Raw genomic sequence first — 144,179 nt, 5'->3', positions numbered from 1 at the left:
TACACAATATCATACAAACATGGGCTCCAAATCTTGTCCTTATTTTAGTATGCAATAGCGGAAGCTCTTAGTATTCACCTGAGAATAAACATGCTTTAAACGTCAACAAAAATGTTGGTGAGTTATAGGTTTAACCTATATATATCAAATCGTAACAATAGACCACAAGATTTCATATTTCAGTACACATCCCATACATAGAGATAAAAATCATTCATATGTTGAACACCTGGTAACTGACATTAACAAGATGCATATATAAGAATATCCCCATCATTCCGGGACACCCTTCGGATATGATATAAATTTCAAAGTACTAAAGCATCCGGTACTTTGGATGGGGTTTGTTAGGCCCAATAGATCTATCTTTAGGATTCGCGTCAATTAGGGTGTCTGTTACCTAATTCTTAGATTACCAGACTTAATAATAAGGGGCATATTCGATTTCGATAATTCAACCATAGAATGTAGTTTCACGTACTTGTGTCTATTTTGTAAATCATTTATAAAACCTGCATGTATTCTCATCCCAAAAATATTAGATTTTAAAAGTGGGACTATAACTCACTTTCACAGATTTTTACTTCGTCGGGAAGTAAGACTTGACCACTGGTTGATTCACGAACCTATAACAATATATACATATATATCAAAGTATGTTCAAAATATATTTACAACACTTTTAATATATTTTGATGTTTTAAGTTTATTAAGTCAGCTGTCCTCGTTAGTAACCTACAACTAGTTGTCCACAGTTAGATGTACAGAAATAAATCGATAAATATTATCTTGAATCAATCCACGACCCAGTGTATACGTATCTCAGTATTGATCATAACTCAAACTATATATATTTTGGAATCAACCTCAACCCTGTATAGCTAACTCCAACATTCACATATAGAGTGTCTATGGTTGTTCCGAAATATATATAGATGTGTCGACATGATAGGTCAAAACATTGTATACGTGTCTATGGTATCTCAAGATTACATAATGTAAATACAAGTTGATTAAGTTATGATTGCAATAGATTTGTTACCAATTTTCACGTAGCTAAAATGAGAAAAATTATCCAATCTTGTTTTACCCATAACTTCTTCATTTTAAATCCGTTTTGAGTGAATAAAATTGCTATGGTTTCATATTGAACTCTATTTTATGAATCTAAACATAAAAGGTATAGGTTTATTGTCGGAAAAATAAGTTACAAGTCGTTTTTGTAAAGGTAGTCATTTCAGTCGAAAGAACGACGTCTAGATGACCATTTTAGAAAACATACTTCCACTTTGAGTTAAACCATAATTTTTGGATATAGTTTCTTGTTCATAATAAAAATTATTTTCCCAGAATAACAACTTTTAAATCGAATTTTATCATAGTTTTTAATTAACTAACCCAAAACAGCCCGCGGTGTTACTACGACGGCGTAAATCCGATTTTACGGTGTTTTTCGTGTTTCCAGGTTTTAAATCATTAAGTTAGCATATCATATAGATATATAACATGTGTTTAGTTGATTTTAAAATTCAAGTTAGAAGGATTAACTTTTATTTGCGAACAAGTTTAGAATTAACTAAACTATGTTCTAGTGATTACAAGTTTAAACCTTTTAATAAGATAGCTTTATATGTATGAATCGAATGATGTTATGAACATCATTACTACCTCAAGTTCCTTGGATAAACCTACTCGAAATGAGAAAAATAGATCTAGCTTCAAAGGATCCTTGGATGGCTTGAAAGTTCTTGAAGCAGAATCATGACACGAAAACAATTTCAAGTAAGATTTCCACTCGAAATAGGATTGTTATAGTTATAGAAATTGAATTAAAGTTTGAATATGATTATTACCTTGTATTAGAAAGATAACCTACTGTAAGTAACAAAGGTTTCTTGATCTTGGATGATTACTTGGAATGGATTTAGAAAACTTGGAAGTAAACTTGCAATCTTGGAAGTATTCTTGATTTTATGAAACTAGAACTTTTGGAATTTATGAAGAACACTTAGAACTTGAAGATAGAACTTGAGAGAGATCAATTAGATAAATAAAATTGAAGAATGAAAGTGTTTGTAGGTGTTTTTGGTCGTTGGTGTATGGATTAGATATAAAGGATATGTAATTTTGTTTTCATGTAAATAAGTCATGAATGATTACTCATATTTTTGTAATTTTATGAGATATTTCATGCTAGTTGCCAAATGATGGTTCCCACATGTGTTAGGTAACTCACATGGGCTGCTAAGAGCTGATCATTGGAGTGTATATACCAATAGTACATACATCTAAAAGCTGTGTATTGTACGAGTACGAATACGGGTGCATACGAGTAGAATTGTTGATGAAACTGAACGAGGATGTAATTGTAAGCATTTTTGTTAAGTAGAAGTATTTTGATAAGTGTCTTGAAGTCTTTAAAAAGTGTATGAATACATATTAAAACACTACATGTATATACATTTTAACTGAGTCGTTAAGTCATCGTTAGTCGTTACATGTAAATGTTGTTTTGAAACCTTTAGGTTAACGATCTTGTTGAATGTTGTTAACCCATTGTTTATTATTACAAATGAGATGTTAAATTGTTATATTATAATGATATTATGATATATAATATATCTTAGTATGATATATATACAGTTAAATGTCGTTACAACGATAATCGTTACATATATGTCTCGTTTCGAAATCATTAAGTTAGTAGTCTTATTTTTACATATGTATTTCATTGTTAATACACTTAATGATATATTTAATTATCATTTAACATAATTAAACAAGTGTATCAATAACTTAATATGATTCATATGTACTTAGTAAGACGTTGATATAACGATAATCGTTATATATATCGTTTTCGAGTTTCTTAAATTAATAGTCTCATTTTTATGTATATAACTCATTCTTAAAATACCTAATGAGATACATACTTATAATAAAATCATGTTAACTATATATATAACCATATATATGTCATCGTATAGTTTTTACAAGTTTTAACGTTCGTGAATCACCGGTCAACTTGGGTGGTCAATTGTCTATATGAAACCTATTTCAATTAATCAAGTCTTAACAAGTTTGATTGCTTAACATGTTGGAAACACTTAATCATGTAAATAATAATTTCATTTAATATATATATAAACATGGAAAAGTTCGGGTCACTACAGTACCTACCCGTTAAATAAATTTCGTCCCGAAATTTTAAGCAGTTGGAGGTGTTGACGTATCTTCTGGAAATAAATGCGGGTATTTCTTCTTCATCTGATCTTCACGCTCCCAGGTGAACTCGGGTCCTCTACAAGCATTCCATCGAACCTTAACAATCGGTATCTTGTTTTGTTTAAGTCTCTTAACCTCACGATCCATTATTTCGACGAGTTCTTCAATGAATTGAAGTTTTTCATTGATTTGGATTTCGTCCAACGAAATAGTGAGATCTTCTTTAGCAAAACATTTCTTCAAATTTGAGACGTGAAAAGTGTTATGTACAGCCGCGAGTTGTTGAGGTAGCTCCAGTTGGTAAGCTACTGGTCCGTCACGATCTATAATCTTGAATGGTCCAATGTACCTTGGATTTAGTTTCCCCTGTTTACCAAATCGAACAACGCCTTTCCAAGGTGAAACCTTAAGCATGACCATTTCTCCAATTTCAAACTCTATATCTTTTCTTTTACTGTCCGCGTAGCTCTTTTGTCGACTCTGGGCGGTTTTCAATCTTTGTTGAATTTGGATGATTTTCTCGGTAGTTACTTATATTATCTCCGGACCCGTAATCTGTCTATCCCCCACTTCACTCCAACAAATAGGAGACCTGCACTTTCTACCATAAAGTGCTTCAAACGGCGCCATCTCAATGCTTGAATGGTAGCTGTTGTTGTAGGAAAATTCTGCTAACGGTAGATGTCGATCCCAACTGTTTCCGAAATCAATAACACAAGCTCGTAGCATGTCTTCAAGCGTTTGTATCGTCCTTTCGCTCTGCCCATCAGTTTATGGATGATAGGCAGTACTCATGTCTAGACGAGTTCCCAATGCTTGCTGTAATGTCTGCCAGAATCTTGAAATAAATCTGCCATCCCTATCAGAGATAATAGAGATTGGTATTCCATGTCTGGAGACGACTTCCTTCAAATACAGTCGTGCTAACTTCTCCATCTTGTCATCTTCTCTTATTGGCAGGAAGTGTGCTGACTTGGTGAGACGATCAACTATTACCCAAATAGTATCATAACCACTTGCAGTCCTTGGCAATTTAGTAATGAAATCCATGATAATGTTTTCCCATTTCCATTCCGGGATTTCAGGTTGTTGTAGTAGACCTGATGGTTTTTGATGTTCAGCTTTGACCTTAGAACATGTCAAACATTCTCCTACATATTTAGCAATATCGACTTTCATACCTGGCCACCAAAAATGTTTCTTAAGATCCTTGTACATCTTCACCGTTCCAGGATGTATTGAGTATCTGGTTTTATGAGCTTCTCTAAGTACCATTTCTCTCATATCTCCAAATTTTGGTACCCAAATTCTTTCAGCCCTATACCGAGTTCCGTCTTCCCGAATATTAAGATACTTCTCCGATCCTTTGGGTATTTCATCCTTTAAATTTCCCTCTTTTAAAACTCCTTGTTGCGCCTCCTTTATTTGAGTAGTAAGGTTAGTGTGAATCATTATATTCATAGATTTTACTCGAATGGGTTCTATGTCCTTTCTGCTCAAGGCGTCGGCTACCACATTTGCCTTCCCCGGGTGGTAACAAATCTCAAAGTCGTAATCATTCAACAATTCAATCCACCTACGCTGCCTCATATTCAGTTGTTTCTGATTAAATACGTGTTGAAGACTTTTGTGGTCGGTATATATAATACTTTTGACCCCATATAAGTAGTGCCTCCAAGTCTTTAATGCAAAAACAACCGCGCCTAATTCCAAATCATGCGTCGTATAATTTTGCTCGTGAATCTTCAATTGTCTAGACGCATAAGCAATCACCTTCATCGTTGCATTAATACACAACCGAGACCTTGCTTTGATGCGTCACAATAAATCACAAAATCATCATTCCCTTCAGGCAATGACAATATAGGTGCCGTAGTTAGCTTTTTCTTCAATAATTGAAACGCCTTCTCTTGTTCATCCTTCCATTTAAATTTCTTCCCTTTATGCGTTAATGCAGTCAAGGGTTTTGCTATTTTGGAGAAATCTTGGATGAATCTTCTGTAGTAACCAGCCAATCCTAAAAATTGACGTATATGCTTCAGAGTTTTTGGGGTTTCCCACTTTTCAACGGTTTCGATCTTTGCCGGGTCCACCTGGATACCTTCTTTGTTCACTATGTGACCGAGGAATTGAACTTCTTCCAACCAAAATGCACACTTTGAAAACTTAGCGTACAGTTTTTCTTTCCTCAATACTTCTAGCACTTTTCTCAAATGTTCTTCGTGCTCTTGATCATTCTTTGAGTAAATAAGTATGTCATCGATGAAAACAATGAAAAACTTGTCAAGATATGGCCCACACACTCGGTTCATAAGGTCCATGAACACAACTGGTGCGTTAGTCAATCCAAACGGCATAACCATAAACTTGTAATGACCATAACGCGTCTTAAAAGCAGTTTTTGGAATATCATCCTCCTTTACTCGCATTTGATGATATCCAGAACGTAAATCGATCTTCGAATAAACCGACGAGCCTTGTAGTTGATCAAATAAGTCGTCAATTCTCGGCAGTAGATAACGGTTTTTTATGGTAAGTTTGTTCAACTCTCTGTAGTCAATACACAACCTAAATGTACCATCCTTCTTCTTGATAAACAAAACAGGAGCTCCCCATGGTGATGTGCTTGATCAAATGAAACCACGTTCTAATAGTTCTTGCAGTTGGCTTTGCAGTTCTTTCATCTCGCTGGGTGCGAGTCTATAAGGAGCACGAGCTATTGGTGCAGCTCCTGGTACAAGATCTATTTGAAATTCAACAGATCGATGTGGAGGTAGTCCCGGTAATTCTTTCGAAAATACATCGAGAAATTCTTTTGCGACGGGAACATCATTGATGCTCTTTTCTTCAGTTTGTACTTTCTCGACGTGTGCTAGAACAGCATAGCAACCTTTTCTTATTAGTTTTTGTGCCTTCAAATTACTAATAAGATGTAGCTTCATGTTGCCCTTTTCTCCGTACACCATTAAGTGTTCTCCTTCTTCTCGTACAATGCGAATTGCATTTTTATAACATACGATCTCTGCTTTCACCTTCTTCAGCCAGTCCATGCCAACTATTACATCAAAACTCCCTAACTCTACTGGTATCAAATCAATCTTAAATATTTCGCTACCCAGTTTAATTTCTCGATTCCGGCATATATTATCTGCTGAAATTAATTTACCGCTTGCTAATTCGAGTAAAAATTTACTATCCAACGGCGTCAATGGACAACTTTATTTAGCACAAAAATCTCTACTCATATAGCTTCTATCTGCACCCGAATCAAATAAAACGTAAGCAGATTTATTGTCAATAAGAAACGTACCCGTAACAAGCTCCGGGTCTTCCTGTACCTCTGCCGCATTAATATTGAAAACTCTTCTGCGGCCTTGTCCATTCGTGTTCTCTTGGTTCGGGAAATTTCTAATAATGTGGCCCGGTTTTCCACATTTATAACAAACTACATTGGCATAACTTGCTCTGACACTACTTGCTCCGCCATTACTCGTTCCGACACCATTTGTTCCTTTCGTTCTATTAACCCCTGGTCCGTAGACCTCACACTTCGCCGCGCTATGACCATTTCTTTTACACTTGTTGCAAAATTTGGTGCAGAACCCCGAGTGATACTTTTCACACCTTTGGCATAGCTGCTTCTGAATGTTGTTGTTGTTGCGGTTGTTATTGTTATTGGGATGATTGTTGTAGTTGCTGTTGTTGTTATTGTTGTTGTTGTTGTTGTTGTTGTTGTTGTTGTTGTTGGGCCGTTTGTTGTAGTTGCAATTGATGTTGCGATTGTTGGGATAATTATTGCGATTATTATTATAATTGCTGTTGTTGTTGTATTGGTGATTCTTATCACCGTTTTCCTCCCACTTTCTTTTGACTTGCTTCACATTGGCCTCTTCAGCCGCCTATTCTTTAATTCTTTCCTCAATCTGGTTCACTAGTTTGTGAGCCATTCTACATGCCTGTTGTATGGAGGTGGGCTCGTGTGAACTTATATCTTCTTGGATTCTTTCCGGTAATCCTTTCACAAACGCGTCGATCTTCTCTTCCTCATCTTCGAACGCTCCCGGACACAATAGGCACAATTCTGTGAATCGTCTTTCGTACGTGGTAATATCAAATCCTTGGGTTCGTAACCCTCTAAGTTCAGTCTTGAGCTTATTGACCTCGGTTCTGGGACGGTACTTCTCGTTCATCAAGTGCTTGAATGCTGACCACGGTAGTGCGTACGCATCATCTTGTCCCACTTGCTCTAGATAGGTATTCCACCATGTTAACGCAGAACCTGTGAAGGTATGCGTAGCATACTTTACTTTGTCCTATTCAGTATACTTACTTATGGAAAACACCGATTCGACCTTCTCGGTCCACCGTTTCAATCCGATCGGTCCTTCGGTTCCATCAAATTTCAAAGGTTTGCAGGCAGTGAATTCTTTGTAGGTGCATCCTACACGATTTCCTGTACTGCTAGATCCAAGGTTATTGTTGGTATGTAGCGCAGCCTGTACTGCGGCTATGTTTGAAGCTAGAAAAGTACGGAATTCCTCTTCATTCATATTCACGGTGTGTCGAGTAGTCGGTGCCATTTCCTTCAAAATAGTCAAATGAAACAAGTTAATCATATAGAATATTAAGAGTAGTTAATAGTATTTCGTAGCATAATATGAACTCATTTATAAAAGTTTTTTCTTCATATTAGCGTTTTATAAGTTTAAATTCAGGTAGTACCTACCCGTTAAGTTCATACTTAGTAGCTAATATACTATTCAACTACTACAGTTCTATATGAAAAACTGATTATAACAATATTTCGCGTTCAAACTTTTATACAATACTTTACAAACTTACAATACCGCTTATTTTACATAAAGCATGAAATATAGCACACTATAACTTTGATACAAGATAGTTGTGAAGATAATTCTAGCTAGTACACAAGTCGTTCAGCAAAGGCAATAAAGACACGTAATTCATACGTCCAGAAACAAGTCATTTATTCTGGTTTTAGTAGGACTACTTCCCATCCTTGGTCTTGTGGAACATAACCGTTATGGCCGTTGATAAGACAGCGTGTTGTAACGTCGTCAAAGGGACGAGGGTTACGTAATGACCAACAGTCTCGTAATAACCTAAAAACCTCATTTCTTACCCCAATTACCGACTCTGTCACTTGTGGGAACGTTTTGTTTAATAGTTGTAGCCCGATGTTCTTTTTCTCACTTTGGTGAGAAGCGAACATTACTAACCCGTAAGCATAGCATGCTTCTTTATGTTGCATGTTAGCCGCTTTTTCTAAATCATGAAGTCCTATATTCGGATACATTGAGTCAAAATAATTTCTTTACCCGTTGCGTAAAATAGCATTTGGGTTCCCCGTAATATATGCGTCAAAGTAAACACATCGTAACTTATGGGTTTCCCAATGTGATATCCCCCATCTTTCAAACGAAAGTCTCTTATAAACCAATACATTCTTGGAACGTTCTTCGAATGCCTTACAAACTGATTTTGCCGTAAATAGTTGTGCCGAAGAATTCTGACCAACTCTAGACAAGATTTCATCAATCATGTCTCCGGGTAGGTCTCTTAAAATATTGGGTTGTCTATCCATTTTGTGTTTTTATACTATAAAATAGACAAGAGTTAGATTCATAAAAAAAATACTTATTAATACAAGTAATTTTTACATATATCATAAAGCATAAGCACACTATATTACATATATTACACCACACGAATACAACTATCTTATTCCGACTCACTCATTTCTTCTTCTTCGGTTTTGGTTCGTTTTGCCAAGTTTCTAGGGATATATGATGTTCCCCTAATACGAGCTGTCGTTTTCCACAACAGTTTAGAAAAACCTGGAAGTTTAGAGGTTCCCGGGTCATTGTTACAACTTAAGGGCTTCGGGGGTTGACGATTCATATAAAGTTCATCGGGGTTGGAATTAGATTTCTCTATTTTTATGCCCTTTCCCTTATTATTTTCTTTTGCCTTTTTAAATTCAGTTGGGGTAATTTCTATAACATCATCGGAATTCTCGTCAGAATCCGATTCATCGGAGAATTGGTAATCCTCCCAATATTTTGCTTCCTTGGCGGAAATACCATTGACCATAATTAACCTTGGTCGGTTGGTTGAGGATTTTCTTTTACTTAACCATTTTATTATTTCCCCACCGGTTCTATTTCCTCCTCCGGTTCCTCCTCTTCCGGTTCTGATTCTTCTTCCGGTTCTTCTTCGGGAACTTGTGAATCAGTCCAATATATATTCGACTCTTCGTTATTATTAGTTGAGTCAATGGGATTTGTGCTAGAGGTAGACTTCTATCACACAATATCAAACATGTTAAGAGATTAATATATCACATAATATATACATGTTAATAATATATAGTTTCCAACAAAAATGTTAAGCAATCATTTTTAAAGAAAACACGATCGAAGTCCAGACTCACTAATGCATCTTAACAAACTCGATAAGACACACTAATGCAAATTTTCTGGTTCTCTAAGACCAACGCTCTGATACCAACTGAAATGTCCCGTTCTTATTGATTAAAAACGTTCCATATTAATTGATTTCGTTGCGAGGTTTTGATCTCTATATGAGACGTTTTTCAAAGACTGCATTCATTTTTAAAACAAACCATAACCTTTATTTCATAAATAAAGGTTTAAAAAGCTTTACGTAGATTATCAAATAATGATAATCTAAAATATCCTGTTTACACACGACCATTACATAATGGTTTACAATACAAATATGTTACATTGAAATCAGTTTCTTGAATGCAGTTTTTACACAAAAGTATACAAACATGGACTCCAAATCTTGTCCTTATTTTAGTATGCAACAGCGGAAGCTCTTAGTATTCACCTGAGAATAAACATGCTTTAAACGTCAACAAAAATGTTGGTGAGTTAAAGGTTTAACCTATATATATCAAATCGTAACAATAGACCACAAGATTTCATATTTCAATACACATCCCATACATAGAGATAAAAATCATTCATATGGTGAACACCGGGTAACCGACATTAACAAGATGCATATATAAGAATATCCCCATCATTCCGGGACACCCTTCGGATATGATATAAATTTCGAAGTACTAAAGCATCCAGTACTTTGGATGGGGTTTGTTAGGCCCAATAGATCTATCTTTAGGATTCGCGTCAATTAGGGTGGCTGTTCCCTAATTCTTAGATTACCAGACTTAATAATAAGGGGCATATTCGATTTCGATAATTCAACCATAGAATGTAGTTTCACGTACTTGTGTCTATTTTGTAAATCATTTATAAAACCTGCATGTATTCTCATCCCAAAAATATTAGATTTTAAAAGTGGGACTATAACTCACTTTCAGAGATTTTTACTTCGTCGGGAAGTAAGACTTGGCCACTGGTTGATTCACGAACCTATAACAATATATACATATATATCAAAGTATGTTCAAAATATATTTACAACACTTTTAATATATTTTGATGTTTTAAGTTTATTAAGTCAGCTGTCCTCGTTAGTAACCTACAACTAGTTGTCCACAGTTAGATGTACAGAAATAAATCGATAAATATTATCTTGAATCAATCCACGACCCATTGTATACGTATCTCAGTATTGATCACAACTCAAACTATATATATTTTGGAATCAACCTCAACCCTGTATAGCTAACTCCAACATTCACATATAGAGTGTCTATGGTTGTTCCGAAATATATATAGATGTGTCGACATGATAGGTCGAAACATTGTATACGTGTCTATGGTATCTCAAGATTACATAATGTACAATACAAGTTGATTAAGTTATGGTTGCAATAGATTTGTTACCAATTTTCACGTAGCTAAAATGAGAAAAATTATCCAATCTTGTTTTACCCATAACTTCTTCATTTTAAATCCGTTTTGAGTGAATCAAATTGCTATGGTTTCATATTGAACTCTATTTTATGAATCTAAACAGAAAAATTATAGTTTTATAGTCGGAAAAATAAGTTACAAGTCGTTTTTGTAAAGGTAGTCATTTCAGTCGAAAGAACGACGTCTAGATGACCATTTTAGAAAACATACTTCCACTTTGAGTTTAACCATAATTTTTGGATATAGTTTCTTGTTCATAATAAAAATTATTTTCCCAGAATAACAACTTTTAAATCAAAGTTTATCATAGCTTTTAATTAACTAACCCAAAACAGCCCGCGGTGTTACTACGACGGCGTAAATCCGATTTTACGGTGTTTTTCGTGTTTCCAGGTTTTAAATCATTAAGTTAGCATATCATATAGATATAGAACATGTGTTTAGTTGATTTTAAAAGTCAAGTTAGAAGGATTAACTTTTATTTGCGAACAAGTTTAGAATTAACTAAACTATGTTCTAGTGATTACAAGTTTAAACCTTCTAATAAGATAGATTTATATGTATGAATCGAATGATGTTATGAACATCATTACTACCTTAAGTTCCTTGGATAAACCTACTGGAAATGAGAAAAATAGATCTAGCTTCAAAGGATCCTTGGATGGCTTGAAAGTTCTTGAAGCAGAATCATGACACGAAAACAATTTCAAGTAAGATTTCCACTCGAAATAGGATTGTTATAGTTATAGAAATTGAATTAAAGTTTGAATATGATTATTACCTTGTATTAGAAAGATAACCTACTATAAGTAACAAAGGTTTCTTGATCTTGGATGATTACTTTGGAATGGATTTAGAAAACTTGGAAGTAAACTTGCAATTTTGGAAGTATTCTTGATTTTATGAAACTAGAACTTTTGGAATTTATGAAGAACACTTAGAACTTGAAGATAGAACTTGAGAGAGATCAATTAGATGAATAAAATTGAAGAATGAAAGTGTTTGTAGGTGTTTTTGGTCGTTGGTGTATGGATTAAATATAAAGGATATGTAATTTTATTTTCATGTAAATAAGTCATGAATGATTACTCATATTTTTGTAATTTTATGAGATATTTCATGCTAGTTGCCAAATGATGGTTCCCACATGTGTTTGGTGACTCACATGGGCTGCTAAGAGCTGATCATTGGTGTGTATATACCAATAGTACATACATCTAAAAGCTGTGTATTGTACGAGTACGAATACGGGTGCATACGAGTAGAATTGTTGATGAAACTGAACGAGGATGTAATTGTAAGTATTTTTGTTAAGTAGAAGTATTTTGATAAGTGTCTTGAAGTCTTTAAAAAGTGTATGAATACATATTAAGACACTACATGTATATACATTTTAACTGAGTCGTTAAGTCATCGTTAGTCGTTACATGTAAATGTTGTTTTGAAACCTTTAGGTTAACGATCTTGTTGAATGTTGTTAACCCATTATTTATTATAACAAATGAGATGTTAAATTTCTATATTATCATGATATTATGATATATAATATATCTTAGTATGATATATATACAGTTAAATGTCGTTACAACGATAATCGTTACATATATGTCTCGTTTCGAAATCATTAAGTTAGTAGTCTTATTTTTACATATGTATTTCATTGTTAATACACTTAATAATATATTTACTTATCATTTAACATAATTAACCAAGTGTATCAATATCTTAATATGATTCATATGTACCTAGTAAGACGTTGTTATAACGATAATCGTTATATATATCATTTTCGAGTTTCTTAAATTAATAGTCTCATTTTTATGTATATAACTCATTGTTAAAATACCTAATGAGATACATACTTATAATAAAATCATGTTAACTATATATATAACCATATATATGTCATCGTATAGTTTTTACAAGTTTTAACATTCGTGAATCACCGGTCAACTTGGGTGGTCAATTGTCTATATGAAACCTATTTCAATTAATCAAGTCTTAACAAGTTTGATTGCTTAACATGTTGGAAACACTTAATCATGTAAATAACAATTTCATTTAATATATATATAAACATGGAAAAGTTCGGGTCACTACATACCTCCACATCGATCTGTTGAATTTCAAATAGATCTTGTACCAGGAGCTGCGCCAATAGCTCGTGCTCCTTATAGACTCGCACCCAGCGAGATGAAAGAACTGCAAAGCCAACTGCAAGAACTATTAGAATGTGGTTTCATTCGACCAAGCACATCACCATGGGGAGCTCCTGTTTTGTTTGTCAAGAAGAAAGATGGTACATTTAGGTTGTGTATTGACTACAGAGAGTTGAACAAACTTACCATCAAAAACCGTTATCCACTGCCGAGAATTGATGACTTATTTGATCAACTACAAGGCTCGTCGGTTTATTCGAAGATCGATTTACGTTCTGGATATCATCAAATGCGAGTAAAGGACGATGATATTCCAAAAACTGCTTTTAGGACGTGTTATGGTCATTACGAGTTTATGGTTATGCCGTTTGGATTGACTAACACACCAGCTGTGTTCATGGACCTTATGAACCGAGTGTGTGGGCCATATCTTGACAATTTTGTCATTGTTTTCATCGATGACATACTTATTTACTCAAAGAAAGATCAAGAGCACGAAGAACATTTGAGAAAAGTGCTAGAAGTATTGAGGAAAGAAAAATTGTGCGCTAAGTTTTCAAAGTGTGCATTTTGGTTGGAAGAAGTTCAATTCCTCGGTAACATAGTAAACAAAGAAGGTATCCAGGTGGACCCGGCAAAGATCGAAACCGTTGAAAAGTGGGAAACCCCAAAAACTCCGAAGCATATACGTCAATTTTTAGGATTGGATGGTTACTACAGAAGATTCATCCAAGATTTCTCCAAAATAGCAAAACCCTTGACTACATTAATGCATAAAGGGAAGAAATTTGAATGGAAGGATGAACAAGAGAAGGCATTTTAGTTATTGAAGAAAAAGCTAACTACGGCACCTATATTGTCATTGCCTGAAGGGAATGATGATTTTGTGATATATTGTGACGCCTCAAAGCAAGGTCTCGGTTGTGTATTAATGCAACGATGAAGGTGATTGCTTATGCGTCTAGACAATTGAAGATTCACGAGCAAAATTATACGACGCATGATTTAGAATTAGGCGCGGTTGTTTTTGCATTAAAGACTTGGAGGCACTACTTATATGGGGACAAAAGTATTATATATACCAACCACAAAAGTCTTCAACACATATTTAATCATAAACAACTGAACATGAGGCAGCGTAGGTGGATTGAATTGTTGAATGATTACGACTTTGAGATTCGTTACCACCCGAGGAAGGCAAATGTGGTAGTCGACGCCTTGAGTAGAAAGGACAGAGAACCCATTCGAGTAAAATCTATGAATATAATGATTCACAATAACCTTACTACTCAAATAAAGGAGGCGCAACAAGGAGTTTTAAAAGAGGGAAATCTAAAGGATGAAATACCCAAAGGATCGAAGAAGCATCTTAATATTCGGGAAGACGGAACCCGGTATAGGGCTGAAAGGATTTGGGTACCAAAATTTGGAGATATGAGAGAAATGGTACTTAGAGAAGCTCATAAAACCAGATACTCAATACATCCTGGAACGGGGAAGATGTACAAGGATCTCAAGAAACATTTTTGGTGGCCGGGTATGAAAGCCGATGTTCCTAAATACATAGGAGAATGTTTGACGTGTTCTAAGGTCAAAGCTGAGCATCAGAAACCATCAGGTCTACTTCAACAACCCGAAATCCTGAAATGGAAATGGGAAAACATTACCATGGATTTCATCACTAAATTGCCAAGGACTGCAAGTGGTTTTGATACTATTTGGGTAATAGTTGATCGTCTCACCAAATCAGCACACTTCCTGCCAATAAGAGAAGATGACAAGATGGAGAAGTTAGCACGACTGTATTTGAAGGAAGTCGTCTCCAGACATGGAATACCAATCTCTATTATCTCTGATAGGGATGGCAGATTTATTTCAAGATTCTGGCAGACATTACAGCAAGCATTAGGAACTCGTCTAGACATGAGTACTGCCTATCATCCACAAACTGATGGGCAGAGTGAAAGGACGATACAAACGCTTGAAGACATGCTACGAGCATGTGTTATTAATTTCGGAAACAGTTGGGATCGACATCTACCATTAGCAGAATTTTTCTACAACAATAGCTACCATTCAAGCATTGAGATGGCTCCGTTTGAAGCAATTTATGGTAGAAAGTGCAGGTCTCTGATTTGTTGGAGTGAAGTGGGGGATAGACAGATTACGGGTCCGGAGATAATACAAGAATCTACTGAGAAGGTCATCCAAATTCAACAACGGTTGAAAACCGCCCAAAGTCGACAAAAGAGCTACGCCGACATTAAAAGAAAATATATAGAATTTAAAATTGGAGATATGGTCATGCTTAAGGTTGCACCTTGGAAAGGTGTTGTTCGATTTGGTAAACGAGGGAAATTAAATCCAAGGTATATTGGACCATTCAAGATTATTGATCGTGTCAGACCAGTAGCTTACCGACTTGAGTTACCTCAACAACTCGCGGCTGTACATAACACTTTCCACGTCTCGAATTTGAAGAAATGTTTTACTAAAGAAGATCTCACTATTTCGTTGGACGAAATCCAAATCAATGAAAAACTTCAATTCATTGAAGAACCCGTTGAAATAATGGATCGTGAGGTTAAGAGACTTAAACAAAACAAGATACTGATTGTTAAGGTTCGATGGAATGCTCGTAGAGGACCCGAGTTCACCTGGGAATGAGAAGATCAGATGAAGAAGAAGTACCCGCACTTATTTCCAGAAGATGAGCCAACACCTCCAATCACTTAAAATTTCGGGACGAAATTTATTTAACGGGTAGGTACTGTAGTGACCCGAACTTTTCCGAACCTTTCTATGATTATATGTTTAATGAAAACTATATTTACATGATTAAATGTTTCCAACATGTTAAGCAATCAAACTTGTTAAGATTTGGTTAATTGAAACGGAAATTTTGTAAACGTCTGATTACCCAGTTTGACCAATGATTCACGAACGCTATAAGTTGTATATGACATGATGATACATAAATGAATAAATATATATGTTTAACATGATATAATGATCATCAAGTATCTCATTAAAAATAGTAACAATAAGTTATATACTTAAAAAGAGACTATTAACGTATGAAACTCGAAACGATACATATAACAATTATCGTTATAACCACGTCTTACTAAATATATATGAAGCATATTAATACATTGTTATATTATATATAACATGATAATATGATAATTAAATATATCATTAAGTGTATTAACAATGAACTACATAAGTAAAAACAAGACTACTAACTTAAGGATTTCGAAACGAGACATATATGTAACGATTATATTTGTAACGACATTTAAATGTATATATCATATTAAGATATATTAATATATCATAATATCATGATAATATAATAATTTAAAATCTCATTTGATATTATAAACTTTGGGTTAACAACATTTAACAAGATCGTTAACCTAAAGGTCTCAAAACAACACTTACATGTAACGACTAACGATGACTTAACGACTCAGTTAAAATGTATATACATGTAGTGTTTTAATATGTATTCATACACTTTTGAAAGACTTCAAGACACTTATCAAAATACTTCTACTTAACAAAAATTCTTACAATTACATCCTCGTTCAGTTTCATCAACAATTCTACTCGTATGCACCCGTATTCGTACTCGTACAATACACAGCTTTTAGATGTATGTACTATTGGTATATACACTCCAATGATTAGATCTTAGTAGCCTATGTGAGTCACCTAACACATGTGGGAACCATTATTTGGAAACTAGCATGAAATATCTCATAAAATTACAAAAATATGAGTAATCATTCATGACTTATTTACATGAAAACAAAATTACATATCCTTTATATCTAATCCATACACCAACGACCAAAAACACCTAAAAACACTTTAATTCTTCAATTTTATTCATCTAATTGATCTCTCTCAAGTTCTAACTTCAAGTTCTAAGTGTTCTTCATAAATTCTACAAGTTCTAGTTACATAAAATCAAGAATACTTTCAAGTTTGCTAGCTCACTTCCAATCTTGTAAGGTGATCATCCAACCTCAAAAAATCTTTTTTTCTTACAGTAGGTTATCATTCTAATACAAGGTAATAATCATATTCAAACTTTGGTTCAATTTCTATAACTATAACAATCTTATTTCAAGTGATGATCTTACTTGAACTTGTTTTCGTGTCATGATTCTGCTTCAAGAACTTCGAGCCATCCAAGGATCCGTTGAAGCTAGATCCATTTTTTTCTTTTCCAGTAGGTTTATCCAAGGAACTTAAGGTAGTAATGATTTTCATAACATCATTCGATTCATACATAAAAAGCTATCATATTCGAAGTGGTAAACTAGTAATCACTAGAACATAGTTTAGTTAATTCTAAACTTGTTTACAAATAAAGTTAATCCTTCTAACTACACTTTTAAAATCAACTATACACATGATTTATATCTATATGATATGCTAACTTAATGATTTAAAACTCGAAAACACGATAAACACCATAAAACCGGATTTACGCCGTCGTAGTTACAACCGGGGGCTGTTTTGGTTTGGATAATTAAAAACTATGAAAAACTTTGATTTAAAAGCTATACTTCTGGGAAAATGATTTTTCTTATGAACATAAAACCATATCCAAAAATCATGGTTAAACTCAAAGTGAAAGTATGTTTTTCAAAACAGTCATCAAGATGTCGTTCTTTCGACGGAAATGACTACCTCTTTCAAAAATGACTTGTAACTTGTATTTCTGAATATAAACCTATACCTTTTCTGTTTAGTTTCATAAATTCAAGTTCAATACAAAATCGTGGCCGCTTAAATCACTCAAAACGGATTAGAAACGAAGAAATGGCGAGCAAAACAAAATTGGTAAAAACTACTCATTTTAGCTACGTGAAAATTGGTAACAAATCTATTCCAACCATAACTTAATCAACTTGTATTGTATATTATATAATCTTGAGATACCATAGACACGTATACAATGTTTCGACCTATCATGTCGACACATCTGTATATATTTCGGAACAGCCATAGACACTCTATATGTGAATGTTGGAGTTAGCTATACATAGTTGAGGTTAATTCCAAAATATATATAGTTTGAGTTGTGATCAATACTGAGATATGTATACACTGGGTCGTGGATTGATTCAAGATAATATATATCGATTTATTTCTGTACATCTAACTGTGGACAACTAGTTGTAGGTTACTAACGGGGACAACTGACTTAATAAACTTAAAACATCAAAATGTATTAAAAGTGTTGTAAATATATTTTGAACATACTTTGATATATATGTACATATTTGTTATAGGTTCGTGAATCGACCAGTGGCCAAGTCTTACTTCCCGACGAAGTAAAAAATCTATGAAAGTGAGTTATAGTCCCACTTTTAAAATCTAATATTTTTGGGATAAGAATACATGCAGGTTTTATAAATGATTTACAAAATAGACACAAGTACGTGAAACTACATTCTATGGTTGAATTATCGAAATCAAATATGCCCCTTTTTATTAAGTCTGGTAATCTAAGAATTAGGGAACAGACACCCTAATTGACGCGAATCCTAAAGATAGATCTATTGGGCCTAACGAACCCCATCCAAAGTACCGGATGCTTTAGTACTTCGAAATTTATATCATATCCGAAGGGTGTCCCGGAATGATGGGGATATTCTTATATATGCATCTTGTTAATGTCGGTTACCAGGTGTTCACCATATGAATGATTTTTATCTCTATGTATGGGATGTATATTGAAATATGAAATCTTGTGGTCTATTGTTACGATTTGATATATATAGGTTAAACCTATAACTCACCAACATTTTTGTTGACGTTTAAAGCATGTTTATTATCAGGTGAATATTAAGAGCTTCCATTGGTGCATACTAAAATAAGGACAAGATTTGGAGTCCATGTTTGTATGATATTATGTAAAAACTGCATTCAAGAAACATATGTCGATGTAATATATTTCTATTGTAAACCATTATGTAATGGTCGTGTGTAAACAGTATATTTTAGATTATCATTATTTGATAATCTATGTAATGCTTTTGAAACCTTTATTGATAAAATAAAGCTTATGGTTGTCTTAAAAATGAATGCAGTCTTTGAAAAACGTCTCATATAGAGGTCAAAACCTCGCAACGAAATCAATTAATATGGAACGTTTATAATCAATATGAATGAGACATTTCAAGATTGGTCACTCTTCTCCATGAGAGTGAGAATAGGTCTATTAGCAATTAATAGTTAATTAAGTGGAAGGTCGAGTATGCTTGACCGACAGGTAGGACTGATGAATCCCGATGGCATATCCCTAGGCTTAGAGGCGTACGGAGGAATTTGTGAGAATCTACCTTGTGAGTGATGGATGTGACTCACATTATTAAAGGTGTGATGTCATTGTAAGTATGACGTCTAGAGTAACTGTGTATAACGGCTTCAGGAGTTTGAAGTTGATTATCGAGAATTTGGATGTTTATATGACCAGCGATGATAATGGTCATGTCCATTGGTGAACAATAATATCGCAAGGTGTTACCATCTTGGCAACTTGAGTGTGGAATAAAATCTTATGTGGGGGATTTTTTTACTTTTTCTCGAGAAAAATCTGGTAGTGTTTATAGTAAGAGATGTTGGAGAGCACCGTTCTAGACCTCAATAAGGATGCGAATTCCTAACGAGGTAGAGTCACGAGCTATTCACATGGGACTTGAGGTCGGGCGTTATGATCATCGAGTTAGGATTTGAAGATGCTATGTGTGGGGTCTATTGTGATGGGGTTGAGTGGTACATAGGTCCTTGTGAGAAGGGGGAATCGGGAATTGTGAAGACCCGTCCTAATCCATCCGGACGAAGTCCATATCGATTATAAACGATTCACAACAGTTGATTACATTGCGAGGTACTTGACCTCTCTATGATACATTTTACAAACATTGCATTTGTTTTTGAAAAGACAATCTTTCATTACATCGAAAGTTGACGGCATGCATACCATTTCATAATATATCTATCTATAATTGACTTAATAATTATCTTGATGAACTCAACGACTTGAATGCAACGTCTTTTGAAATATGTCATGAATGACTCCAAGTAATATCTCTAAAATTAGCAAATGCACAGTGGAAAATTTCTTTCGTACCTGAGAATAAACATGCTTTCAAGTGTCAACCAAAAGGTTGGTGAGTTCATTAGTTTATCATAAATAATCATTTCATAGCTTTTAATAGACCACAAGATTTCATATTTCCATTTCTCATAAACATACGTCCCATACATAGAGACAAAATAATCATTCATATGGATTGAACACCTGGTAATCGACATTCACAATATGTATATAAGAATATCCCCATCATTCCGGGATCCTCCTTCGGACATGATATAAATTTCGAAGTACTAAAGCATCCGGTACTTTGGATGGGGCTTGTTGGGCCCGATAGATCTATCTTTAGGATTCGCGTCAATTAGGGTGTCTGTTCCCTAATTCTTAGATTACCAGACTAAAAAGGGGCATATTCGGTTTAATAATCCAGCCATAGAATGTAGTTTTGATCACTTGTGTCTATTTCGTAAAGCATTTATAAAAGCAGCGCATGTATTCTCAGTCCCAAAAATATATATTGCAAAAGTATTTAAAAAGGAAATAATGAAACTCACCATATTGTATTTTGTAGTAAAAATACATATTACGACATTGAACAATTGTAGGGTTGACCTTGGATTCACGAACCTATATCATTTATATATATATTAACACATATAATTATCATGTAATAATAAGCAAACTAGTTTATATATATTAATTATATAATATATTATTTATTTAAAATAGTAATGTATTTATTATTTCAACTATTATGTATATATCTTTATATGTTATTTTATATTAAAATAGTACATTAGATATACTTATGATATATATAATAACTTTATTTTTATATAAATATCTTTTGTTTGTTAAGATAATTATGATAATACTAAGATAATAATAGTAATAGTAATTATAATAATAATAATAATAATAATGATAATACCTATGAGAATAATGAAAATGATAATTTTAATAAAAGTACTTTTGTTAATAATAATAATTTCAAAAATGATAATTTTAAGGATAATGCTAATAATAATAATTATAATGATAAGACTAATAATTATAATGATAATACTAGTATTACTAATGATTCCTTTGATAATAATAATAATAGTAATAATAAATATAACTACTTTGATAATAAAACTACCTTCTAAGCTTTTCTAAAAAAAAATTGCCATCAACCGGGTTCGAACCCGTGACCTCTCGAATGCACAAACACCCCTATACCACTCTTCCATTCCTTGCATTTCTGATTTAATACTCCTTCCACTACTATTTAACCCGTTTCCCAGTTTATTCACCATCTTCTCCACATTTAATCAAATCAAATCCGATCCAAAATTAAATCACACATAACCTCGTTCATAATATGTTTGATCAGCCAGATATAGCAGTAACAAAACAGCTGCACAAATTAGTGGTTTGCGAGGGTTTTGAAAGGTGGTGGTGGTTGTTTTTACTTCGAACATCATGGAGACGGATAACATTTGCAGCAGCCCCATTACCAAAAGCCCAAACGTATGTTGCATCCCAAATTAAGTTAGTTGGCCCAACTTACTATAACTTAGTTCACAGCCCCACCGTTTTCAGTTGATATCGACTAAAAAAAATACAAAATAGATATTGGATTCTCTATTTGTATTATCATCATCGACCTAATTTAGCAAGTGGGGAACAAGGATTGTCTGCCATAAGACTCTTTCATTGTCCCACCAATATAATTAAGATGCCTTATATAATTCACTATCCCTTCGCTACATATCAAATATAATCGCTTACATAATCATCTTTATTATTACTTTTCGTTAGTTTAATATCATCATCAATGTCAAAACGTCAAGTGGGGTTTGTGTACTTATAAAGTGTCGGCCAAAAAATAAAACAAAAGCAGACTGAGTCCACGAAAATTATTCTAATCATCTTCCTTTTTCTTTAAAAAAAAAACAAGTGGGATTATTGTTTGATAATTGTTGGTAAAAGAAGGGAAGTAGCAGCACTTTTATAATATACTATCACTTTCACTTTGCCACCTTAAATACTCGATCCATTGTCATACCGAATGGCAACAAAGATTATATGTGGTTCATAGTTGAAGGCTAAACCGAATTGGTTGCAGCCGTAATAAGAGTTTAATGGTGATCGTGGTTTCTTTGGTAGCAGCAACAGGTTTAACGAGGTATATATATTTGGCATTCCTAATGGTTATTGATTTTGGTTTGAGGTGTTGATTTGCATCTGCAAATCGTATCTTGTTTGATCGAGCAAGGTGCATCACAAAAGGTGGTTAAATGGATGTGGTGGTGGTTTATAATTGTGCATAGTAGCAGCAGGTTTCGTGGGTTTCTTGTAGAACAAACGGTAGTACAGAAATAGTTATAGCAGCATCGACAAGAACAAGTGAGGTTTGGTTTAATAGTTGTTGTTGTTGCTCGTGATGATTCGTGTAACTAAAACAGAAAAAGAAATAGTGATGGTGATTATTAGGTGACTCACGATGGTTACATGTGGGGTGACAGGTTTTTGGTTAATGATCATAAGTATTTATGTGGTGGTTCTCCATGGTGGACAATGGTGGTGGATCATGGTTGTACGGTGGCTCAAAAAGTAGTGACGTGCAGGAGAAAGAGAGAAGGAAGATATAGAAATGAAATGGGTGTTTGCATAACCCTTCCAATTTATGGATGTATATTATAGATAATAGAAAAAGTTAATAGAAAGAGTTAAGAAAAATTTCCACTTGCAACTTTTAAAAGCATCCAATTAATCACCCGTGAATTTTAATTGTATGTTTGCTACCGACACCATTTCTCGAAATAATATAGCGTACCCCGTTATTAATTAGTGGCGGATAAAAAGTCTTCGGAAAAATACTAAATTTTTACAGTAATTATCTTTAATTATTTCAGTCATTATGGTATAAAATTGGATCATTAATTATTAAATAAAAATTACATTAATTATTCACTCTCATCCCCCAAGTAAAATATAAAAAGTTTTAAAATTTGACAAACAACTTCTAAATATATTATTACTAAGCTTAAAATTTATAAAACTCATTTTCGGATCACCGTTTATTTTAAAATCATATAAATTCAAATTAAACTTCTCTAATGTCAATCGGAATATCAAACGAGTATTACAATCCTTTAATATTTATTTTTAATATACATTATTTATATAAAGATATGTTTTAAATAATAATTCTTATAATATCCTATTTCTAATTTATTAATTTTTATAACAATAACATATAATATTTCAAATTATATTTCGAATTATTATTTATATATATACACACAAATCTATTTACAATTTAATTGTTCGTGAATCGTCGGGAATAGTCGAAGGGTAATTGATTGCATGAACACATTTCAAAGTTTTTTTTTTTTTTTGAAACATCAACATTACAGACTTTGCTTATCGTATCGAAATTAAATAAGATTCAAGTTTAAATTTGGTCGGAAATTCCCGGGTCATCACAGGAATCACCAAAGTGTGGTATGAGGCCCAATGAAAGGTCATTAGTGTTATCAAAAAACTGTTTTGTTATTGTTATTAGTAGTAGTAGTATACAGTGACATTTTAAGTTACTTACTTAAGGTTGATGATCTCGATTGTCCTTCTTGTTGTTTGATTACCTGTTTGTGTTTCTAGTTGTGATAGCATCTCCAACTTTTAATATGCAGCCAATATAGTCTGTTGATAGGCATGTTAACAGCAGATGATCAGATTATGGATGTTAATGCATAGAGTGTCATTAGTTGGTCATGGTAGCTATCACATAAAATATGATGGACGAGTTACCCGTGAGAAATTGTTCTGACTTGACTCTCTGACGCAGCTACTCTTATGAGATCAATTAGTAGTATATGGAAATCCTTTTGATGTTATATCTCCGAGTTTGGTAAACTTCTTAAAGTACAAAGAGGTGGGATTCGTTAGCTTGTATCGTGTACCCTATGTTCAACAACTAGATTTAGTTGACTACATCATAGAGGTTAAAAGATGTAAATGTTACTTAGTTAGTTTGTGTATGGTCTGTTTACATGATGATCAATAAGGATACAACAGTATGGTTTTTGTACTAGGATCTATGGGGTTCGTGCAATCCACTTGTGTTAAAACTTTGGCTTATAGTGTTTTGTGTCTATCATTGGGCCTCAAGTCAGCAATGGCTCCTGGTTGTTGCATCCTGAAGAGATAGATAATATAAGTAGTGTTACTATATAATGGATGTTAATTCTAAATTATTATAGTTATTGTAATGGATAAATAATTTGACAAAAATAGAATATAGGGAGAGGCTAACACTGATAATAAAAAAATTAGTAAAAAAACCTTAACATTTCACTCAATCAAAGAACTTCTAAAGTCAAGTATCATAACATCAACAAAAATATTTAATTTTAATCAATCAAAGAATTATAATATAGATGAAGGTTAATACTGATAACAAACAAACTAGTCAAGTAAGATTAACATTTCACTCAATCGGAGAACTCCTAAACTCAAGTATTATAACATCAAAAAGAGATAGAGAATTCATAGTGATGTGACAAACGTTAACACCTATAAGTTAATATATTAGCGAATAATATTTAACATTTCTACCAATCGAATAATTTTCTCAACTCAAGTATCAAAAACATCGTCATTGATAGTAATGAACATGTATGAAGTGTAAATAAAAAAGAGAAGACTTGTCTATTGGTATCTCATCATTGATTAAAGAGAGATATATTAGGTTAGTAGCTACCTACCTTGATTCCATTGGTGATGATGTCTAAAACACGGTTGTATTGTGTGATGCAGTGAACATGACATACCACGATAAAGCATATAAAGAAGCAACATGGTGGTTAAAACATACATCAACAAAGAAAGCATGCACTTATATACAACGTCCATCAAATAGATTTGTGGAAGGGCAACTGTTTACCTTTAGGTTAATGACTAACATAGCCTGTGGTGCAAGATGACATGTGTATTAACTACTGAAATAGAACAGAAAAGTTTGCACCTATGAGTGCAAATATTGACAGCATGTTAGGTACTGTGGTTCAGTAAATGAGCGTCATTTGATCTAACTGTGATAAAGTTAATGTCTTTGTTAGTTAATAAATATGATTCTCTTAGTATCATGGTGTAGTGACCCGAACTTTTCCATGTTTATATTTATTAATTGAGATTGATATTTACATGATTAAATATTTCCAACATGTTAAGCAATCAAACTTGTTAAGACTTGATTAATTGAAATATGTTTCATATAGACAATTGACCACCCAAGTTGACCGGTGATTCACGAACGTTAAAACTTGTAAAAACTATATAATGACATATATATGGATATATATATATAGTTAACATGATACTATGATAAGTAAACATATCATTAAGTATATTAACAATGAACTACATATGTAAAAACAAGACTACTAACTTAATGATTTTTAAACGAGACATATATGTAACGATTATCGTTGTAAAGACATTTAATGTATATATATCATATTAAGAGATATTCATACATGATAATATCATGATAATATAATAATTTAAAATCTAATTGATATTATAAACATTGGGTTAACAACATTTAACAAGATCGTTAACCTAAAGGTTTCAAAACAACACTTACATGTAACGACTAACGATGACTTAACGACTCAGTTAAAATGTATATACATGTAGTGTTTTAATATGTATTTATACACTTTTGAAAGACTTCAATACACTTATCAAAATACTTCTACTTAACAAAAATTCTTACAATTACATCCTCGTTCAGTTTCATCAACAATTCTACTCGTATGCACCCGTATTCGTACTCGTACAATACATAGCTTTTATATGTATGTACTATTGGTATATACACTCCAATGATCAGCTCTTAGTATTCCATGTAAGTGAGTCACCTAACACATGTGGGAACCATCATTTGGCAACTAGCATGAAATATCTCATAAAATTACAAAAATATGAGTAATCATTCATGACTTATTTACATGAAAACAAAATTACATATCCTTTATATCTAATCCATACACCAACGACCAAAAACACCTACAAACACTTTCATTCTTCAATTTTCTTCATCTAATTGATCTCTCTCAAGTTCTATCTTCAAGTTCTAAGTATTCTTCATAAATTCTACAAGTTCTAGTTACATAAAATCAAGAATACTTTCAAGTTTGCTAGCTCACTTCCAATCTTGTAAGGTGATCATCCAACCTCAAGAAATCTTTGTTTATTATAGTAGGTTATCATTCTAATACAAGGTAATAATCATATTCAAACTTTGGTTCAATTTCTATAACTATAACAATCTTATTTCAAGTGATGATCTTACTTGAACTTGTTTTCGTGTCATGATACTGCTTCAAGAACTTCGAGCCATCCAAGGATCCGTTGAAGCTAGATCCATTTTTCTATTTTCCAGTAGGTATATCCAGGGAACTTAAGGTAGTAATGATGTTCATAACATCATTCGATTCATACATATAAACCTATCTTATTCGAAGGTTTAAACTTGTAATCACTAGAACATAGTTTAGTTAATTCTAAACTTGTTCGCAAACAAAAGTTAATCCTTCTAACTTGACTTTTAAAATCAACTAAACACATGTTCTATATCTATATGATATGCTAACTTAATGATTTAAAACCTGGAAACACGAAAAACACCATAAAACCGGATTTACGCCGTCGTAGTAACACCGCGGGCTGTTTTGGGTTAGTTAATTAAAAACTATGATAAACTTTGATTTAAAAGTTGTTATTCTGAGAAAATGATTTTTATTATGAACATGAAACTATATCCAAAAATTATGGTTAAACTCAAAGTGGAAGTATGTTTTCTAAAATGGTCATCTAGACGTCGTTCTTTCGACTGAAATGACTACCTTTACAAAAACGACTTGTAACTTATTTTTCTGACTATAAACCTATACTTTTTCTGTTTAGATTCATAAAATAGAGTTCAATATGAAACCATAGCAATTTGATTCACTCAAAACGGATTTAAAATGAAGAAGTTATGGGTAAAACAAGATTGGATAATTTTTCTCATTTTAGCTACGTGAAAATTGGTAACAAATCTATTCCAACCATAAATTAATCAACTTGTATTGTATATTATGTAATCTTGAGATACCATAGACACGTATACAATGTTTCGACCTATCATGTCGACACATCTATATATATTTCGGAACAACCATAGACACTCTATATGTGAATGTTGGAGTTAGCTATACAGGGTTGAGGTTGATTCCAAAATATATATAGTTTGAGTTGTGATCAATACTGAGATACGTATACACTGGGTCGTGGATTGATTCAAGATAATATTTATCGATTTATTTCTGTACATCTAACTGTGGACAACTAGTTGTAGGTTACTAACGAGGACAACTGACTTAATAAACTTAAAACATCAAAATATATTAAAATTGTTGTAAATATATTTTGAACATACTTTGATATATATGTATATATTGTTATAGGTTCGTGAATCAACCAGTGGCCAAGTCTTACTTCTCGACGAAGTAAAAATCTGTGAAAGTGAGTTATAGTGCCACTTTTAAAATCTAATATTTTTGGGATGAGAATACATGCAGGTTTTATAAATGATTTACAAAATAGACACAAGTACGTGCAACTACATTCTATGGTTGAATTATCGAAATCGAATATGCCCCTTTTTATTAAGTCTGGTAATCTAAGAATTAGGGAACAGACACCCTAATTAACGCGAATCCTAAAGATAGATCTATTGGGCCTAACAAACCCCATCCATATAGAGGCCAAAACCTCGCAACGAAATCAATTAATATGGTCGTGTGTAAACAGGATATTTTAGATTACCATTATTTGATAATCTACGTAAAGCTTTTTAAACCTTTATTGATGAAATAAAGGTTATGGTTTGTTTTAAAATGAATGCAGTCTTTGAAAAACGTCTCATATAGAGGTCAAAACCTCGCAACGAAATCAATTAATATGGAACGTTTTAATTAATAAGAACGGGACATTTCAGTTGGTATCCGAGCGTTGGTATTAGAGAACCAAAATTTTGCATTAGTGTGTCTTATCGAGTTTGTTAGGATGCATTAGTGAGTCTGGACTTCGACCGTGTTTACTTGAAAAATAATTGCTTAACAAATTTTGTTGGAAACTATATATTTTTAACATGTGAACATTATGTGATATATTAATCTCTTAACGCGTTTGATATTATGTGATAGATGTCTACCTCTAGAACAAGTCCCATTGACTCACCTAATAATAATGAAGAGTCAAATGTAAATTGGAATGATTCGTGGACTGATTCACAAGTTCCCGAAGAGGAACCGGAAGAAGAGTCGGAACCGGAAGAAGAATCGAACCGGAAGAAGAATCGGAACCGGATGAAGAAATAGAACCGGTGGGAGAAATAATAAAACGGTTAAGTAAAAGAAAATCCTCAACCAACCGACCAAGGTTAATTATGGTCAATGGTGTTTCTGCCAAGGAAACAAAATATTGGGAGGATTACCAATTCTCCGATGAATCGGATTCCGACGAGAATTCCGATGATGTTATAGAAATTACCCCAACTGAATTTAAAAAGGCAAAAGAAAATAATAAGGGAAAGGGCATAAAAATAGAGAAATCTAATTCCAACCCCGATGAACTTTATATGTATCGTCAACCCCCGAAGTCCTTAAGTTGTAACAATGACCCGGGAACCTCTAAACCACCAGGTTTTTCTAAACCAATGTGAAAAACGACGGCTCATATTAGGGGAACATCATATATCCCTAGAAACTTGGCAAAACGAACCAAAACCGAAGAAGAAGAAGAAACAAGCGAGTCGGAATAAGATAGTTGTATTCGTGCGGTGTAATATATGTAATATAGTGTGCTTATGCTTTATGATATATGTAAAAATTGCTTGTATTAAAAAGTATTTTTTTTTTTGAATCTAACTTTTGTCTATTTTACATTATAAAAACACAAAATGGATAGACAACCCAATATTTTAAGAGACCTACCCGGAGACATGATTGACGAAATCTTGTCTAGAGTCGGTCAGAATTCTTCGGCACAACTATTTAAGGAGAGATCAGTTTGTAAGACATTCGAAGAACGTTCCAAGAATGCCTTGGTTTATAAAAGGCTTTCGTTCGAAAGATGGGGGATATCACATTGGGAAATCCATAAGTTACAATGTGTTTACTTTGACGCATATATTGCGGGGAACCCAAATGCTATTTTACGCAATGGGTTAAGAAATTATTTTGACTCAATATATCCGAATATTGGACTTCGTGATTTAGAAAAAGCGGCTAACATGCAACATAAAGAAGCATGTTATGCTTACGGATTAGTAATGTTCGCTTCTCACCAAAGTGAGAACAAGAACATCGGGCTACAACTATTAAACAAAACGTTCCCACAAGTGACGGAGTCGGTAATTGGGGTAAGAAATGAGGTTTTTAGATTGTTACGAGACTGTTGGACATTACGTAACCCTCGTCCCTTTGATGACGTTACAACACGCTGTCTTATCAACGGCCATAACGGTTATGTTCCACAAGACCAAGGATGGGAAGTAATCCTAGTAAAACCAGAATGCATGACATGTTTCTGGACGTATGAATTACGTGTCTTTATTGCCTTTGCTGAACGACTTGTGTACTAGCTAGAATTATCTTCACCAAGGTTGTAAAAGTGGCGAGTCGGGGACGCATCGGTCGAGACCTAAAAAGGACGCGTCGGTCGAGTCGGGGACGCATCGTGGACGCATCGGTCGTTGACCAACGTTGACTTTATTGATTAAGTCTTAAATATATATTTATATATGTATAAAATAGTTGATTCTGTACCATAAATCTCTTAAATAAGAACTTGAATTTAAATACAATCAAACTTCAAACTTAATTAATATTACCGAGTACATAATCAGTAACGACACAGAGAAAAGAGCGGCTCAAAAAATGAAAACAAACCCTAATTGTAAAACATATCACTTCTTGACGAAAATTTGAATGATTTTGACCGTTTTTGACCAACTTTGACCGTCTTTGACCGAACTCTTAGCTTTGACCGTCTTTTAAGTCATTTTAAAAAAAAACGGGACGAAGAACCCAAAAAAATGACGCATCGGCCGACGCGTCGGCCAAGTCGGCCGACTTTTACAACACTGATCTTCACAACCATCTTGTATCAAATTTATTGTGTGCTATATTTCATGCTATATGTAAAATAAGCGGTATTGTAAATTTGTATAATATTGTGTAAAAGTTTGAACGCGAAATATTATTATAATCAATTTTTCATATAGAATTGTAGTAGTTGAATTGTATATTAGCTACTAAGTATGAACTTAACGGGTAAGTACTACCCGAATTTAAACTTATAAAACGCTAATATGAAGAAAAAGCTTTTATAAATGAGTTCATATTATGCTACGAAATACTATTAACTACTCTTAATATTCTGTATGATTAACTTGTTCCATTTGACTATTTTGAAGGAAATGGCACCGACTACTCGACACACCGTGAATATGAATGAAGAGGAATTCCGTACTTTTCTAGCTTCAAACATAGCCGCAGTACAGGCTGCGCTACATACCAACAATAACCTTGGATCTAGCAGTACATGAAATCTTGTAGGATGCACCTATAAAGAATTCACTGCCTGCAAACCTTTAGAATTTGATGGAACCGAAGGACCGATCGAATTGAAACGGTGGACCGAGAAGGTCGAATCGGTGTTTCCCATAAGTAAGTGTACTGAAGAGGACAAAGTGAAGTACGCTACGCATACCTTCACAGGTTCTGCGTTAACATGGTGGAATACCTATCTAGAGCAAGTGGGACAAGACGATGCGTACGCACTACCGTGGTCAGCATTCAAGCACTTGATGAACGAGAAGTACCGTCCCAGAACCGAGGTCAATAAGCTCAAGACAGAACTTAGAGGGTTACGAACCCAAGGATTTGATATTACCACGTACGAAAGATGATTCACAGAATTGTGCCTATTGTGTCCGGGAGCATTCGAAGATGAGGAAGAGAAGATCGACGCGTTTGTGAAAGGATTACCGGAAAGAATCCAAGAAGATATAAGTTCACACGAGCCCGCCTCCATACAACAGGCATGTAGAATGGCTCACAAACTAGTGAACCAGATTGAAGAAATAATTAAAGAACAGACTGTTGAAGAGGCCAATGTGAAGCAAGTCAAAAGAAAGTGGGAGGAAAACGGTGATAAGAATCACCAATACAACAACAACAGCAATTACAACAATAATCGCAACAATTATCCCAACAATCGCAACATCAATCGCAACTACAACAAACGGCCCAACAACAACAACAACAACAACAACAACAACAACTACTACAACAATCATCCCAACAACAATAATAACCACAACAACAACAACAATCAGAAGCAGCTATGCCAAAGGTGTGAAAAGTATCACTCGGGGTTCTGCACCAAATTTTGCAACAAGTGTAAAAGAAATGGTCATAGCGCGGCGAAGTGTGAGGTCTACGGACCAGGGGTTAATAGAACGAAAGGAACAAATGGTGTCGGAACGAGTAATGGCGGAGCAAGTAGTGTCGGAGCAAGTTATGCCAATGTAGTTTGTTATAAATGTGGAAAACCGGGCCACATTATTAGAAATTGCCCGAACCAGGAGAACACGAATGGACAAGGCCGCGGAAGAGTTTTCAATATTAATGCGGCAGAGGTACAGGAAGACCCGGAACTTGTTACGGGTACGTTTCTTATTGACAATAAATCTGCTTACATTTTATTTGATTCGGGTGCGGATAGAAGCTATATGAGTAGAGATTTTTGTGCTAAATTAAGTTGTCCATTGACGCCTTTGGATAGTAAATTTTTACTCGAATTAGCAAATGGTAAATTAATTTCAGCAGATAATATATGTCGGAATCGAGAAATTAAACTGGTTAGCGAAACATTTAAGATTGATTTGATACCAGTAGAGTTAGGGAGTTTTGATGTGATAATCGGTATGGACTGGTTGAAAGAAGTGAAAGCAGAGATAGTTTGTTACAAAAATGCAATTCGCATTATACGAGAAAAAGGAAAACCCTTAATGGTGTACGGAGAAAAAGGCAACACGAAGCTACATCTTATTAGTAATTTGAAGGCACAAAAACTAATAAGAAAAGGTTGCTATGCTGTTCTAGCACACGTCGAGAAAGTACAAACTGAAGAAAAGAGCATCAATGATGTTCCCATTGCAAAAGAATTTCCTGATGTATTTCCGAAAGAATTACCGGGATTACCCCCACATCGATCCGTTGAATTTCAAATAGATCTTGTACCAGGAGCTGCACCAATAGCTCGTGCTCCTTACAGACTCGCACCCAGTGAGATGAAAGCACTACAAAGCCAATTACAAGAACTTTTAGAGCGTGGTTTCATTCGACCAAGCACATCACCGTGGGGAGCTCCTGTTTTGTTTGTCAAGAAGAAAGATGGTACATTCAGGTTGTGTATCGACTACCGAGAGTTGAACAAACTTACCATCAAGAACCGCTACCCACTACTGAGAATCGAAGACTTATTTGATCAACTACAAGGCTCGTCTGTTTATTCAAAGATTGACTTACGTTCCGGGTATGATCAAATGCGGGTGAAAGAAGATGATATTCCAAAGACTGCTTTCAGAACACGTTACGGTCATTACGAGTTTATGGTCATGCCGTTTGGTTTAACTAATGCACCAGCTGTGTTCATGGACCTTATGAACCGAGTGTGTGGACCATACCTTGACAAGTTTGTCATTGTTTTCATTGATGACATACTTATTTACTCAAAGAATGACCAAGAACATGGTAAACATTTGAGAAAGGTGTTAGAAGTATTGAGGAAGGAAGAATTGTACGCTAAGTTTTCAAAGTGTGCATTTTGGTTGGAAGAAGTTCAATTCCTCGGTCACATAGTGAACAAAGAAGGTATTAAGGTGGATCCGGCAAAGATAAAAACTGTTGAAAAGTGGGAAACCCCGAAAACTCCAAAAAACATACGCCAGTTTTTAGGACTAGCTGGTTACTACAGAAGGTTCATCCAAGACTTTTCCAGAATAGCAAAACCCTTGACTGCATTAACGCATAAAGGGAAGAAATTTGAATGGAATGATGAACAAGAGAAAGCGTTTCAGTTATTGAAGAAAAAGCTAACTACGGCACCTATATTGTCATTGCCTGAAGGGAATGATGATTTTGTGATTTATTATGACGCATAAAAGCAAGGTCTCGGTTGTGTATTAATGCAACGAACGAAGGTGATTGCTTATGCGTCTAGACAATTGAAGATTCACGAACAAAATTATACGACGCGTGATTTGGTATTAGGCGCGGTTGTTTTTGCATTAAAGACTTGGAGGCACTACTTATATGGGGTCAAAAGTATTATATATACCGACCACAAAAGTCTTCAACACATATTTAATCAGAAACAATTGAATATGAGGCAGCGTAGGTGGATTGAATTATTGAGTGATTACGACTTTGAGATTCGTTACCACCCGGGGAAGGCAAATGTGGTAGCTGATGCCTTGAGCAGGAAGGACAGAGAACCAATTCGAGTAAAATCTATGAATATAATTATTCATAATAACCTTACTACTCAAATAAAGGAGGCGCAACATGGAGTTTTAAAAAAGGGAAATTTAAAGGATGAAATACCCAAAGGATCGGAGAAGCATCTTAATATTCGGGAAGACGGAACCCGGTATAGGGCTGAAAGGATTTGGGTACCAAAATTTGGAGATATGAAAGAAATGGTACTTAGAGAAGCTCATAAAACCCGATACTCAATACATCCTGGAACGGGGAAGATGTACAAGGATCTCAAGAAACATTTTTGGTGGCCGGGTATGAAAGCCGATGTTGCTAAATACGTAGGAGGATGTTTGATGTGTTCTAAGGTCAAAGCTGAGCATCAGAAACCATCAGGTCTACTTCAACAACCCGAAATCCCGAAATGGAAATGGGAAAACATTACCATGGATTTCATCACTAAATTGAAAAGGACTGCAAGTGGTTTTGATACTATTTGGGTAATAGTTGATCGTCTCACCAAATCAGCACACTTCCTGCCAATAAGAGAAGATGACAAGATGGAGAAGTTAGCACGACTGTATTTGAAGGAAGTCGTCTCCAGAGATGGAATACCAATCTCTATTATTTCTGATAGGGATGGTAGATTTATTTCAAGATTCTGGCAGACATTACAGCAAGCATTAGGAACTCGTCTAAACATGAGTACTGCCTATCATCCACAAACTGATGGGCAGAGCAAAAGGACGATACAAACGCTTGAAGACATGCTACGAGCATGTGTTATTGATTTCGGAAACAGTTGGGATCGACATCTACCGTTAGCAGAATTTTCCTACAACAACAGCTACCATTCAAGCATTGAGATGGCGCCGTTTGAAGCACTTTATGGTAGAAAGTGCAGGTCTCCGATTTATTGGAGTGAAGTGGGGGATAGACAGATTACGGGTCCGGAGATTATACAAGAAACTACCGAGAAGATCATCCAAATTCAACAACGGTTGAAAATCGCCCAAAGTCGACAAAAGAGCTACGCTGACTTTAAAAGAAAAGATATAGAATTTGAAATTGGAGAGATGGTCATGCTTAAAATTGCACCTTGGAAAGGCGTTGTTCGATTTGGTAAACGAGGGAAATTAAATCCAAGGTATATTGGACCATTCAAGATTATTGATCGTGTCGGACCAGTAGCTTACCGACTTGAGTTACCTAAACAACTCGCGGCTGTACATAACACTTTCCACGTCTCAAATTTGAAGAAATGTTTTGCTAAAGAAGATCTCACTATTCCGTTAGATGAAATCCAAATCAACGAAAAACTCCAATTCATCGAAGAACCCGTCGAAATAATAGATCGTGAGGTTAAAAGACTTAAGCAAAACAAGATACCAATTGTTAAGGTTTGATGGAATGCTCGTAGAGGACCTGAGTTCACCTGGGAGCATGAAGATCAGATGAATAAGAAATACCCGCATCTATTTCCAGAAGATTCGTCAACACCTTCAACAGCTTAAAATTTCGGGACGAAATTTATTTAACGGGTAGGTACTGTAGTGACCCGATACTATGATACTATGATAAGTAAACATATCATTAACATGATACTATGATAAGTAAACATATCATTAAGTATATTAACAATGAACTACATATGTAAAAACAAGACTACTAACTTAATGATTTTTAAACGAGACATATATGTAACGATTATCGTTGTAAAGACATTTAATGTATATATATCATATTAAGAAATATTCATACATGATAATATTATGATAATATAATAATTTAAAATCTCATTTGATATTATAAACATTGGGTTAACAACATTTAACAAGATCGTTAACCTAAAGGTTTCAAAACAACACTTACATGTAACGACTAACGATGACTTAACGACTCAGTTAAAATGTATATACATGTAGTGTTTTAATATGTATTTATACACTTTTGAAATACTTCAATACACTTATCAAAATACTTCTACTTAACAAAAATGCTTACAATTACATCCTCGTTCAGTTTCATCAACAATTCTACTAGTATGCACCCGTATTCGTACTTGTACAATACACAGCTTTTATATGTATGTACTATTGGTATATACACTCCAATGATCAGCTCTTAGCATCCCATGTGAGTCACCTAACACATGTGGGAACCATCATTTGGCAACTAGCATGAAATATCTCATAAAATTACAAAAATATGAGTAATCATTCATGACTTATTTACATGAAAACAAAATTACATATCCTTTATATCTAATCCATACACCAACGACCAAAAACACCTACAAACACTTTCATTCTTCAATTTTCTTCATCTAATTGATCTCTCTCAAGTTCTATCTTCAAGTTCTAAGTATTCTTCATAAATTCTACAAGTTCTAGTTACATAAAATCAAGAATACTTTCAAGTTTGCTAGCTCACTTCCAATCTTGTAAGGTGATCATCCAACCTCAAGAAATCTTTGTTTCTTGCAGTAGGTTATCATTCTAATACAAGGTAATAATCATATTCAAACTTTGGTTCAATTTCTATAACTATAACAATCTTATTTCAAGTGATGATCTTACTTGAACTTGTATTCGTGTCATGATTCTGCTTCAAGAACTTCGAGCCATCCAAGAATCCGTTGAAGCTAGATCCATTTTTCTCTTTTCCAGTAGGTTTATCCAAGGAACTTAAGGTAGTAATGATGTTCATAACATCATTCAATTCATACATATAAACCTATCTTATTCGAAGGTTTAAACATGTAATCACTAGAACATAGTTTAGTTAATTCAAAACTTGTTCGCAAACAAAACTTAATCCTTATAACTTGACTTTTAAAATCGACTAAACATATGTTCTATATCTATATGATATGCTAACTTAATGATTTAAAACCTGGAAACACGAAAAACACCGTAAAACTGGATTTACGCCGTCGTAGTAACACCGCGGGCTGTTTTGGGTTAGTTAATTAAAAACTATGATAAACTTTGATTTAAAAGTTTTTATTCTGAGAAAATGATTTTTATTATGAACATGAAACTATATCCAAAAATTATGGTTAAACTCAAAGTGGAAGTATGTTTTCTAAAATGGTCATCTAGACGTCGTTCTTTCGACTGAAATGACTACCTTTACAAAAATGACTTGTAACTTATTTTTCCGACTATAAACCTATACTTTTTCAATTTAGATTCATAAAATAGAGTTCAATATGAAACCATAGCAATTTGATTCACTCAAAACGGATTTAAAATGAAGAAGTTATGGGTAAAACAAGATTGGATAATTTTTCTCATTTTAGCTACGTGAAAATTGGTAACAAATCTATTCCAACCATAACTTAATCAACTTGTATTGTATATTATGTAATCTTAAGATACCATAGACACGTATACAATGTTTCGACCTATCATGTCGACACATCTATATATATTTCGGAACAACCATAGACACTCTATATGTGAATGTTGGAGTTAGCTATACAGGGTTGAGGTTGATTCCAAAATATATATAGTTTGAGTTGTTATCAATACTGAGATACGTATACACTGGGTCGTGGATTGATTCAAGATAATATTTATCGATTTATTTCTGTACATCTAACTGTGGACAACTAGTTGTAGGTTACTAACAAGGACAGCTGACTTAATAAACTTAAAACATGAAAATATATTAAAAGTGTTGTAAATATATTTTGAACATACTTTGATATATATGTATATATTGTTATAGGTTCGTGAATCAACCAGTGGCCAAGTCTTACTTCCCGACGAAGTAAAAATATGTGAAAGTGAGTTATAGTCACACTTTTAAAATCTAATATTTTTGGGATGAGAATACATGCAGGTTTTATAAATGATTTACAAAATAGACACAAGTACGTGCAACTACATTCTATGGTTGAATTATCGAAATCGAATATGCCCCTTTTTATTAAGTCTGGTAATCTAAGAATTAGGGAACAGACACCCTAATTGACGCGAATCCTAAAGATAGATCTATTGGGCCTAACAAACCCCATCCAAAGTACCGGATGCTTTAGTACTTCGAAATTTATATCATATCCGAAGGGTGTCCCGAAATGATGGGGATATTCTTATATATGCATCTTGTTAATGTCGGTTACCAGGTGTTCACCATATGAATGATTTTTATCTCTATGTATGGGATGGGTATTGAAATATGAAATCTTGTGGTCTATTATTATGATTTGATATATATAGGTTAAACCTATAACTCACCAACATTTTTGTTGACGTTTTAAGCATGTTTATTCTCAGGTGATTATTAAGAGCTTCCGCTGTCGCATACTTAAATAAGGACGAGATTTGGAGTCCATGCTTGTATGATATTGTGTAAAAACTGCATTCAAGAAACTTATTTTGTTGTAACATATTTGTATTGTAAACCATTATGTAATGGTCGTGTGTAAACAAGATATTTTAGATTATCATATCATTATTTGATAATCTACGTAAAGCTTTTTAAACCTTTATTGATGAAATAAAGGTTATGGTTTGTTTTAAAATGAATGCAGTCTTTGAAAAACGTCTCATATAGAGGTCAAAACCTCGCGACGAAATCAATTAATATGGAACGTTTTTAATCAATAAGAACGGGACATTTCACATGGTAGGTGTTTTCTTTACATAACTAATTAACTGATGATCTTAACTTATTTATATAGTTGCTGATTGTTTATCTATCAAAATTGATAGGGATGTATTGAATTCATTGCTTTCCTACTTTCATTAGCTACTTTCTTGAATATTGTTGCTGGACTACGTATGCTCTTTTTAAATTTGATCTCTCTATCTTTATAAAATATTTTCACTCTTCATTTATTATTTAATAGCATGTAATTGAGTTATCAAACAATGGTAACTTATTTTTCATCGCAGATTGCTGATGTTACAGGATTTTTTAATTCTTTTATAAAGACAGTAGCATAATGAACTAAAACATCTTTCATCTACCTATAAGTTATCACTATACGAAAATACAGTAAGAAACATCATTATAAGATCACAATATCATCATCATCATCATTGTCATTTTTTCTTCTTTGTAATAACAACCACCACCAAAACAAAGAAAAAAAAATATTTCACGAGCTTAAAACAGCTCATCAACTGAATCTTGAGTTTTCAAGATTACAGATCAACTTCTTTATTTTTCAGGGTAATTAGTCGTGTTGACAATATCTTTAAGTTCTTGATGATCCACCATTTGTTCCAAGATCTTATCAACCATGTTCGTTGCATGCACCTTGTTCCTTGGTTCTCAGCCTCGATAGATGACGAAGATAACACCTCAGGTAACCGTCCATCTTACCCCATTTCTCTATCGTATTTTTCCTCTTAGGTGATTTCGTTTCATTTTCACAAAATGGTAAGTGTACAATGCATATAAGTCAAGTATTGCATAATACCTAAACTTATCTTCACTTAAAAAAAATTAGAAATACACTTTTGGTGATATGATGGTAATAAGTACATTGTAACGGTGGAATCTTTTGATACTCGAATGGATCATTATGGGTGTTTATTATTATACAACAAAATCCATCAAGTAAATCATCTGACTCTCAACCAAGGGAGAGCGGGGTAACATGTATATAAGTCCAAATTTGTAGAGAGATCCTCCAACTGCTTTAATACACAGGGCATGTTGTAGTGCATAACTCCTTGAATAACAAACCTTGTATTTGTGTGCTTCATTATCAGTCATATAGCAATGATAAAGGTACACTTTCCGCAATCCCAATCATGATGCTCAACACTTTAAGTCATATAGTATAACATAAGCATACCAGGTTGTTTGGAGTCGGCTTCACATACCCGTGTTTATAAACAAACCATGTCATTTAATTTTTATTTAACGGAATGGTTAGTTTATAAACACAGGTTTTTAAAGTCAATTCCGACCAACTTAGGGTCTTTCTGTTATAATATATGACTTAGAGTGTTGAGCATCATGGTTGGGATTACGGGAAGACATTATCATTGCTAAGTGACTGCGAATGGAACACAACAATTCAAGGTTTTCATATTTAAAGTAGTTATCTACTTCAATGGGCCTCGTATTAAAGCGGTTAAAGTGGGTTTTCTGAAAAATTAGACATAGCTAGTTGTCACCCAACTCTCACTTGGTTATAATTCAAATGGTTACCTGATGTTTGTTGTTGTCACATAAAGACACCCATAAAACCCAGTCGGGTATCAAAAGATTCTATTGTTACGACGTACTTATTACCATCGTAACCACAACCAATCTATTTTTAAGTTTTTAAGTTTGAGTTTAGGTATGCAGTACTTGATTCTATACACTGTATACTTATAAGCATTTGATGAAAGTGGAACCCCACCAAAGTGTGCAAATATGATAGAGAAATCGGGTAAGATGGGTGGTTACCTGAGTTGTTATTTTCCTTATATATCGAGGCTGGGAACCAAGAAGAACGCAGTCAATTTGGATAATAAGATCTTGAAAAAAATGGTGGATCAACGAGATCTTAAAGATGCGTTCATCAAGATCACTTACCCTTAAAACAAAAGTTGTTGATTGAAGTCGATGTGTCAATCATGAACCATATACGTGTTTATCATCAAGTCGAAGCTGCCCATTTGAGTTGTTTAGTTTGTTATCTTAGTGGTGTTAAAATTATAATGTTTAATTATTAATTTATTATGTTGCGTGGTTTAATTTGTCACGCAAAAAACGTAATATAACATTTCGAGTGAATTACTTAATTTTTGTTCTATTTTTGTTTATTTAATTTCTCTTTTTATATAACACATATGTTTCATTTACCTTTTGTTTATAAAATAATAGTTATAAACAAATGGCTACACACAACTAACGTGATACTAAGGATCCCAACAAAATAATATACAACATACAGTCTAATAGTTATAAACAAACGTCTACAATCTAATAATGTTATAGTCGAACCATTATTCTTCTTCTTCCTTCACAGTAACATACTCATGAGTTCATCGATGGTTAAAACAGGGACCTATGGTGGTAGAATGATTTTTTCGCTTCTTGTATAGCCAGAACCAGTTCCCTTCTTCTTCTTTTCTAGCTCAACATCGAAATCAAAAATCGGGGAATTACCACACACATTTTCCATATCAAACAGTCCTTTTAGACTGTCAATAACATTTTTTTCAGTTTGCCTTTTTTTAAATTTGAAGATTTACAGCAGCTCCATCCACTCTAAGTGTCAATAATTACATAGTTCATCAACATGGATATGTTCAAACTCGAAATTTTCTCTACTGATGTTGAATGTGTAAACGGTGCATCTTTAAAACTTACAAATTTTTGACTTGCTAAATATTCTGGTCATCACATCCTTATATTTCTTCTTTAGGACATTATCCCATGCTTCGTCGGCAATATCACTCTTCTTTGGGTTTTGTTTCTTTGCTGCTTTCTCCTCAACATCAAGTTCTTTTTACAAGGAAGCAGGAAGTAGGAAAGCAACTTTTCTTGAAAGTTGATCATCAAGCTCTTTCTATTTTTGAATTGCTAGTGCTTCGACATCCAGATATTCCTTCAAGCTTATGCCCAATGAAATTTCCTTGTCATATATTTCTTTTTCCTCCTCATTACTTAGCCTCAAATAGGTTTTCCCTGTTCGGGCTATCCGAGAGGGCGAGTAATCCGACCTCATACTCTAATGTACGCAACCCAGCAGGATTACTCCTTGGTTGTTTTCAACCCATCCCTGGCCACGACTAAATATTCGCCCTATACGGAATTCGAACCTGAGACCTCTTGCAAGGAACTCAGGGCCCCAATTGTGATGACCCGGGAATTTCCGATCAAATTTAAACTTGATCTTATATGATTTCGATAACATAAGCAAAGTCTATAATATCGAGTTTTAAGAAAATTTTGAACTGCTGTCATACATTCAGTTAACCATTGACTACTCTCGATGATTCACGAACCACTAATTTTAAATAGATACATATATATATTTAAAAATATTAATATATAATATTAAATTGAAATATATGTAATATATGATTTAAGTTGTAAGAACTGAATTATTAATATAACAAACAACATAATAAAGTTGTTATTTAAAAATAATCTATATATATATATTTATAAATATATATAAATAAAGTATATTAAATATAATAATTATACTATTGTAATAATAGTTTATGGGATCGATCATTATTAAACATGTTTAAATACAAGTTAAATATATAGTTAAGTGAGTGATTACAACAGTAGTCTAATAACTTAATATCATAATATTCCGTAGTATCTATTTAATATTATAAAAGAAAAACGAACCTAATGGCTATGTTGTTTGTGAGGTATAGATTCATTATTATTTTTACCATTAAAATTATTATTAATATTATAAACATTAATATAAAAATAACATAAATTATTATTATTATTAGTAATATCAAATATAATATTGTTATTAATAATTATTATTATCATTATTGTTAAGATTATTATTATTATTAGTATTATTATTATTAATATATTTATTAATAATAACTATAAATAGAATATAAATATAAATACAATTATATATCAGATATATCTTACGGATTCAATTACACTTTCCATCACACTTTATCCAGATTTTGTTTTTGTCAAGAATTAATTATATAACAAAACCAAATCGTATGATTCTGTTTAAAGTTGTTTAAATTTTTCTTCCTTATTAATATCTGCACTATGAACTAACCTGTAAAATCCACACGCTATAAAACAATTAATTTTTATGATTGTTGACAAATTGGTTCGAGTTTTCACCTTCATTATTCATTACAAGTCACATTTAACAGCTTTTAAATTGTTGAATTTAACAGAAAAGCAAGAATACAGTCGAACACTCTGTACGTGCCTTTTTTTAATACCTCGAATTCAAACGAGTTTGCAAAATCTAAAAATACAGTTTTGATGAGAATCAATTACTCAAACTGTCTGTAATTTTTTAAATTTCAATTTATCGAATTGATTGTGTATTTACGAGTCAAACTTTTATATCAAAAAGTCAAACGAACGAACAATGATTAAATTCGAGTTCGTTTTTATGTGTTTGATCCAATTGATGTTTGAGGAAGTTTCTAGGATAGATTTGAGATATATTTCGTGTTATAAACTTTGGCTAAAACGTTCCAGAAATCAAAAATCGAATTTGAGTTCATCATGTTCATATGCGTAATACATCAGGTCTGTTTAATTTTTTTTTTTCGGTTAATATAATCCATCTATCCTAGAATGTTTATGCATCAATTTCTAATATAATTTAAATCTTAAACACTTAATTGTAAACGGGTTTGATCCATGGTCGTTTCTGTTTGGGAAGTAGAAGGAGATAGAAGATGGAAGCTTAATGTATTCGGGTTATAATTAATTGTGGGTATTATAAATCAGAAAACGAACAATGGCTCAATGGTTTACGAGTTTAGCTGTGTATAGAGGAGTCGTGGGTTTGAGGCTGAACAGCAACACATTTTTTTACCATTTTAGTGAGGTAGTCATCTATATATTTATCTATTATCAATTTTATTATTATTATTATTATTATTATTATTATTATTATTATTATTTGTTATTGTTGTTATTATTATAATTATTATTTGTTATTGTTATTATTATTATTAGTAGTATTAATACTATATTTATTAACATTATTATTACTAATATATGTATTATGATAAAATTATCATGTAATATGATTATATCTACGAATATGAGAATTATTATTATTATCACTAATAGTTATATTTTGTTATTATTATAATTAGGATTGGGATTATTATTATTATTATTATTATTATTATTATTATTATTATTATTATTATTATTATTATTATTATTATTATTATTATTATTATTATTATTATGAAAATAATATAAATTATCATTAATTTTGTTAATATTAGTATTATTAATACTTTTGTAACTTTTAGTATTATTATGTTTATTATTAAACAAATGTATCAATAATAACAATATCATTATTTTTAATAAGGTTAATATTATTATTATTAGTAAATCATTAATATCATAACTATCTCAAACAGAAAACAATTAATATTTTTACAAATACTATTATTAATATCATTGTTACTATCACTAATAAGGTTATTATTAACATATGTATATTATTAATGTTGTTATCATTATTTTTTTTACTAATATTAACTTAGTATAATAAAACTAGTATTTTGATAAACAAACTAAATACATACATAAATATACACATTTAACACATATAACATAACAAACTTTAATATCTTTATATATAAAATGAACATATAAAACATATATATATATATATATATTATTAACTTAAAAATAATATAACTAATACATTTATATATATATATATATATATATATATGTGTGTGTGTTCAATTACAAAAATGTATATTAATAAATATACAAATGTTATAGGTTCGTGAATCCGAGGCCAACCCTGCGTTGTTCAGTTATTCAATATAGTCATATGTATTTTTACTACAAAATACATTAGGTGAGTTCATTTGCTCCCTTTTTACTCTTTACGTTTTGGGCTGAGAATACATGCAAATGTTTTATTAACTGTTTTACAATAATTATATGCGTGAGTTTCATTTGCCTTTTTACCCTTTATATTTTTGGGCTGAGAATACATGCGCAATTTTTATAAATGTTTTACGAAATAGACACAAGTAATCGAAATTACGTTCTATGGTTGAATGATCGAAACTGAATATGCCCCTTTTTAGTCTGGTAATCTAAGAATTAGGGAACAGACACCCTAATTAACGCGAACTCTAAAGATAGATCTATCGGGCCCAACAAGCCCCATCCAAAGTACCGGATGCTTTAGTACTTTGAAATTTATATCATGTCCGAAGGAGGATCCCGGAATGATGGGGATATTCTTATATGCATATTGTGAATGTCGGTTACCAGATGTTCAATCCACATGAATGATATTTTTGTCTCTATGCATGGGACGTATGTTTATGAGAAATGGAAATATGAAATCTTGTGGTCTATTAAAATTATAAAATGATTATTTATGTTAAACTAATGAACTCACCAACCTTTTGGTTGACACTTGAAAGCATGTTTATTCTCAGGTACGAAAGAAATCTTCCGCTGTGCATTTGCTCATATTAGAGATATTACTTGGAGTCATTCATGATATATTTCAAAAGATGTTGCATTCGAGTCGTTGAGTTCATCAAGATTATTATTTAGTCAATTATAGTTAGATATATTATAAAATGGTATGCATTCCGTCAACTTTCGATGTAATGAAAGATTGTCTTTTCAAAAACAAATGCAATGTTTGTAAAATGTATCATATAGAGGTCAAGTACCTCGCGATGTAATCAACTGTTGTGAATCGTTTATAATCGATATGGACATCGTCCGGATGGATTAGGACGGGTCATTACACCAATCACTGGACTATCTAGTGTTAGCCTAAAATCATAGGCTTCCAGATAAGAACTGATATTCATTTCTTTTGTGGTTGCATTGATGTAATTCTCCTGGTTAAGTAGATGATATGTTGATCGTATCATCAAGATGTTCGCTTCTTGATCCAGGGCTTTTCATTCTTGCAGTTCTTTTTCAATAGTAATTTTTAGCTTTTTGGTTTCTTTAGGTTCTGAAATTTTCTCACCCATATTCATAGCCTCCATAACTTCATCCATTTCCGTTGCTGTAATATGTTCATCCTTTTCACTTGGTTCTTCTCCAATTACGTTTTGTTGTTCTTGTTCAACAAGCTTTTTCGTCTTTTAAGGGCACATTGTCTTGGTGTAGTGTACAGTGTTTGACATGACGACTCCTTTTTATGGGACGTCGATGAAAATCGGGAAACGGTAACGTAGGTAACTAATGTGTGGCTGGCACAACATCTATGTCAAAAGCGTACCCATCCTCCTGTACATAAATCAACCTTTTAAGTTATAAACATGAATAATTATCTACAAGTAGTATAATACATTTAACATAAATTACGATATTATCTTATGCTCTAAAATTGAAATACATCGTCCAATTATTTTATCATGTATGGTCAGGTCATTCAACTTGTCTTGAACATCGCAAGATGCGGTAGACATAGACGGGGTGCTGCGGGTGATGGGGGTCCTCTTGGTGATGGGGGTGTTACAGTTGATGAGGGTCCTCTTGGTGATGGGGTGCCCTTGGCGATGGTGGAGGGGCTTGATGTGCCCAAAACGGACGGTTTATTTTGCGACGGTGTCGTTAGGTCACCGGCCATCTATCAAGGTTCGTTATAGGGAATCTGGGTTTTAAATTTATAATATGCGGGGCCTAAATTTACTACTCCTTCCCATGGGTGAGTAAGGGAAGTATGACCTAGGTTTGTTCGTTTAAGAAGACAACATAGTCGAACCTTTCGCAGTAGCAAAACTATTACTAGACTTATTATCCCAATGAGTAGTTCAAGATAATTTTGGGTTTTCTATTTTCTAAGATAAACAGATAAATAAAGGAAAGTGATAAAGATAAAATTTGTAATTCAGATAAGGTTAAAGCCAGTGCGTGTTATGATTTCATCATTTACATAGCTGAAGATGTGTAATGTCAGCTCATGAACAGGTGATAACCTTAAACCCGTTATACAGGTCCTACCGCCCCTGTTAGAACATTGACATGTCACTAAGTAAATATGTTAGGCTTGAAAATTCTGAATAGACAGCAATGTCCCATACCCCCGTCTCTCACAAAATATGAACTACATGCATCACTGACGGCTCATCAATAGAAGCAACCTGGTGAGGTGACATATTAACGATCCTTAAGGTCTAAACTTTCTTAAGCATGAGCAAAGATAGAAGGCATCCCTGATCCCAGAGACATGATGTGTTTTCGATGCTTTCGTTAATGACTTATTAAATTAGTTAGGCCCTTGATTAAAAGAGAAGAACCATAAAGAACACCATGGCCAAGTTACAGAGTAACCTCCATGAACATGTTCGGTTATCCAAACGGTCCAATACATTATCGGTTTAAAAAAACAGTTCCTAAATTAACTAAGAATCCCTCAAGCGACGTGCAATACTTGAGACCGCGTTATGGTGCAATGTACTGTATCCGCACTGAAAATTAGCTTCCATGGTCATACACGGTAGAGGTATAGAGTACTACAACTGTTGTGCCTCCTCATATACTTACAATGTTTAAATGCTAGTGACTACACAATCATAGCTCAAGGCCAACCATGTACTACGTATCTCAGTCAGAGTTTCGATTACGAAAGATCAACTGCCCGAATCCATAGCGTAGGTTACCTTAATACAACCATTGTTCCTTTGACAAATGCACTATGTATCCGACAGAGGTTTCTTACCAAGGGGTGACACAGATAGTGTACTCTTAATCGGGGTTCGCGACTTACCAAAACAGAGCCGATAACCACATTCTATTAATTAGAAAAGCGATTGAGTTTAAATTATAATTGAAAAGTATCTCAACAACATCACATTACACAGTCATAATCTCAGCATCGTAACTGCTTACGTCATTACCAACACTCAAAATAACTACTCGCTAATCATGGCAATAATATCATCAATCATAACAGTAATATGAAACATTATAACAGATAGAGTTAAGGGATAAAAGTACCAGTAGATTAGTCGAGCTCTGAAAGTACAAAAGTGATAACTCCAACCTCTAGACAACTCCTACTACGATCTTTGACGTTTGCCTTCGGGTACTATATATCCCGCTTGGAGGTGAGAAGGCCTCGAAAGTATCTAAGGTAGACTTGAGAAGTGTGTAATGAGAAGTATGAAGTGCGTGTTGAAATGTGATACAAATAGACCTATTTATACTAAAAATCTCATGGGCAAGCCGTGTAAACCTAGGCAGGTCGTGTGCCCTGAACGGGCACACTGGCCATGTGACAGGCACTTGGGTTAGCCATGTAACCCTGTGGCCAGCCGTGTGACCCTGGCCGTGTGACACCCTTCCTTAGTCGTTTTTGCTAATTTCCGAATTGTAACTTGGTTTCCGAGGTCGTAACTTGAATTTCATCGTTTTCGCTCTAGATTCTACGTTTTAAGCCCGTTTTCTTTAATTCTTCTTGAATCGCCTTCGTAATCACTTGATCTATCAAATAAAGTAATTAAACTCTTAATTTGGTGGTAAAGTTTATAACTTTATTGTTTTGGGCCTTAATATCGGGGTTAAAAACATGACTTTTTAGCCGATACCAAGGCTGTTGCTACGTGTGTCTGAGCAGTAGCCAACTCTGTGTCAATAAAATAGAAGAAGCAACCCACCAATCAGATGTGCCTCTACCAGCTTGGCTCCAGTGTCCTCACAGGTCTATCATCAGGAACAACAACATCCTGATTCATCAACACGAAAAATGTGTTAACAGTTAGATTAATAAGCTCAGGATTACCAAGTTTTTTAACGGGAGGAAATAAGAAACAAATTACCAAGTCTAGCAGGGCCAAACACTCCTTCCAAAGTTTCTTCTTTCGACGCTCCCAAATAATCACCCTCGGATACCATCCTCCGAGACCTTCGTGGCTTTACTCTAAATTTTCCTCAAGAATATCTCCCACATCCAAATCTGCAGTTTAGAATATATAATCATTAATTTAAAATACTATGATAACTTTTATAATTAACTAAATATTAATATAAACACAACTAATTAATTAATACATGAAATGCCCAGAAGAATCCAAGAATGATGTATTTAACTTTAACAATTGGTTCCAAATTATGCTTTAAAAGAGGGTCTTTTAACCCTTAGTATGTATAACCCCAGACACGAGAACCCCACGGATATTGTGTTATATCATTAAAATCCTCGCTGAAATGTAGAAACGCGTTGTCAATCTTGTAATGTGCCTGCTGTTACATCATTCTCATCTCTACGATGATAATAATAGCTAGCCGAACGCGATCGTCATCAGTAGACTCTAGCCCCTTTGTGTTCTCAAATCGGTCCTTGATATGTCTGTAAGTCAAGGTGTTTTCGCCAATATTTTCCTGGAAACATTTTCCTAGAAACACCGTTCCCTAATAGTAGGCGTTGTCGGCCTCACCTCGGCAGGAACATAATAATGATTCATGCTGGTAAGTGCACCGAATCTAAGATCGGTCATCAAACAAAATTCTTGTCGACCAAACCTCAGGGTCAGTGATCGGGACAACACACACCAAAGATCATCGCGTTCATCTTGGATATCGACCCTAGATGGTTGTCTCTTCTTCTTCTTTCGAATCATAAGATTTACGTAGCCCGGGTCGTTCTCTATACACAGTACATTTAACCATGGCCCAAAACTTGTCTGCTCGAATTGTTCCCTCTATGTCGGGTTCAACTTGGTACATATGCTCTTAATCAATTTGGTGCTACGCCTCAGTGTAAGCTCAGTCGATTCATAAACCTGAAAACAAACAATGACGACCATCAAAAAACAGTTTTAAAGAAATATCACCACCATGCATCACACACCTCATACCATGCACGTTGCATAATGCTTTGTGCGCGGTGCGTGCAGGTTGCTTTCTTCCGGTTGATACGTTAACAAACCTAAAATTCGGTTTCTGTTTATTTTACAAGACATAAGGACTAAACTAAGTATAAACAATATCAAAGACAATTTAACAGCAATCACAAATAATCTATATTACTTATAAGCACGCCATTGATTGGTAACTTAAATGCACACCAAGTGTTCAACGAAATGTAGGAAACAAATAACGAATCAAACCAATGTAATATCGATTTTACCTGATTGTTTGACATTGTGGGTGATGTGTCAATGTCCAGTTTCTTGATTAAACAATTTAATAAGTCGGATTTGACGGATTTTTCCTCGTTCAACAACTTTAAACACGATTTTGGGTTTTTTATGCTTGATTTTATGATGTTGGTAACTAGGGGTATAATCACGATCGTAGGTTGAAGTTTATCTCGAACCGAGCGAGTGATAAGGAAAAAATTGATGAAATGATCGATTTCTAAAAAAACGCCTTGAGTGCATGCTTAACGTGCTTATACGATTATTGGTGTGCGTGGAAGTTTAAAACTGGAATGGGCGGCCTTATTAAATTGGCAACATGTATGGTGTGTGTTTATGGATGGTTAGTGCGTGTTGGGTTAATACGTGCTTGTAAACCTGAATTGCTCGGTTACCACGCATCACGCACCAACTTCTACGCATTATGCATGGTGTGTGATGCGTGATCAGGGAGCATATCTTGCAATCCGGGGTGTATCTACTAAGCCATCACTACTACCAGTGAAATAAGCCATGTAGTGGAAACAATTTGAGACTTTTAGCTAGTGACACTATTGGATGTAGTATTATGTAGTTTGAATGTAGGGTTTTTATCATATATACCCCTATTAAGTTGATAATCACATATTTACCCAAGTTAAAATATTAATATCACAAATACCCATCCTTAAACTTTAAAATATCATATTTACCCATTTAACTAGAATAATATCATATATGCCCACTCTTAACATTCAAAATAACATATTTATCCATTTAAATAATAATATTATATCTTTACTCATTTAGAGCCTCCATTAAGTTACCAATTTAGTAATTAGCTCTATTCTCGTTTTCGATACAGAAGAATATATACCCTTTCATTTTCTATATACCATGTATGGAGTCATGAATTATATTTCACGAATAAAGAAACTTACAGAATTTAGTTGGTGTCATGAAAAAGAAATTTATATTAACCAATGTAATATATGGTACAAGTAGTTTCTTCATAATATAAATAAATAAACAAAATATATATACATAAAGAAATCATTAGACACTAGAACAAATGTTCAGCTAATATGTCTTCACTTGACAAAATAAAGAAATCAAGGAACCACTCTAAGTCTAGAGATAAAAAAAACATACGTAGTATTGCGATAACACAGACAATATACCATTAGACACTAGAACAAATGTTCAGCTACTATGTCTTCATTCTGCCATGCTCCAATGAGTTGTGGTATCTTTCCGCATCTCCTATAACAACAAAATCCATATTAACATTACATATTGTTTCAAGGTTCGTCTTTTGAAAATGTATACTAAAGGAAATGAGAAATTGATAAACCTTTTACTCGACGATGGTTGATATGGACCATACCCTTCGAGGGGCGTATTTTTGCATGTCTTATCATGATGACCATATTGCCCACATCGTGCACATTGTTGTCTTTTAGGCTCGTTAGATGGTATAATCCTCTGTAAGTTCATCTTGTGGACTACATCAAAGGTACACAATTACTTAACAGTTACACGATAAGTATATATATATATATATATATATATATATATATATATATATATATATATATATATATATACATGTTGCCTATACCTCAGAATTAAATTTTGGGTACCATGATTATATTTTGTCGTTACGTAAATGGTTACTTCTTTCTCGTTTTGGTACATTGCAAGCATCCCCATAAAGTCTTCATCCGAATCAATGTTAATAAAAGATTGCTCATTTGCATTCTTATCAACAAATTGAATTGATAAGACCATATCGCGATTAAATGGGTAACGCTTCATGATTTCTTCAGTTAATTTATTCAAGTTATAAGAGCTTGTGTCTATACTCTATGTACATGCATTTTTGAGAGTCGGAACAATATTTTTGCCTAGATGAATTCTTGATTAATCGAAAGAAGCCTCCATATTTTAGCTTCAGCTTGTAGTTGGATGTTACTTGCCTACAAAAGAAAATTAAATTAAATAGACATATAATAGTACATCTCAACAAAAAATTGCTCTAAAAAGTGGCGAATACATACTCAATTACGGGTGATTCTATCATGTTCTTCCATCTTGGTGCTGACGAATCATTAACACTATCTTGATGCATCTAAACATTAACGCGCTGGTGAGCACAATTTTATACAAGAGACATATTCTTATTTAATTCATATTAGGCTATGTTATTCAGAAACCATATGATCATTGCCCAGTTTGCTACCATGGTTAATTGGCTACTACACGGATCTTGAGACTCGTCATGCACATGAGACTCGTCATGCACATGAGACTCGTGTACATATATATTCCATACATAAATTTTTATTTTTAAAGAAAAAAAAAAACAAAGTAAATTATATTATTGCTACATAAAATCAATACATATACAATATGTACAATTACCAATTGGATGACCCTGTTGGGTTAATCAGTTTATATTCATAAGTTTGGTTTTATTAAGTTATTAATGTTAATTTTGGTAGTTTATTTAATTAACTATTTCCAAAGGTAGAATTTGTAGTTGATTAGATTTCATGGTGTACGTGGGTTATTATGCATGAGTGGGCATACATGGATTTGGTTAAATCGGTGGATAGGAAACAAAGTGAAACCGAAGCAAAAATGTAGTCCTAGTGGTTTATTAGTTTCTTTCTTATTCTTATTTTATTTTGCATAACGTATTCTTTACCTTCTAATATATTGGAGAGTTATGAGTGTGAGTTAATAAGGGACTTGTGTTCCAACGTACCCATATGCAAAGATGCATTAGTATGACCCATATTCTATATTCATTAAACGAACGCAGACTATACGAAATCAACACAGTATCTTAATAAATAAATAAATAAATGATGCTTTTCACACAAAGTAAATATATATACAAAATCAAAAATCTTTCACGAAATACAATATATCACCAAATAGAATCTATTACGAAATACAAAATCCTCTTTCAAGAGATCCTTATTCTTTATGTTGTTTACCGATTAGTAAGAAATTCATTGCAATAGATAAATATATATACTCGACAATGATTAATTTAAGACAAACCTACAAGTTTCATTAAATTGAGATTATGTATTCTCACCTTTAAATGCGTTTATGTTGGTAGAGAGCATCGAATGAACAGTTGGAAGTTGAAATCTATGTATACCGTAAAACCCGATTACTCGCCGATTAATCCCCGATTAATCATTTTTAGGAGTAATCCGTTCTATTTTCCAAAAATCCATTTAATTCAACGGTCAACGTCAATTGATGGATCAAAATCGAATTTGGTAATCAAAGTCAGTCAAATTAAAAAATGATTAACATTTTAACATGAATTTAAACTAGAATTTTATAGTTTTGAAGCAAAATTAATAATTTTAGACAATTTTGTTAAAAATTATCTTTAAATTTATGAGTTTTTTCTATAGTTACACATATAATTTTGAAATTTTAATATTTAAATGTATACAGTACAATCCGATTAATCTACGATTAATCCCCGAATTGCCGATTAATCCTTCCAAAGTCACGATCGATTAATCCCCGAATAGAAAATTTTGCAACCTTACCGTAACCTGCTGGAGCGAATAATGGGCAGGTGCGGAAAACAATGGCGGGAGTCATTGGCGCTAGGAAAGAAAATTAGGGCGTAAAGAAAACTCATATACAATTTAGTGGGTATATAAGATGGGTTTATGTGTTTACAATGGACCTATATGATATTAAAACTTTCAATTGGTATATGTGATTATTAAGTTTAATAAGAGTATATATGATAATAACCCTTGAATATATTGTTTGTATTTATCAGGTGAGAAGAAGAATAGAAGAAGAGGATTGTAAATTTTATGGTTTTTTTTAAGAACATGGGAGGCTTGTAAGGAAGACGAAGCCTATTTGTCGCTTACTTTTTGTTTGTACATTAGGCTCTATTAATTGAGGCAACGTCAAGCGTCGTCCTTTTGACGATTTGACTGCCTCGTAGATCCTAAATCGAATTCTCAACTGACTTTGAAACCCATGAAAATTTGATCCTACCATTTTCATGGTTTTTATTTTTTTATTTTATTTTATTTTATTTTTTTTTATTTTTTATTTTTTTCTCATGGTGTATCCGTTTTTTTTTCATAGTGTCTCAGTTTTTTTTTTTATTTCCTACTTTTTGGCCGGAGGTCCACTCGGAAGCAATCTCCTTATCTGTCGAATAGAGAGAAGGATGATTTTCTCTACTTTTGTGAGTGGTTTTCATTCTGGGAGGAGAAATGACTTGTTTCTATTCTCGGATAGGGGAATGATTGTCTACATCTCACCTCCCTCATACACCACTCACGTGGTATTGAGTTTGTTGTTGTTGTTTTTGTTTGTACGAATTTTTCAATAATACCCCTTAATTGTTACACTACTATACATTCAAACCCTTGTAATATAATACCCCGTAATAGACTTCACATGACTAATATTTATACTACGTACTATATTTAATCAAATTTTGATTACATATAGTAGTAACTAGCTAGTAGGGAGTAATATTTTACGGAGTACTTTAAGTTGTAGCTAAAGTATATAAATATAAATATTAATTATATTTTGACTTTAATATAAACTTTATTTATATAAAATATTAACTAACTGTTGGGTGATTTTAGCATGACCCAACGTCATTTTAGTTGATTGAATTGCTAAGTTGAAAGTGGCCGAACTATTGAAACGCTATACGGATTTGGGGAGTGTGGAGTACACGTTCGTAAAGTGTAAAATGGTTTGAGGTTATGTTAGTGAGCTTGGAAATAATGTTTGGAACATTAGAAATGCGAAACGCGACTTGAAAGGCTAAACGCACTTGAAAATAAGCTTTAAAAGGTTTTTTAGTGTGCAGTAGCTTTAAGCCGCGGCGCGGCTTAAAGGGTGATTTTGAGGTCGAGAGTTTTGGCTTATTTATAAGTGTGGTGCTTTGTTAGCCCGCGGCGCGGCTCCTGGGCCCGTGGAACGGCTTAACACTGAACTCACTGAAAAAGTGTCTTTTCAACCCAAAAGACACATTTAATCCCCAAACGTTTTGGGGTTGTTCCAGGGTATTTAATTGCGGTTTTTGCATGTTTTTAGACCATTTTAAGTCTAAATACATGAATATTAAGTTCCAAGTCACTAATGGGTATGAATCAAATGTTGTGACTTTTCATGAAACCTTTTGACCAATTATAAATACACCCTTTGTGTACTAGAAAAAGGTTCCAGATTTTAATCTTTTCTAGCACACTTTCAGCACAAACAAATAGAACTATATTCTCTGCAATTGTGGAGTTGATTTCTTTTAGCCAAGACATCAATTCGTCTTTGTCTTATCACAATCGAAACTTCGTGCAACCCATGGCTAAGTGGGTAAAAATATTCGATTAGGAAAGTGTTCACACGATTCAAAGATCAATCCAGAGTCATTACTGTTTCAGGCACGAAAGCATTACTAACACTCCTTTTATATAACATTCTAATCGAATAGTGTGATTACCATGTCCGGTGAAACGGTGAAAAAAATGACTTTCAATTTGGTGTGAAGTTTTGAAGGAATGAAGATTATCATCGAAGTGGGAATAGGGATTGTATTGTTGAGATTGAATTCCATTGTTTATGATAATGGATCAAGCACATGAAGATATCCGTCCATCAATTTAATAATTGGTACACATTTTCTGTTCGTTTTATAATGATGGATGATGCATACATGGCTCTATTTTACACAAATCAAAATTTTGTGGTCTTATTCACATGCATGGAATTGATTGGAAAATTATGGTTGTTTATAATTTCAGAATGTTTCAATTGGCAAAAGTTGATATTTTATTTATTAACGGTTATTTCATTTAATGTTTGCAATTCACATTAATGGACCATATATGGTGTTTCATGATCATAATTTTTGCATTTATTAGTGCATCATAATTCTGAGAATAAAGAATAGATGTATGCACGTATGATGGCCTGAGATGGCATGAATGGATGGTGATCAATGATATGATATAAGATCATAAATTGTGATCTTACGTGCATTAATGGTTGCAATGAAAACATTAAATATAATTTTCTTTTGAAACATCTTGATCAACGAAATGAATGAAGTTTTCAAATAAGTCTCCTCATTTATATTTATAAATCCATAATTAATTATTGATGATAATGCATGTGGAAAGCCATGTTTTGCAGTTCTATGTTATGACATACTTATATGAAGTAATTATGTTATTGCATGATGATAAATAACTTTCTTATTGCGAAATTGCAACCATGTTACTGTAATTTGCGGGGTAACCCTTGTTTGAAGTAACTGTCCAAGTGAAAGGGTATCTTTTGGTTGTTTGTAACATTTAAATTTGATTGACTTAATTCGCAATGGTTCACTTTTACGCTTGTAAGCATAGATAATGGTTAATTGGTATTAATGCAAGTGATATCCTCATGATAAAAATCAATTTGTTCCAACTATACATTTGGAACGCACAACTCGATTCCAATTGGAAGGGATTGATGGATATGTAATGTCAATAAAAGAATGTGTTAATATATTCTTTGGAAATTGACATAGAAACCCCATGGTTGTTATATATTCTTTGAATATTGGCATAAATAACCCCTTATGGTTGTGGATATTATGATTGTTGGTAAAACAATGAATTGTTGGTAACAATTGTTAGGCTACTTCATGGGTGTTTATAATCCGTTGGATAAGTCACAAGATAATGTTGTATTATTGTAAAGTGACTGATTTTGTTACTAAATAAAATATTCATGAAATATTTATTCATTGGTGAGGTAAGTCCATTAATCATTTGATGATTCATCAAATTGGCACAAGTTAGTGAAACTAATATGTTTTAATATAGAATGAGGATTGGATATTGCTTAATTGTTTTCGAGTACCGATATGCTTTGGAAATTGGTGGTATGATGTATGATATTACATCAAGTGACCAGTATAGCATGGTGTTAGAAAAAGCAAGCATAGTCTAGTGGAATTCATTGTAATGAGACTTGAGTATTTTAATACTTGTAAAAACCAACCATGGATTATGGTTTAATTCACAATGTGAAATCCTTAAGGCATATTAAATTATATTAAGTTCACAATTAATCAAAGAGTTTACACATCTACAAAATTGTAGGTTCACTCTTGGTATAGATGAGGTATCTTGGATCAAAAGGTTGATTTGAGATTATTGATACTATAAACTTGTTGTCATTACTTCTTGGTTCTAGAAGTGGATTGACTAAGGTATGCTTGTAATAATAATCTCACTATCTAATGTAATGGTGATACTTGTGTACACAAGGATAATGGAGATACATTATTAAGGGTGTATGAATTATAGGTATAACAACCCTCACTTTTTGACTTCTGAAATGACTACATTACCCCTAGGTTCACCTTGTATGTGTTAACTATTAGGGTTGTTATTTGAAACACAATTAATACAATAAAATACAAACGTTGATCGAATATTTATTTAGAGTTGACACATCTAAATTAAATAAAGTATATACTAACTTAGTAATATACTTTAGAAAAATTATAATGTCACATGAATTAATTTATTAAAGTTTATATTATTCATAATACTTTAGTTAATAAATTGTATTAAAACTATTATGTGTCATTCTTATAAAATACAAAAGTATATAACAATCTTATATATATATATATATATATATATATATATATATATATATATATATATATATATATATATATATATATATATATATATATATATATATATATATATATATATATATATATATATATATATAAGTTAGTGATTTTTAATAATTATTTATTATTAAAATCAAATTATAATGTATATAAGTGATTAAATCTTGAAAAATAAGTAATAATTACTAAAAATTTAGAAAAATATTTTCTACAGATTTCATAACCTTTATGTTTCATAAAAATAATAAAAAATAATTTTTATAATTTATTATATATTAAATACGAATTTATATTACTTTTTGTATAAGTATATGTATCGATTTGTATTTCATAGTGTGAAAAATATAAAACGAATTATAAAAATTTATCTTAATGTTTTATAATTATTAATAAGTATAAAGTAGTGCAAAGAAATTTTTTTTATGAATTTATAAGTTGAATATGTATTTGTTTCAATTTAAAACATGTTTATATATATATAATTGGTGAAAATTAGTTAAATCTGTATAAAATCCGATTTTATAATTTTTATATGATTAATATATTACTTATAATCTGTAGAATTTACAAAAATATTTTTATAATGATATATATAATTTATTAGCAATTATGGTAATTATTAATGTAAATATAATAAGATAAACATGAAAAATATAAAAATTTGGATAAAATTTATTTTTAAAATTTTCTTAACTTCTTATCACTTAAAGGAATCTTTAAAAATTTAAAAATATAATTTTTGAAATTAAATTAATATTTAGCTAGTATTTACCTAATTATAAGGGATAAAGACAATAAAAATTTTAAATATATAAACAAACAATTATTTTCCTCAACTTAGGAATTAAATGCTGATATTAATGTTTAATTATAAACTGTATAATTATACTTATTGTATATTTATACTTATTTAAATGAAACCTAGAAACAAATAATATAAATATTGTAATGAAAACTATTATAAATATAATATAACATATAATACACTTATGCACACGTGATGTATTCTCGTACACATGAACAATTAATATTATACAACTGTATAATATTGGGGAGTAAATAAATTCACAAACAAATAAACATACGACTAACTGGATTTATTTTTGATTCATTGAACTTTCCTGACGGATGGCGTCTACGAAACTCTAGGACGGAAGGGTTTGGATTTCCGATTTAAAGGGTCCTATAGCTCAAGCCCCTAGACCTGAATAGGCCATTACGAATCGAAAGTCTTTAATTGAAAGTTTATCTGATTAGGTAATTACAAACTTTCCAAAAATAGAAACCTTCCTTAAAAGAAAAATTTACTATTAATAGTAATCATTCGAACAAACGAATAATTATACCCAAATACTTTGTTACTTAGTCAACTAACAACCAACTGTTATCTCTAGGTTGAGAGTTTCGGTCTTCCAGTTACTTTAATCTTCCGTTTAAGGATTTCTCTCTTCAATTACTATTAAGGTGATTTTCATAGACACACTTTTACTGTTTACTTAACTGTTTACAACTTTTGGGGTGAGACACATGCTTGATTTTAAACTGCTTTACGCTTTAGACACAAGTACTTAAACTTATATTTGATGTCATGCTTTGATTCATGCTAAATCCCTACCGTAATATCGTCAATTGCTGGAATTTTGGCAAGCTTAATTATTGTGAATAGCGCTATTGAGAGTAACGTCTCTAATCATTCGACCGTTGGTCTTTGGTTACATAATAATGATTCAACGACACGAACGTGATGTGTCATGGGGTAACTTTTGTTTAGTCGCGATATTACAAATTACAGCAATACTTTTAGATTGATATTTCTATATCGATCAACTTCAAACTAAATCTTGTGGTCTAAAACTTTGGTTATTATTTATAAACCTATGAACTTCACTCAACCTTTGTGTTGACACTTCTAAGCATGTTTTGTCTCAGGAACTAGCTGATATTGCTACTTGTTGTTTGATGATTGGTTGTTGCCTGCATGGAGTCCACATCATTCATGTTATACAACATTTACATTTATTAATTATGATGTAAAACATTGAATATTGTTTCCACTGCAATTTAATAAAGACTATTTCATAACATCTCATTTAGAGTCGTTCTCATTATTATTACAAATGTTTGGTTGATACGATTAGTCACATTTACCCCTGGCCCTATTATAGGGTGTGACAGATTGGTATCAGAGCGACAGGCTTTGTTATAGAGAACCAGGTTGCATTATATGTGCCTTATGTGTTAGCTAGGATACCTTAGCAATCTTAGGACTATAACTTTTCCTGCTCTTTTTTGTTATTACCTAAGTTCTTTAGTTACTCTCCCTGCTTAGACTTGTATGATTCCTTAGAATCCCTTCTGAAATCCTCGACATTCCCATGTCATCTATTACGGCCATGTATATAACATTCTTGTTATATTACGTGCCCTTGTGCCGTTGTGCCTTGGTTTGCGAATCGAAAAACGTCATTAATGACTCCTAAAGGTTCTTGATAACTCAAAGACATTATTATGTCATTACCATTCGTATTCATTACCTTTAAAATTTTTGCCCTTCCCCAGCTTTTCGGTAGACTCTAAGAAATTGCGTTAGAATCCTTACTGGTATACTAATCCTTCAGTGTCGGAAAGATCCGTCTATACACCCTAGTATTCCCACTATACCACCTTGTTCGCATGATTATGATGCCTCTTCTGAATACGGCGATTCTGTCGGTGGAGATCGGAAAGCTGAGAAGACTATCAAGGAGGGACTCAAGAGTGAGAAACCTGAAACTTCTACTTCTAAGACTTCTTTGTCTAAAAGGAAGTTTCTTGAGATGATTGCTGGTGACTTTCCAACCCAATACCTCCAATGTTCATATTTTCTAAACCAAAATTCACTTGAACATACAGTCGTTAGACTTAACCAATATTCTACAGCTATAGAGCCAGAAGAATCAATAAATTGAGTAATTCATCCCAGATTTGCTTTAGGAAATGAAGCAAGATCCTAGTCCGAAGTAGGGGTGAAGACCTACTAGGATTTTATCTTTTTCTGCTTTCTGTTTCCATATAATAAAGAGATTTTTATCTCTGATAGCAATAAAAAGTAAGAGTTTCGTTTATAAAATATCTTATTTCTCCACATCTGTTATGTGATCTTGCGTGCTTAAAGTTTATTATAATGTGATCAAACATTATAACTCTTTAACTAAACTTATCTAAGTGATTAAGAGTCATGCCTCACGGATCACAACCACACACACAATTCCTAATGTCATTTTGACTCCAGCTAAATTTCAACAACTGTTACGTGCTGCTCAAAGCAATAATGCACTACAAAATCCTCCGACTACTTGTTCGTTTAAGGATTTCATGAATTGGAAACCCCCCACATTTAAGGGTATTGAAGGATCGGTAGAATTAGACCGCTAGTTTGAGAAACTTGAATCTGTTTTCCACATCTGTCAAATGGGTCACTTATGGTAGTCACCCAAGGAAAACTACCCGCATAAATCAAATAGACTCAGCTCATATACAAATTTACGAATTTGTTCTTTTAAAATTATTCCTCCACCGTGCAACGATGAATGAACGTTGTAAATGACTATGGTACCTAACGCTTTCAAACATTGAAGATGTCATGAAGATAGCTCTTACGTGTGTATCTGAGATCTACACAAACATATCTAAATAAACAAGTATCCCTCCTCATGTAGTGACCCGTCCTAATCCACCTGGATGAAGTCTTCAACAGCTGGTCTCATTGCGAGGTATTGAACTCTATGTGCCATGAACGACTCCATGTAATATCTCTAAATGAGCAAATGCACAGCGGAAGATTTCTTTCATACCTGAGAATAAACATGCTTTCAAGTGTCAACCCAAAGGTTGGCGAGTTTATAGGTTTATCATAAGCAATAAAATTCATCATTTTGATAGACCACAAGATTTAAATACAGTACACTTATCTCGTGTACAAAACTATTTTTCATAATGCTTAGCAGAGTAGGTTCGTATCCTTTTCTCCCCCGTAGGTTGCCTCGCGATTTTTAAATAACCGTACACATATCTCGTGCACAAAAATAATACACATAACCCGTGTATAAAAATCATTCTCTCGATACATAACATTCAATTTGATTTCATTGCTCAACATGGTAACCGACCTTAACATATAATGCGCATCAAAAATATCGCCAAAAACAGAACATCTCGTCTGTATAATATATAAACTTCGAAGTACTAAAAACCACGCCCACTAGCTCTTCCGTCTAGTGAACATTCTGGGTGGGGGTGTTAAACCCGGTAGCTACCTTTAGGATTCGCGTGAATTAGGGCCATACCCGTTTTCTAATTCTTAGGTTACCAAGCAATAATAATCAGGGGAAATATTCACAACAATTAGTGGCAATTATAACGTCCAAGTAATTCAATAATAATTCACATAACTTCTGTCTGCATAATAATTCATTCGAGGAATGTATTGCTTGTGTCTATCTCGTCAAACATTTATAAAATCATTTTCACGTATTCTCAGTTCAAAATATATTTCAAAAGCATTTAATAAAGCAGTTATAAAAACAGCACATGTATTCTCAGTCCCAAAAATATAAAGAGTAAAAGGGAATCAAATGAACTCACAATACAATATTTTGTAGTAAAAATATGCATACGACGATACTGAACAATGCAAGATTGGCCTTGGATTCAAGAACCTATATCAATTATATATATTAACACTTATAATCATAATCGAAAAAATTTGTTTACTATTAGTGATATAATGGTTACATTAATAGATTATATGTTTTATTAATAACCTAATTAATTACAATTATTAATATTTATAATAAAAGTATTAATATAGTTATGTTATATGTAGTAAATATATTTTTTCTTATATATATGTAATATTTATTTAGTACATTAATAATAATAATCTTAATAGTGATAATGAAAATAATAATTTTGATAATAATAGCCACTTTGCTTGTAGCAATAATAATACTTTAATAATGATAATATTAATAATAATAATAATAATAATAATAATAATAATAATAATAATAATAATAATAATAATAATAATAATAATAATAATAATAATAATAATGATAATAATGTAATTAAAATAAAAAAATCATGTAAATGAAACTAATAATAAAGATAATAATACCAATAATAATAATAACTATGATAATAATAACTAATATACAATAACAACAACAACAACAACAATAATAATAATAATAATAATAATAATAATAATAATAATAATAATAATAATAATAATAATAATAATAATAATAATAATAATAATAATAATAATAATAATAATAATAATAATAATAATAATAATAATAAAAAGTATGATAAGAATGGCTACCTCATGAAATAAGCCTTAAAAATAATAATGAACATGCCCGGGCTCGAACCCGCGACCTCTCGCTTAAACATAACACCCTTGAAAATGCTTCTGTCTTTACGTTTTTGATTAATTACTACCCCAAAACCTTATAAACTACATCTCCTGCTTACTTCTTCTTTTTCAAAAAAAAAATATATATATATATATATACTCCAGCCCGGTTTCGAACCCAAGATCCCTTACTTAAACCAAACACCTTGAACCATAGCTCTGCCATTTCATTTCTTTTTTATTTCATATGTCAAACTATTTAACAGTTTCATTCATGTTTCCCTTTTCTTAAAAACAAAACCCATTTAAACTTCATGATCCATTAATCCACTAAACCTGTAAGTATATTCAATGGATCCTCCTGGGTAATAACCTAATAACATAGCAGCAACTAATAAGTAGATTACTTCGGTTTATTATCATCTTCAAACACATAAAATCATAACTTATTCATCCTAACCTTAATCGTGTTTCATCATCATCGTTTATCTTTCTAATCTATATATCACGGCTAACCTCATCATAAAACCTATCTATTTCATTGTTACACTCACTATCAATACTAACATCATCTTCATCACCATTTTTGTGATATTACACGACCATCATCAATCTTATTAATATCGCTCTTATCATTGAACTCGCTATTATCTCGTCTTTTACTGTTTCCCTTTCTTTGTTATTGCTAAACAAAAATAGAAGGAAAAATGCAGCTGTAGCTGCAGATACAATAGCAACGTAGTAGTTTTGATGGTGTTTTCGTGATACAGGCCCAAATGAGAGAATTAGAAGTTATATTTTAGCAGGGACACAGCCCAATAACACAAATAGAATCTCAGGTGTTAATCGAAGAAAAGAGTAAGGAAATGAAGGTGATTGTCTAGATGGAGTTCAAATGATAAAGGTGGTGGTTTTTGCTTTGTTTGCTCGATCACAAAAACAGAAAAATTAAAGTAGCAGTATCATGATGGTATTGGGTGGTTATTTATAATGGTTTACAAAGAGGAAGAAAAAGACTCGATGGTGGTTGTTATGGCGGTAAACAAAAGGTATGTAATTGTATATATCTAGTATGTATGTGTATGTATATATATATATATATATATATATATATATATATATATATATATATATATATATATATATATATATATATATATATATATATATAGAGAGAGAGAGAAAATGATTCCATGGTGTGAAGGTGGTGAGATCAAAGTGATTTTGTTGTCATTTTTCAGAAAAGCAGAGTGATGAATTCTTTTATAGTAGTGAAGGGTTCACAGATATATTCGAGCCATGAAGAACAAACAAAAATATATAAAGCAGAAAGTGAAGTGTAACAGATTCGTACGATTATTTGATATTTATTTCTGACAAATTTTGTTATATAGTTTAGATGCAGTCGACCAGAAGAATCAATCAAGAAGAAAGAAAATAGAAAGTAGAAAGGGATGGCTAACAGAATTTGATTGAGGTTGTTTTGTAGTGAATTGGAGTCAACAGATTACAGAATCGTGAGCAGGATCGAATGGAAAAATATGAATTCTGATAGTGATATGAAACAGAATTCGATTCCTTTATCTGATTAATATCTAACAATTTTGTATCTATCTTTTTGATTTTTCTCAATGAATTGCAGAAGGAATAAAGATTGACCCTTAAGTGAAACAAATTAAACTGGTGATCCTCTATAACTCTATATATACGTATATATTATTTACAGAGTGATATAAAAGAAATTTACTATATACTCTTTACAACTCACCAAATTGCTTGTCAACAGGTTATATCAATCAGACAGATAATATTCGATTCAGGAAGCAGAAGAATCATATAAAAATTGATTTTGATTTGTACTAAGTTTGTCTGTTAGTGTGATAAATTGGAATCAATATGTACAAATTGCAGACAGAAAACAAAGATTATATACAGTTTGATGTAGATATGAAACAGATTTTGATTCTGTAATTGAAGTTGATCTTGTAATCTATTTTTAATTAATCTAAATCCAATAATACTGATTCATATAATGTATATATATATATATATATATATATATATATATATATATATATATATATATATATATATATATATATATATATATATATATATATCTGTTTTTATATTTCATTACTATATATAATTTGTATTAACAAATAATTAGGTATATTAATAATAATAATATTAACAATATCTAAGTAATACTAATAATAATAAGAATAATGATTAAAAGTAATAGAAATAATAATAATACTAATAATTTTGGAATAAAAATAATAATTTTTAGTAATAATAATGATATAACAAATTACATGTGTTAACTTTCATATATTTTATATTGAAAATAATAAAATAGCTAATACTGATTTTTATATTAATAATGAAAGTAATAATAATATTAGTATAACAATTATATTTTAACTTGTAACTACATTTAATATATTAATATTACAATCTATTAGTTATGTAATTATATCATTCACTATATGATAACATTATTTAAATGTTTGATACTTATACATTTTATATATATATATATATATATATATATATATATATATATATATATATATATATATATATATATATATATATATATATAGACACACACACATACACACACATATTTATTTACAAGTACAAGTTCGTGAATCGTCGGAAAAGGTCAAAGATCAATTAAATACATGAAACAGTTCAAAATTTTTGAGACTCAACCTAACAGACTTTTCTTATCGTGTCAAAAATATTACATCGTATCGAGAGTTTGATTTAAAATTAGTCAAAATTTTTCGGGTCATGACAGTACCTACCCGTTAAAGAAATTTCGTCCCGAAATTTGATCGAGATCGTCATGGCTAACAATAAGAATGTTTTCATGACGAATATGAGTTGATAAATAGAGTTTTATCATCATTGAGTAATATAGATAAAATGATTTGATTATTTGAAACATACGAGTGAAGCTGCCATAAAAGATTGAGATACAGATTTAACTTTTGACGTAGTCACAGTGGATTTTTGGAATTCAAGGAACTTAAAGAAATCTTCTAATCAGAAAGAAAATGTAATCGCAAGATTTATTAGCAAACTGTCTGAATTACGGAAGAACAGAAATACCAAGGAAATATTTCCGTGATATGCTTAGAGATTAAGTAGAATAAAAGAGTTATGTAACATGGTTCATGATGAGGGTATGATCTGTGAACCATCATCACGTTCCATTAGAAATTCAGCATGACTTACTGTAATATAATCACGTTGGCCGGGCGTCATTATATTATACAAACTCATGCTTCCACTCCCAACACTTCTACAGAAATCATTCATAATTTAAACTCAAATTTTACAGAATATAGAAACTAAAACAGTTTCTTTTATGATGTAACATAGATAGCACGAGGAGATAGATAATTTCAGACAAAGATATTTATGAAGGTATCTTCAGAAATATCGAGGATATTTATATCAATAGGTACGATGATATCTTAGAGTTTCTAAGCTTGAAAGATGATGAAGAAAATTTTTTGGCAAGATTTTAGAATAAATAAAGAACTAGGTATTCGCTAAAGATTTCATCAGATATTGAATCATCTGGATTTGGTAAGTACAGGTTTAGTTCTTGTGATTTTTCAACAACCTCCTTCATAGTTTGGTCAGTTCGTTTTTCAGTTCCAAATCTGAGATTTTTCAACACACCATTCTTTAGTATCAAGCTTCTGGTCATTAAGACCATCTATAGCTTTTGTTGCTTCATCAGCATTCTCATATCTGAATCATTGGTTATCAATCCGAGGTGTTTTAAGAATTTCGAAGGGTTTGAACACAGAATGTAATCGTCAAAATACAAATGTTGCTTAAGATTAAATCAAGTGGCAAACTTGAAGAAATGTTTATCTGCAGAAAATATAACTTATTAACAATATTTTAAATCAAAATTTTGTAATTAATATTTCCTACTTTTTAATTGTCCAAGGTTAGTAGTCCAATGTTAGTAGTCCAATAGTCTAATAGTCAAATATATAATCTTAGAATTTAAAATATTTAAGATTAGAAGATAAGGAAGAAATTTTACGTAGTTAATTAATTGGTTACTAATCAATTTTATTTTTATCCATTATTTTCTTCATTATGCCACTTGTCAAATCTTGTCTTGGATTTTGATCAGCAGAAATTCGTATATGAAATTGAATTGGGATAAAAATGGTTATTCTTTGGTGAACGAATACGTATATCTGTGGTTGTATGTTGGATAGTAAATGATTGTTGAATCGGATTTGAAGAATGTACCGTGTAACATATTAATGTGAAATCTAAATATTTCTTGGGTATTACCTACCCGTTAAAATATTTTCATCATTAATAGTTTGTACGAAGGAATTTTTAATTACAAACTTTAAGAAACTATACTTACATATATATTGTCTTCAGATGTAATCATGGATTTAATGAGTCAATAAGGTATTAATCTCATTTAATTTACCGTTAGAACTAGAATACATAATCTATAAAACTTTAGAGATTATATAATTGCCAGATAGAACGAAGATAAATGATGTAGAATGATACGTAAAACGATGACTATGCTCGAGGTACAGAATGAGACGTTGAGGCGTGTGATGTTGAAACTTAGGTTGTTGGTAGTACTGGTGTGGATGTTGGTGGTACTGTTGGTGTTGGTGATGTTGCTGAAGCTGGTAAGTTTTGCACCATATTCTCCAAATTGATTATTCAAGAGCGAAGCTCGTTCAATTTTTCCATTATTTCGAGATGATTGTCGGTCGGAACGAGCGGATGAATGAGATTTAGAATAGAAGATATTACGTAATCGTTGCAAGCTATGAGGGTAATTATGGGGTTTCGAACTGGTTCGCCAGTAAGTGCTTATGGTTCTTCGTCAAGAGGGCAATTTGGTTGATGGAAGGGATCGCCTTCTTCTCGTCTCCATTGGTTAAGTCTGCTACGAACTCAGCCCCAATTCATCTAGAATTGATAATGGCTGATTGATTGATCCATTCCAATTACACTTCTTTCAGAGCTCGAGTGGAAATCTATATCGGAATAGCTGTTGAAATCCGAGGAACTTGAACTGGTTGCAAAATTCATCTTGTACGGTTAGATAAAGAATTTTTTATATGAAATGATTTTCGGATATCGGATGATATTCTAATTACATAGAATACCTAATATATAGTACATAAGATCCCGTAGATTACAGAGGGAATTAAGGAAACGTGTCAGACAAGGTTTAATGTGATTCGATATGAATTTTTTTGTAGACCATCTATGCAATAATTGCAATAAGACGTGTCAAGACTGAAAATGAAAGGTAGATATTTTTTTGACAAAGAACGGTAAGCAAAACTTTTGACATGCAGACCAGGTTCAAGTCCAGACTTATTAATGTATCCTAACAACTACTAGGCCAAAGTCCAGACTCATTAATACATCCTAACAACTACTAGTTAGACACACTAATGCAAGACCTGGTTCGCTACGACCACCGCTCTGATACCACATGTAGTGACCCGTCCTAATCTACCTGGACGAAGTCTTCAACAGCTGGTCCCATTGCGAGGTACTGAACTCTATGTGCCATGAACGACTCCATGTAATATCTCTAAATGAGCAAATGCACAGCGGAATATTTCTTTCATACCTGAGAATAAACATGCTTTCAAGTGTCAACCAAAAGATTGGTGAGTTCATAGGTTTATCATAAGCAATAAAATTCATCATTTTGATAGACCACAAGATTTAAATACAGTACACCTATCTCGTGTACAAAACCATTTTTCATAATGCTTAGCAGAGTAGGTTCGTATCCTTTTCTCCCCCGTAGGTTGCCTCGCGATTTTTAAATAACCGTACACATATCTCGTGCACAAAAATAATACACATAACCTGTGTATAAAAATCATTCTCTCGATACATAACATTCAATTTGATTTCATTGCTCAACATGGTAACCGACCTTAACATATAATGCGCATCAATAATATCCCCAAAAACAGAACATCTCATCTGTATAATATATAAACTTCGAAGTACTAAACACCATACTCACTAGCTCTTCCGTCTAGTGAACATTCTGGGTGGGGGTGTTAAACCCGGTAGCTACCTTTAGGATTCGCCTGAATTAGGGCCATACCCATTTTCTAATTCTTAGGATACCAAGCAATAATAATCAGGGGAAATATTCACAACAATTAGTGGCAATTATAACGTTCAACTAATTCAATAATAATCCACAGAACTTCTGTCTGCATAATAATTCATTCGAGGAATGTTTTGCTTGTGTCTATCTCGTCAAACATTTATAAAAGCATTTCATGTATTCTCAGTTCAAAATATATTTAAAAAGCATTTAATAAAGCAGTTATAAAAATATCGCATGTATTCTCAGTCCCAAAAATATAAAGAGTAAAAGGGAATCAAATGAACTCACAATACGATATTTTGTAGTAAAAATATGCATACTACGATACTGAACAATGCAAGATTGGCCTTGGATTCACGAACCTATATCAATTATATATATTAAAACGTATAATCATAATCGAACAAATTTATTTACTATTAGTGATATAATGGTTACATTAATAGATTATATGTTTTATTAATAACCTAATTAATTACAATTATTAATATTTATAATAAAAGTATTAATATAGTTATGTTATATGTAGTAAATATATTTTTTCTTATATTTATCTAATATTTATTTAATACATTAATAATAATAATCTTAATAGTGATAATGAAAATAATAATTTTGATAATAATAGCCACTTTGCTTGTAGCAATAATAATATTAAAATAAAGATAATATTAATGATAATAATAATGATAGTAATGTAATTAAAATAAAAAAAAATCATGTTAATGAAACTAATAATAGTGATAATAATACCAATAATAATAATAACTATGATAATAATAACTAATATACAATAACAATAACAATAATAATAATAATAATAATAATAATAATAATAATAATAATAATAATAATAATAATAATAATAATAATAATAATAATAATAATAATAATAATAATAATAATAATAATAATCATAATAATCATAATAATAATAATAATAATAATAATAATAATAATAATAATAATAATAATAATAATAATAATAATAATAATAATAATAATAATAAAGTATAATAAGAATGGATACCTCATGAAATAAGCCTTGAAAATAATAATGAACATGCCCGGGTTCGAACCCGCGATCTCTCGCTTAAACATAACACCCTTAACCATGCTTCTGTCTTTACGTTTTTGATTAATTACTACCCCAAAACCATATAAACTACATCTCCTGCTTACTTCTTCTTTTTCAAAAAAAAAATATATATATATATACTCCAGCCTGGTTTCGAACCCAAGACCCTTTGCTTAAACCAAACACCTTGAACCATAGCTCTGTCATTTCATTTCTTTTTTATTTCATATGCCAAACTATTTAACTGTTTCATTCCTGTTTCCTTTTTCTTAAAAGTAAAACCCATTTAAACTTCCTGATCCATTAATCCACTAAACCTGTAAGTATATTCGATGGATCCTCCTGGGTAATAACCTAATAACATAGTAGCAACTAATAATTAGATTACTTTGGTTTATTATCATCTTCAAACACATAAAATCATAACTTATTCATCCTAACCTTAATCGTGTTTCATCATCATCGTTTATCTTCCTAATCTATACATCATGGCTAACCTCATCATAAAACCTATCTATTTCATTGTTACACTCGCTATCAATACTAACATCATCTTCATCACCATTTTTGTGATATTACACGACCATCATAAATCTTATTAATATCACCCATATCATTGAACTCGCCATCATCTCGTCTTTTACTGTTTCCCTTTCTTTGTTATTGCTAAACAGAAATAGAAGGAAAAACGCAGCTGTAGCTGCGGATACGACAGCAACGTAGTAGTTTTGAGGGTGTTTTCGTGATACAGGCCCAACCGAGAGAATTAGAAGTTGTATTTTCGGCCCAAGCAGGGACACAGCCCAATAACACAAGTAGGAAACAAGGCCCAAGTGTACATCAATTACCTATTAGCAACTGCAAGCTGTTGGTATAATTATTCCTATCTATTTTCCTGTTTGGTCTATTTCCTTGTAAATGGTTCCTACTGTAATCAGCTGTTCCAGTTTTTCATGTGAGTGGATCTTTTCTAATAAAAGTTACTTGTTTGCTTTCTAAAAAAAACTGTATGGATGATGACACCGCATAAGTGAAGTGGTAACCACCCTTCCTTTCCTTCAAATTAGCTTAGTTGTCTATAACTTTAATAATTAAGACGGGCCCAAGTTGCATTAACTAATAGGAAAATAAGTTTATCCCGAAACATTTATTAAGTAGAAAACGTCCAACATATAGAGATAAAACGAGTGGGTTTTTCTTTGAGGTGTGGTTGTCGAATTAAACAAAAACAGTAAAGAAATAGGTAAGTGATGGTGGCGGTTAAAACAGATAACAGAACAACAGAAAGTAACAACAAAGGAGAAGAAAGAGAGAGAGAGAGAGAGAGAGAGAGAGAGAGAGAGAGAGAGAGAAGAAAGAGATATCGGGTTATGACCTTGGTGGTTCAAATTTGTTATTTGCAAGTTGTTTCGTACCCGTTTGATCCGAATAGAATCTCAGGTGTTAATCGAAGAAAAGAGTAAGGAAAGGAAGGTGATTGTCTGGATGGAGTTCAAATGACAAAGGTGGTGTGTAACAACCCGACTTCATAAACCCAAAAACGCGTACCAAAAAAAAAAATTTCTGGCAGTGCATCTGGACGGCGTCCAGAATCCTGGACGGCGTCCAGCTCAGAAATATGGGACGGCGTCCAAAGTTTGGGACGGCGTCCAGCTCAACACAACTGGGACGGTGTCCAATCAATTAGGACGGCGTCCCAATGGCCTTCCAGCTACTGATCACGGGTCCAACTCACACGAGCGGAAAACCCGCTTCCCGACATTTTCAAACGAAACCCTTTTTACCACAAGTCAATATAAGTGGAACTAAGAGATTTTCATCATCAAATCAAGTTTTACATCAACGGGCCCACATCGCCCATTTTACGAGTTTCGTTCAAAAATAAAAGTTTCGACCAAATATAAGTTTAAGTTCCAAACGACACTAGAGCATGGTGTTTGGGGTTAAACTACCCAATCTCGGTCGAACTCCAAAAGCTAACACCCAAAAGCATCCCCTAACAAGACAAGCGGGAGATCACTAATCCAATTGAACGCTCTTACCCTTGTCAATGCCCGTGCCTATAAAAAAAAGATAAACAACGAGAGGGTAAGCAAAGCTTAGTGAATGCAATAATTATACGAATACATATATAATTATACCTACTTGCATACACTTACACAACCGCAAACATGCTGGCATACATCATTAGCTTATCGTCGCCACAACAAGCTATAATTCACCAATACCCCCAAGCTAGCATAACAACCGCATATAAATATAACTCGAATAATATAATATGCTTACAACACAAATAACCATGGTTAACCAATAGTACAAGGGAACGGCGCTCGCGAAAATGCCATCGGTGTTCATAACATCCGTAAGGGCACTTAACACCTCGCACCACTAACCCCTAGGGTGGCACCTTAACACCTCGGCACATCACCCCGAGTGGCATCTTAACACCTCGATGCAACACTCATTATTTTACGGAGTGGTGTCTTAGCACCTCGACACTACACTCCTAGGTGGCATCTTAACACCTCGATGCTACACCCGAGTGGCATCTTAACACCTCGATGCTACACTCTTCACGTGAAACGTGGTGTCTTAGCACCTCGACACTACACATTTCACGCTACAACAAATAGATACATTATATACCTACACATATAATTATTCCACTCACCTCAAAGTCTTCGTGTAAGATAACCGAACTTGCAACGTCAATGTAACGTACCTATTACATTTTAGCACATAATCAATTCACAACTCAAGTCGGTCAAGCAACTCACTTAAAAATCTAGAGTCTTTTGACCCTAAGTGCAATCCCGACCCATTTTGCGCCTTTAACCCTAATAATGGGTTAACTTCACCAAAAACCCTAGTTCTAGCCATTTAAGGTCTTAACACGCATTTAAACACCAAGTTGACTTATTTTCACGCATACAAGACAACCTAGGTCATCAAAGACCCATTTAACCCATTTCAAGGTCAACATACCCATTTAGGTCACCCACAACCCAAATGACTCCCACTAACACTAACTATAGGTGTACTAGTGATCTATTAGGCCTTTAAGACCCATTTACACATTTCAACATTTCAAAACCCTAAGTTAGTCACCATTTGGGTCTTCATGACCCAAACTTACCCAAAACCCCCAAATCACTCATACATGGGTTTTATGTACAACATTAACCCAAACCCTAACCCTTAAACATATTTACTAGAGAAAACAATTTTAGGGCTTACCACCACAATCAAAACGAAGCTAACGAGGAGATGAACAACTTCAATGCTCGAGCTAGAACCCGAAACAAGCTTCTTCCTCTCCTATTTGAGCTTTCTCACACTTAAGAGCACTCTCTCTCTAGAATTAAAGTAGATGATGTTTGGTGGTTGTGAATGGAGTAATGAGACTCCCAAAACTGATCTAGGGCTTTAAAATTCGTCCAAGAAGTGAAATTACCAAAATACCCATCTAAAATAATTAATAGCAAAAAGACATGCCTGCCAGCCATTCTGGACGGCGTCCAAAATATTGGACGGCGTCCAGGTCTTCAAACTGGGACGGCGTCCCAAATGTTTGGACGGCGTCCAAACCCAAAAAAGAAAACAGGATCTTACAACTCTCCCCCACTTGAACCGGATTGCGACCTCGCAATCCATGCCGCATGACACGAGGGAAGATAAACTAACACGAACTCTTCGGGCTCCCAAGTGAACTCGGAACCTTTACTTCGCCGCCATTGAACCTTGAAAGTTCTCACCTCTTTATTCCTCAACATTTTCACCTTCTCGTCAAGGATAGCAATCGGTTCCTCGACATATTCTAACTTGTTGTTTAGCTCGATCTCGTCTAAAGGCATCCACGAGGAATCATCCGCAAGACACTTACGGAGGTGGGAAACATGAAATGTATTATGGATCCCCGCAAGCTCTTCGGGTAATTCCAATCGATATGCAACTTCACCAACACGAGCTGAAACCTTGAACGGCCCAATAAACCGAGGAGCTAACTTTCCCCGTTTTCGAAATCGAATAATACCCTTCCATGGCGAAAACTTAAGCATCACCATATCGCCTTCTTGGAACTCAATCAATCGCCTACCTCTATTGGCATACGAATTTTGCCTATCTTGAGCCTTCTTCAAATGTTCCCGAATCAAATCGATCTTGCTATTTGTCTCTAAAACCAAATCGGTACTCCCGATCTCTCTTTGACCCACTTCTCCCCAACAAACGGGAGTTCGACACCTACGCCCATAAAGCATTTCGTAAGGTGGCATCCCGATACTAGTATGATAACTATTATTGTACGAGAATTTCACCAAAGGCAAATGCTCATCCCAACTACCACCAAAGTCAATGATGCACGCCCGTAACATATCTTCCAAAGTTTGATTCATACGTTCAGTTTGACCGTCCGTTTGAGGATGATACGCCGTGCTCAACTTCAATTACGTACCCATATCTTCATGAAACTTTTCCCAAAACCGAGATGTAAAACGGGTATCTCGATCCGAAATAATAGATATAGGAACCCCATGTCGCGAGACCACTTCCTTGATAAACAACTTAGCCAAGGCCTCCGACGATATCGCTTCTTTAATGGGAAGAAACAAAGCGCTTTTTGTCAATCGGTCAACTATAACCCAAATCTAATCGAATTGGGTTCTCACCGTTTTAGGTAACTTTGTAATGAAATCCATGGTAATGTGTTCCCATTTCCACTTCAGGATTTCTAACGGTTGCAACTTACCATACGGCTTTTGGTGTTCGGCTTTTACTTGTAAACACGTGACACATTGCTCAACATACTTCACAACATCACGTTTCATGCCCGGCCACCAATAATCTTTCTTCAAGTCATGATACATTTTTGTCGCCCCCGGATGAATGGAATATTTTGACTTATGTGCTTCATCAAGTAGCACCCGTCGGTAATCACCCATCTTAGGCACCCACACCCTTCCTTGAAAAGACAACAAACCACGCGGGCCTATAGTAATGAACTCCGATTGGCCCACGATTCGTTCCACATGCTTATCGTGAATGTAAGCCTCTATTTGAATCTCGCCAAGCTTCTCAAGAAAATCGTTGGAAATAATCAAACGTAATGACCCCACTTTTATTGCCGGATGTTGACTCTTTCGACTCAACGCATCCGCGACAACATTCGCCTTACCCGGATGATAAAGTGTTTCACAATCGTAGTCTTTCACCACATCCATCCACCTACGTTGGCGATAATTCAAATCTCGTTGATTAAAGAGATGTTTCAAACTCTTATGATCCGAATAAATTGTACACTTGACACCATACAAGTAATGGCGCCAAATTTTCAACGCATGCACAACCGCCGCCAACTCAAGATCATGAGTTGGATACCTCGTTTCATGTTCCTTTAATTGTCGAGAGGCATAAGCGATGACTTTACCTCTTTGCATTAGAACACACCCGAGACCATTTAAGGAAGCATCACAATAAAACACCATATCTTCTACCCCTTCCGGCAACACTAACACCAGAGCTTGACACAACTTCTCTTTTAACAATTGAAAAGCAATCTCTTGCTCGTTCTCCCAATTAAATCTTGCATTCTTTCTTGTCAATTTCGTCAATGGAGAAGCGATCTTAGAAAAATCTTGGATAAACCGACGATAATAACCGGCCAATCCGAGAAAACTTCGAATTTCCGTAAGCGTAGTCGGTCGTCCCCAACTCTTCACCGTCTCGATCTTCCCCGGATCTACTTGGATACCGTTTTCGCTCACAATATGACCAAGGAATTGAACTTCCCTTAGCCAAAATTCACATTTGGAGAACTTTGTATACAACTTCTCCTTTCGTAGCGTCTTTAATACTTCACGCAAATGACGTTCATGTTCGTTCATGCTTTTCGAGTAGACTAGTATGTCGTCAATGAACACTATTACCGACTTGTCCAACATAGGTTGGCACACTCGGTTCATAAGATCCATGAATGCCGCCGGTGCATTCGTAAGACCAAAAGGCATAACCACGAACTCAAAATGCCCATAACGCGTTCGAAAAGCCGTTTTCTCAATGTCTTCCTCGCGGACCCGCATTTGGTGATAGCCGGACCGTAGGTCGATTTTTGAGAAATACGTTGCACCTTAAAGTTGATCAAACAAATCGTCAATCCTAGGTGACGGATAACGATTCTTGATCGTCACTTTATTCAACTCACGGTAATCAATGCACATACGCATACTACCATCTTTCTTCTTCACAAATAACACCGGAGAACCCCATGGCGAAGCACTCGGTCGGATAAAACCCTTCTCAAGCAACTCTTTGGTTTGATTTAACAACTCTTGCATTTCCGTTGGTGCTAAACGGTAAGGAGTTTTAGCAATGGGGGTAGCCCCCGGAACCAACTCAATGCGAAATTCAACTTGTCTTTCCGCCGGAACACCCGGTAATTCATCCGGAAAAACGTCTTTAAATTCACTAACCACCGGAATTTCATGAATGGGTGGTGGCACATTACGAGTATCAACAACATGAGCAAGGAAAGCCATGCCACCGGTAACAACGAGACAACGTGCCCGTGCAAAAGTGCATATCGGCACCGGTCTCCTTCGCTTATCACCATGAATAACCAACTCTCCCCCACTTGGGGTCTTCACACGAATAAACTTATCATGGCATGCAATATCGGCTCTATAACGATCGAGCCAATCCATACCAACGACAATATCAAAGTCGCCCTAGATCATTGGAATAAGATCGATTTTAAAGGTTTCGGCACCAAAAACAACATCACAATTTTCACACACATCGACCACTAGCACCGTCTTGCCGTTCGCTATTTCGACTTCTACCGAACGACTTAACTTAGCTAACAGTCTATCAAGTTTAGGCACAAATCTAGGAGACACAAATGACAAATTTGCGCCGCTATCAAAAAGAATCCTCGCCGGATTAGAATTAACCATGAAAGTACCTGAGACAACTTCGTTCGATTGTTTGGCTTCATCATTAGTCATCAAGTAGTTGCGACCCCTAGCCGTACCCGCCGCCTTCTCTAACCGCTTCACATTATCATTTCGCAAATCGGGACACTCCGGCTTCTTATGCCCCTCTTTGCCGCAATTAAAACAAGTGACTTTGTTTCCGGAAGATGGTTTCGGACACTCACGAGCCATATGACCCGGTTGCCCACAATTGTAGCACGTATAAGAAAACCCGCCGGTAGTGCCCTTCTTTGCACTATTGACACTTTCGGCCCCCCTCTTGCTCGTGCTCTTCTTGCTTGAGGCGTTAGAGTAACTAAAACCTTCAAATTTTCTTTTGGAAAACATGAAATCACTCTTTCTTGGAACCTCCGGCTCAAAACCCCGAGCCAACTCGAACAATTCATCAAAAGACTTAGCCATACCCCGACTAATCTTCCCCTTGTACTCATCATTCAAAGTACGGTAGAAATCCTTCATGAGCTTATGATCATCACCAACATATTCCGGGCAAAAACGAGTCTTTGCCAAGAATGCAGACTTAAGAGTAACTAAGTCCATTGAGCCTTGTTGCAAATGGTGCAACTCGTCCCGGATTCTATCAAGATCGGAAGAAGTTCGGTATTCCTTGAAAAACTCCTTCTTAAACTCTTCCCACGTCAAGCCCATACATTGTTCCTCACCATACAAGTTGATTTTATCATCCCACCATAACTTAGCCTCTTCTCGTAGCTTGCTAGAGCCATACCTCGCCTTCTTCTCGGGAGGACATTCTGAGGTACGGAAAGCTCCCTCGATGTCGGAGATCCAACATGTACTTTTTAAAGGATCTCGTACCCCATTAAACATCGGGGGTTGAGCGTCCTTGAAATTCTTGTAGTGGAAGTCCCGCCTTCCTTCACCTCCTTCACCACGAGGATAAATGTTTCTAGCATCAAGGGCCCCTTCGATAGTGGCCTTCATTCGTTCATTTATCAAATCGGTCACCTGCCCATCAACCGAATCTTGAAAGACCTTTCAGATGTCCGTAAGAAAATCCGCTTTTAACTTTTTAAAGACGGCCTCAACCTTGGCCGAAAACTCGGCGTCCTCGCTGGTACTTCCGTTATCATGATCGGGACCGTTTCTCATCTTCATTCTATAAAACGAAATAGGTTAAACCACAAAAATGAAAGGACAAATTACATATGTATATACATATATGCCACACTACTCCATCTCGCTCAACAATCGTCGTACATTGCTTGTTTAACACGATTTGCACCCGTAACAATGGTAGCTACTCGTTGTTACGCGAGAACGTCGCATTCACTTGATAGTACAACGTCCGTCTTGCTTGATGATTGCTAAACACAACACAAAACAATTAGCACAAGGTTAATTCTCATAAACCAAAGCACTAACAATTCCCGATTAGACCCAAAGTCCTACAAGTCCCGCATAAGGCGCTCACACAATAAAGTCTAAGTCTAGGCACCTATCTCAAGTCGCCTAAATCCCTTAGACCATGCTCTGATACCACTTGTAATAACCCTACTTCATAAACCCAAAAACGCGTACCAAAAAAATTTTTTTATGGCAGTGCATCTGGACGGCGTCCAGAATCCTAGACGGAGTCCAGCTCAGAAATATGGGACGGCGTCCAAAGTTTGGGACGGCGTCCAACTCAACACAACTGGGACGGCGTCCAATCAATTGGGACGGCATCCCAATGGCCTTCCAGCTACTTATCATGGGTCCAACTCACACGAGCGGAAAACCCGCTTCCCGACATTTTTAAACGAAACCCTTTTTACCACAAGTCAATATAAGTGGAACTAAGAGATTTTCATCATCAAATCAAGTTTTACATCAACGGGCCCACATCGCCCATTTTACGAGTTTCGTTCAAAAATAAAAGTTTCGACCAAATATAAGTTTAAGTTCCAAACGACACTAGAGCATGGTGTTTGGGGTTAAACTACCCAATCTCGGTCGAACTCCAAAAGCTAACACCCAAAAGCATCCCCTAACAAGACAAGCGGGAGATCACTAATCCAATTGAACGCTCTTACCCTTGTCAACGCCCGTGCCTATAAAAAAAAGGTAAACAACGAGAGGGTAAGCAAAGCTTAGTGAATGCAATAATTATACGAATACATATATAATTATACCTACTTGCATACACTTACACAAACGCAAACATGCTGGCATACATCATTAGCTTATCGTCGCCACAACAAGCTATAATTCACCAATACCCCCAAGCTAGCATAACAACCGCATATAAATATAACTCGAATAATATAATATGCTTACAACACAAATAACCATGGTTAACCAATAGTACAAGGGAACGGCGCTCGCAAAAACGCCATCAGTGTTCATAACATCCGTTAGGGCACTTAACACCTCGCACCACTAACCCCTAGGGTGGCACCTTAACACCTCGGCACATCACCCCGAGTGGCATCTTAACACCTCGATGCAACACTCATTATTTTACGGAGTGGTGTCTTAACACCTCGACACTACACTCCTAAGTGGCATCTTAACACCTCGATGCTACACCCGAGTGGCATCTTAACACCTCGATGCTACACTCTTCACGTGAAACGTGGTGTCTTAGCACCTTGACACTACACATTTCACGCTACAACAAATAGATACATTATATACCTACACATATAATTATTCCACTCACCTCAAAGTCTTCATGTAAGATAACCGAACTTGCGACGTCAATGTAACGTACCTATTACATTTTAGCACATAATCAATTCACAACTCAAGTCGGTCAAGCAACTCACTTAACAATCTAGAGTCTTTTGACCCTAAGTGCAATCCCGACCCATTTTGCACCTTTAACCCTAATAATGGGTTAACTTCACCAAAAACCCTAGTTCTAGCCATTTAAGGTCTTAACACGCATTTAAACACCAAGTTGACTCATTTTCACGCATGCAAGACAACCTAGGTCATCAAAGACCCATTTGACCCATTTCAAGGTCAACATACCCATTTAGGTCACCCACAACCCAAATGACTCCCACTAACACTAACTATAGGTGTACTAGTGATCTATTAGGCCTTTAAGATCCATTTACACATTTCAACATTTCAAAACCCTAAGTTAGTCACCATTTGAGTCTTCATGACCCAAACTTACCCAAAACCCCCAAATCACTCATACATGGGTTTTATGTACAACATTAACCCAAACCCTAACCCTTAAACATATTTACTAGAGAAAACAATTTTAGGGCTTACCACCACAATCAAAATGAAGCTAACGAGGAGATGAACAACTTCAATGCTCGAGCTAGAACCCGAAACAAGCTTCTTCCTCTCCTATTTGAGCTTTCTCACACTTAAGAGCACTCTCTTTCTAGAATTAAAGTAGATGATGTTTGGTGGTTGTGAATGGAGTAATGAGACTCCCAAAACTGATCTAGGGCTTTAAAATTCGTCCAAGAAGTGAAATTACCAAAATACCCATCTAAAATAATTAATAGCAAAAAGACATGCCTGCCAGCCATTCTGGACGACGTCCAAAATGTTGGACGGCGTCCAGGTCTTCAAACTGGGACGGCATCCCAAATGTTTGGACAGCGTCCAAACCCAAAAAAGAAAACAGGATCTTACATGGTGGTTTTTGCTTTGTTTGCTCGATCACAAAAATAGAAAAAGTAGCAGTAACATGATGGTATTGGGTGGTTATTTATAACGGTTTACAAAGAGGAAGAAAAAGACTCGATGGTGGTTGTTATGGCGGTAAACAGAAGGTATGTAATTGTATATATCTAGTATGTATGTGTATGTATATATATATATATGTATATATATATATATATATATATATATATATATATATATATATATATATATATATATATATATATAGAGAGAGAGAGAGAGAGAGAGAGAGAAAATGATTCCATGGTGTGAAGGTGGTGAGATCAAAGTGGTTTTGTTGTGGTTTTTTAGAAAAGCAGAGTGATGAATTCTTTTAGAGTAGTGAAGGGTTCACAGATATATTCGAGCCAAGAAGAACAAACAAAAATATATAAAGCAGAAAGTGAAGTGTAATAGATTCATACGATTATTTGATATTTATTTTTGACAAATTTTGTTATATAGTTTAGATGCAGTCGACCAGAAGAATCAATCAAGAAGAAAGAAAATAGAAAGTAGAAAGGGATGGCTAACAAAATTTGATTGAGGTTGTTTTGTAGTGAATTGGAGTCGACAGATTACAGAATCGTGAGCAGGATCGAATGGAAAAATATGAATTCTGATAGTGATATGAAACAGAATTCGATTCCTTTATCTGATTAATATCTAACAATTTTGTATCTATCTATTTGATTTTTCTCAATGAATTGTAGAAGGAATAAAGATTGACCCTGCAGTGAAACAAATTAAACTGGTGATCCTCTATAACTCTATGTATACGTATATATTATTTATAGAGTGATATAGAAGTAATTTACTATATACTCTTTACAGCTCACCAAATTGCTTGTCAACATGTTATATCAATCAGACAGATAATATTCGATTCAGGAAGTAGAAGAATCATATAAAAATTGATTTTGATTTGTACTAAGTTTGTTTGTTAGTGTGATAAATTGGAATCAATCTGTACTGATTGCATACAGAAAATAAAGATTATATACAGTTTGATGTAGATATGAACCAGATTTTGATTCTGTAATTGAAGCTAATCTTGTAATCTATTTTTAATTAATCTAAATACAATAATACTGATTCATATAATGTATCTGTATATATAAGTATATATATATCTGTTTTTATATTTCGTTACTATATATAATTTGTATTAACAAATATTTAGGTATATTTATAATAATAATAATATTAACAATATCCAAGTAATACTAATAATAATAAGAATAATGATTAAAAGTAATAGAAATAATAATAATAATAATTTTGGAATAAAAATGATAATTTTTAGTAATCATAATGATATAACAAATTACATGTGTTAACTTTCATATATTTTATATTGAAAATAATAAAATAGCTAATACTGATTTTTATATTAATAATGAAAGTAATAATAATATTAGTATAACAATTATATTTTAACTTGTAACTACATTTAATATATTAATATTACAATCTATTAATTATGTAATTATATCATTCACTATATGATAACATTATTTAAATATTTGATACTTATACATTTTATATATATTATATATATATATATATATATATATATATATATATATATATATATATATATATATATATATTTATATATATACATATTTATTTACAAGTAAAAGTTCGTGAATCGTCGGGAAAGGTCAAAGATCAATTAAATACATGAAACGGTTCAAAATTTTTGAGACTCAACCTAACAGACTTTTCTTATCCTATCAAAAATATTACATCGTATCGAGAGTTTCATTTAAAATTAGTCAAAAATTTTCGGGTCATGACACCTCACCACTTCATATCGATATTTAAAACCCGCAAAACTTACCTGAGATCCAACACACAAACCCAGAAGAAACCATGGAGTTCTTATATAGACCCGACGAGCCATTCTTGGGAGATCAAATTTAGTTTCATTAATTACTATTGTATAACTACCCGTTCAAAAAAAATCCGATACTATAATTTCTTTGTGAACCTCGACGCACCACTTACGAATCAGTCTCAATACTAAAAATCTCAACTTTGTTTACATAATTTCACCCTCGCCTTTTTCAATTTTTATGGTAACCATCTCTAAGAAACTACTTGAACAGTACAATTTTTATGGTGACCACACACTTTTACCTTTAATCTCAACTTTCACTTTTCACGACATCGAAGGTTCCTACTTACACTCACGTGATCAATAACTCCGGAGAAGAATGTCAAATCAGTATTTACTGGGATATCTAAAACCATTGACTGCAAATTCCGCCTATCGTTTCGTTAGAGAATGGACCTGTCACGAATTATTCGCTTATACTTCAAAGAAGAGAACACCACATTTTATTCCCGTTCAACTCTTCGAACACAAAGATCTATCCTCAATGGTCTAAACAACTTTTTGAAATTCAAATTTTTGGAAACATGAAAAAGATTTTAATGTCGTTTATAACACTCGAAATTTTTGAAAGTTATCTATTCATACCCACTGTCTGCTTAGACAACATATTTTTGAAAGATATTTTTTCAAAACATCTCTTTTTACATTAATTACTCACGACTTGCTTCTTTAAAAACAGACACATCTAGATGATCTTTAAACTCTTTTAACTATATTGAATGTGGAAGCACATTTATTCAGATTAAATTTTATCTACTTTTTAAAATAAAGATACTATCCTCGCACCTCAAACTTCTATACCTATCTTCATAAAACTTTACGTAGAGAAGATGTTTTGTATGATTTCGGACACTCCCACCACATACTATCATATTTTATCTTTCATCACCCAATCACAAGTGTAGAATGGTTGGACTTGCCTAGTATGGCAACAATGTTTGTGATATAAGAAATACTTCACTACAGCAAGACGTACCATGAGACAAGAGAACTGTTTCATCATAACCTACTCATTTTCATCTTGTTATATCATCTCTTATCTTAAGCAAACTATCATTGTTCTCAATGTCAAAAGACGTTAAGGTTAACCCTTCAAATTAACCTAAAACTATCATTTCTATTTGTCCTTGAGACACACACCTTAAGGAATTTGAACAAACTCTTCTTGACTATATACGAATTTTAATCCAAGAGGCTATTACACCTCGTCCATTATTGTTATATTACTTAATTATCAAACTAAGAAATAGTTTGTTTCATTCACATTGACAATTTATATACTTCGACAAATCTCTCTAAGTAATCATAAAGACTTTACGATTCAGAAGAGTGTTTTTTAGAAACTCAAAACTGATCAATACTAATCGTTCTTATTTTCACACGTGGGTTCAAAAGTTAGAGTTACATGTAGTGACTCTTGTATAAACTTTCAATTATATCACACAAATATCTATAGGCGTATATGGATGTATCCTTCATCCATTTTGACCTTCATCAACATCGTCTCAATTCACCACTCCGCAGGGAAAACTGGTAAGAGTGGAAGCTATAGATCTGAAATCTAATCACATTGTCTTGACCTAGTGGGGTAATGCCGGAATGGAAACATGAATTAGTGTAATATAATGACGCCTAGCTAACGTGATTATATTACTGTAAGTCATGTAGAAGTTTTGATATTATTTCATGAGGAATATGAAAGAATGGAAGTATAAGTTAGTGTAATATAATGCGTACGATTATATTATGATAAGTTATACAGAAGTTCAAACATTTCAAGACGGTGTTACAAACTATGTTCCGTAGAATTATACACTTAAGTTAGATTCACACGAACAATAAATGACCACTTGGTTGCATACTGGGAATTGGTTGATAAACGTTATTACTACTTCTTTATATGCAATTTCCAAATTATTATGGTTTGAAATTATCCAGTTTTAAAATTTCTCATTGATGAAGTTCGATCCAATAAATTAGGATACGAAACATCAATTATCGTAGTACATGACTATTCCCAGATATCATACGATTGGAGAATATATTTTACACAGCATCGCTATGTTGCTTAGAGTTAATGAAACATAGTCATCCTAAAAATATATGTTTATATATACACTTTTTTGTTTCGCTAAAACGTTGAAACTAAACTACTTTCCATGTAATGGAATTGCTTACCTTATAACCCTCAGAAAGAGGAAACACTATACTTACTATACTAGCATTCGCTGGAAGAGCGAATTTTGCTACAAACGTTTCTATGAAATATAAAGTCAAGAGACCTAATAAGGTGCTCATAATAACGTTCGCAAAACGAAACTTGAAGAAATTCTTATTAAAAAGAATTTTTCATGAAAAGTCCATGGAGGCTTAGGACTGCGGAATCAAACGCTAGAAATATAGCAATATTCCTATTAAGAAAATCCGTTGAAATTCAAGATAAGGCCCCGAATATACCTGGGAACGTGAAGACCAAATGAAAAGGAAATATCCCCACCTTTTCTCAACCGCTGTTGCAACCGAGAAGCCTGTCTAAAACTTCAGGACGAAGTTTTCATTAACGGGGAAGTACTATAACAACCTTCACTTTTCGACTTCTGAAATGACTACATTACCCCTTGGTTCACCTTGTATGTGTTAACTATTAAGGTTGTTATTTGAAACACAATTAATACAATAAAATTCAAACGTTGACCGAATATTTATTTACAGTTGACACATCTAAATTAAATAAAGTATATACTAACTTAGTAATATACTTTAGAAAAATTATAATGTCACATGAATTAGCTTATTAACGTTTATATTATTCATAATACTTTAGTTAATAAATTGTATTAAAACTATTATGTGTCATTCTTATAAAATACAAAAGTATAAAATAATCTTATATATATATATATATATATATATATATAATTTTAGTTATTTTTTTAAATGTAAATATATATATATATATATATATATATATATATATATAATAATAATAATGTTAATGATAATAATAATATTAATCACAATAATAAATGTAATCAATTAATATTCAAATTTAATTTACATATAAATGAGAGCTCTTTAACTCTCCTCATTTAAAGAAATATATGTATATATATATATATATATATACATATATATACATATATATATACACATATATATCTATATACATATATATATACATATATGTATATACATACATATATGTATATACACATACATATATATATATATATATATATATATATATATATATATATATATATATATATATATATACATATATATATATACATATATGTATATACATACATATATGTATATACACATACATATATATATATATATATATATATATATATATATATATATATATATATATATATATATATATATATATATATATATTTCTTTCTTTAAAAACTTTTGGTATTCCATTCTTTTAGTATAAATAGGAGATTAATCCTATAAAAATTTTCATAACACTAAAAATTCACCAAAAACTCTCGCAAGCAGATCCGACGGTTGTTTTTGAAGATTTTGGAACTTAGGTAATTTTTCTCTCTTTTTCTTATTTATTTCGATTTCTTTTTTTTCCTTATATAGCCGATTGACGTTTTATTTTTGTTTAATTACTAATAAATTAACCTAATACTTATAATATGTTTGTAATGTTAAAATTAAGTTATTAGAATCTGGAATAAATTTTATAAATGATAAAAATGAATTTTAATAATTATTTATTATTAAAATCGAATTATAATGTATATAAGTGATTAAATCTTGAAATATAAGTAATAATTACTAAAAATTTAGAAAAACATATTCTTCAGATTTCATAACCTTTATGTTATGTAAAAATAATAAAAAATAATTTTTATAATTTATTATATATTAAATACGAATTTATATTACTTTTTGTATAAATATATGTATCGATTTGTATTTAATAATGTGAAAATTATATAACGAATTATAAAAATTGATCTTAATCTTTCATAATTATTAATAAGTATAAGGGAGTGCAAAGGAATTATTTTTATGAATTTATAAATTGAATATGTATTTTTTTAATTTGAAACATGTTTATATATATAAAATTGGTGAAAATAAGTTAAAGCTATATAAAATCCGATTTTATAATTTTTATATGATTAATATATTACTTATAATCTGTAGAAATTAATAACATATTTTTATAATGATATATATAATTTATTAGCAATTATGGTAATTATTAATGTAAATATAATAAGATAAATATGAAAAATATAAAAATTTGGATAAGATTTATTTTTAAAATTTTCTTAACTTCGTATCACTTAAAGGAATCTGTAAAAATTTAAAAATATAATTTTTGGAATTAAATTAATATTTAGCTAGTTTTACCAAATTATAAGGGATAAAGACAATAAAATTTTTAAATATATAAACAAACAATTATTTTCCTCAACTTAGGAATTAAATGCTGATATTAATGTTTAATTATAAACTTTATAAATATACTTAGTGTGTATTTGTACTTAATTAAATGAAATCTATAAATAAATAATATAAATATTATAATGAAAACTATAATAAATATAATATAACATATAATACACTTATGCACACTGATGTGTGCGAGGTGTAGTTAGAAATAGTATTATTTTTACTACGAAATACGGCGAAATATGATACAAGTTTTAATTAATTTACGGATGGGATATACCTAAACCTGGCTACAACACTTATAGACATTGTACCTAATCGTAGAGTAGTGTAGTTTTTAGTAAGTCCGGTTCGTTCCACATGGAGCTAGTGATTGCGTAGTATATTTTTAACAACTATATTTATATAAAATATATATAATTATATATAGTAATATTATTATTATAAAAGGGGGTTTAATGTTTAATGACCGGTTTGTCGATTTTATATTTTAAGCGTAAAGATAAATCACGATAATATAAATGACAGAATTTAAATTGCGATAAAGTAAATTGCAGTAATTAAAATGACGGTATATAAAGGTACGATGAAATATGAAATAAAAGTATTATGCTTATTTAAACTTTCGTAATCATGATGTTTGACATTTTGATTTTAATTTATTACTCTGGGTTATTTGTCCTTTGTCCTGGATTTATTTGAAACCTATCTGGTTTTTGTCCATAATAGTCCATCGGTCATAAATATAAAGTGCGATTATCCTCGTCAAATTACCCTTATACCCTAAGTCAAATAGTCCAACTAATTAAGGATTTAAACTGTAACACAGTTATCACTTCTGTCAACAATTACATCAGTTATCACTGTATGTAATCCACCCCTGTTTTAATGAGTCTCTTGACTATTGATCCATTCCCGTGTCCGGTCAAATGAACGATTATTAGTATTTATAAATATCTCGCCCATCGTGTCCAATCGAGTATATGTGGTTATTTATAGATACGTCAAATTGTAAATCTCTATATTAAATTAATGAACTATCATTCAGTTAAACAAATATAAAGCCCATTAATAGCCCATAGTCCAATGTTCACAGGTGTCGATCTTTTGTCCAAACCTTAATTATGGTTCAAAGTTCAATAACCTCGTCTTTAATATTTAGTCTAACATCATGATTACTTCGGCTTAAATAAGAATAATAATAACTTAGTTACGAGACATTAATTGAAAAAGGAAGAACATAGCTTACAGTGATTATTTATCGCGTAGCGTTACACGGACAGAGTTCCGACTTTAAAACCCGTAAAACATTTCTTACAATAACCCAACTAAACCATAATTTATTATTAATCTTAATTATAATAAAAATTATAATTATAAATATATATTACATAGAGAGAAAGAAAGATTGAAAAAGGTGTGCAGAATTCGAGCAGAATGCGTGATCTTTTATAGGCCCACTTTGAACTGTACAGCTCCGCGAGTATGGTACTTTTGTGCCTTACAGCTCCGCGAGTGCGGAGCTTTGAATTCCAGCTCACCAAATTGAGTTAAACGTGGGCTGCTGAATATTATAATATATAATATAATAATATATAATTTCATATAATTATATATATATATATATATTATATTATATTCTTATGCATAGTTGACTTGTAATTTTAGCTCCGTTGAGTTGTACGTTGATGCTCGGTTTATGTCTCAGTTCTGAATTTTTGAACGCCTTTTCGTACGGATAGATATCTTGTACTTTGCATTTCGCGGCTTGTACTCTTGTCATTTTTAGGCGTTTCTCATCAATAAATTGAACCACTTGGATTGTACTTTGTACTTTTTAGCTTTTTGGTCATTTGCGTCTTCAAATCGTCGATTCTGTCTTTTGTCTTCGCACTTATTTATTTAAACGATTATTACATAAAAATAGAAAAATTGCAACTAAAAGCTTTACATATTGGAAGGATATTGCGCCCAAATATATGTTCATTTAGAGCACTATCAAATAACTCCACACTTAAACGTTGCTTGTCCTCAAGCAATACATAACTTGAAATTAAATCACACTTCACTCGAATCACACTTTTTTTATTCTCACACTTTATACATCAGTGATTTTGTTACGGCGGTATAAACAATGATAGTAACAATGTGGTTTACAGTCCCACATGACTATAAAAATTTAGATCCTTTAAGGAAATTGGATCTTTATGAAAACATTTGATCTTTTGAAAATTCAAGCTAGATTTTACCCTAGACAAGTTTTCCGGAATAACCCTTCACCGGTGTTTGCAAAATATTTTTGTGGGTTTTGTGGGTTTCCGATTTTCAAAATTTTAGCTCAAAACTTGTGGTTTTGTGTCACCCACTTGCTAACCTTGTATTAGGAAAGCAACACGTCCAGTATACTTGCTCCGTATATTACCTTTCGGTAAACTACCATCCAGTTGTAAAGGAAAGCGATGAACAAGCAACTGTTAAGGCAATGTCCCATGACATGCAGATAATTATGGTCAAAAACTTGTCGGGTGCAATTACTATCCTTTGTAGGAGAAATAGTAAAGATCACCCTATAATTTTTCGGTCTGGCACAAGGTCCTGTCTTCGACCATGCTATGCAACTACCGTTCTTACGGTTGACTCCCGATTTGGTTCAGGTGACCTAATGAATTTCGATGAATTCTCCGGATTTTACGTTCAATGGTAATGAACGCATTGAAAATAGGTTTTCAGAAAACAAATCGGTTTTAATTTGATCAAAATATTTTCTCGTTCAAGCTCGAGTTTAGATATCATTGAATTCCATGAGTATGAATTCTCAATTTTTAAGGTCAATCTCAAGGATTGAGTAATATCAGTCTTAAAAGCTGATTTTTAATCTTTAAGGAGATTATCCTTTCTGGGGGTCTGATTCATTAGTCTTATCAAGCTAATTTGCACGGCGCCCTCCCCATTTTACGAGACAGATCCTCTCATGGTTAGGATAAGTCTGACTACATGGCGACCCTATTTGATGCTGAGGTCCGTGAATTTCCTGCTGATTTTAGAGATGACTTTTCTAGATTTTTCGTCAACCTACAGCTGGTCTGGACGACAACTTCCTGACCTAAATCAAGAAGCGCGTGTCTTTTTTGGAAGACTTTACTTCCTTTTAATGATGGAATTGATTCATCATGTAGATTCATCTTTCTTTCAAATATATTACAGTAAATCGAGTAAAACTGATTAGTTTAGCCCAAAGCAAAAGTACCTGCAATAATCTTGTACAAATAGTTGATATATGTTTTGAAGAACTTGGTAAATTCTTCCCACACTTAGCTTTTATTTATTCTTTTCTTTGCCATTTTATTCTCTTTTATTCCATTTTAAATGAATTCAAGCGTTTTGGGTTGTTTCTCCATTTATGTTCTCTTCGAGGTAACAATAATTTCGGTATTATAACCTAGTTTTATTATTCATAAATATGTATAAACATGATTTTGAATCCATTTAGTTGAAAATTTTTCAAATTTTCACAAAATTTGGCTATTAAACTAAGTGTAAACCCGAGAGAATTTATAACCCTTCCCCACACTTGAGATCTTGCAATGCCCTCATTTGCAAGAAATCAGTAAAAATTTAAATTCATGAGGGTGATTAGTGTAGAAAAATGATTAAAAATACCGAGTTTGCAAACATATTGTTTTATATCACATTTGATATTTTACGTCTTGTCATTAAAATTAGTAGCTTTTGCTGAACTTAATTCCAGTTTTTGAAAGTGCACTATTTTACCCTGTTTTGTACATAAGATAAACTACAAATATATATATAATATATATATTTTTAATAAAACCTTTATTTATTAAAATAATTTAAATAAATAATTAAAATTTGTCGTTGTAAAGTGAGTGTTTTAAAAGCAAAGAATTTCCGGTTTTTTAAATTTTTTTTTTTTTTTTTTTTTGCATACTTTAGATCAGTAATATTAAAAATAATGATAACAAATTTTTTCGCCCCGTCTTTGGGTAAAGCAATTTCCATTCTATGATCTAATCTTTAACTCACGACAAATTTTAGAAATCAATTTTTAAACTTAATGAAATAAAGTTAATTTTGTTTTTAAATTCACACGAAACTTAAATTTAAAAAGCATATTAATTTCATACAAAACCTATAAAACAAAAATTCAAAATGAGGGAGAAAACTAGTTCTTTAGTGTCTGCTAGTGGAAAAGACCAATCGGATTCCATTCTCGGAACTACACGAGAACAGAACAACTAACTCTAGACAACGTTTTCTTTTTAGAACATTTGAATCTCCCCACACTTAGGTAGATGTGGTGTCGAATTTGTGATTAACTTCATTGTCAATTTCTTTTGGACCATAATCAACTTGCATATCTGTGACTTTTGCTTTAAGCCATTGGTCGGATTCCTGTGTAATATTCACATATTCAACCAGTTTTGCCTTTTCTTTAGGCAATAGATTGGATACTAACCGGTTACATAACATAAAGTTCCCCTTGGTTCTAGCATCGCGAATCCATTTAATAAGTTTCTTCATTGAACTGTTAATAACGGGATCATTTAATTTCGTATCAACAACGGGGTTCAAGTCATCATTAGGTGTCACTTCATCTTCCCCACACTTAGGCGTTTTATTATTGTTAAGCACTACCGTTGGAGTTGGTAAAACAATATGGTTCTTACCAATCATTTTTGTTGGTTCAACGGTTTTGGTTGGTGGAGATTTAGACTTTCGACTCACAAAGGTGATCGATTTTTCATTATTACTAAGTGTCATTCTACCCTCTTGTACATCAAATAACGCCCCGGTGGATGCTAAGAATGGTCGACCTAAAATTAGAGGAACGTTTGGGTCCTCTTCTATGTCAATGACAATAAATTCGACTAAAAGGTTAAATTATCCACTTGAACGGGTAGGTTGTCAGCAATTCCAACTGGGTGCCTAATTGTTTGATCAAAGAGTCAAACACTCATCTCTGTTGGACTTAACTCACCTACTCCTAATCTCTTATATAGTGAAAGAGGCATAACACTTATACTCGCACCTAAATCTGCTAGTGCATCATACATGACACAATCACTAAGTAGACAAGGAACAATAAATTCACCCGGATCACCTAACCTGGGTGGAGGTTTTGGTGGAACTATCTTCTCCGGGTTTACTTTTACGCTTTTTGTTTCTTGTACTTTCTTATCTTTCTTCTTCTTTCTAAAGGTATCACAAACTTCATACTCAACTCCTTTTCTTGGAAACGGGATGGGTGGTCTGTATGGTGCCACCACTGGCTTTACATACTCAGGTGGTGGTGGTGTAACTTCTTCATTGTTACTCACATCTAAAACCTTCCCATCTTCTGGTGCTGGTTTTTCAGAATTTATTGACACCATATTAACATTCTCATTCCGAGGATTTACTTCAGTATTACTCGTTAGCTTTCCTTATTCCCTCTCACTCATCATGCTAGCAAGAGTTCCTACTTGTTTTTCTAGATTTAAAATGAAAGCCTGTTGAGTTCTTAATGACTGATCAAACCTCTCATTCGTTTAGGTTTGAGATGTAATAAATTGTGTTTGAGATTCCATTAGCTTTGCCATCATTTCTTTCAGATTTGGCTTTTTCTCTTCGGTTTGTTGTGGTGGTTTATACAAGCTAGATCTTTGTTGATTGAAATTGTTGTTTAGAGTTGGTTGGTTATTCGGACCTTGTTGGTTATACGAGTTATTGTTGGGTCCAATTGGATTGTAAAGAATGTTTTGATTTCGATTGAAGTTTGGCCTTTCCTGTTGATAATTATTTTTATAATTATTTCCCGACCTTTAGTTCATGTAGGTAACATTCTCACGTTGTTCCATCGCTTGTTCAATGTGACAATCTTTTGTTAAGTGTGGTCCACCGCATTGCTCACAACTGATTCGTATTGCGTGAATATCTTTAGTCATCTTTTCCATTCGTCTCTCGAAAGCATCTATTTTTGCGGAAACGGAATCAAAGTCATGGCTAGAATCGGCTCTAGCCGCTTTAGATGAACGAAAGATATCTTTTTCCTGATGCCATTCATGTGAGTGGGAGGCTGTGTTATCAATAATTTTGTGAGCTTCAGTTGCGGTTTTCTTCATAATGGAACCACCAGCTGCTGTGTCGATGTCTTTTCGTGTAGCAACGTCGACACCTTGGTAGAATATTTGTACTATTTGATAAGTGTCTAAACCGTGTTGAGGACATCCTCTCAACAACTTTCCGAATCTTGTCCACACCTCATATAGAGTTTCATTTGGCTTTTGCGCGAACGTAACAATTTCTCCTTGAATTCATACGGTTTTAAATGCCGGAAAGAATCTTTTAAGAAATTTTTCAACTAAGACATCCCATGTGTCAATAGCTCCTTCGGGTAACGATTCTAACCAATCTTTGCCTTCTCCCTTTAAAGTCCAGGGAAACAACATGAGATAGATCTGTTCATCCTCAACTTCTCTGATTTTGAATAGACTACAAATCATATTAAAGGTTCGAAGATGTTCGTTTGGATCTTCTTTTGGTGTACCACTAAATTGGCATTGATTAGTTACCATGTGTATGATTTGTCCTTTGATTTCATAATCTGGTGCATTAACATCTGGCTTAATAATGGCGTGACCTTGGCCAGTGCGTGTGGCTCTCATTCGGTCTTCCATACTTAAAGGTTCCTGATTTTCCATGATTGAATTTGTTGAATCTGATTCACTAGAGGATTCCAATTTAATGGTTTCTTCCTCTACAATCTCCAGTTGAATGATTTGTGGTTCAGGAGGAATAATTAGTGGTTTAGGATCTCTGAATTATCCTTGAATATCCTCCGGGTTCTCAATTGTGAGGTCGGGTTCAAAAAATGGATTATCAAAAATTTGAATTGGAGTACTTGGTCGACTAGATGATGATTCTAAAGAAAAATCAACGGCGATAATATTGGCAAGATGTCTTGATCGAGTTACAGGTGTTGAACGTATGAAAGGTGGTGAACGTTTTGCTCGGTGCATTCACTGAATATCCTATTAGTTATAAAGATAAAAATTATTAAAGTTATCAAATTAATAGACTTTTCTGCTTTTGTCCATGTTTCGAATAGCCAAAAGATGCAGCAGGGAGCCAGGATCCTTTAAGTCAGAAAATCCACAACTCAGCCACTAACAAATCCAACTATTACTACGAAGCAGAAAATTTGGATGTCTATCAATTTAATCGCTTAAAATAATTTTTCGTCGAAATTTAAAGAAAATAAAGAAAATTCTATGTCCTAAAAACTAGAGCGTAGAAATGAGAAAGAAAAAGAAGCGCGTCAAAAAATGTCGAAAAATAAAAATAAGAAAGAAAAACGTCGAAACTTAAAATTCTAAAAACTAAATCTTAAAAGTTGCGACTAAATGTATTAAAGCTTAAAAGGAATTCTATATCCAAAATGGCAATAACTTAAAAGGCAATAAAATAAATAAACGGCGTCGCAAAATTCTAAAGCGCCTAAATCTTAATCTAAGGAAAAAGCACTTAAGGGATTTTACGGTAAAGCCTAAAAATCTAGAAATATAAAATAACTATGGCAAATACTAAGTTAAAACTAATTACGAACGATAAAAATACAAATTACAAATTAAACAAATAAAGATACAAAAGTTAAAAATAAAACTAAAGTTATAAAAATACAATTTTTATAAAAAAAATATTATTTTTATAAAAATATTATTCTATATATTTAATAATAATTATTATACTTAATAATATTAATTAAAACTAAAATTAAAAATAAGATAAACAAATTAATATTTAATTAAACCCTAATTATAATTAATAATAATTAAATTATTACCCTAATTTCGTAATAAATGCAGGCTGAGGTTTGACCTGTCAGAGAAGCTCCGCGAGTATGGAGTTAGGCAGATTCAGAATTCGTGCAGGCCAAAATTGTAGGTTCAGCTTATTGTTTTTTTTTTTCAAATATGTATTTAATTTATAACTCTTACAAAATTAAAATATAAGTGATATTTAAAATTATATATACTTTTTTTTATATGTTTTTGTTATTTTAATATTTAAAACTTATAAAAATATATTTTTACAAAAATAGATTAAAACTTAATAAAAATATATATTTTTTTTTTGAATATAGCGTTTCGCTTCGGCAAACTCCCTGGCAGCGGCGCCAAAAACTTGATGTGTGCGAGGTATAGTACGAAATAGTATTATTTTTACTACGAAATACGGCGAAATATGATACAAGTTTTGAAATGTCCCGTTCATATTGATTATAAACGTTCCATATTAATTGATTTCGTTGCAAGGTTTTGACCTCTATATGAGACGTTTTTTAAAGACTGCATTCATTTTTAAAACAACCATAACCTTTATTTTATCAATAAAGGTTTTAACAGCATTACGTAGATTATCAAATAATGATAATCTAAAATATACTTTTACACATGACCATTACATAATGGTTTACAATAGAAATATATTACATCGACATATGTTTCTTGAATGCAGTTTTTACACAATATCATACAAACATAGACTCCAAATCTTGTCCTTATTTTAGTATGCAACAGCGGAAGCTCTTAGTATTCACCTGAGAATAAACATGCTTTAAACGTCAACAAAAATGTTGGTGAGTTATAGGTTTAACCTATATATATCAAATCGTAACAATAGACCATAAGATTTCATATTTCAATACACATCCCATACATAGAGATAAAAATCATTCATATGGTGAACACCTGGTAACCGACATTAACAAGATGCATATATAAGAATATCCCATCATTCTGGGACACCCTTCGGATATGATATAAATTTCGAAGTACTAAAGCATCCGGTACTTTGGATGGGGTTTGTTATGCCCAATAGATCTATCTTTAGGATTCGCATCAATTAGGGTGTTTGTTCCCTAATTCTTAGATTACCAGACTAAATAAAAAGGGGCATATTCAATTTCGATAATTCAACCATAGAATGTAGTTTCACGTACTTGTGTCTATTTTGTAAATCATTTATAAAACCTGCATGTATTCTCATCCCAAAAATATTAGATTTTAAAAGTGGGACTATAACTCACTTTCACAGATATTTCCTTCCTCGGAAATAAGACTTGGCCACGGATCGATTCACGAACCTATACAAATATGTACATATATATCAAAGTATGATCAAAATATAATTACAACCATTTTTATTATATTTAAAGATTTGAGTGTATTAAGTCAGCTGTCCTCGTTAGTAACCTACAACTAGTTGTCCACAGTTAGATGTATAGAAATAAATCGATATATCATGTCTTGAATCAATCCACGACCCAGTGTATACACGTCTCAGGCTAGATCACAACTCAAAGTATATATATTTTTGGAATCAACCTCAACCATATATAGCTAACTCCAACATTACTGCATATAGAGTGTCTATGGTTGTTCCAAATAATATATATACATGGGTCGAGATGATATGTCAAAATATTTGCATACGTGTCTATGGTATCCCAAGATTACATAATATATTAGAATACATATATAATACAATATAAGTTAGCTAGGATATGATTTGTATAGATTTGTTAAACATTTCCCGTAGCTAAAAAGATCAAAAATATCCAATCTTGTTTTACCCATAACTTCTTCATTTTAAATCCGTTTTGAGTGAATCAAATTGCAATGGTTTCATATTGAATTCTAATTTAAGAATTCAAATAGAAAAAGTATAGGTTTATAGTCAGAAATTTAAGTTATATGTCAATTACTAAAGAGGTAGTCATTTCTGTCGAAAGAACGAAATCTTGATGACCATTTTGAAAAACATACTTTCACTTTGAGTTTAACCAAGATTTTTGGATATAGTTTCATGTTCATATGAAAAATCATTTTCCCATAAGAACAACTTTTAAATCAAAGTTTATCATAGTTTTTAAATAATCCAAACCAAAACAGCCCCCGGTTTCACTACGACGACGTATATCAAATTTTATGGTGTTCATCGTGTTTCTAGGTTTTAAATCATTAAGTTAGCATATCATATAGATATAGAACATGTGTTTAGTTGATTTTAAAAGTCAAGTTAGAAGGATTAACTTTTGTTTGCTGTAACAACCCGACTTCATAAACCCAAAAACGCGTAGCAAAAAAAAATTTTATGGCAGTGCATCTGGACGGCGTCCAGAATCCTGGACGGCGTCCAGCTCAGAAATATGGGATGGCGTCCAAAGTTTGGGATGGCGTCCAGCTCAACACAACTGGGACGGCGTCCAATCAATTGGGACAGTGTCCCAATGGCCTTCCAGCTACTGATCACGGGTCAAACTCACACGAGCGAAAAACCCGCTTCCCGACATTTTCAAACGAAACCCTTTTTACCACAAGTCAATATAAGTGGAACTAAGAGATTTTCATCATCAAATCAAGTTTTACATCAACGGGCCCACATCGCCCATTTTACGAGTTTCGTTCAAAAATAAAAGTTTCGACCAAATATAAGTTTAAGTTCCAAACGACACTAGAGCATGGTGTTTGGGGTTAAACTACCCAATCTCGGTCGAACTCCAAAAGCTAACACCCAAAAGCATCCCCTAACAAGACAAGTGGGAGATCACTAATCCAATTGAACGCTCTTACCCTTGTCAACGCCCGTGCCTATAAAAAAAGGTAAACAACGAGAGGGTAAGCAAAGCTTAGTGAATGCAATAATTATACGAATACATATATAATTATACCTACTTTCATACACTTACACAACCGCAAACATGCTAGCATACATCATTAGCTTATCGTCGCCACAACAAGCTATAATTCACCAATACCCCCAAGCTAGCATAACAACCGCATATAAATATAACTCGAATAATATAATATGCTTACAACACAAATAACCATGGTTAACCAATAGTACAAGGGAACGGCGCTCGCGAAAACGCCATCGGTGTTCACAACATCCGTTAGGGCACTTCACACCTCGCACCACTAACCCCTAGGGTGGCACCTTAACACCTCGGCACTTCACCCCGAGTGGCATCTTAACACCTCGATGCTTCACTCATCATTTTACGGAGTGGTGTCTTAACACCTCGACACTACACACCTAGGTGGCATCTTAACACCTCGATGCTACACCCGAGTGGCATCTTAACACCTCGATGCTACACTCTTTACGTGAAATGTGGTGTCTTAACACCTCGACACTACACATTTCACGCTACAACAAATAGATACATTATATACCTACACATATAATTATTCTACTCACCTCAAAGTCTTCGTGTAAGATAACCGAACTTGCAACGTCAATGTAACGTACCACCACAATCAAAACAAAGCTAACGAGGAGATGAACAACTTTAATGCTCGAGCAAGAACCCGAAACAAGCTTCTTCCTCTCCTATTTGAGCTTTCTCACACTTAAGAGCACTCTCTCTCTAGAATTAAAGTAGATGATGTTTGGTGGTTGTGAATGGAGTAATGAGACTCCCAAAACTGATCTAGGGCTTTAAAATTCGTCCAAGAAGTGAAATTACCAAAATACCCATCTAAAATAATTAATAGCAAAAAGACATGCCTGCCAGCCATTCTGAACGGCGTCCAAAATGTTGGACGGCGTCCAGGTCTTCAAACTGGGACGGCGTCCCAAATGTTTGGACGGCGTCCAAACCCAAAAAAGAAAACAGGATCTTACAACTCTCCCCCACTTGAACCGGATTGCGACCTCGCAATCCAAGCCGCATGACACGAGGGAAGATAAACTAACACGAACTCTTCGGGCTCCCAAGTGAACTCGGAACCTTTACTTCGCCGCCATTGAACCTTGAAAGTTCTCACCTCTTTATTCCTCAACATTTTCACCTTCTCGTCAAGGATAGCAATTGGTTCCTCGACATATTCTAACTTGTTGTTTAGCTCGATCTCGTCTAAAGGCATCCATGAGGAATCATCCGCAAGACACTTACGGAGGTGGGAAACATGAAATGTATTATGGATCCCCGTAAGCTCTTCTGGTAATTCCAATCGATATGCAACTTCACCAACACGAGCTGAAACCTTGAACGGCCCAATAAACCGAGGAGCTAACTTTCCCCGTTTTCGAAATCGAATAATACCCTTCCATGGCGAAACCTTAAGCATCACCATATCGCTTTCTTGGAACTCAATCAATCACCTACGTCTATCGGCATACGACTTTTGCCTATCTTGAACCTTCTTCAAATGTTCCCGAATCAAATCGATCTTGCTATTTGTCTCTAAAACCAAATCGGTACTCCCGATCTCTCTTTGACCCACTTCTCCCCAACAAATGGGAGTTCGACACCTACGCCCATAAAGCAGTTCGTAAGGTGGCATCCCGATACTAGTATGATAACTATTATTGTACGAGAATTCCACCAAAGGCAAATGCTCATCCCAACTACCACCAAAGTCAATGATGCATGCCCGTAACATATCTTCCAAAGTTTGATCCGTACGTTCAGTTTGACCGTCCGTTTGAGGATGATACGCCGTGCTCAACTTCAATTGCGTACCCATATCTTCATGAAACTTTTCCCAAAACCGAGATGTAAAACGGGTATCTCGATCCGAAATAATAGATATAGGAACCCCATGTCGCGAGACCACTTCCTTGATAAACAACTTAGCCAAGGCCTCTGACGATATCACTTCTTTAATGGGAAGAAACAAAGCGCATTTTATCAATCGGTCAACTATAACCCAGATCGAATCGAATTGGGTTCTCACCGTTTTAGGTAACTTTGTAATGAAATCCATGGTAATGTGTTCCCATTTCCACTTCGGGATTTCTAACGGTTGCAACTTACCAGACGGCTTTTGGTGTTCGGCTTTTACTTGTAAACACGTGACACATTGCTCAACATACTTCACAACATCAAGTTTCATGCCCGGCCACCAATAATCTTTCTTCAAGTCATGATACATTTTTGTCGCGCCCGGATGAATGAAATATTTTGACTTATGTGCTTCATCAAGTAGCACCCGTCGGTAATCACCCATCTTAGGCACCCACACCCTTCCTTGAAAAGACAACAAACCACGCGGGCCCATAGTAATGAACTCCGATTAGCCCACGATTCGTTCCACATGCTTATTGTGAACGTAAGCCTCTATTTGAATCTCGCCAAGCTTCTCAAGAAAATCGTTGGAAATAATCAAACGTAATGACCCCACTTTTATCGCCGGATGTTGACTCTTTCGACTCAACGCATCCGCGACAACATTCGCCTTACCCGGATGATAAAGTATTTCACAATCGTAGTCTTTCACCACATCCATCCACCTACGTTGGCGATAATTCAAATCTCGTTGATTAAAGAGATGTTTCAAACTCTTATGATCCGAATAAATCGTACACTTGACACCATACAAGTAATGGTGCCAAATTTTCAACGCATGCACAACCGCCGCCAACTCAAGATCATGAGTCAGATACCTCGTTTCATGTTCCTTTAATTGTCGAGAGGCATAAGCGATGACTTTACCTCTTTGCATTAGAACACACCCGAGACCATTTAAGGAAGCATCACAATAAACCACCATATCTTGCTCGTTCTCCCAATTAAATCTTGCATTCTTTCTTTTCAATTTCGTCAATGGAGAAGCGATCTTAGAAAAATCTTGGATAAACCGACGATAATAACCGGCCAATCCGAGAAAACTTCGGATTTCCGTAGGCGTAGTCGGTCATCCCCAACTCTTCACCGTCTCGATCTTCCCCGGATCTACTTGGATACCGTTTTCGTTCACAATATGACCAAGGAATTGAACTTCCCTTAGCCAAAATTCACATTTGGAGAACTTTACATACAACTTCTCCTTTCGTAGCGTCTTTAATACTTCACGCAAATGACGTTCATGTTCGTTCATGCTTTTCGAGTAGACTAGTATGTCGTCAATGAACACTATTACCGACTTGTCCAACATAGGTTGGCACACTCGGTTCATAAGATCCATGAATGCCGCCGGTGCATTCGTAAGACCAAAAGGCATAACCACGAACTCAAAATGCCCATAACGCGTTCCAAAAGCCGTTTTCTCAATGTCTTCCTCGCGGACCCGCATTTGGTGATAGCTGGACCGTAGGTCGATTTTTGAGAAATACGTTGCACCTTGAAGTTGATCAAACATATCGTCAATCCTAGGTAACGGATAACGATTCTTGATCGTCACTTTATTCAACTCGCGGTAATCAATGCACATACGCATACTACCATCTTTCTTCTTCACAAATAACACCGGAGTACCCCATGGCGAAGCACTCGGTCGGATAAAACCCTTCTCAAGCAACTCTTTGGTTTGATTTAACAACTCTTGCATTTCCGTTGGTGCTAAACGGTAAGGAGTTTTAGCAATGGGGGTAGCCCCCGGAACCAACTCGATGCGAAATTCAACTTGTCTTTCCGCCGGAACACCCGGTAATTCATCCGGAAAAACGTCTTTAAATTCACTAACCACTGGAATTTCATGAATGGGTGGTGGCTCATTACGAGTATCAACAACATGAGCAAGGAAAGCCATGCCACCGGTAACAACGAGACGACGTGCCCGTGCAAAAGTGCATATCGGCACCGGTCTCCTTCGCTTATCACCATGAATAACCAACTCTCCCCCACTTAGGGTCTTCACACGAATAAACTTATCATGGCATGCAATATCGGTTCTATAACGATCGAGCCAATCCATACCAACGACAATATCAAAGTCGCCCTAGGTCATTGGAATAAGATCGATTTTAAAGGTTTTGGCACCAAAAACAACATCACAATTTTCACACACATCGACCACTAGCACCGTCTTGCCGTTCGCTATTTCGACTTCTACCGGACGACTTAACTTAGCTAACAGTCTATCAAGTTTAGGCACAAATCTATGAGACACAAACGACAAATTTGCACCGCTATCAAAAAGAATCCTCGCCGGATTAGAATTAACCATGAAAGTACCTGAGACAACTTCGTTCGATTGTTTGGCTTCATCATTAGTCATCAAGTAGTTGCGACCCCTAGCCGTACCCGTCGCCTTCTCTAACCGCTTCACATTATCATTTCGCAAATCGGGACACTCCGGCTTCTTATGCCCCTCTTTGCCGCAATTAAAACAAGTGACTTTGTTTCCGGAAGATGGTTTCGGACACTCACGAGCCATATGACCCGGTTGCCCACAATTGTAGCACGTATAAGAAAACCCGGCGGTAGTGCCCTTCTTTGCACTATTGACACTTTCGGCCCCTCTCTTGCTCTTGCTCTTCTTGCTTGAGGCGTTAGAGTAACTAAAACCTTCAAATTTTCTTTTGGAAAACATGAAATCACTCTTTCTTGGAACCTCCGGCTCAAAACCCCGAGCCAACTCGAACAATTCATCAAAAGACTTAGCCATACCCCGACTAATCTTCCCCTTGTACTCATCATTCAAAGTACGGTAGAAATCCTTCATGAGCTTATGATCATCACCAACATATTCCGGGCAAAAACGAGTCTTTGCCAAGAATGTAGACTTAAGAGTAACTAAGTCCATTGAGCCTTGTTGCAAATGGTGCAACTCGTCCCGAATTCTATCGAGATCGGAAGAAGTTCGGTATTCCTTGAAAAACTCCTTCTTAAACTCTTCCCACGTCAAGCCCATATATTGTTCCTCACCATACAAGTTGATTTTATCATCCCACCATAACTTAGCCTCTTCTCGTAGCATGCTAGAGCCATACCTCGCCTTCTTCTCGGGAGGACATTCCGAGGTACGGAAAGCTCCCTCGATGTTGGAGATCCAACATGTACTTTTTAAAGGATCTCGTACCCCATTAAACATCGGGGGTTGAGTGTCCTTGAAATTCTTGTAGTGGAAGTCCCGCCTTCCTTCACCTCCTTCACCACGAGGATAAATGTTTCTAGCATCAAGGGCCCATTCGATAGTGGCCTTCATTCGTTCATTTATCAAATCTGTCACCTGCCCATCGACCGAATCTTGAAAGACCTTTCGGACGTCCGTAAGAAAATCCGCTTTTAACTTTTTAAAGACGGCCTCAACCTTGGCCGAAAACTCGGCGTCCTCACTTGTACTTCCGTTATCATGATCGGGACCGTTTCTCATCTTCATTCTATAAAACGAAATAGGTTAAACCACAAAAACGAAAGGACAAATTACTTATGTATATACATATATGCCACACTACTCCATCTCGCTCAACAATCGTCGTACATTGCTTGTTTAACACGATTTGCACCCGTAACAACGGTAGCTACTCGTTGTTACGCGAGCACGTAGCATTCACTTGCTAGTACAACGTCCGTCTTGCTTGATGATTGCTAAACACAACACAAAACAATTAGCACAAGGTTAATTCTCATAAACCAAAGCACTAACAATTCTCGATTAGACCCAAAGTCCTACAAGTCCCGCATAAGGCGCTCACACAATAAAGTCTAAGTCTAGGCACCTATCTCAAGTCGCCTAAATCCCTTAGACCATGCTCTGATACCACTTGTAACAACCCGACTTCATAAACCCAAAAACGCGTACCAAAAAAAAATTTTATGGCAGTGCATCTGGACGGCGTCCAGAATCCTGGACGGCGTCCAGCTCAGAAATATGGGACGGCGTCCAAAGTTTGGGACGGCGTCCAGCTCAACACAACTAGGATGGCGTCCAATCAATTGGGACGGTGTCCCAATGGCCTTCCAGCTACTGATCACGGGTCCAACTCACACGAGCGGAAAACCCGCTTCCCGACATTTTCAAACGAAACCCTTTTTACCACAAGTCAATATAAGTGGAACTAAGTGATTTTCATCATCAAATCAAGTTTTACATCAACGGGCCCACATCGTCCATTTTACGAGTTTCGTTCAAAAATAAAAGTTTCGACCAAATATAAGTTTAAGTTCCAAACGACACTAGAGCATGGTGTTTGGGGTTAAACAACCCAATCTTGGTCGAACTCCAAAAGTTAACACCCAAAAGCATCCCCTAACAAGACAAGCGGGAGATCACTAATCCAATTGAACGCTCTTACCCTTGTCAACGCCCGTGCCTATAAAAAAAGGTAAACAACGAGAGGGTAAGCAAAGCTTAGTGAATGCAATAATTATACGAATACATATATAATTATACCTACTTGCATACACTTACACAACAGCAAACATGCTAGCATACATCATTAGCTTATCGTCGCCACAACAAGCTATAATTCACCAATACCCCCAAGCTCGCATAACAACCGCATATAAATATGACTCGAATAATATAATATGCTTACAACACAAATAACCATGGTTAACCAATAGTACAAGGGAACGGCGCTCGCGAAAATGCCATCGGTGTTCACAACATCCGTTAGGGCACTTAACACCTCGCACCACTAACCCCTAGGGTGGCACCTTAACACCTCGGCACTTCACCCCGAGTGGCATCTTAACACCTCGATGCTTCACTCATCATTTTACGGAGTGGTGTCTTAACACCTCGACACTACACACCTAGGTGGCATCTTAACACCTCGATGCTACACCCGAGTGGCATCTTAACACCTCGATGCTACACTCTTTACATGAAATGTGGTGTCTTAACACCTCGACACTACACATTTCACGCTACAACAAATAGATACATTATATACCTACGCATATAATTATTCCACTCACCTCAAAGTCTTCGTGTAAGATAACCGAACTTGCAACGTCAATGTAACGTACCACCACAATCAAAACGAAGCTAACGAGGAGATGAACAACTTTAATGCTCGAGCTAGAACCCGAAACAAGCTTCTTCCTCTCCTATTTGAGCTTTCTCACACTTAAGAGCACTCTCTCTCTAGAATTAAAGTAGATGATGTTTGGTGGTTGTGAATGGAGTAATGAGACTCCCAAAACTGATCTAGGGCTTTAAAATTCGTCCAAGAAGTGAAATTACCAAAATACCCATCTAAAATAATTAATAGCAAAAAGACATGCCTGCCAGCCATTCTGGACGGCGTCCAAAATGTTGGACGGCGTCCAGGTCTTCAAACTGGGACGGCATCCCAAATGTTTGGACGGCGTCCAAACCCAAAAAAGAAAACATGATCTTACATTTGCGAACAAGTTTAGAATTAACTAAACTATGTTCTAGTGATTACAAGTTTAAACCTTCGAATAAGATAGCTTTATATGTATGAATTGAATGATGTTATGAACATTATTACTACCTCAAGTTTTCTGGATAAAACTACTGGAAATGATAAAAATGGATCTAGCTTCAAAGGATCCTTGGATGGCTTGAAAGTTCTTGAAGCAGAATCATGACACGAAAACAGTTCAAGTAAGATTTTCACTCGAAATAAGATTGTTATAGTTGTAGAAATTGAATCAAAGTTTGAATATGAATATTAACTTAAATTAGAAAGATAACCTACTGTAAATAACAAAGGTTCTTTGATCTTAGATGATTACTTGGAATGGATTAGAAAGCTTGGAAGTAGACTTGCAAACTTGGAAGTATTCTTGATTTTTATGAAACTATACTTATGGAATTTATGAAGAACACTTAGAACTTGAAGATGGAACTTGAGAGAGATCAATTAGATGAAGAAAATTGAAGAATGAAAGTGTTTGTAGGTGTTTTTGGTCGTTGGTATATGGATTAGATATAAAGGATATGTAATTTTGTTTTCATGTAAATAAGTCATGAATGATTACTAATATTTTTGTAATTTTATGAGATATTTCATGCTAGTTGCCAAATTATGGTTCCCACATATGTTAGGTGACTCAAATGGGCTGCTAAGAGCTGATCATTAGAGTGTATATACCAATAGTACATACATCTAAAAGCTGTGTATTGTACGAGTACGAATACGGGTGCATACGAGTAGAATTGTTGATGAAACTGAACGAGGATGTAATTGTAAGCATTTTTGGTAAGTAGAAGTACTTTGATATGTGTCTTGAAGTCTTTCAAAAGTGTAAGAATACATATCAAAACACAACATGTATATACATTCTAATGGAGTCGTTAAGTCTTTGTTAGTCGTTACATGTAAGTGTTGTTTTGAAACCTTTAAGTTAACGTTCTCAATTAATGTTGTTAATCCAATGTTTATTATATCAAATGAGATGTTAAATTATTATGTTATCATGATATTATGATGTATGAATATCTCTTAATATGATATATACATTAAAATATCGTTACAACGATAATCGTTACATATAAGTCTCGTTTCATAATTCTTGAGTTAGTTGTCTTGTTTTTACATATGTAGTTCATTGTTAACACACTTAATGATAAATTTAAATATCATTTTATCATGTTAAATATAGTGTATCAATATCTTAATATGATACATATGTATTTAGTAGACGTTATCATAACGATAATCGTTATATATATCATTTCGAGTTTCTTAACTTAGTAATCTCATTTCTTATGTATATCACACATTGTTAATATACTTAGTGAGATACTTACTCATCATAATCTCATGTCAACCATATATATATATATATATATATGTCTATATATACCACAACATGTAGTTTTTACAAATTTGTAACGTTCGTGAATCGCCGGTCAACTTGGGTGATCAATTGTCTATATGAAACTTATTTCATTTAATCAAGTCTTAACAAGTTTGATTGCTTAACACGTTGGAAACATTTAGTCATGTAAATATTGTCACGACCCGGAAAATTTCGACTAATTTTAAACCAAGCTCTCGATACGATTTATTATTTACGCGATAAGAAAAGTCTGTTAAGTTGAGTCTCAAAAAAAAAAATTAGAAATGTGTTCATGTGTACCGTTACCTTTCGACTATTCCCGACGAATCACGAACATTTGTGTGTAAAAAAAATGTAAATATATATGAATTCTAAACAGAAGTAATACCATAAATATTGTAATTTATAAATATGAAATATTATAGAAAATATGATATAATTAATAAATTTTAATATATCACAAGATTAAATAATATAATAATTAATATAATAATTATGATTAATAATTAACGGTATTTTTAACATATTTATATTTTAATAATCAGATGAAAACAAATTACTAAATATTAAAAACCCTCATTCGTACTAATCTAGATATCCATCCGATTCTGTTTTTATTTTTTTCTTCCTTTTTCTTCTTTACCTATTTCTGATTGATTCCATATGTCGATACTGTATTTGATTTTTGGATCTGTCCGAAATTGTTGCAAGTCCACTTCAATCACATATGAAAACAGAAAACTTTTCGTTATATATTATACTGTGTTTGTATGCATATTTATGAAAAGAATCTCTGACTATGACATAATATGAATTGATTGAATGATTATCAAATATTGTGCATGTTTCAATTATCCCATCTTTTATATATATAACATATATACATACAGAGAGTTATATTACACTTGTTCTTCTTCTCTTCATCTATCCTTTCTGTCGACACTAGCAACACCCAAGCCACCCTCTTCTATCATCGGTAGCCTTCAACCACCGTAAGACCACCTTCACCACCTCAACCAACGATCAATTTTTTTTACTCACGACCATCCCCAACCACCATCTAATTTCTTTATATAAATATACCTATTTACATGAACATGACAACATCCACCGTTGCTTCTGTTGTACCTACAACTCACACCACACGCACACCACTATACCATTATCACCACCCTTTGCCGCCACTAGAAGTTGTCTACAGTTTTTGCTCGAAGAACACCATCGAGTCACCCTCACCATGAAACAAAACCCACATACCTCACTTTTAAATGTTTCCTTTCCATCACACTTCAAGTGATCAAGTCACTACAATCCCATTCACCTCTTTTGACTTAATTTTAAACACGCCTTCTACAAACTACCTCTATCTCTGCTAAGGTCACACCTCTTAAACATATACCAAATCAGTTGTTAACGGCATCGTGTACAAAACCCATTTGATCGTCACCTTGGTTCATCACCTCTACTTGTGTTGGTCTATTCAATGAAAACCATACACCACCCCATGAACCACCCTCGCCTCACCACTTTACATTTTTTTTCTGTTTATGTTCTACTCGAATAAACCGCTACAAATACCACCTTTCTATATTTTTTTTTCATGCTGTAAACCCTGACACAAACAACCAATCTGTTCTGTTACATCCTCTACCTTTCCTTCACTGTTTCGGCTGCCGTTGCTGTAATACTATTTCATTTAATAAACCAAGCAAACCCACATGTAAGCCTGCATCCCTGTTCGTTTATTCTAAACCAAAAACCACTTAATAGATATTGAGGATGATTTAATAATAAATAATTTATGATAAAAGATTGGTGATGTCCTACAATCTGTTTTTTTTTCTTTTCTTACTCGACAAACTTTAAGCAACCAATACCCACTCATAATAAAATATTCGGTAATGATATTACAATGGTAAATGATACAACTATGTGATGTTAATTTTTAACAAATAAAGCTCTTTTGAATTATGCAAGTGGGTCGATGATAATGACAATTGTTAGATGGTAGGGTTGAGAGTTTTTGATCAAAACATTACTGGTAAATTATATATTGGGTCGTGTTCTAAAATTGGGCCGTGTCCTAATTTCCGCTGATTGGGTCGTGGGTTACAAATGGATTATTGGGTTGGGCTTCATGATCCATTAATCAATCAAATTAAAATGTCGAGTGTTTTGGTGGAAAGAAATGAAAACAAAATATACGTATTCAATATATTTAAAATACGAATCATAACATAAAATCGGAATGGTTCAACTGGTTAGGTGTTTGTTGTGTAAGCCAGAGGTCGAGGGTTCGAGCCCGGGCTAGGGCACTTTTTATTAAAAAGCTCATTTAACCATTTCAAAAGTAGTCTTAATTATTGTTATTATTATTATTATTATTATTATTATTATTATTATTATTATTATTATTATTAATACTACTTTTATATTAACAATATTATTATAACAAATAAATATTTTCTATACAAGAGTATATATATTACAATTTCCATAATACTACATATAATTAAATATATTAAGATTATTTATATAAATATTTACATATAACAAATTATTGATTTTAAATATAATATTAAACTATATAAATATCAACTATTTTAAATATATACAAATTAAATATATAAGATATATAATTATTTGTATATATAAGATATATAATTTAAGATATAACATATGAACTTATTTGATCACAATTATATGTATTAATAAATATATATAAATGATATAGGTTCGTGAATCCAAGGCCAACCCTGCATTGTTCAATATAGTTATATGTATTTTTACTACAAAATACATTAGGTGAGTTCCATTTGCTCCCTTTTTAATTGCTTTTGCAATATATATTTTTGGGCTGAGAATACATGCGCTGCTTTTATAAATGTTTACGAAATAGACACAAGTACTTAAAAATATATTCTGCGTTGACTTGTACCACTGGCATACTTCCCTGTAGCTTGGTAACTACTATTTACATGTGGTATTGTAAACGCGAATCCTGTTGATAGATCTATCGGGCCTGACAACCCCAACCGGACTGGACGACCAGTATTCAACGATTGCACAGTGCTTCGTTTTGTAGGCTACCAGTGTAGTGAGATTTCATAATAAAGGGAATATGAGACGTTGATTAATAGTTAAGTATGGTTACCAAGTGCTCAACAACTTAGAATATTTTTATTTAAAAGTTTATGAATATGAAATCTTGTGGTCTACTAAGATATTGAAATGATTGTTATGATAAACCTATGAACTCACCAACCTTTTGGTTGACACTTTTAAGCATGTTTATTCTCAGGTACGAATTAAGCCTTCCGCTGTGCATTTTCTCAATTTAAGGACATTACTTGGAGTCGATTATCGCAATGGGACCAAATGTTGATGACTTCGTCCAGGTGGATTAGGACAGGTTGTTACAGTTGGTATCAGAGCGGTGGTCGTAGCGAACCAGGTCTTGCATTAGTGTGTCTAACTGATAGTTGTTAGGATGCCTTAGCAAGTCTGAACTTCGACCTTAGCTGCATATTATAAGTATTGTATATCATTCCTAGTGGAAAATTACTTGCTAATCATTCCTAAGTCTAGACACGACTTCCTACACTTATTTTATAGATAGTTTACAGATAAATTCATATCTTAGCGTATCTGCTAATTCATATTTTAGCGTATCTGTTACTGTAGACTTTATCTGACACGTTTCTTTAAATCCCTTCGTAATCTACGGGATCTTCTGTACTATATATAGATATTCTATGTAATTAGAATATCATCCGATATCCGAAATTCATTTCATACCAAAAACCCTTTATCTAACCGTATCAAATGAAACTCACCACTAGTTCAAATCCCTCGGATTCCGATATGAAGTCCCACTCCAACTCCAAAAGCAGCATCACCAGAATGAATCAATCAATCAGCCATCCTCAATTTATCTGATGGGTTCGTAGTCGACTTAACCAATGGAGACGAGAAGAAGGCGATCCCTTCCACCAACCGAATTCACCTTTTGGCGAAGAACCTGAATCACTTACCGGCGAACCTGTTCGAAACACCATTTTCACTCTTGTTGCCCGAATATCTCGCCACGATTATTTTCTATCCACAATTCTAAACCTTATTCATCCGCTCATTCCAACCGACAATCATCACGGAATAATGGAAGAAGTCAACGAATTTCGCACTCAGGTTGTAGCTTTGGAAAATATGGTGCAGAACTTACCAGCTTCAGCAACATTACCAGCACCAACAGTACCACCAACAACCCAAGTTTCAACATCACATGCCTCAACATCTCATTATGTACCTTGAGCATAATCATCATTCTACGTATCGTTCTATCTACTTTATCTTCGTTCTACATATCGTTCTACATCGATTATCTTCGCTCGACATGGCAATTATGTAATTTCTAAAGTTTTAGAGATTATGTAATCTATTTCCAACGATAAATCAAATGAGTTTAATATCTTATTAACTCATAAAATCCATGATTACATCTGAAGAAAATATATATATGTATGTATATTTTCATAAAGATTGTAATTAAAAATTCTTTCGTACAAACTGTTAATGGTGAAAATATTTTAACGGGCAGGTAATACCCGAGGAATATTTAGATTTCACATTAATAAGTTACACTGTACATGCTTCGAATCTGATTCAACGGACACTTACTATCCTACTTACAACCACCGATATACGTATCCGTTCACCACAGAATAACCATTTCCATTTAAATTTCATATTTGGATTTTGACCTATCAGAATCCAACAAGTGGCATAATGAAAAAAACATTGGACAAAATAAAATTTGTTAGAAACAAACAAATTAACTACGATGAATTTGTTAAGAATCCACGCTGACAAAATCCTAGCTAACTGTTCCCAATTAACTGTTAATTCCGTATTACATTTTATTTATCGCAATTTAATTTATCGTTATTTATTTTCTGTATTTATTTTACGCACTTTAAATAACGGGACACGTATACAAGATTTCGACATATCATATTAACCCATCTATATATCTATCTTGGAATAACCATAGACACTCTATATGCAAATGACGGAGTTAGCTATACAGGGCTGAGGTTGATTCCAAAATATATATATAGTTTGAGTTGTGATCAATACTGAGACCGGTACACGGGTCACGATACGAATTAATTAATTCAAATATTATATATTAAACTGTATATGAATTATTGGACTGTTAACTGTGGACTATCGACTGTGGACTACCAACATTGGATAATTAAAATGAATTAAAATATTGATTATAATATATGAAACTAAATAATTCTTCAAGGTTGCCACTTGATTTCATCTTAAACCTCATTTGTACTTTGACGATTACAATCCGCGTTCAAACCTTTCATGATTCTTGAAAAAAAAAAAACCTCAATCGAGAGGATGAACCAACCGCACTTCATCTACAGAAGAAAAGATTTATGCATACAGTTATGCACCTGAGAAACTCTTGGAATTTGAGTAAAGGTATAACACGTATTACCGAAAATCACTTTGCAATCCTTTTCCAAAGTAGCCAAAATTGTCACAGCTCCAGCAAGTCAACTTTGACTTTTCGTTTGAAACAACCTTATTATAACCTTGATATATATGCGTACTCTTTATTGTTACTGGGGAACCTTTTATATTCCACGATATTACCATCAGCGTTTAACCATCTAAAAACACAATTCTCCTGAAACCACCTCGGTTTGATAACCGATGACCCAAATCCGTTAACTTTGAAAATGCTGACGAAGCATCATGTTGTAGATGGTCTTAATGGCCAAAAGTTGATGATAAAGAAGGAAGTGTTAGGAACGCTCGATAGAAAATTTGGTAGAGAAAAATGGATTGAGCTAACCATGAAGGAGACCAAGGGAAAATACAAGGACTAAATCCTATATTCAAAGAATCCAGGAAATTCTGGATCCGCTGAAATCTTTAGAGAAAATCTTGCTCCGAAGTCATGTTAAAATCCTTGCGGAAAAGTTCTCTACATCATCCTTCGATCTAGAAATTTCAAAATATCATCATAAATATCTTCAATATTTCTGAAGATATCTTCATAAATATCTTCGTCTGAAATTATCTATCTTCTCGTGCTATCTATGTTACCTCATAAAAGAAACTGTTTCAGTTTCTATCCTTCTATAAAATTTGAGTTTAAATTATGGATGATTTTTGGAGAAGTGTAGGGAATTGAAGCATGAGTTAGTATAATATAATGATGCCGGGCCAACGTGGTTATATTACAGTAAGTCATGCTAAATTTCTAATGGAATGTGATGATGGTTCACAGATCTTACCCTCATCATGTGCCATGTTACACGACTCTTTCATTCTACTTAATCTCTAAGCATATCACGGAATTATTTCCTTGATACTTCTGTTCTTCCGTAATTCCAACAGTTGCTAATAAATCATGCTATCACATTTTCTTTCTGATTAGAAGATTTCCTTAAATTCCTTGAATTTCGGGAATCCACCATGACTACGTCAAAAGTTAAGACAAAACTTTTCACTCTTTTGTGGTAGCTTCACTCGTACGCTTCGTATGATCGAATTGTTTTATCTATATTACTCAATGATGATAAAACTTCATTATCACCTCATATTCGTCATAAAAACAATTTTATTGTTAGCCATGACGACCTCACTCAAATTTCGGGACGAAATTTCTTTAACGGGTAGGTACTGTCACGACCCGGAAAATTTCGACTAATTTTAAACCAAGCTCTCTATACGATTTATTATTTATGCGATAAGAAAAGTCTGTTAGGTTGAGTCTCAAAAAAAAAATTTAGAACTGTGTTCATGTGTACTGTTACCTTTCGACTATTCCCGACGAATCACGAACATTTGTGTGTAAAAAAAAATGTAAATATATATGAATTCTAAACAGAAGTAATACCATAAATATTGTAATTTATAAATATGAAATATTATAGAAAATATGATATAATTAATAAATTTTAATATATCACAAGATTGAATAATATTATTATTAATATAATAATTATGATTAATAATTAACAGTATTTTTAACATATTTATATTTTAATAATCAGATGAAAACAAATTACTAAATATTAAAAACCCTCATTCGTACTAATCTAGATATCCATCCGATTCTGTTTTTATTTTTTTTTTCCTTTTTCTTCTTTACCTATTTCTGATTGATTCCATATGTCGATACTGTATTTGATTTTTGGATCTGTCCGAAATTGTTGCAAGTCCACTTCAATCACATATGAAAACAGAAAACTTTTCGTTATATATTATACTGTGTTTGTATGCATATTTATGAAAAGAATCTCTGACTATGACATAATATGAATTGATTGAATGATTATCAAATACTGTGCATGTTTCAATTGTCCCATCTTTTATATATATACATACAGAGAGTTATATTACACTTGTTCTTCTTCTCTTCATCTATCCTTTCTGTCGACACTAGCAACACCCAAGCCACCCTCTTCTATCATCGGTAGCCTCCAACCACCGTAAGACCACCTTCACCACCTCAACCAACGATCTATTTTTTTTACTCACGACCATCCCCAACCACCATCTAATTTCTTTATATAAATATACCTATTTACATGAACATGAAAACAACCACCGTTGCTTCTGTTGTACCTACAACTCACACCACACGCACACCACTATACCATTATCACCACCCTTTGCCGCCACTGGAAGTTGTCTACAGTTTCTGCTCGAAGAACACCATCGAGTCACCCTCACCATGAAACGAAACCCACATACCTCACTTCTAAATGTTTCCTTTCCATCACACTTCAAGTGATCAAGTCACTACAATCTCATTCGCCTCTTTTGACTTAATTTTAAACATGCCTTCTACAAACTACCTCTATCTCTACTAAGGTCACACCTCTTAAACATATACCAAATCAGTTGTTAACGGCATCGTGTACAAAACCCATTTGATCATCACCTTGGTTCATCACCTCTACTTGTGTTGGTCTATTCGATGAAAACCATACACCACCCCATGAACCACCCTCGCCTCACCACTTTACATTTTTTTTTCGGTTTATGTTCTACTCGAATAAACCGCTACAAATACCACCTTTCTATATTTTTTTTTCCTGCTGTAAACCCTGACACAAACCACCAATCTGTTCCGTTACATCCTCTACCTTTCCTTCACTATTTCAGCTGTCGTTGCTGTAATACTATTTCATTTGATAAACCAAGCAAACCCACATGTAAGCCTGCATCCCTGTTCATTTATTCTAAACCAAAAACCACTTAATAGATATTGAGGATGATTTAATAATAAATAATTTATGATAAAAGATTGGTGATGTCCTACAATCTGTTTTTTTTCTTTTCTTACTCGACAAACTTTAAGCAACCAATACCCACTCACAATAAAATATTCGTTAATGATATTACAATGGTAAATGATACAACTATGTGACATTAATGTTTAACAAATAAAGCTCTTTTGAATTATGCAAGTGGGTCGATGATAATGACAATTGTTAGATGGTAGGGTTGAGAGTTTTTGATCAAAACATTACTGGTAAATCATATATTGGGTCGTGTTCTAAAATTGGGCCGTGTCCTAATTTCCGCTGATTGGGTCGTTGGTTACAAATGGATTATTGGGTTGGGCTTCATGATCCATTAATCAATCAAATTAAAATGTCGAGTGTTTTGGTGGAAAGAAATGAAAACAAAATATACGTATTAAATATATTTAAAATACGAATCATAACAGAAAATCGGAATGGTTCAACTGGTTGGGTGTTTGTTGTGTAAGCCAGAGGTCGAGGGTTCGAGCCCGGGCTAGGGCACTTTTTATTAAAAAGCTCATTTAACCATTTCAAAAGTAGTCTTAATTATTGTTATTATTATTATTATTATTATTATTATTATTATTATTATTATTATTATTATTATTATTATTATTATTATTATTATTATTATTATTATTATTAATACTACTTTTATATTAACAATATTATTATAACAAATAAATATTTTCTATACAAGAGTATATATATTACAATTCCATAATACTACATATAATTAAATATATTAAGATTATTTATATAAATATTTACATATAACAAATTATTGATTTTAAATATAATATTAAACTATATAAATATCAACTATTTTAAATATATACAAATTAAATATATAAGATATATAATTTAAGATATAACATATGAACTTATTTGATCACAATTATATGTATTAATAAATATATATAAATGATATAGGTTCGTGAATCCAAGGCCAACCCTGCATTGTTCAATATAGTTATATGTATTTTTACTACAAAATATATTAGGTGAGTTCCATTTGCTCCCTTTTTAATTGCTTTTGCAATATATATTTTTGGGCTGAGAATACATGCGCTGCTTTTATAAATGTTTACGAAATAGACACAAGTACTTAAAAATATATTCTACGTTGAGTTGTACCACTGGCATACTTCCCTGTAGCTTGGTAACTACTATTTACATGTGGTATTGTAAACGCGAATCCTGTTGATAGATCTATCGGGCCTGACAACCCCAACCGGACTAGACGACCAGTATTCAACGGTTGCACAGTACTTCGTTTTGTAGGCTACACTTGGTACAGTGTAGTGAGATTTCATAATAAAGGGAATATGCGACGTTGATTAATAGTTAAGTATGGTTACCAAGTGCTCAACAACTTAGAATATTTTTATTTAAAAGTTTATGAATATGAAATCTTGTGGTCTACTAAGATATTGAAATGATTGTTATGATAAACCTATGAACTCACCAACCTTTTGGTTGACACTTTTAAGCATGTTTATTCTCTGGTACGAATTAAGCCTTCCGCTGTGCATTTGCTCAATTTAAGGACATTACTTGGAGTTGATCATCGCAATGGGACCAAATGTTGATGACTTCGTCCAGGTGGATTAGGACGGGTCGTTTCAAATATCAATCTCAATTAATATATATAAACATGGAAAAGTTCGGGTCACTACAAGTTTTAATTAATTTATGGATGGGATATACCTAAATCTTGCTACATTACTTATAAGCAGTGTACCTAATCGTAGAGTAGTTTAGTTTTTAGTAAGTCCGGTTCATTCCACAGGGAGCTAGTGATTGCGTACTATATTTTTAACAACTATATTTATATAAAATATATATAATTATATATAGTAATATTATTATTATAAAAGGGGGTTTACCGTTTAATGACCGGTTTGTCGATTTTATATTTTAAGCGTAAAGATAAATGACGATAATATAAATGACAGAATTTAAATTGCGATAAAGTAAATTGCAGTAATTAAAATGACGATTTATAAAGGTACGATGAAATATGAAATAAAAGTATTATGCTTATTTAAACTTCCGTAATCATGATGTTTGACGTTTTAATTTTAATTTATTACTCTGGGTTAAATGTCCTTTGTCCTGGATTCATTTGAAACCTATCTGGTTTTTGTCCATAATAGTCCATCGGTCATAAATATAAAGTGCGAGTGTCCTCGTCAAATTACCCTTATACCCGAAGTCAAATAGTCCAACTAATTAAGGATTTAAACTGTGACGCAGTTATCACTTCTATTAACAATTACATCAGTTATCACTGTATGTAATCCACCCATGTTTTAACGAGTCTATTGACTATTGATCCATTTCTGTGTCCGGTCAAATGAACGATTATTAGTATTTATAAATATCCCGCCCATCGTGTTCGATCGAGTGTATGTGGTTATTTATAGATACGTCAAATTGTAAATCTCTATATTAAATTAATGAACTATCATTCAGCTAAACAAATATAAAGCCCATTAATAGCCCATAGTCCAATGTTCACAGGTGTCGGTCTTTTGTCCAAACCTTAATTATGGTTCAAAGTTCTATAACCCCATCTTTAATATTTAGTCTAACATCATGATAACTTCGGCTTAAATAAACATAATAATAACTTAGCTGAAGCGACCCATCCTAATCCATAAGGACGAATACAATAACATGATTACATCGCAAGGTATTTGACCTCTATATGATACATTTTACAAACATTGCATTCGTTTTTAAAGACAAACTTTCATTTTATCGAAAGTTGACAGCATGCATACCATTTCATAATATATCTAACTTTAATTGACTTAATAATAATCTTGATGAACTCGACGACTCGAATGCAACGTCTTTCGAAATATGTCATGAATGACTCCAAGTAATATCTCTAAAATGAGCAAATGCACAGCGGAAGATTTCTTTCATACCTGAGAATAAACATGCTTTAAAGTGACAACCAAAAGGTTGGTAAGTTCATTAATTTATCATAATCAATCATTTCCAATTATATAATAGACCACAAGATTCTCATTTTTCATAAATATCATTACACTCGCAAGTGTATAAAATCCATTCGTATGATGAACACCTGGTAACCGATATTAACATAATGCATATAGAATATCTCCCGCATACTCGCAAGTATGTCATAAATTGGCAATCGCAATCACCATATAAATCGAAGTACTAAAGCATTCCAAATTCCAGAATGGGGTTTGTTAGGCCCATAGATCTATCTTTACGATTCGCGTCAATTAGGGGCCATTTCCCTAATTCTTAGGTTACCAGACTTGAAGGGGCGATATTCGGTTTAATAATCCAACAATACAATGCAGTTTTAAGTACTTTTGTCTATTTCGTAAAACAGTTATAAAAGCAGTGCATGTATTCTCAACCCAAAAATATATATTGCAAAAGCATTTAAAAAGGGAGCAAATGAAATTCACTATACGATATTTTGTAGTAAAAATATGCATACGACGGAACTGAACAATGCAGGGTCAACCTCGAATTCTCAAACCTTAAGGAAATAGCTAAAAATATAGTGTCGCAGCCCAGGCTCGAACTCACGACCTCTCGCTTCCTCCACATTCACCCCAAAAACATCCATCTGCCTATTACATTTCTTGATTTAACTAGGATCTTAATTTCTTTTAAATTCATTTTCTGCTATCATCTTCTCCTTCATGGAGTTACACAGGCCCATCGATATACAAGTTCTAAGGCCCAACAGAAAAACTAGATTTCGGCCCAAAATCTATAAGGTATCAAACCTGATTCAAATTTCTGAAAAAAAAAAACAATATGAAACAAAAGCAAAAGCAATAGCCTTGATGGAGCAAATATGATCATACTTGTCATCTCGTTGTAACCATCATTATAGTTGTTTAACTGTCATTATCGTGACCATTATCAACAATACCCTCATCCTCTTTATGACCATAATCATAATCATAATCATCACGTTTATCATCATAATTATTATTATCGCTAACTATATTAAGCCATGAACGAATATCACTCATTATCATTATCTTCCATAATCATTCACCATCGTCATTCCCTATCCATTTTCATCATCATTTTTATATAACATACAATCACAATCTAATCATCATGATCTTAACCAAACCATAATCATTCTCTATATCATATCATCATCATCAATTTCTATCCTAATCATCATCATCATTATTACTATCATAACCTGAATTCGAGTAGTAATAGATTTCAAGTTGCATGAACGACATTATTCAATTCAAACAATATTTGGGCTTTGCCCCACCAAAGGAAATCAATTACAAATAATATGGCCCAACGATAGTATAAGCCTATAATTGATCGAGTAACAATTGCTATTGAATGTGTGCGTGTATCTGTTTGGCTCCACAGATCAAAAGTAACTTTAACTCATCAAGCTAGTGGATTATCACTTTAGCACTTGTCTATCATGACGTCCCCATAATCAATTCATTTTGTCGACCATATAATGCCCTTTATGTTCCCCTAGCAATATAATAATTCGCCATTTGATAATATACTATAAGCTCTTGACAGAATCCCTATTAAATATATGATATCACTTCTTTCTTGTTTCATTGGTTTTATAAGTCCTTGACTTAAATAAACAAACGCACTCCTTTCTTGTTTCATTGTGTGAACAAATAAAAAAAAAGAAGTAGTAAAAATTTGCAGCATGTATACGAGCTTTAAGGGTGGCTGTTAATCGATTATGTAGAAACCAAAAGTCGTAACTCAGCAGTTAGTTGAAATCAAACTGTGCAGCCACCTTATTTATAGTAGTTCACGAAAGGAATGATGGTGGTGGTTGTTACATTCAAATTGTAGAGAGAGAGAGAGAAGTAGGTAGAGAGATACAAGGTGGTGATAGTGGCGGTTTGATTTGCTAACAATAATAACAAGTTGGTGGTTAACAAGGGTGATGGTGGTCCTTAGTGGTGGCGGTTACCGTGGAAGGTGGTGATGGGAGAAGGTGTATTGTCGATTATAATCGAAGAAGAGAGGTGATCAAATAAAGATTCGGTGGTGTGTAAGTATGTATGTATATATATATATATATATATATATATATATATATATATATATATATATATATATATATATATATATATATAGAGAGAGAGAGGGGGAGAGAGAGAGAGAAAGGGGTGATAATTGAGTTGGTTTGATTTGAAAACATGAAAGTAGCGAGGTGGGGTGGTGATTAGGGTCTCGGTGATGGTTCAATGGGATGGAGAATTTGAATGAGTTCATCCATTATGTAAGAATCATCGTTAGGTAGAGAATGGGTGTCGACAGATGGAATCAATCCAAGAAGAAGGAAATAAAGAAATAAAAGTAGAAAGAGATTGGAAACAGATTCGTACGATTTACTGATATTGATAGGTAACAAATTTTGTATTCATTTGTTTGAAACTTCTCCTCCTCCATTCAAATTTCAGTAATGGTTAACATTATGTATTGTAATCAAATATTTGAAGCTGTAAAGATGATACAACCCGTTTGTTTTGTAGCTTAACAAACTCGACAAGAATCATTCGCTCAGTACTGAAATATATTAGAAAATTAAAAGGGGAAGTTGATAGCTAACAGAATTTGGATGCGTTCAGTGATTGGATCCTTGATTGTATGAATTTTATAAATCAGATATAGTATGATAGTTATGTGAAACAATATCGTACCATCTGTTAATTTCTTTATATATTTTATGTAATTAAATAAATATAAAAGTAAATTAATAATAATAATTACTTCTAATATTATAAATAATACTAAAATTAATAATACAAATTCTTAATATCAAATATATTAATAATTCTTAATAATAGCATTAATAATATTATTAATAATAATAATAGATAATATTGTTAAGGATTTATAAATAAAAGGATAAGTTTAATAATAATTAATAAATATAACAAATCATACATATCAAATTTTAATATTTATATATTGTATATTGGAAATAATAATATTACTAATATTGATATTAATATTAATAATAATACCAATTGTACTAATTCTAATATTATTAATGATAATAATAATATTAGTAATAACAATACTATAACAATTTGTATATATATCAAATTTATATATATGTATATATATTTTATATAATAATATTAATGATACACTATTAATATTAATATTAATAATAATTATAATGAAAGTAATGAATATAATATTAATATAACATTTATATTCAAAATCGTAATACAATTTATTAATTTTATCCTGTTTAGTAATTAATATATTGAATCTTTAATTGTTATTGATTACAATACTATTTATGTATAGAATTCATATATATATAAACATTTATTTAAAAATAATTGTTCGTGAATCGTCGGGAATGGTCGAAGGTTAACTGAATCCATATAAACAGTTCAAAAATTCTGAGACTCAACTTATCAGACTTTGCTTATCGTTTCAAGGATATTAAATCGTATCGAAAGCTTGATTTAAAATTGATCGAAATTTTCTGGGTCGTCACAGTACCTACCCGTTAAAGAAATTTCGTCCCGAAATTTGAGTGGGATGATCATGGATAACAAAAAGAATGTTTTTGTGACGAATATGAGTCGATAAATAGAGTTTTATCACCATAGGGTAATATGAATAAGACAATTCGATTACTCGAAGAGTACGAGTGAAGCTATCACAAAAGATTGAAATGAGAAGGGTAAAGTTTCGTCATATCTTTTGACGTAGACAAAGTTGATTTCCGGAATTTAAGGGATTTAAAAGAAAATCTTCGAAATCTAAAATATTTAATTCTTCAGCGAATAAGGAAATTAAGATCTTCTTTGGTTAAATGAGATAATCTGTTTTGATTGCTCTATCGGATATTTCACTATAAATCTACTCCCTTCGTTTCCTTTATATTTTGGAGTTCCATCCTTTTGTTTTCTCTTTCCGACTTTAAGTCAAGCGAATAATGGTCCAGAATTCGTAGGTATGAAGTTTCGAATAAACATGACTAATATTTCAAGAGAGAGATTTTAATAGCACGATATTGATTGGTTGAATTGCCAGAATTTAAGAGAAAATATAGAACTATCAAGAAAATATGTTCTTGATATGTTTATAGATTAGATAGAATGTAAGAGATAACATAGTACATGATGACGTTATAATCTGTGAATCATCACATTCCATTAGAAACTCAGCATGACTTACTCTAATATAATCACGATGGCCAGGCGTCATTATATTATACTAACCCATGCTTCAGTTCCCAACACTTCTCCACAATTCATTCATAATTTATACTTAGATTTTACAGAAGTTTCCAATATAATGGAATACAGAAAACACGAAGAGGTAGATAATTTCAGACAAGAATATTTATGAAAATATCCTCAGAAATATCGAAGATATTTATGATGATATTTTGGAATTTCTAAGTTCGAAGGTTGATGAAGAAAAATTTTTCGCAAGATTTTAACATGACTTCGGAGCAAGATATTCTCTAAAGATTTCATCAAATCCAGAATTACCTAGATTCTTTGAATATAGGGTTTGGTCCTTGTATTAGTCCTTGGTCTCCTTCATGGTTAGCTCAATCCGTTTTTCAGTACCAAATTTTCTATCGAGCGTTTCTAATACTCCATTCTTTATCATCAAACACTTGGCCATTTAGACCATCTACACTTTTGTTGTTTCCTCTGCATTTAATGCTACCATATCTGAATCATCGGTTATCAATCTGAGGTAGTTTCAAGAGAATTGTGTTTTTAGATGATTAAACGCTGATGGTAATCGTCAAGATACGAATGATTGTTTAGGATGAAATCAAGTGGCAAGCTTATATATCAAAGTTATTATAAGGTTAATGCGAATGAAAGTCGAAGTTGATTTGCTGGGGCTGTCACAAAATTGGCTAATTTTGAAAAGGTATTGTAAAGTTATTTTCGGTAATAACACGCCAATGGATCTGGCAGAGTTTTGGATTCAAAGTATGGCTTTGAAATATGTAGGAATCTAAAAGTGATGTCTTCTGTTAAATCTTGACTTGGATTTTGATCGGTCAAAATCCGAATATGAAATTAAATTTGAATGAAAATGGTTATTCTTTGGTGAACGGATACGTATATCTGTGGTTGTAAGTAGGATAGTAAATGATTGTTGAATCGGATTTGAAGAATGTACAGTGTATCTTATTAATGTGAAATCTAAATATTCATCGGGTATTACCTACCCGTTAAAATATTTTCACCATTAACAGTTTATACAAAAGAACTTTTAATTACAGTCTTTATGAAAATATATATACATATATATTTTCTTCAGATTTAATCATGGATTTATGAGTTAATATGATATTAAACTCACATGATTTTTGGTTTGAGCTAGAACAAGTAATCTCTAAAACTATTAGGAACCACATATTCTTCGCAGAATATTTCTTCAATGAAGTTATGGATCAATACATCATCGTTCATTTTTGTTGGTACTCCTTGGTATCTATGGTGCATATGATGTGATGTTCGAGGTATAGATTGTGTTGTCGAGACGTGTGATGCAGCTGTTGTTGTTGGTGGTAATGATACTGTTAATGCTGGTGACGTTGCTGAAGCTTGTACGTTTTGCACCATATTTTCCAAAGCTACAACTCGGGCGCGAAGTTCGTTGACTTCTTCTATTATTCCGTAACGATTTGTCAGTCGGAACGAGCAGATGAATAAGGTTTAGAATTGTGGATAGAATATAATCGTGTCGAGCTACTCTGGAAATGAGGGTGAAAATGGTGTTTCGGACTGATTCGCCGGTAAGTGTTGCAGGTTCATCGCCAAGAGGGAAATTTGGTTGGTGGAAAGGAATTGCCTTCTTCTCGTTTTCGTTGATTAAGTCAACTACGAACTCATCAGATGAATTGCGGATGGCTGATTGATTGATTCATTCTGGTGACGCTACTTTCGGAACTCGAGTGAAACTCCATATCGGAATCTGAGGGACTTAAACTAGTGGTGAGTTCCATTTCGTACGATATAATAAAGGATTTTTCGATATGAAGTGATTTCCGGCTATCGAGTGGTATTCTAATTTCATAGAATATCTATATATATAGAACAAAAGATTTCGTAGATTACGAAGAAATTTACGGAATATATTAGACAAAGTTTACAGTGGCAGATACGCTAAGATATGAATTAGCAGATACGCTAAGATATGAATTTTGTCTATACACTATGCATGCAATCAATGCAATAAGATGTGTCTAGACTAAGAATGATAAGCAGGTAATTTCCGACAAAAATGATAAGCAAAACTTTTGACATGCAGACACGGTCGAAGTCCAGACTCACTAATGCATCCTAACGACTATCAGTTAGACACACTAATGCAGACCTGGTTCACTAAGACCACCGCTCTGATACCACATGAAGCGACTCGTCCTAATCCATAAGGATGAATACAATAACATATGATTACATCGCGAGGTATTTGACCTCTATATGATACATTTTACAAACATTGCATTCGTTTTTAAAGATAAACTTTCATTTTATCGAAAGTTGACAGCATGCATACCATTTCATAATATATCCAACTTTAATTTACTTAATAATAATCTTTATGAACTCGATGACTCGAATACAACGTCTTTCGAAATATGTCATGAATGACTCCAAGTAATATCTCTAAAATGAACAAATGCACAGCGGAAGATTTCTTTCATACCTGAAAATAAACATGCTTTAAAGTGTCAACCAAAAGGTTGGTGAGTTCATTAGTTTATCATAATCAATCATTTCCAATTATATAATAGACCACAAGATTCTCATTTTTCATAAATATCATTACACTCGCAAGTGTATAAAATCCATTCGTATGATGAACACCTGGTAACTGACATTAACATAATGCATATAGAATATCCCTCGCATACTCACAAGTATGTCATAAATTGGCAATCGCAATCACCATATAAATCGAAGTACTAAAGCATTCCAAATACCAGAATGGGGTTTGTTAGGCCCATAGATCTATCTTTAGGATTCGCGTCAATTAGGGGCCATTTCCCTAATTCTTAGGTTACCAGACTTGAAGGGGCGATATTCGGTTTAATAATCTAACCATACAATGTAGTTTTAAGTAGTTGTGTCTATTTCATAAAACAGTTATAAAAGCTGTGCATGTATTCTCAGCCCAAAAATATATATTGCAAAAGCATTTAAAAAGGGAGCAAATGAAACTCACTATACGATATTTTGTAGTAAAAATATGCATACGACGAAATTGAACAATGCAGGGTCGATCTCGAATTCACGAACCTTAAGGAAATAGCTAAAAATATACTGTCTCAGCCCGAGCTCGAACTCACGACCTCTCGCTTCTTCTACATACACCCCAAAACCATCCATCTGCCTATTACATTTCTTGATTTAAGTAGGATCTTAATTTCTTTTATATTCGTTTTCTGCTATCATCTTCTCCTTCATGGACTTACACAGGCCCATCGATATACAAGTTCTAAGGCCCAACAGAAAAACTAGATTTCGGCCCAAAATCTATAAGGTATCAAACCCGATTCAAATTTCTGAAGAAAAAAAACAATCTGAAACAAAAGCAAAAGCAATAGCCTTGATGGAGCAAATATGATCATACTTGTCATCTCGTTGTAACCATCATTATAGTTGTTTAACTGTCATTATCGTGACCATTATCAACAATACCCTCATCATCTTTATGACCATAATCATAATCATAATCATCACGTTTATCATCATAATTATTATTATCGCTAACTATATTAAGCCATGAACGAATATCACTCATTATCATTATCTTCCATAATCATTCACCATCATCATTCCCTATCCCTTTTCATCATCATTTTTATCTAACATACAATTACAATCTAATCATCATGATCATAACCAAACCATAATCATTCTTCATATCATATCATCATCATCAATTTCTATCGTAATCATCATCATTATTACTATCATAACCCGAATTCGAGTAGTAATAGAATTCAAGTTGCATGAACGACATTATTCAATTCAAACAATATTTGGGCTTCGGCCCACCAAAGGAAATTAAATAAAAATAATATGGCCCGAAGATAGTATAAGTCTATAATTGATCGAGTAACAATTGCTATTGAATGTGTGCGTGTATCTGTTTGGCTCCACAGATCAAAAGTAACTTTAACTCATCAAGCAAGTGGATTATCACTTTAGCACTTGTCTATCATAACGTCCCCATAATCAATTCATTTTGTCGACCATATAATGCCCTTTTTGTTCCACTAGCTATATAATAATTCGCCATTTGATAATATACTATAAGCTCTTGACAGAATCCCTATTAAATACATGGTATCACTTCTTTCTTGTTTCATTGGTTTTATAAGTCCTTGACTTAAATAAACAAACGCACTCCTTTCTTGTTTCATTGTGTGAACAAATAAAAAAAAGAAGTAGTAAAAAGTTGCAGCATGTATACGAGCTATAAGGGTGGCTGTTAATCGATTATGTAGAAACCAAAAGTCGTAACTCGGTAGTTAGTCGAAATCAAACTGTGCAGCCACCTTGTTTATAGTAGTTCACGAAAGGAATGATGGTGGTGGTTGTTACATTCAAATTGTAGAGAGAGAGAGAAGTGGGTAGAGAGATACAAGGTGGTGATAGTGGCGGTTTGATTTGCTAACAATAATATGTAACAAGTTGGTGGTTAACAAGGGTGATGGTGGTCCTTAATGGTGGCGGTTACCGTGGAAGGTGGTGATGGGAGAAGGTGTATTGTCGATTATAATCAAAGAAGAGAGGTGATCAAATAAAGATTCAGTGGTGTGTAAGTGTGTATATATATATATATATATATATGGAGAAAGGGGTGATAATTGAGTTGCTTTGATTTGAAAACATGAAAGTAGCGAGGTGGGGTGGTGATTAGGGTCTCGGTGATGGTTCAATGGGATGGAGAATTCAAATGAGTTCATCCATTATGTAAGAATCATCGTTAGGTATAGAATCGGTGTCGACAGATGGAATCAATCCAAGAAGAAGGAAACAAAGAAATAAAATTAGAAAGAGATTGGAAACAGATTCGTACGATTTACTGATATTGATAGGTAACAAATTTTGTATTCATTTGTTTGAAACTTCTCCTCCTCCATTCAAATTTCAGTAATGGTTAACATTACGTATTGTAATCGAATATTTGATGCTATAAAGATGATACGACCCGTTTGTTTTGTAGCTTAACAAACTCGACTAGAATCATTCGCTCGGTACCGAAATATATTAGAAAATTAAAAGGAGAAGTTGATAGCTAACAGAATTTGGATGCGTTCAGTGATTGGATCCTTGATTGTACGAATTTTGTAAATCAGATATATTATGATAGTTATGTGTAACAATATCATACCATCTGTTAATTTCTTTATATATTTTATGTAATTAAATAAATATAAAAGTAAATTTATAATAATAATTACTTCTAAAATTATAAATAATACTAAAATTAATAATACAAATTCTTAATATCAAGTATATTGATAATTGTTAATAATAGCGTTAATAATATTATTAATAATAATAATAGATAATATTATTAAGGATTTATAAATAAAAGGATAAGTTTAATAATAATTAATAAATATAACAAATCATACATATCAAATTTTCATATTTATATATTGTATATTGGAAATAATAATATTACTAATACTGATATTAATATTAATAATAATACTAATTGTACTTATAACGACCTGTCATAATCCATCTGGACGAATACATTACATTTGGTTACAACGCGAGGTATTTGATCTCTATATGATACATTTTACAAATATTGCATTCGTTTTTTAAAAGATAAACTTTCATTACATCGAAAGTTAACAGCATGCCTACCATTTCATAATATAATCAACTATAATTGACTTTATAATAATCTTGATGAACTCAACGACTCGAATGCAACGTCTTTTGAAATATGTCATGAATGACTCCACGTAATATCTTTAAAATGAGCAAATGCACAGCGGAAGATTTCTTTTATACCTGAGAATAAACATGCTTTCAAGTGTCAACCAAAAGGTTGGTGAGTTCATTAGTTTATCATAATCATTCATTTTTATCATTTTAATAGACCACACGATTTTCATTTCCATTTCTCATAAATATACGTCCCATGCATTGAGACAAAAATCATTCATATGGTTTGAACACCTGGTAACCGACCTTAACAAGATGCATATAGAATATCCCCATCATTCAGGGACACCCATCGGACATGATAAAATCGAAGTACTAAAGCATTCTAAATTCCAGAATGGGGCTTGTTGGGCCCGATAGATCTATCTTTAGGATTCTCGTCAATTTGGGGGTCTGTTCGCAAATTCTTAGGCTACCAAGCTAAAAAGGGGCATATTCGGCTTCGATCATTCAACCATATAATGTAGTTTTAAGTACTTGTGTCTATTTCGTAAAACAGTTATAAAAGCAGCGCATGTATTCTCAGTTCCAAAAAGTATATATTGCAAAAGCATTTAAAAAGGGAGCAAATGAAACTCACAATATGATATTTTGTAGTAAAAATATTCATACGACGATACTGAACAATGCAGGGTTGGCCTCGGATTCACGAACCTATATCATTTGTATGTATATATTAAGACGTATAATCATAATCGAACAATTTATTATATCTTAATTTATATATTATATATTTAATTTGTGTTTATATTCAAAAATGGTTTAATATTTATATAGGGATATTAATGTATCCATACTTGTTTAATGTTATATTTAAAAATCGATAGTTTGTTAGTTGTAAGTATTTATATAAATAATATTAGTAAGTTTGATATATATAGTTATGTGAACTCTTAATATAATTATAGTATACTTAATAAGTATATTTTATGTAAAAATATTTATCTGTTTAAAAAGGTAATTTTTGAGATTAATAATAATTATATTAATAATCTTATTATTTAATAATAATACCTATTCTGATAATACTATTAATAATAAAAATAATTATAATTGTAATAATAACATAAATAATAATAATAATAATCATAATAATAATAGTAATAGTAATAATACTTTAAATGATAAAATTAACAATAATAACTATATTAATAATATTTATAAGACTAATTTTATTAGTTATAATAATTATAATTATGATAATATATATAATATCATTTATGATACTTATATTAATAATTAATACTAATAATAACAACATTAATCATGATAATAACAACAATTGTAATATTAATAATAATAATAATAATAATAATAATAATAATAATAATAATAATAATAATAATAATAATAATAATAATAATAATAATAATAATAATAATAATAATAATAATAATAATAATAATTATTATAATAATAAATATGAAAAACTACCTTTAAAGGCATAAAAGGAATAAACTGCTAGAGCCGGGACTCGAACCCGCGACCCCTCGCTCACCCATCAAACACCCAGACCATCCTTCTATCTCTCTTTATCTATCTAAACGAGACCCGATTTTATTTAAACCCTCATGTCTATTCTTCCTTTTTCCTCCTCCTTCTTCATTAAACCAGACGACAGGAAGTTCTTAATCAAAACAAATGATTACAAAATAAAAATGGTTTTTGGATTTATAAATAACCAGAGCGATTAGAGCTTCATTTGAATTAATTTAAATAGATACAAAACTAAAAAAAAATCGCTGAACAGACAAAAATATACGTTCGTGAACTCCTAATTGCCTTTCGAATTTAAGAGTGTTTTAGACAAAGCTTTTAACATGAAAACATTTCTAAATTGTTCATACAAACTTTCTGGATCGTCAATTTTGCTTGAAACATCCAAACAAATTTGAATTTTAATGAAGATCATCCGTTTGACTTTTAAAGTCGAATATTTGACTCGCGAATTCGTAATCAATAAAATGAATTGGCTTTTGAAATTTTGTATAGAGTTAAGATAAGATATTCATAACAACACTGCATTCCCAAATTTTGATATTCGTTAAGAAATTGATTTATTTGAAAAAAATAAGTAAGACAGGGGAATACAACTGACTTCTTGGGTTTTTATAATAAATTTTGAATTTGCAGAAGTGTATATCTTGATATAATGATAGATATCATTTATTTGAAGATTAATAAAGATGATGGGATCGATTTTTGTCTGCAATGTAGGGTGACTTGGACGGTTAACGAAGTTGGGACAGAACCATTCAATCAGATGAATAAACTAATTAAACAGATAATAGGATTCCAATAATTCGTACGATTGATACAGATTAGGTGGTGAATAATTGATGTTGGTTTTTGAATGATTGAATTAGGAATCAAAAGGACAGTCGATTATTGGATACATATGGCTGTTATGTCGACATAATATCCCAAACAAGAAAAAGAAACAAAAATATAGCAGATAGTGATATATCTGTACCCGTATAATCAGTTTCTATATCTATAGGTTTATTAATAATAATTAATATACATATTAAATTTAATAATAATTAATAATATTAATAAATATAGTAATATGTTAATATTAATAATAACAATAATAATAATAATCCTAATAATAATATTTATAATAATAATGACTAATAATGCTAGTAAAAATGATACTAATAATACTATTAATGATAATAACTTTATAATGATAAAAATAATAATAACTATAATTATAACAATGATAATATTAATAATACTAATATTAATATTAATACTAATAATAATAATGATAATTTTAATTACTAATAATGATGATAATAATAATATAAATGATAATAGTAAACTTATTAGTGATACTAATAATAATATTAGTTATATTAATAGTATTAATGATGATTATGACATTAAATATAATAATAGTAATAATAATAATAATAATAATACAACTTAAACATATCAAATTTCATATCTTATATGCTATATATAATATTACTTTAAATATTGGAAGTAATAATAATTTATCAATTATACTTTTGTTTGCAAGTAAGTTTAATATTATATCTTATTAACTATGAAATTTTTTTATAATTATTATATATATCTTATGATAACATTTATTTGATATATTATATATTGAAATCATATGTGTACATATAGATTTATATGTATATGTTTGTATATATGTTCTTTTTAATTGTACTAAATTATTCTTTTATTATTTTATAATTTTAATTCTAATTAATTAAAGTGTATCTTATTTATTCAAAATATTATATATTCCTATGTTTATATTTATATAAATTTATTTACATATTTATTTACAGACAATAGTTCGTGAATCATCGAGGTAGTCAATGGTTATCTGAATATATGATACAGTTAAAAATTTTAGGACTCAAAACATTGTAGACTTTGCTTATCGTGTCGAAATCATATAAAGATAAGTTCTAAATTTGGTAGGAAATTTCCGGGTCACCACAGTACCTACCCGTTAAAGAAATTTCGTCCCGAAATTTGATCGCGATCGTCATAGCTAACATTAAAAATATTTTCATGATGAATTTGAGCTGATAAATAGAGTTTTATTACTGTTGAGTAATATAGATAAGATAATTCGATTACTCGAAGAGTACGAGTGAAGTTATCACAAAAGAGTGAAATGAGTAGATGCAAGTTCATCTTAACCGGTGACGTAGTCACGGTTGATTTCTGAAATTCAAGGGATTTAAAGGAAATCTTCGTAATAGGATGTGATTCTTCGGTAATTAAGGATATTAGTATCTGCTTTGATTAAATGCGATAATCTGTTTTGATTGTTCTGTCGGATATTTTACTATAAATCCATCCTCTTCATTTCCTTTTTATTTTGGAGCTCCATACTTTCATTTTCTTTTCTCGACTTTAAGTCAAGCGAATAATGGTTCAGAATTCATAGATACGAATTTCGGAATGAACAGAGTTAATGTTCTAAGAAAGAAATGGTAATAGCACAATCTGATTTGTCAAATTACTAGAATTCAAGGGAAAAATAGAACTATCAAGAAAATATGTTCTTGATATGTTTGGAGATTAGGTAGAATGTAAGAATCGTGTAACATGGCACATGATGACGTTATGGTTTGTGAATCATCACATTCCATTAGAAACTCAGCATGACTTACTGTAATATAATCACGTTGATCAAGTGTCATTATATTATACTAACTCATGCTTCAGTTCCCAAAACTACTTCTAAAACATTCATATTTTAAATTCGAATTTTTTAGAATATAGAAACTAAAACAGTTTCCTTTATGGTGTAAAACAGATGACGTGAAAAGATAACTGATTTCAGATAAGGATAGTTATGAAAATATCTTTAGAAATATCGAAGATATTTATGACGATATTTTGGAATTTCTGAGATCGAAGGTTGATGAAGAAAATTTGTCCGCAAGAGTTTAGAGTCAGGAGTAAGGTATTCGTTAACGACTTCAGTAGATACTGAATCATTTGGATTCTTTGAAGGCAGATTTATTCTTTGTGATTTTTCTACAGCCTCCTTCTTGGTTTGCTCAATCCGTTTTTCAGTTCCAACTTTTCTGAGCTTTGCCAACGTACTATCCTTTATCCTCAAACTTCTGACGGTTAAGGTCGTTTACCGTTTTTGCTACTTCATTCAAATTTTTCAACATTCAAGGTATTGATTTGTAGACTGATTGTTTTTCAGAATAAAAGATCATAATTCTAAGAGATAAATTGTTATATGTATACATATAACTGTTGATGTAGAAATGCTACGAGATTCAAAATACTGATTGCTAATTTCCTGTAATTGGTATGGCATTTCTTGTTACAGGATGCGGATGAGTATATGATAAGACTTCAATAGATAAATATAGTGATTTATCAAAGAGATTTAAGCCAAGGAGCAACGAGGTTGCTGGTACGTCTGCTGATAATATGGTGGGATATAAAAGGTTCTCCGGTAACAACAAAAGAGCACGCATATATATCAAGATTATAATAAGGCTAATCCGAATGAAAATCGAAGTTGACTTGCTAAAGCTGTGACAAAATTGGCTAATCTGGAAAGGGATTGCAAAGTTATTTTCGGTAATAACAATGCCAAAAGAGCTAGCACAGATACGAGTTAAACGTTTACTCAGGTTCCGAGTGGTTTTAGGTGCATAACTATATGTATCAATCTTTTCTTCCATAGATGAAGTGCGGTTGGTTCATCCTCTAAATTGAGGTGTTTTCAAGAATCGTGAAAGATTTAAACGCAGATTGTAATCGTCAAGATACAAATGAGGTTTAAGATGAAATCAAGTGGCAAACTTGAAGAATTGTTTAGTTTCATATGTTATAATCAATATTTTAATTCATTTTAATTGTCCAATGTTGGCACTCCACAGTCGATAGTCCACAGTTAACAGTCCAATAATTCATATATAGTTTAATATATAATATTTGAATTAATTAATACGTATCGTGACCCGTGTACATGTCTCAGACTTGATCACAACTCAAACTATATATATTATTGTAGAATCAACCTCAACCATGTATAGCTAACTCCAGCATTACTGCATATAGAATATCTATGGTTATTCCAAATAATATATATAGATGCGTCGATATGATATGTCAAAACCTTGTATACGTGTCCCGATATTTAAAGTGCGTAAAATAAATAACCGAAATTAAATGACGATAAATAAAATTGCGAGAATTAAAATTGCGATAAATAAAATGCGATAAATAAATTGCGATACGGAATTAACAGTTAGCTAGGAACAGTTAGCGTGGATTCTTAACAAAATTTCTCATAGTTAATTTGTTTGTTTCTAACAAATTTTATTTTGTCCAATGTTTTCTTCATTATGCCACTTGTTGGATTCTGATAAATCAAAATCCAAATATGAAATTGGATGAAAATAGTTATTATGCGGTGAACGGGTTCGTATATCTGTGGATGTAGGTAGGATAGTAAATGATTGTTGAATCAGATGGGAAGAATGTATAGTGTAACTTATTAATGTGAAATTTAAATATTCCTTGGGTATTACCTACCCGTTAAAATATTTTCACCGTTATCAGTTTGTACGAAAGAATTTTTAATTAAAATCTATATGAAAACATATATACATATATATTTTCTTCAGATGTAAACATGGATTTAATGAGTTAATATAGTATTAAACTCATTTGGTTTACCGTCAAAACAAGAATATATAATCTCTAAAACATTAGAGATTACATAATCGCCATGTCGAACGAAGATAAATGATGTAGAACGTCATGTAGAACGATGATTATACTCGAGGTACAGAATGAGATGTTGAGGCATGGATTGTTGATGGTATGGGTGCTATTGCTAGTGGTCATGTTGATGTCGGTGATGTTGCTGAAGCTGGTAAGTTTGCACCATATTTTCCAAAACTATTACTCGAGCACGAAGTTCGCTGACTTCTTGTATTACTCCGGGATGATTGTCGGTAGGAACGAGTGGATGAATAAGGTTTAGATTTGTGGATAGAATATAATTGTGATGAGATACTCTGGAAATGAGAGAGAAAATGGTGTCTCGAACAGGTTCGCCGGTAAGTGCTTCAGGTTCATCGTCAAGAGAGTAATTTGGTTGGTGGAAAGGATCGCCTTCTTCGTGTCTCCATTGATTAAGTCGACTACGAACCCATCAGATGAATTGGGGATGGCTGATTGGTTGATCCATTCCGGTCACACTGCTTTCGGAGCTCGAGTGAAAATACATATCGGAATAGCTGTCGGAATTCGAGGAATTCGAACTGGTTAAGGGATTCATCTCGTACGATCAGATGAAGGATTTTCGATAAAAAAAATAGATTATAGGATGTAGATTAGTATCCAGCAATACATAAATTGCATATGCATAAATAATACTAAAATCTCATAAGTTACGGAAGCTGTCAGGCAAAAATAACAATAACAGATACGCTAAGATATGAATTTTGTCTATACACTATTCATGCAGTCAATACAATAAGATGTGTCTAGACTAAGAATGATAAGCAAGTGATTCCCTAAGAATGAGTAGCAGGTAATTTTCGACAAGGAATGATAAGCAAAACTTTTGACATGCAGACACGGTCGAAGTCCAGACCCACTAATGCATCTAAACAACTATCAGTTAGACACACTAATGTAAGACCTGGTTCGCTAAGACCATCGTCTGGACGAATACATTACATTTGGTTACATCGCGAGGTATTTGACCTCTATATGATACATTTTACAAACATTGCATTCGTTTTTTAAAAGATAAACTTTCATTACATCGAAGTTAACGGCATGCCTACCATTTCATAATATAATCAACTATAATTGACTTTATAATAATCTTGATGAACTCAACGACTCGAATGCAACGTCTTTTGAAATATGTCATGAATGACTCCAAGTAATATCTTTAAAATGAGCAAATGCACAGCGGAAGATTTCTTTCATACCTGAGAATAAACATGCTTTCAAGTGTCAACCAAAAGGTTGGTGAGTTCATTAGTTTATCATAATCATTCATTTTTATCATTTTAATAGACCACAAGATTTTCATTTCCATTTCTCATAAATATACGTCCCATGCATAGAGACAAAAATCATTCATATGGATTGAACACCTGGTAACCGACCTTAACAAGATGCATATAGAATATCCCCATCATTCTGGGACACCCATCAAACATGATAAAATCGAAGTACTAAAGCATTCCAAATTCCAGAATGGGGCTTGTTGGGTCCGATAGATCTATCTTTAGGATTCGCGTCAATTTGGGGGTCTGTTCCCAAATTCTTAGGCTACCAAGCTAAAAAGGGGCATATTCGGCTTCGATCATTCAACCATATAATGTAGTTTTAAGTACTTGTGTCTATTTCGTAAAACAGTTATAAAAGCAGCGCATGTATTCTTAGTCCTAAAAATATATATTGCAAAAGCATTTAAAAAGGAAGCAAATGAAACTCACAATACGATATTTTGTAGTAAAAATATTCATACGACGATACTGAAAAATGCAGGGTTGGCCTCGGATTCACGAACCTATATCATTTGTATGTATATATTAATACGTATAATCATAATCGAAAAATTTATTATATCTTAATTTATATATTATATATTTAATTTGTGTTTATATTCCAAAATGGTTTAATATTTATATAGGGATATTAATGTATCCATACTTGTTTAATGTTATATTTAAAAATCGATAGTTTGTTAGTTGTAAGTATTTATATAAATAATATTAGTAAGTTTGATATATATAGTTATGTGAAATCTTAATATAATTATAGTATACTTAATAAGTATATTTTATGTAAAAATATTTATCTATTTAAAAAGGTAATTTTTGAGATTAATAATAATAATATTAAAAATCTTATTATTTAATAATAATACCTATTCTGATAATACTATTAATAATAACAATAGTAATAACAATAATTATAATTGTAATAATAACATAAATAATAATAATAATAATCATAATAATAATAGTAATAGTAATAATACTTTAAATGATAAAATTAACAATAATAACTATTAATAATACTTATAAGACTAATTTTATTAGTTATAATACTTATAATTATGATAATACATATAATATCATTTATGATACTTATATTAATAATTAATACTAATAATGACAACATTAATCATGATAATAACAACAATTGTAATATTAATACTAAAAACAACAATAATAATAATAATAATAATAATAATAATAAAAATAATAATAATAATAATAATAATAATAATAATAATAATAATAATAATAATAATAATAAATATGAAAAACTACCTTTAGAGGCATAAAAGGAATAAACTGCTAGAGTCGGGACTCGAACCCGTGACCTCTCGCTCACCCGTCAAACACCCAAACCATCCTTCTGTCTCTCTTTATCTATCTAAACCCAGACCCGATTTTATTTAAACCCTCATGTCCGTTCTTCCCTTTTCCTCCTCCATCTACATTAAACCAGACGACAGGAAGTTCTTAATCAAAACAAATGATTACAAAATAAAAATGGTTTTTGGATTTATAAATAACCAGAGCGATTAGAGCTTCATTTGAATTAATTAAACAGATACAAAAGTAAAAAAAATTCGCTGAACAGACAAAAATATACGTTCGTGAACTCCTAATTGGCTTTCGAATTTAAGAGTGTTTTAGACAAAGCTTTTAACATGAAAACGTTTCTAAATTGTTCATAAAACTTTCTGGATCGTCAATTTTGCTTGAAACATCCAAACAAATTTGAATTTTAATGAAGATCATCCGTTTGAATTTTAAAGTCGAATATTTGACTCGCGAATTCGTATTCAATAAAATGAATTGGATTTTGAAATTTTGTATAGAGTTAAGATAAGATATTCTTAACAACACTGCATTCCCAATTTTTGATATTCGTTAAGAAATTGATTTATTTGAAAAAAAATAAGTAAGACTGGGGAATACAACTGACTTCTTGGGTTTTTATAATAAATTTTGAATTTGCAGAAGTGTATATCTTGATATAATGATAGATTTCGTTTATTTGAAGATTAATAAAGATGATGGGATCGATTTTTGTCTGCAATGTAGGGTGACTTGGACGGTTAACGAAGTTGGGACAGAACCATTCAATCAGATGAATAAATTAATTAAACAGATAATAGGATTCCATTAATTCGTACGATTGATACAGATTAGGTGGTGAATAATTGATGTTGGTTTTTGAATGATTGAATTAGGAATCAAAAGGACAGTCAATTATTGGATACATATGGCTGCTATGTCGACATAATATCCCAAACAAGAAGAATAAACAAAAATATAGCAGATAGTGATATATCTGTACGCGTATAATCAGTTTCTATATCTATAGGTTTATTAATAATAATTAATATACATATCAAATTTAATAATAATTAATAAATTTAATAAATATAGTAATATGTTAATATTAATAATAACAATAATAAAAATCCTAATAATAATATTTATAATAATAATGACTAATAATGCTAGTAAAATGATACTAATAATACTATTAATGATAATAAATTTATAATGATAAAAATAATAATAAATATAATTATAATTATAACAATGATAATATTAATAATACTAATATTAATATTAATACTAATAATAATAATGATAATTTTAATTACTAATAATGATGATAATAATAATATAAATGATAATAGTAAACTTATTAGTGATACTAATATTAATACTAGTTATATTAATAGTATTAATGATGATTATGACATTAAATATAATAATAGTAATAATAATAATACAACTTAAACATATCAAATTTCATATTTTATATGCTATATATAATATTACTTTAAATATTGGAAGTAATAATAATTTATCAATTATACTTTTGTTTGCAAGTAAATTTAATATTATATCTTATTAACTATGAAATTTTTTTATAATTATTATATATATCTTATGATAACATTTATTTGATATATTATATATTGAAATTGTATGTGTACATATAGATTTATATGTATATGTTTGTATATATGTTCTTTTTAATTGTACTAAATTATTCTGTTTATTATTTTATAATTTTAATTCTAATTAATTAAAGTGTATCATATTTATTCAAAATATTATATATTCCTATGTTTATATTTATATAAATTTATTTACATATTTATTTACAGACAATAGTTCTTGAATCGTCGAGGTAGTCAATGGTTATCTGAATATATGATACAGTTAAAAATTTTAAGACTCAAAACATTGTAGACTTTGCTTATCGTGTCGAAATCATATAAAGATAAGTTTTAAATTTGGTAGGAAATTTCTGGGTCGTCACAGTACTAATTCTAATTTTATTAATGATAATAATAATATTAGTAATAACAATACTATAACAATTTGTATATATATCAAATTTATATATATGTATATATATTTTATATAATAATATTAATGATACACTATTAATATTAATATTAATAATAATAATAATGAAAGTAATGAATATAATATTAATATAACATTTATATTCAAACTCGTAATACAATTTATTAATTTTATCCTGTTTAGTAATTAATATATTGAATCTTTAATTGTTATTGATTACAATACTATTTATGTATAGAATTCATATATATACACACATTTATTTAAAAATAATTGTTCGTGAATCGTCGGGAATAGTCGAAGGTTAACTGAATCCATATAAACAGTTCAAAAATTTTGAGACTCAACTTATCAGACTTTGCTTATCGTGTCAAGGATATTAAATCGTATCGAAAGTTTGATTTAAAATTGATCGAAATTTTCCGGGTCGTCACATTAGTTACGAGACATTAATTGAAAAAGGAAGAACATAGCTTACAGTGATTATTTATCGCGTAGCGTTACACGGACAGAGTTTCGACTTTAAAACCCGTAAAACATTTCTTACAATAACCCAACTAAACCATAATTTATTATTAATGTTAATTATAATTAAAATTATAATTATAAATATATATTACATAGAGAGAAAGAAAGATTGAAAAAGGCGTGCAGAATTCGAGCAGAATGCGTGAGCTTTTATAGGCCCACTTTGAACTGTACAGCTCCGCGAGTGCGGTACTTTTGTGCCTTACAGCTCCGTGAGTGAGGAGCTTCGGATTCCAGCTCACCAAATTGAGTTAAACGTGGGCTGCTGAATATTATAATATATAATATAATAATATATAATTTCATATAGTTATATATATATATTATATTATATTCTTGTGCATAGTTGACTTGTAATTTTAGCTCCGTTGAGTTGTACGCTGATGCTCGGTTTATGTCTCAGTTTCGAATTTTCGAACGCCTTTTCGTACGCTTAGATATCTTGTACTTTGCGTTTCGCGACTTGTACTCTTGTCATTTTTAGGCGTTTCTCATCAATAAATTGAACCACTTGGATTGTACTTTGTACTTTTTAGCTTTTTGGTCATTTGCGTCTTCAAATCGTCGATTCTGTCTTTTGTCTTCGTACTTATTTATTTAAACGATTATTACATAAAAATAGAACAATTGCAACTAAAAGCTTTATATATTGGAAGGATATTGCGCCTAAATATATGTTCATTTGGAGCACTATCACACATGTGATGTTTTCTCGTACACACGAACAATTAATATTATACAACTGTATAATATTGGGGAGTAAATTATTTCACGAACAAATAAACATACGACTAACTGGATTTATTTTTGATTCATTGAACTTTCCTGACGGATGGCGTCAACGAAACTCTAGGACGGAAGGGTTTGGATTTCCGATTTAAAGGGTCCTATAGCTCAAGCCCCTAGACCTGAATAGGCCGTTATGAATCGAAAGTCTTTAATTGAAAGTTTATCTGATTACGTGATTACAAACTTTCCAAAAATAGAAACCTTTCTTAAAAGAAAAATTTACTATTAATAGTAATCCTTCGAACAAACGAATAATTATACCCAAATACTTTGTTGCTTAGTCAACTAACGACCAACTGTTATCTCTAGGTTGAGAGTTCCGGTCTTCTAATTGCTTTAATCTTTCATTTAAGGATTTCTCTCTTCAATTACTATTAAGGTGATTTTCATAGCCCCACTTTTACTGTTTACTTAACTGTTTACAACTTTTGGAGTGAGATTCATGCTTGCTTTTAAACTGCTTTACGCTTTAGACACAAGTACTCAAACTTATATGCTATGTCATGCTTTGATTCATGCTAAATCCCTACTGTAATATCGTCAATTGCTAGAATTTTGGCAAACTTAATTATTCTGAATAGCGCTATAGAGAGTAACGTCTCTAATCATTCGACCGTTGGTCTTTGGTTATATAATAATGATTCAACGACATGAACGTGATGTGTCATGGGGTAACTTTTGTTTAGTCGCGATATTACAAATTACAGCAATAATTTTAAATTGATATTTCTATATCGATCAACTTTAAACTAAATCTTGTGGTCTAAAACTTTGGTTATTATTTATAAACTTATGAACTTCACTCAACCTTTGTGTTGACACTTTTAAGCATGTTTTGTCTCAGGAACTAGCTGATATTGCTACTTGTTGTTTGATGATTGGTTGCTGCCTGCATGGAGTCCACATCATTCATATTATAAAACATTTACATATATTATGATGTAAAACATTGAATATTGTTTCCGCTGCAATTTAATAAAGGTTATTTCATAACGTCTCATTTAGAGTCGTTCTCATTATTATTACAAATGTTTGGTTGATACGATTAGTCACATTTACCCCTGGCCCTATTATGGGGTGTGACAATATGTTACATTGATTACTTGTGAGAGAAGGACATATGCAAGGACTAGTCAATCAATTAATTTGAGTACTCACAAGTTTCTTATGGTATATATAAGGACTTGGTAAATCCTTGGTTAAAAGGATTGTAAAAAGGAAATTGATTGAAGTCAAAATGAATGAGGTGAAAGTTCATGGTGATCCCTAGTTATGGGATGAGATAAGACTAAGGCATATATTTGAATGTACAAGTGAAAGTCTAGCTAGACACTTATGCCTTAGACAAATTGTGTTTCGTGAGGTTCTCACGAATGAAGTGATGTATGCGGATTTTGTTGGGTTACAACAAAAGTTTGACTTAATCACTTGATAAAAGCATTAGTAGGTAGTGCGCACAAGTTGGCTAATGTTGTGGGATTGAAGTCCATTTAGATCTTCCATAGTGGAATACCCAATTCCCTTCTAGTACAACGCTAGAAGCTGAATTCAATGTGGAAAACCTACTATCTGGGGATTGGAATACATTTAATATATGATCCCAAAGTATGTGTTCGGACACGTGAGATAAAGAAGGTTGAAGTTTGATACTTCTTAATAGTTGTCTTGAAAAATTGCATCGCGGGACCAAGATCAAAATAAACTACCTATGTGAACATGAGGTTAAGCCGCCTCAAGAAAGCTTGGGACTTAGCTTTTGATATGTTCATGAGAGGATTGGGACACATGGCTTTTAACGTGTCGGTTTAATTGTAGAAAGTATGAAACTGGTGTGTGTATTATCGACAGGTTTTCAAATGAATTGATGGGTTCAAACTATTAGAGCACCCTGATTTTCGAATTCTTGCACATGTAATATACTATGTGTAAATTTAATCCATGTGACATTTACACTTATGCATTAGTTTTCCGTTTGTTGGTATTTTAGTAATCAAGGATCATACTAAAATGGGGGGAATTGTTGGTGATTTTAGCATGATCCAACGTCATTTTAGTTGATTGGATTTCTAAGTTGAATGTGGCCGAACCATTGAAACGCTACACGAATTTGGGGAGTGTGGAGCACACGTTCGTAAAGTGTAAAATGGTTTGAGGTTATGTTAGTGAGCTTGGAAATAATGTTTGGAACATTAGATATGCGAAACGTGACGTGAAAGGCTAAACACACTTGGAAATAAGCTTTAAAAGGTTTTTTAGTGTGCAGTAGCTTTAAGCCACGACGCGGCTCTTGGGCCCGCGGCGCGGCTTAAAGGGTGATTTTGAGGTCGAGAGTTTTGGCTTATTTATAAGTGTGGTGCTTTGTTAGCCCGCGGCACGGCTTAATACTGAACTCGCTGAAAAGGTGCATTTTCAACCCAAAAGGCACATTTGAACCCGAAACGTTTTGGGGTTGTTCCAGGGCATTTAATTGCGGTTTTTGCATGTTTTTAGACCATTTTAAGTCTAAATACATGAATATTAACTTCCAAGTCACTAATGAGTATGAATCAGAGGTTGTGACTTTTCATGAAACCTTTTGACCCATTATGAATACACCCTTTGTGTATTTGAAAAAGGTTCCAGATTTTAATCTTTTCTAGCACACTTTCAACACAAACAAATAGAACTATATTCTCTGCAATTGTGGAGTTGATTTCTTTTAGCCAAGACATCGATTCGTCTTTGTCTTATCACAATCGAAACTTCGTACAATCCGTGGCTAAGTGGGTCGAAATATTCGATTAGGAAAGTGTTCACACGATTCAAAGACCAATCCGGAGTCATTACCGTTTCAGGCACGAAAGCATTACTAACACCCCCTTTATATAACACTAAATGAATTTAGTTCCTCATTATCGTTTTCTAATTTTTATTCTTGGAGCACAAGGTGTCTGTATCCTTTGCACTAAAATCCATTTCAGTGTCTAAAATGGATTTTGAAATTGACTAACAGTGTGTAAGGTGGAGGTGTCCACAATGTCCCTTTTTTATTTTTTAATTGAGTTTTAATATTTTAATTACATTAATTTCATATAATAAAAACAAACGATCATGTGCTTTATATTGATTACGACGTATATAAAGACGTGAGTTTACATCATCTACAGAAGAAAAATCATCATTAAGTAGATTTAGTGTATAGTTTATGAACGAGTCGTGAGAAAAACTCGAAGAAGAAGACATTTTGTGATTAATAATATAAAAGTAAATAGAGTGGTAAGTTAAATATTGTTGAGAAAAAGTAGTATAAAGATAGAGTTGTGTGGAGTAAAATGAGAAAATGGTGTAATATTTATAGAAAAAAAATATGAAAACTAGCAGTTAAACGACTAGTTTTTTTAAATTCAATTCAAAGGAACTGTCGAATAGCCCACCGTCGCAGGCTCGACCTTGACCACCGACGCTGAAATCGACGCTGTGCCGGTGTCGACCAACCGTCAATCTCACTGTTGGTTTAGGGGGGACGGTGAAAGTGACTCCCGGATACCGTGTGCTCTTACTTGTGAGGTGTAAACATTATTTACAAAAATAAAATGTTAGTTGCTTACAAGTTTATTTATTAGTATCTTAGATTTTTATATGAGAAAACATTTTAACTACGAGTAAGATTTTTTGGGTTATTATCTTATTTATTGATGTATATTGACGATTTACTAACGGGTTAACATTATCTAATGTAACTTTTTATTTGTCCAAAATTTTTAGTAAGGCTTTTTGCCCCCATACGAATAGATTTCTATGGACCTGTCAATTGAATAGTATAAATATTTTTAAAATTTTAATTAATAACATCAGTGACTAATACTTAAATCACTGCTACTTGCAATTTTAATTTTTTTAATAACATATTGTTAAAAACTTTTAGATCGGAGTTATTTTGACTCATTTCCCAAAAACAATCACTCATTTTGTTATGGGACGGTTAGTAGTACGTTGCATGTATAATGAGTTCGTTGATTTTATTCTAAAAACGTGAGGTAGTAGTCAAAATGCATTGTAGGCAGTCAAAAGAGAATTTTAATTTAATTTTTTCTTGAAAGTACACCCACATGCTTCCCATTCCTCACTTAACTTTGACCA

The sequence above is a fragment of the Rutidosis leptorrhynchoides genome, chromosome 6, assembly GCF_046630445.1.
Source record: "Rutidosis leptorrhynchoides isolate AG116_Rl617_1_P2 chromosome 6, CSIRO_AGI_Rlap_v1, whole genome shotgun sequence".
Taxonomy (NCBI): domain Eukaryota; kingdom Viridiplantae; phylum Streptophyta; class Magnoliopsida; order Asterales; family Asteraceae; genus Rutidosis; species Rutidosis leptorrhynchoides.
This window is presented reverse-complemented; position numbering follows the sequence as displayed.